Genomic DNA, 144179 nt, shown 5'->3' with positions numbered 1-144179 from the left:
TTTCATCGTCTTCCCTGGTCAAACCAAATTCCACGTTCTTCGTATAATGTTCGGTGTTTACTATTTGGCTTAGAGATGTTATAGCATAGGAGAACTACGGCTCAGATATCTTTTATGCATAAATTATTAATTGGAGATTTTGATGCACCTGAAATTTTAAATTTTATTTGCTTTTCTACTCCCTCTAGAGGTTTTAGAAGTAGAGAGCTACTAAGAAGCCCTTTTAGATCGACTGGTTTTGGTGCCAATGATCCACTGCTCAAATTGATAGATGTGTATAAGGGGGTTAGGGTTATCAGCAGATTTCAATCAATCCGTTAGTCAGCTGCGTCAGCATATTCAAGTTAGTTCTAGGGCCATACTTTAAACTTGTACTCTGTAAGCATTAAGTTATTTAGGCATGCTGCCCGATAACTTTGATTCAAATAAATAAATAAATAGTCATTACCGTTGTCAAATTACCCATACGTAAGCTATTTGCAAACGTCACTGCACCAACGATGGCCGGTTCAAGTAACGCGCGTACAAAGAGTATTTTTGATGGTAACATCAACTAAAACACAAATGCTCCGATACTTCCGACCGCACTTATTGGCACAAACACATCACCCTCTTCTCAATAGCAATACCCCAAGCGCCACAGATTAAGCTTAAACGACTGGAAAATTAAATATCCATAGAAAAAAATGAAAGCTCCACAGCTTCATTGGTTTGATCAAGAGATGGCGTATTACAACTCATCGTTATATTGCTATCCTTTTCTTGCAATGTGTTTCGACAAGTTTCATCTTATCATGACCTATATAGCCTTCTAACTTTCTGAGCAAAAATCAATGTGAATGGTCGTGTGGTCACAGATACGTGGGTATAAACACCAACGACCATTACTCAAATCTCATTCGCCTCAGAGCTGGTGGTTTCCGTTGGAGTTTAGTATTTAAACAATCGTATCGCCGTTCTAGTTCTAGCGATGCATAACTTCAATGCGAAACCATACAACAGTACAGAGGAAATGAGAAAGCTCTCCTCCAAGCGATGAAGCTCTCAACTGGTTGGGGTATCCCACCAACAGATAGCGCCACCAGCTTTTTTTGCTATTTTTAGAATGCATGAGTCGTTTGCCGCCTGCTAAACGAAGTCTTTCTATATTCCGTTTAGGTAGAGAGCTTGAGTCGTTTAGAAGCCGTTTAGTGGTCTTTTAGTGGATTTGTGGCACTTGGGACCGGAAAGACCAAAAATTGCCAGAGTGCAGCAATTTTTGCAGAAGCAACTTCGTCGGCTCCTCGACGATAGCGAAAATGAAAAGTAACGACCGTTTTCACCAACGTACAATTTGCTTTATTACACCGGCTCGACCGAACGCAATTAGTCACTTGTAGTTTTAAAAACGCGGTCTTTGTCGTTCGCTGATATTTGAAAGAGGCCGATTATCCTGCGCACGGTCTATTTAAGCCCTTTCTTCCCGCGATGGCCGTTGCGCCATCGCGTTGCGCAGCGAACGTTGCCCTTTTCCCCATATCCGAATTTTCGAACATCGAGTTTGACAACCGAGATGTTTACACCTATCTCCTGTCATTATTTGTTTGTTTTGGTTTGCGTGTGTCATAAAAAAGGCACGCGGTTTGTCAGCACAGTTACATGTAACACAGAGTGTGAATCCATTTATCAAGGACGTTAAACTGGAGCGCGTTCTAGAAGTGGTAAAACGCTGCCTTAAAACAGATTTATTTATTTATTTATTTATTTATTTTATTTTATTAATTGCTCGGCCACGTTGGGTTACAGCAATAGTGCTTACTGACTATAGTATACAATTATTCACGAAGGAGTTGGAAGGAGTTTATGGTACGGAAAAGAAGCGAAGACGGGATCGGTAGACAGGATAGGATATGTTGAAATCGAACAGATCAGAAGTACTATTAAAAGACGACATAGCTCTTACAAAAGGCTCATTGCGAGCAAAACGTGTACGACATATAGGTAACTGGAGACGAAAACGATAACGTAAGGTGCGACAAGGTGCATACAAATGTAAGCGCGACAGAAGTGAAGGAGAATCAATCGTATTGAGCAATATGCCAGCGACGAAAGAAGCCTGAGCGACCGAGTGGCGGTGCTCCAACTTGGCAAGGCCTAATAGAGTGCATCTATCGTCTTACGAAGGAAGCGGAATAGAGTGATGACCCAGCGACCTACGAAATACGATCCTTGTAAAACGTCTCTGGATCCTCTCAATCCTTTGGAGCAGAGATAGTTGAACAGGAGACCAGGTGACACAGGCATATTCTAGTACGGAACGAACCCAACAACAATAAAGGGACTTAAGACAAAAAGGATCACGAATTTCAGTGGACATGCGACAAATATAACCAAGACTTTTGTTGGCCTTGTTGATGACATAGTCCGTGTGCTCCTTGAAAGAAAGACTCGGGTCAAAGAAGACGCCAAGATCCTTAGACAAGGACGCACGGGGAATAGGGGCATCACAGACACTATAAGCATGAGTTATACTTGTAGAGGATCAGAAGAAAGACAAGACAGAACATTTTTCAGGACACAGGACTAAACCGTTAGAAGCACACCATGTAGAGAATTTACAGAGCCAGGATTGAAGGACTAGACAATCAGCTGTAGAAGATACAGGAAGAAAAATTTTAACGTCATCCGCATATAGCAAGAAGCCGTTAGGAGGAAGGATCGAAGTACAGTCATTGAGGAAGAGAATGAACAGTAAGGGACTAAGGACACTACCTTGAGGGACACCCGAAGAACTAAGAAAACATTCACAGAAAGAGCCACAGATTTTAACTGCATATGAACGATTCTCAAGATAGGAGTTGAACCACGGCAATATAGAGCCACCGAAACCTAGTTTTCGAAGCTTAGCAACAAGTAATGATAGAGGTATACTGTCAAATGCCGCTTTGAAATCTGTATAGATAGTGTCAACTTGCTTACCACTAGACAGGTAGTGATATAGAGAAGACAAAAAACACATTAGGTTGGTGGACACTGAGCGATTGGGCATAAAGCCGTGTTGTTCCGTAGAAATATAATTTTTTACACAAGGCATTACATACAAATGGACAATTGACTCGAGGATTTTAGAACACGCACAAATAATAGAAATGCCTCTGTAGTTTGATGCTAGTGTGCGGTCACCTTTCTTATAAATGGGAACAAGCCAAGATAGTTTCCATTGACTAGGAAAAATCCCTACACTAAGCGAGCGAGAAAAAAGACGAGTGAGAATAGGAGTGAGGGTATTGCCACATTTTTTCAAAACACAGGCAGGGATGCCATCGGGGCCTGGTGAAAACGAAGTTTTAAGTTTGGATAAAGCGGATTTTACTAGGCTTTCACTTACAACGACTGAATTACATGATATCACATCAGAGGGCGTGTAAGACAAGTCTACGTCCAAAGGAACCTTAAAAGTACTAGGATCTACAAATACACTAGAGAAATGTTTGGCAAACAGGTTACATATATCAGGATTGGACGTAGCAGAGGACAGATCAAGAAACAGGGTGGATGGAAGGCTAGCAGAGCCTCGCCGAGAGTTCGCAAAACGAAAGAATGACCCAGGATCAATAGTGAAGCGCATTTGAAGACGCCTAACGTAGCGACGATACAGATGGCGATTAAGAAGACGATAAGCCTTAGCCGCATATTTATATACACAAAGATTGTGTAAAGTATTATTTAAACGGTAGGCGCGTTGAGCGCGGTTTTTGTCCGATTTTAATAGACGCAAAGCTCTGTTCGACCACTTAGGATTAGGAGCGGGTTTAAGGTGAGGACAGCAGGAAGGGAAGGCGGAAGTGATTACATTAGTAAACGCTGCTACAGCTTGATTTATGTCACAGTCAGCATCAATAAAGGACCAATCTGTATCGGCTAATATACGATGAAGCTTTTGGTAGTCCATTTTCCTAAAATTGAACATACGAGCCGTAGGTATTCGTTGGGAGGATGCAGGGCGAGAGTGCGTAAGGAGCACGCTTGTCTCAAGAGCAGGATGATGATTGTCTAGCGCGACGAGTGGAACAGGTGAAGCTATGACGGGGGAGCAGCACTCCAAGAAGGCAGCATTGGCAAATAGAAGATCTAATTGTCTTCCGCGTGTATTTTTTATGCCGGATAATTGCAGCAAACCGTTTACCGACATTCCATCAAGCAGAGAAACATTTTCACGAGATACACCAGTAGGAATGAAGTGATTAACGCACGATGCCGACGGTTGCCAGGAGAGTGATGGTGAATTAAAATCACCAAGCAACTCCATAATGTAGTAGGTTTGGAGATAGCTATGATCGCCATATAGTATGTTCGGTTTTTGATGCGGTCGCCATGTAATCTGATGAGCGTACAACGGTACAACTGATCAACGCGTACCATCGCGGTAGGTCAGTGTTTCGCTGACAAGTATCGAGGTTGAATAACACTTTGTTCGAAGCGGACTTTTCGACACTTGATCGTCCAGGCGATCATAGAAACCTTTAAGAGGTTTCCCTTACTGGAAACGTTGGAGTTTAGAGGCCTTACCTTGACATAACTAAACTCTTTAAATGAGAAGTCGATAGATGTTGGATGGGCATAGTCCTATCCTGACAGTCCGAACGAATCTGACTTGCCATGGTCGGAATTGGTTTTATTTATACTCAATGGGCTTCGTACATTTGGTTTTGGAATGTGTTTTTGTCCTAATTAAAGGTTATTGATATGAAGTACAATTCATACATTGTATTGGAGTGAGGTGTCTATCAATTTGTGCCTATGTTGCGCTTTTAGTGTTTTTACAAAGGTACTGGAAAGTTTCAACTGCTCTAGCCAAGGAACGGGTGCGTTGGTCGATCTTTGCCTACACTGCGCTTTTTAGCAATAAGTTGCTATGCGTTCTCTGTTTGTCCACTTTGCCGCAGTAACGCTTGAATTGCTTATGTTGCGCGTTTCGGTTGTTTTCGATAAATGTGTCTCAATTGTTTTTTCTATGAACGGTATGATCTGGATGTGTTGCTATGGTGTGGATTGATTTGCTGATGTGTTATAATGAATGTGTTGCAATGGTGTGATTTGGCTTTCCGAAGTGTCTTACAATGTGTCTATAGCTGATAGTGTGTATTATAATAAGTTCTGTATAGCAGATATGCTACACCTCCCCCCTTTAATAGAATAACGTAATGAATTAAAATGATTGAAGTTATTCTTTTCATTTAATTTAACTGAGTATTTGCTATGCTTTTTTCTTGGTTAACTAATAAAATTATTTCTTATCGCTTAAGGTGGGTAATATTTTATGTAAATAGATCTATTATCTAGAGGTAAAGAATTGGGAATATTTAATTTTCTTCTAAAATATTTAGATTTTCCTATGATTCCTTTGTTAGGTTCACATCTAGAGTTTTCTGCTTTTATAGATATTATGACTTTTAGCATGGAGATAACATTATGAAATTTTACAAGGAGCTCTTTTAGATACTTTTCGTAAGCAATAGTTCTTCTTGGTTCTTTTACATTTTCTTCACATAATGTGGAATAATTCATTTTTCTAGCCTTTTTATCCTGGCAATATAATTCATTATTCGATTCATTTATATACTTCTTCTTTGATTTGATGCTACTTTTTCTTCTCTTTATATGTTGTAGCTCGGTTGCATGATTTTCATTACAAGGAATCTCCTCATTTATTTCCATGTTGTCTAGCAATAATAAACTATCTGTTACTTGTTCCTCAACAATATTTTTCTCATTGTCATTACTTGTTGTAATCATTTGTATATGTTGTTTGTTTTCATGTTTATAATCATGTTTAGTAACATTTCGCACATTTTCACATTCTTTTGTTGAGTTATTATTCTCCTTAAATATTCTTTCAGAGTCTCTTGACCCTTTCATATCATTAATTGCTTCATTATTTAATGCATTTCTTCTTTCTGATTTATCTTTAAGTTTTCTGTTATTATAGTTCGTTTTGCTTTGCATATTTTTAAAATCTTTTTGAGTTCGATCGTTCATTTGATTAGTATTTGTATTTTGATTGCAAGTACGACTTTTATGTTGTTTAATATTATTATTGAATTGTGTATGATTGTTTTGTTCTGTTCTTATATAAAAGCATTGGATTTTGTTCTGCCTACTGTTGTTATAGTTGTTCTCGCGATTATTATAACCTTGGTTAACTTGATTGTTACTAATACAATTGTTTAACTGATAGTGGCGTTTATAGAAACTGTAATTGCTATTATTACTATAACTGTAGTTGTCGGATGGTGTTTGAGTTGTTATCGATTGATTAAAATTTGGGTAAATTTGATAATTAATTAGGGTATCTTTATTTTGAAAATCCCTATTGTTGCTTCTATGGTTGTTCTGTCCATATCTTACGGGTGGGAACCTGGGTGGGTTTTGTGTCTGAAATCTATTATTATTTGGGAATTCGCTGAAATTGTTCCTTTCTTGGTAGTTTGTTCCATGCCCTCTATTGTTCCTGGTAGCGTTTGAATATAGGATCTTTATATGATCATTCTTTCCCTTTTTCATTATGTCTTCTAGCTCCAACTCTACTGCTCGCTCTATCGCTTCATGCAAGGTTTCGAATTTACTCGATCTCATTATAATTCTGGTCTCGAAATCTTTGAGTCCATAACTCAATGCACTGATTCCTGATTTAGTTGCTTTTTTTCTGGCTACTTCAGGTGCTATCTCTTCTGCAATGTATGCTTCTTCAAGTTGATACGTTAGTTTTTCAATAATAGTTCCAAAATCTTCTATCGTTCCCGTCTGTTTAGTATTGTCCATTTTCGATACTATGATCTCTGGTGTTACCTTTATGCTGCACCTGTCTTGTAATTTGCTAACTATTTCTTCGATTGAGGATGGGGTTTCCCCTACGACAATTCGCGCTTTTCCTGTAAGACGTCCTAATATCAGTTCTATTATTGTTTCTTTTTTTCCCGGATTTACTATTTTCTTTAGTACGTTTAAATTTGATACCACACTTTTCAAATCTGTATCATTACCGTCATACTTTGATATGAGAGAAGTGGTGATTTTAATCAATTCTATAATTTCTGCCATTTTGTCAGGTTTCGTTTCCATTGTTATTTCAAATTGGTTCTCTGATAATGTCGTAAATTTCCTTAGTATTATCCCTTAATGCTGTAAATGCGCAGAGCCTACATTTTAGCTGTTTCACCTGATCATAAATTATTATCATAATTTTCTGTTTTCTCTAATAGTTTTGCATCGTTCAGTTTCGTTACTGTTAATATTGCCATAGTTTGTAGACAATTTTAATAAATTCCTAGCCTGTTTTTTTGTTGCTATTTTTGCACATTTCTACAATCTCATCAGTAAAATTTTAATTTACGGTACCTTGTTTATATACATAATATGTATTTTTGTTGTTGCTGCTCATGATGATGCTCGTTACTGGTGCTTGGTGTTTAATCGGTGCTTGGTGTTTCAGTCGTCACTCGATGTCTTGTCGGGGTTGGGACCCTTTGTCCATTCGCGCCTGCCAATCCATATTGGGCAGTGAGCTCGCCTTGTCTTTTCGTCTTCCACGTTGGGAACGGTTGTTCAATTCATTTACGCTGGTTACATCTCGTGGACCGTAGTCTCGCCGTTCATTCTATCACCTTTCAGATGAACATCACTTTTACATACGTATCGCTAATGGTTTCACTGCACTGTGTTTGTATGATGGTGCCATCGTTATTTGTTATTTCCGCTTACGTTGGGCTTTATGCGTTCTGTCTCACTTCAAGTTTGCTCTCCTTTGCAAACCGATCACTGAAGTGTTTATTTATAACTTGTTGCATTTCTGCACGTTGAGGTAGGTTGTCACCAACCTTTTTTTTGCATCATAACGCATAATTGTTGTTTACCGCATACATTATTTTTTCAAACGGTTCATCACTTATATTTTCGATGAATTGTCATTTTATACACCATACTGTGCTTGCTTCTCGTCGCTCATTCATCGTTATTGTTTTTTTTTAATATATGGGTCACTTGTGCCAGCTGCGGTGTAGAATGTTCTATATAAATTTGCACATTTGACACTTTTTCACTTTCCGTCGAATGCCGCACATGGTCGAAATACTTTCAGGTGCGTTAACATGACACTGCTATATGTTATAGTTGTGTGCATCACATTTTACTTGATTTCACTTAAACTTCTGCCCGTCGATTGTAGATTATGGTCACGGTCGCCATGTAGTAGGTTTGGAGATAGCTATGATCGCCATATAGTATGTTCGGTTTTTGATGCGGTCGCCATGTAATCTGATGAGCGTACAACGGTACAACTGATCAACGCGTACCATCGTGGTAGGTCAGTGTTTCGCTGACAAGTATCGAGGTTGAATAACACTTTGTTCGAAGCGGACTTTTCGACACTTGATCGTCCAGGCGATCATAGAAACCTTTAAGAGGTTTCCCTTACTGGAAACGTTGGAGTTTAGAGGCCTTACCTTGACATAACTAAACTCTTTAAATGAGAAGTCGATAGATGTTGGATGGGCATAGTCCTATCCTGACAGTCCGAACGAATCTGACTTGCCATGGTCGGAATTGGTTTTATTTATACTCAATGGGCTTCGTACATTTGGTTTTGGAATGTGTTTTTGTCCTAATTAAAGGTTATTGATATGAAGTACAATTCATACATTGTATTGGAGTGAGGTGTCTATCAATTTGTGCCTATGTTGCGCTTTTAGTGTTTTTACAAAGGTACTGGAAAGTTTCAACTGTTCTAGCCAAGGAACGGGTGCGTTGGTCGATCTTTGCCTACACTGCGCTTTTTAGCAATAAGTTGCTATGCGTTCTCTGTTTGTCCACTTTGCCGCAGTAACGCTTGAATTGCTTATGTTGCGCGTTTCGGTTGTTTTCGATAAATGTGTCTCAATTGTTTTTTCTATGAACGGTATGATCTGGATGTGTTGCTATGGTGTGGATTGATTTGCTGATGTGTTATAATGAATGTGTTGCAATGGTGTGATTTGGCTTTCCGAAGTGTGTTACAATGTGTCTATAGCTGATAGTGTGTATTATAATAAGTTCTGTATAGCAGATATGCTACAATAAGATCATTTGGTTTAAGTTTGCCAGCAACGAAACTAACACTCTCATGTAAATCGTCAAGGACTACTTCGGAAGAACGCAAATCGGGTGGGATGTAAACGGCGCCGATATAGATTGCAAGGTTTTGAAGCATAACAATTGTCCAAACAGACTCCAGCGAGTCAAACGGCAGTGATAATGTTGACGTGTTCAGCACGGAAGAGCAGGCAATGAGTACACCACCACCACGGCAACGGTTACTGTTGAGAGAATTTCGGTCGCAGCGATAGATGACATACGCATCCTCCGAGATAAGAGAGGACGGAATTGAGCCATCGAGCCATGTTTCAGTTAACACCAACACATCCATATCAAGCTCAGATAGAGAGAGGCGTAACTCATCTAGTTTTGTGCGCAATCCTCTTACGTTTTGATAGTAGATGTTTAGTCGATCGATCGAAGGAATGAGAGAGCGAGATGCGCCGGGAGTGCTCTCGCTGCAAGTTATTAACGGCGAAAGAGAGTCGGACGGATTGTGTGTATTAGATGCAGGGTTAGCTTCCATCAATTCGGGTAAAGTCGGTAGTTCATGAAAATCTTCAGCCGGATCAGCCGGTTTATGCTTACTGAAAGTACTGCGTATAAGGCAAGCTCATAGGACCATGATCGGGCGAAATAGTGAAATCAGCGTTTCGTAGTTGTGTCGTGTGGTTGATAGAAGGTGGCGATGAATGATGATCCGATTCACGGGTAACAGGCGCAGAAGGTGCATGGGATGCTGCAGTAGTGGGTCGCCAAACATTGACGGAGCGGGGATTAAGGTCGATGAACTCCTTAAAAGAGATCCCGCGAGGCCAGGTTGAAGCAGCCAAAGCAATAGCCCGGTGCGAATCCGGTACACCAATTTTAAAAGATACGTAGGAGAGCGTAGAAAGATCCCGGTCGCGTCGTACAAGGCTATATACCAAGATGTCGTCTGTCCCTATGTTGGGACAGGCCATTTCACGGATCGCTTCAAACGGAGTATCAGGAGCAATACGGGAGATAAAGACCCAAGTACGGGGTGGGCGTTCAGGAACGGTCGTAATATTATTGCAGGACAACCCTGTACCCGATGACAGCATAGCGCGTGTAACGGTATTGGTAGGCGACGGGTCGGGAGAGCGATCCATCAATCGACGTTTGGAAGGATTCTCACCAACAGCTTGATGGGTGAGCTTAGAGCAAGGATAATGTATTTAGAAGGTTGATTTTTATCGCTTTTGCTGGGCGACATTGTGGGGGACATCTGTCACTCTCTGCATACAAATTTCATTACCCCGCACCAGCCCTCCCCGATTTTTATACCGGAGCCCCCGGAAGAGAAATGTCAAGTCGAGAAATGTCATTTTGCTCTGAACAACTTCACCTTGTCATTTATAACACCTTGGCTTAGAGGCCGCAACTGGATTCGTGGTCGTTGAGTGCGTAGCAGGAATCGCGGAATGGTGAGCACTCGATGAAGTAGTATGCGTGGCAGGATGAGAGTTGAGCTTCCCGCTGTGCAAAGCAACGGAAGGCGTTATGCCGTTCTGAGAATTTTATCATGCCCTCCCCGCTGCCCGCTGTGCAAAGCAACGGAAGGCGTTATGCCGTTCTGAGAATTTTATCATGCCCTCTTTTTCTCTCCAACGGCAAATTTGTCGAGCAGCTCGTCGAGCTGCCCGTCCCTGGCTCCGCCTCATTCCCCTCGCCTGAGCGCGCTGCCGAAGGTTTGGATGTGTTGGTGTGTCAGACGGCCAATCGCTGTCAGCCATCGTCCGTGCTCTTTCCCTCCCTAGCGCTATCTCATTCTCGCGTGTGGTCAATGCTCTCGAGCTGTTGTGGCGCCTAAAAATGCCGTTAACAAACATTGCGGCGATGAAGTTGCATTTTCACAAATCAAACCAAAAAAAGCGCAATGAGTTCAAACGCTGCCACGTAAAAATGACTATGGAATCGCTAGTTCACGCAGGAGGGTTTGTTGTGCATCGCGCAGAACTCTAATTCGCATTGACACGTTCAGCCCGGCGCTGATTTTCGCACTTTCCATTCCACCAGCATCAAGAACGCAACCTGATTGTGAAACCAGCATCCTGGATGGGGGGGGGGGGGGCGGGGGTTTTGTCCATGGGACCCCTACGATCATTAGTCACAGGCCCTAAAATTGTTGTCGCCATGGGGGGAGGGGAGGTGCAAATGGTTCTCCAGCCACGGAGCCCTAACGACCATCTTTCCGGGGGCCCTTGTCGTTAATACTCTGTCCACTTGTAGAGATCATCGGCGACCGCCTAGTCCGCCTACCGTAAGGTCCGCCGCTGGTTCATGACGGTGTTTTTTTTTATTGTGGAGGTCCATCCTTCCCCCTGCCTGCAGCGTATACATCGAGCAGGAGACAGTGTGGCAGTACCCCCGTCGTGGGTTCTAACCGCGTATGAACCGTCCGCCGTAGCAAGAGGTGACTATCCGGCTACGTGGTACTCAAGTCCTGAAAAGGCCGGCATGATCGCGTTGGCTATTACGCCAATAATAATAATAATAATAATAATAATGATAATACTAATAAGAACTTAGCATAGCAGCCCACACTCGGGGAAAGTTTTTGTTTTGACTTTGGTGCTGCCGGGTCTACCGCTGAGGCGCGACAAATGCACGGAATGCACTCGACCAAAACATGAACCTACCGATCCGAAGCCATTCCAAGGCATTGCCGGTCAATCGGCGTCATGATAACTACTCCAAACCAACAAGCCACCAGATTCTGGACGGACAGGTGCAGCACCATACGCGCACCGTAATAAACAAATCCAGAATCCTCTTTTGCATGGATTCAATTCAAAATGTTGTTTCCACTTGCGTCCGCTAGCTGAATCAGAAATAAATGTGCAACATATCACACGCACGTTTGCTTAAATCATGTATCTTTTTAATACCCCCAACAGCAGAGCCGATCGCAAAGATGCCAATGCCAATGGTTGTGTTGTCTCTCAGGTAGCGAGATCGAAAATGCATGGACTTTGTGGCCGCAGCGGATGAAAATGTACCCATCAGAATCAAATAGTATTGGGGTTTCCAAACGCACGCACACACACAAACACACAGACACGCGCGCGCAAACTCACACACAAACACGCGCGCGCAAACTCGCACACGCACACGCACACACACACACACACGCGCGCGCACACTTGCAAAAACGCGCGCACGCCAGCACGCACCCACGAAAGCGCGCTCGCGAGCACGCACCCCCGAAGTCGCGCAAGCACGCACTCCCGGGGGGGACCCACTAGACCACCCCCCTGTGTATTGTTATTTGTGGGTGTTAGCATTTATTAATTCGTGTGTGACCTTGAGACGCTGTGGGAGAAGCTGGATTGGGATTCAAAGTGTTATCGGTGTAGTGATGGTTTATTTTATTTCGTGCCGCTGCTGATGAGACCATTCGATGCCCCTGCCAATTGAGGGTGAAGTAGCCTATTTAAAACAAGCGTAGGAGAACGTCTAACACTAATGTAATATTTTTTAAATTGTACATGTTAGATGCTTCAACGACCTTCTAAGCATCATGTAGCACAGTGTATAGTGACTATAATTTTTTTTTTTTTAATGTGCCGAAATCTTTCTCGAGTTTTTGTGTCTCGACACACACACACACACACACACACACAGCGCGGGGAAAGTGACCATTCACTCTATCATGCCGCGATCCCCCACCCCGCCCGGCGCTTTGGATGATGATGCGCTATATGATAGCTGATGATAGCGGTAGGGGAGGGGGATTTGGTGGGGGGTGCGTGCTTGCATGCGCGCTTTCGTAGGTGCGTTCTCGCGTGCGCGCGTTCGTAGGTGCCTTATCGCTTGCGCGCGCGCGCGCTATCGTGTGTGTGTGTGTGTGTGTGTGTGTGTGTGTGTGTGTGTGTGTGTGTGTGTGTGTGTGTGTGTGTGTGTGTGTGTGTGTGTGTGTGTGTGTGTGAGTTTGCGCGCGCGTGTTTGTGTGTGTGCGTGCGTTTGGAAACCCCAAAACTATTTGATTCTGATGCGTACATTTTCATCCGCTGCGGCTAAAAAGTCCATGCATTTTCGATTTCGCTACCTGAGAGACAACACAACCATTAGCATTGGCCATTGGCATCTTTGCGATCGGCTCTGCTGTTGGGGGTATTAAAAAGACACACGATCTAAGCAAACGTGCGTGTGATATATTGCACATTTATTTCTAATTCAGCTAGCGGGCGCAAGTGGAAACAACATTTTGAATTGAATCCATACAAAAGAGGATTCTGGATTTGTTTATTACGGTGTGCGTATGATACTGCACCTGTCCGTCCAGAATCTGGTGGCTTGTTGGTTTGGAGTAGTTATCATGAGGCCGATTGACCGGCAATTCCTTGGAATGGGTTCGGATCGGTAGGTTCATGTTTTGGTCGAGTGCATTCCGTGCATTTGTCGCGCCACAGCGGTACAACAAAGTCAAGACAAACTCTTACCCGGGTGTGGACTGCTATGCTAAGTTCTTTTTATTAATATTATTATTATTAATATTATTATTATTATTATTATTATTATTATTATTATTATTATTGTAATAGCCAACGCGATCATGCCGGCCTTTTCAGGACTTGAGTACCACGTAGCCGGAGCCGGTGACTAACCCCTACGGCGGACGGTTCATACGCGGTTAGAACCCACGACAGGGGTACTGCCACACTGTCTCCTGCTCGATGTATACGCTGCAGGCAGGGGGAAGGATGGACCTCCACGATAAAAAAAACACCGTCATGAACCAGCGGCGGACCTAACGGTAGGCGGACTAGGCGGTCGCCGATGATCTCTACAAGTGTACAGAGTATTAACGACAAGGGTCCCCGGAAAGATGGTCGTTAGGGCTCCGTGGCTGGAGAACCATTTGCACCTCCCCTCCCCCCATGGCGACAACAATGTTAGGGTCTGTGACTAATGATCGTAGGGGTCCCATGGCCACCCCCCCGCCGCCCCATCCAGGATGCTGGTTTCACAATCAGGTTGCGTTCTTGATGCTGGTGGAACGGAAAGTGCGAAAATCAGCGCCGGGCTGAACGTGTAAATGCGAATTAGAGTTCTGCGCGATGCACAACAAATCCTCCTGCGTAAACTAGCGATTCCTTAGTCATTTTTATATTGCAGTGTTTGAACTCATTGCGATTTTTTGGTTTGATTTGTGAAAATGCAACTTCATCGCCGCAATGTTTGTTAACGGCATTTTTGGCGCCACAACAGCTCGCGAGCATTGACCACACGCGAGAATGAGATAGCGCTAGGGAGGGAAAGAGCACGGACGATGGCTGACAGCGATTGGCCGTCTGACACACCAACACATCCAAACCTTCGGCAGCGCGCTCAGGCGAGGGGTATGAGGCGGAGCCAGGGACGGGCAGCTCGACGAGCTGCTCGACAAATTTGCCGTTGCAAACGGCATAACGCCTTCCGTTGCTTTGCACAGCGGGTATTTGGGTCGTCTCCAAAGCTCTCTCCGATTTCGTTCGTCTCTCGTGGTCATCGCTCCAATTCGCCAAAGGCACTGTTGAAGCGATGAAGGGATTGAATAAACGAATCGTTGGAATGGTATAGCGTTCTTCTCGACGGAATTAGTAGAAATTCGCGGCTTCAGAAAGTGAGCGGGTGTGTACAGTGCAATTCTATTATGTAATGAGGCCCGTGTCTGTGCTCCATCGGATGCGATTTTATCGGAAGGCCTGTCAAAATTTTATATGGAATTTGACAAATAACGTCGGACGTGCGATTTCGTCGTACGACGGAATCAAAAAAATTTGATTTCGTCGGACGCCGCATCCGATTTTATCTGTCAAACTAAATGTGTGGTGTTTTGTAGGAACAAACTCAACTTAATTTTTCATAATCATTATATTATTAAAATCATCCAAATAATCGCAATATTATACGAAAAAGCGTTTGACAGCACGTGCGATAAAATCGCATGCGATGGAGCACAGACACGGGCCTGAAGGACAGTCAATCTCATTCCGAAGCAAACCACTAATAAGCAAAGCTTGAGAAGCACATCGATGATCGTGGGGGTCATTAAACCAAGCATGCGACACCGAACTTCATATGGGGGAAAAGTAGCACCGGATTGCCCCAAGAGCCGCCTAACGGCAATTCAGATGAATCTGCGTTGAACGCTTTCAACCATGTTAGTTCATACCCCAAATAGCCAAAATTGCTTAAGCAGCCAATTTTGGCAAGCTAAAGATCGCTGCTTGAATTCGCCTTTTGCAGTAGATAAACAGCATCAAAGTTCCAGGTGGTCCTTTTAAATAGCGTCTAAGCAGCTTCCTGATGCCACGGTGCCGGGGATTATTTTGCTATGTGTTTTATTTTCAAGCAAGCACCATAGATGAAATAAACAACAGGATTTGTTTTGTTTGTGTGCATCTGTATATTTTTAAATCCTTAATATTCATAAATTACACGAAATGTATCACAATTTACAGTAAATCACAATCACTTCACTCAAAATCTTTTCTTCAATTAACTTATCTAACTTGTGCAGCAGAGGTGATGATGGCATGAGACGATTGACGGCACCAGTCTTTTACACTTTGACAAGAGTCACTTTGTACGGATGTCATGCATACAGAATACAGAAAATGAAAGTTACATAATAAACAGCTACCAAGAAAATGAACAAACAATAAGAAAAAGACATGAAGCGAAACAATAAATTTCAGTGACATAGAGGTATATCTGAGTGAATCAGAAGTCCAGTAGAACGTCGATTATCCGGGCAGCTCGGGACCGGACGGTTGCCGGTTAATCGATTTGCACGGATAATGGTCCAAGAAATGTCATTTTCATATAAAAATTATTATATTACTAGTTTTTGATTAGTTTTATGATCAATCCAACTTGAATAAATCGATTAATCGTTATTAAAATATTATTTTAATCAATCATTATTATTATTTAAATTTAAATTTAAATTTAAATTTAAATAATTTTAAATAATTTAAAGAATTTAAATAATCATTATTATTTACAGGTTTAACAACTGTTCATGAACAAAAATGAATTTCGAAAATACCCTAAGACACCTCAGAGCTACACAAAAATCTGGTTGCCCACTTGACTATCGCTGCAAATGTTCGCTGTACGTTTAAACAGTCACATTTATGCGCACGGTTAAGCCGCCCGCTGGTTAATCCGCCCCCGGATAATCGACGTTCTACTGTATACCAAAGTGACACTGAAAATTCTAGATACAGTAGAGCGTCGATTATCCGGGCAGCTCGGGACCGGACGGTTGCCGGTTAATCGATTTGCACGGATAATGGTCCAAGAAATGTCAAATGCATATAAAACATATCAAATTCACTATTTTTATTATTAATTAACCTAGAATCAATCGATTAATCGTTAGTAGAATATTATTTTATTCAATAACTGTAGGTTTACCAACTGTTCATGAACAAAAATGAATTTCGAAAATACCCCTAGACACTACAGAGCTGCACAAGAAACTGGTTACCCAATTGATTATCGCTGCAAACTTTCGCCGTACGTATGAACAGCTGTCAGATATATGCGCACGGTTAGGCCGCCCGCCGGTTAATCCATCCCCGGATAATCGACGATCTACTGTACTTAAATGCAGCAGAAGAGTTAACCCCGCCAAATATCGAATAATTTGAATAGACAAGATTTGAGCAGGAAAAATGAATCTTTTCAATATTATCCAAGCAAACATACAATCACTGAGAAAAAACAAAGAATAGCTTAAACATCTTACGCAAACCCAAGACATACATGGAATATGCCTACAAGAGACATGGACCAAAAAAATAATAAGAATATTAAAATACCAGGGTACAACACCATTAAAACAGATAGGTCAGATGGCTATGGAGGAAGCTGTATCCTTATAAAAAAAGGAATAAAATACAAAGAAATCAACATCACAAATCAAGTAGAAACAATTCAAACCACAGCAATAGTAACACTCAAAACAAAAATGACTATTATATCAATATACATAGCACCACAGGCAAGCAATATAGAGATAAAAAATAAAATAGGACAAATAATACACAATACTAAAGATAAGAAAAAAGTTTTAATAGTGGGCGATTTCAATGCGCACCACAGATACTGGGGAGATGATAAAATCGATAAAAAAGGTGAAATCATTCTTGAAGAATTTGAAAATTCAGAACTAATAATCCTACATAATAATACATACACATGCATTCCAACAGACAAAAACAAAAGAAAAACTTCAATAGACCTATCAATAATATCAAGAGATATATTCCTAGAAACAAACAAACAAATCACAGACTATCACATAGGAGGCAGCAACCACAAAGTAATAAAAATTATTCTAAAAATGAAAAACAGCTGCGCACCCACATTCGTTATAAATAAAAACAAAACATATAAACAAATAAATGAACTAGATTACACAAAAATTAACACAATAAAACAATGCATCAATAAAATTAAACAGATAACTAAAAACTCACCGAACAAAACATAAACCAAAAGCATGGTGGAATGAAGAATTCAAAACTGCCTTTAAGAATCGAAACATAGCCAGAACTTCCTTTAATAATTCACGCATTGTTAAAAACTCAATGGAATGCAAGAAAAGAACAGCTATCCTGATTTACAAAATAAAAAAACATAAAAGAGAACTATTCTACCACACTCTAGATAGTACCCAAATAACCAGAATTGCTTAAGCAGCTCATTTTGGCACGCTAAAGATCGCTGCTCTAATTCGCCTTTTGCAGTAGATAAACAGCATCAAAGTTCCAGGCGGTCCTTCTAAATAGCGCCTAAGCAGCTTCCTTAAGCTACGGTGCCGGGGATTATTTTTCTTAGTGGTTTATTTTCAAGCAAGCGTCATCGATGAAATAAACAACAGGATTTATTTTGTTTGTGTACATGTGTTTATTTTTCAATCCTTAACATTCATAAATTACACGAAACGTATCACAATTTACTGTATAATCACAATCACTTGCTTCAAAATCCCTTGTTCAAAGAACTAATCTAACTTGTCTAGCAGCAATGAGATGATTGGCGGCGTCTGTCTTTGACACTTTGACAAGACCCACCTTGTACCGATGTCATGCATTAAAAAGCTATGAAGTTCCACCAAGTTCGGTACACGTTCTAAACAAGCCTTAAAGTTCCATCATGAACCCTACACATAGTGTTAATCAGCCGCAAAGTTCCAAAGAGTACCATGTGCCTGTTAAAAAGCTCCATAGTTCCGCAAAGTACCGTCTATCTTTTAATCAGCCACAAAGTACGACATCGGAACGATTTTTCGTTAAACAGCCCTAAATCAGCTATAAAGTACGAGCTGGCTATTTGGGTATAAACTCCCAAACTAATACCAAAGAACTATGGGACTTAGTATACAATATTAACAATAACAAAAATCATGCCAAAGAATCGAACATTATACACAACGATAATAAAATAGCCAAAGACTTTTTAGATTTAAACTTCGAAAAAAATAAATTATCCAAATTTAGAACAGATTCAAACAATGCAACTCAAATAGATATAGAATTAATTAATAAGGAAATATGGACGGAATTACTAAAAAACAAGAAAAATACAGCATCAGGAATAGACAAAATAACATACGAAATGCTTCGTAGCATAAACGAAGAAACACTCAAGATCATCATAAAAGATGCAAACAATATGTGGATGAAAGAAAAAATACACAAAAATCTAAATCAAATCAAAATTATAGCCATACCAAAACCAGAAAAAGATCCAAACAATATAAACAATTACAGACCAATCGCGCCCATTCCGACTCCTACAAAAATTCTAAACTCTGCAGTACTCCTCAAACTAAATACGCACATAGAATTATGAAAGATTCTACCAGAAACCTCTTTCGGATTTAGAAAACACAAAACAATAAATCAATGCATAAATTACCTAACAAATCAAGTATACCAAAACAAAAGAAAAAATAACATGACCGGGGCAATATTTATAGGCTTAGAAAAGGCATATAACAAAGTCAAAACCAAAACACTGATACAAAAATTAATAGACGCTAACACACCAAACCAAATAACTCTATGGGTTACTAATTTCCTTAAAAATAGAACAGTAGAGAGAAAGTAACACAAAGATCAAAATGCTAGTCACTAACGGACTACCCCAGGGAGATGTAATGTCCCCTACTCTATTCAATCTATATACCAAAGATATACACAATAAAATAACAAATGAAAACACAAAATTAATACAATATGCAGATGATTTTGTGATAATTGCCAGAGGAAAGGACCAAAACGAACTGAAGACCAATCTTCAAACAGCTTTAAATTCATTCATAAACGAAATAGAAGAACTAAACCACCCCATAAACACGGACAAAACTAAATACAGTAGAACGTCGATTATCCGGGGACGGATTAACCGGCGGGCGGCTTAACCGTGCGCATAAATCTGACAGCTATTCATACGTGCGGCGAAAGTTTGCAGCGATAGTCAATTGGGTAACCAGTTTCTTGTGCAGCTCTGTAGTGTCTAGGGGTATTTTTGAAATTCATTTTTGTTCATGAACAGTTGTTAAACCTACAGTTATTGATTAAAATAATATTCTACTAACAATTAATCGATTGATTCTAGGTTAATTAATAATAAAACTAGTGAATTTCATATGTTTTATATGCGTTTGACATTTCTTGGACCATTATCCGTGCAAATCGATTAACCGGCAACCGTCCGGTCCCGAGCTGCCCGGATAATCGACGTTCTACTCTACATGAAATTTAACAATAAAAACCAAAATTTCAACCTCAACATACGAAACACACAAATAGAAATAACAAACACATACAAATACCTCGGCACCATAATAGACAATACGCTTAAATTTCATAAACACATAGAATACCTGAGGAATAAATCCATAGATAGACTAAACATTTAAAAAATTCTATGCGCAAAAATAACAATCTAGACCCACAAAAAGCACTAATAGTATACAGGTCAACTATGCGAAGTATATTTGAAACGGGTTCATCATACTTAAACAATAGCAACAAAAGCAATAGGGAAAAAATAAATACAACAATTAACCAAGCGATGCGCAAAGCTACAGGATGCACAAAAACGACACTCATTAACACCTTGCACGCTATTGCAGCCGAAATCCCATTCCAATTCAGATCTAAATTCATAGCACGTAAAGAACTAGCAAAAATAATAGTTTATTCACACATATTAAGATCACAAATAAATAAGGTAAAAGATAACAACTACAATAACAACTCAAAATCATACCAAGAGAAAATATATGAAGAAGACTATAACATTCTAAAACATCTATCCATAAGCCAAATGAACAACATTGCAACAAAAATAAACATAGACACAACACTTCATGGGCCATACACATCAGGCTAAACCACCGACAAACCGACGTGACACTTCGAACAAAATGAGCTTCAAAAGTTGTCTCCTGATTTCAAATGAAAATACGTTAAACACTAGCGCCATCTCTATAATGATTCGCTTACTACACTGACACAGAGGAGAAACTGCTAAATCCCCTTTTTGTTTTTCTTCGCAAATTCCAATGCGTATTGTTTTATGTACTTCTCACATCTTTTGCATTGATTTGGAAACTTATAAAATGATTTTCCTGGGTGTTTTGTCCAAAAATTCTCAGGCTGGAAATAGACGAACCGAGATCGTCGCGGTACCGCGAAATTCGCGCCTTGTTTATAACAGTTGTAGAACAGTAGAGATGTCAAATCTTCCGCGCCTCCAATCGCGCCTGCTGTTTCGCAGAGATACCCAACTTCGGTATTGCTGAGATTATCGCGGTAGCGCGAACCGATTATTTTTACTTTTTCTGGCGGATTTGTGTGAAAACTCGTGTCGAGAAATGAGTTTTGTATTTTATTTTGCATGCACTATGTGAAATAAATAATTTGATTCGCAAATTGATAGAAAAATATTTCTTCTTGGCACATTCAATCGTCACCAGACCTCGGATGGTTCCATACACGAACCGCGATTATCTCGGGTTTCTCTCAGATTTTATAACATAATTGACAGCTCAAGTCATACTTGATTTTCGCGGTACCGCGATGATCTCGGTTCGTCTATTTCCAGCCTCAAACAATTTGAAAAATTTTCGCGGGTCGTTCGAACTTTCAAGCTGCTCGACTATGTTCAACGGGAGGTTTGTTTGACAGCTCGACTGACACGGTTTGTTCCGCGGGTACTTTGTAATACAGATGCTTGTGTCAAAAAAGTCATGTTCCGCGCTGGGTTTTCTCACATCACCATTAAATGATTTGAAGTTGGCAGCGTTTGCACCTATACTGTGCCTGAAATCAGATCATTAATTCGTGTGGGAACTTTGGTTCATCTGTGAAACTGAGCACGAGTGGCAACTACAATAGTTCTCTGAGATTTAATCAACTTATTTCCAGATTCTGAAAATTTCTTCCGCTGTTGTGAAACTTCCTTTGACGGCGCCGAGTCGAAGAAAAATTGTAATAAAATCCAACGAGATAATCCAGTAAACCTCAAAATGTCAGTGATTGGAATTGATTTTGGAAATGATTCGTCATATGTGGCGGTCGCCAAAGCAGGAGGCATCGAGACCATCGCCAACGACTACAGTTTGCGGGCCACACCGTAAGTATCCAGATATGCCCTCCAAACAGCTTTACTTTTTCTTCGCTAATGGATCATGCATTATGTGCGGCATGCTACACGCGGTACCTTAAAGTGTGTTTGTGAGACATGTATCTTATTCACGCATTATATGCGAATGCAGCGGAAGATTATGTAAAGTTCAAATGTAATTTCATTCTTTTAATAGCAATTTCTATTGATTTGCGAAAACCATCTGCTGTAAATTTTCGGAAAAACAAATTTGTTTAGCAAAAATTGTTTCTCGAACAGTTTGACAGCACCCTAGCGCTGTATACAACATAACCTCAATACTTTCGAGAATGTTCTCATGCTTGTATCGATTTCTAGTCCTTTCTGGAGAGTCTGGATCTGGATCTTTACCTAACATTTGTAAACACAAAACCTGCCGTTACCCGCGACGTTTTTCTCTGTCCCATGGGTATGCAGTACCCAACATTAAACGGAATCAAATTATTTTACAAAAATGCTGAAGTAAATGGACAATCAGAGGAGTATTCAAATGCATGCACATTTGAACTCCACAGCTTTACAACACTCTTTTCACTCTTATTTGTTCGTCATACCCAAGAAATTTGAAAACGTAAAGCGTCGGAATTTTTGCAAGGACTGTTCAATCACCATGCAGGTTGCACTTTTTTATCGCATAGAGCATAAAGGTTAGCGAGCTCTAGAAATTGATAGAGTCAAAAATGTACGTGGTCCGATTTAAAAAAGCTACGAATAGTTTTACTAACATCTAGTTAAATTGGCAACATATAATTCCTGAAATACTTGCGCGGCGTGGATCATGTAGAATGTATGATTATTATTTTTCATTCCACAATGAAGACTGAAATGGGATAAAATATTACTTAGTGCGTGTCCTTATGTCGTCAAAAAGACATAAAACAACATATGTGTGTAAAGAGTATTGTTTTGTGTGAAGCCGTGTTGTCAATGCCATAGCAAGTTCAGCCCTTAAAAGGAGTGGCGTTTGCTCGGTGGAATCACTATGTCTTCATTGAAATATTTTACTCTAGAAACGAACTCATACATTCGTGTTCATAAATAATAAATGAAAAATATATGTGTAATCGAAGCAAAACAGATTATGGCGGATTCTACCAAAACTATAAAAAATCCAATTAATTTATTATTAATTCAATAAATTATTAGTATCCACTAAAATTACCTTTTTTCTTTTGACATGTTCTTTTCTTTTTGTTATATTTTTTTTGTTATTATCATATATACACCTAAATAAGTAAGATAAAATTAATATTAATAATGCCAATCTGATGAAAATAAGAATGTCAAATGTGTTATACACATCTTCTTCTACCTATTTCCATTGATTAAAATATTTTCTGACCTGTATTCGCGTTGCCGAAAATAGGAACAAACTGCCGAAAATAGGAGAAAATAATGACTATATGATTCTATAATATATATAATATGATTCATCTACATGCCCGTCCCCCAATAACATGCCTTAAAATTATCAGACCAATATGTGTATTGATACAAGTCCTTATGCTCTCCGTTTTAGATCTGATTTGGTACGAGGGTCACTAATTTGTTCCATATGTTAGTATCTTTGTTGGATTCCAATTGCAGTTTTTTTTTTTTGTGAAAACAACATATCCCTGAGTGCTACGTTGTTTTAGTGATAGCAATATGTAGGTTTTTAATTTTTTTTTAAATAATAGACATAAGATGAAAAAATATTGAAACATAAAAGAACAGTAGTAAAGACCAAGCAAAAACCTAGCAAAAAAGTCGAACAAATTTGTCTAAGAGAAATGCAGTTAGAAAAATAAGATTAGGAATTTATAAACTAAAGCTGTGACAAGGGCGTTAAAAACACTCACGCACAATCTAGATTCATAGATCCCGTCTATTACAGTCATGGCTCTAATTGTGGAATAACCTGCCAAAGGAAGAAAGAAAAAGACTTCATATATTCAGACTTACAAAACATCCGCTTTGCCTGTTGAGTGGGTTATTGTAAAATACTAAACATAAACATCACCTTACCTGATAGATTATTAGTTCGAATGTCTTTTCGCATGGTGGTTTCCCGAGACACGGTAGGGTAACTGTATCAGTTTTCGGCAGATGAGTGCAGCAGTTTCACGAAAACAGCTCTTAAATCTATTTTTTTTTAAATTTTCCTGAAAGTGATTTTTATTTGGTTGCTAAACTATCGCAATACACTATTTCTTATTTGCCGTTTCAAAGCCATTTTTTTTAAATATTCGTGAAAATTTAGTCATTATTTTCTCCTATGTTCGGCAGTTTGTTCCTATTTTCAATTTTCAGAAAATGTTTTAATCAATGGAAATAGGTAGAAAAAAATGTGTATAACACATTTGACATTCTTATTGAAAAAATCCAATTAATCAAAAATCAGATTGGCATTATTGATATTAATTTTATCTTATTTATTTTGGTCATCGTTGGAAAGTTTTATGGATGTCAGTTACAAACAATGCAGCCATTGAACAAACGTGTCAGCCTGACCGTTATATAGTACGGCACCGACGGGTTCACAAATATGTAATTATTTTTCTCAATTAGTTATTGCGAATGTTTTTTTCAGTTTGAGAAAGCCCCAAGACCCCGCGGCCTATGGGTTTGGCAGTTGCAGATCTGCGAGCAGATCATAGACTCTGTTCGCCAAAATCCGTTCGCTGTGACACTCTATCTCCATTTATTTCACAGTCGCTTTGGGTCGAAATGAGGGTGATGTCACTCACTCTTCAACAAGAAATCTGTTCGTTCCCTTTTATATATGACGGGCAACACTTTCATTAGTTTTTGTCATGAATATCTCTCAAAGCTGATGGTCCCTTGAAGATTCACCTTAGGGAGAATGCACTGTATATAATAAAATCAACAACTTATGTGGCGTGGATTCACTGATTAGTGCTGTAACGCTTTATGAAGTGAGCGAAGTTGTATCGGAACGGAATCCATGCTGATATCGGTGCAGTTGTAATTGGATGCCATTGAAAAAGAAAATTTTAAACTAAGTTATATATTGAGATGTATGCCACTAAGAACTACCCTGGGAAGATAGTTGGTAATATTCTCAGGATTGGTAGGGTAACAAATCATCCATAACGTAACCATACATGTCAGCTTGTTTCCGTTTTATAGAGTAATAACTGAGATGTAAACTAACTCCAGATAGTGAACATTATTCGCTAACTAGAGTGACGTTACTATGGATTGATTTTTTTTCATTAGTGTCTACTTCAACGAACATATCACACTTTTTTATTTATGTTAATATAAACTATAGTAATTCGTGTATTAAAAAAATACATGTTTTGATGTTTCAGTGTTTTTAACTGAGAACCTTCAGTTAGCGAACGTCCAGTTAAAAAGCACTCCAGTTGAAACACCATCCAGTTTGTAATCACCTACTTTGTATACAATAAAGAATACAGATATAATATTATTAGGTCTATGTCATTCTTAGGAAATAAAGTTTGACCCACTTCCAGGAATTAAGAAAATAAGGATTATACGGATTAATACATGAGCATTTTATTTTCCCTTTATAGATCGTTCGTGGCATTCGCAGGACGTAATCGTGTACTTGGTGTTGCTGCCAAAAATCAACAAGTCACTAACATGAACAATACTATTGGCAACTTTAAGGAGTTGCTTGGCCGTAAGTTCGACGATCCTCGTGCGCAGGAAGAACTTCGTTCATTACCGTACCATACGGAGGCTTTACAAGATGGTGGTATCGGAATAAGAGTCAACTATTTGGATGAAGAGCACGTATTTAGTCCGGAGCAAATCACGGCAATGTTATTCACCAAGTTAAAGGAAGACGCATTTAAAGAGCTTAAGACTCAAATCAACGACTGTGTAATCACCGTACCATCTTATTTCACAAATGCTCAACGTCAAGCCCTTCTTGATGCGGCAAACATATCCGGGCTTAATGTATTGCGACTTATGAATGAAACTACGGCCACTGCTTTAAGCTATGGTTTCTACAAACAAGATTTGCCAGCTCCAGAGGAAAAGCCGCGCAATGTTATCTTCGTCGATTGTGGTCATGCCTCGTTACAAGTATCAGCGTGTGCTTTTCATAAGGGCAATCTCAAAATGTTGGCCAGCTGTTCTGATTCTGTCGGGGGACGTGATTTCGATTTAGTCCTCGCAACTCATTTTAATAAGGAGTTTCAGACTAAGTACAAGATTGATGCTTCATCAAAGAAAAGGTATGTTCATAGTTTGTGCTTATTTTCAAATTGTAGGGCATGATAAACAACTATGTTTGTTCCGTTTTTTAGAGCTTTTCTGCGTTTGATGGCGGAAGTTGAAAAACTAAAGAAAAATATGTCAGCTAACAGCACAAAGCTTCCGTTAAACATCGAATGTTTTATGAACGAGATAGATGTCCATTCTTCAATGCAGCGTTCTGAAATGGAAGAACTTTCGAGTCATTTGTTCAAGCGAATCGAGACAACAATGCGTAAGTTACTGCTTGATTCTAAGCTTGCGTTAGAAGAAATCCATTCGGTGGAAATCGTTGGTGGAAGCAGTCGCATTCCCGCCATAAAGCATTTAATCGAACAAATTTTTGGCAAGCCTGCTAGCACTACTCTAAATCAAGACGAAGCTGTGTCCCGTGGTGCAGCCTTGCAGTGTGCTATCCTTTCACCTGCAGTTCGTGTTCGTGAATTTAGTTGCACGGATGTTCAGGCCTATCCAGTCTTGATATCCTGGACCGATACCGATGGCCCTCATGAAATGAAGGTGTTTGAGCAATATCATGCGGCTCCATTTTGTAGATTGTTGACCGTTCATCGCAAGGAACCAATGACGATTAAGGTGCATTATGAGCCGAATAGCATTCCCTATCCAGATCCGTTTATTGGCACATACCATGTGAAGGGTATTAAGCCCGACGCAAATGGTGAAGCACAAGAAGTGAAAGTAAAGGTTCGCATTAATAATAATGGCATTATTACGGTGTCAAGTGCAACAATGTACGAACGCAAGGAAAGTGAAGAACCGTCGTCACCTACACCAACCAGTAATGGAGATCAACAGAAGACAGGTGATGCTAATCAATCGTCACCGCAAGGAGATGAGTCTGGCAAGGTTGGAGAACCAATGGACATACAAGAGGTGAGTCGGTACAACAACAATAAACCTATTGTTTTAGGTATCCACTACTAATTCAATTAATGATAATATTCATTTGATATTCGGCCATATTTCTAGTTGTTGAAAATATACTGGCAATACGTTTTTTTATGAAGAAGTAGCTTAGTTCATCTTACTAACAAGAAAACAATATTGCAACGAAATATTCTTCATTCGGTCTCTATATGAGCATATTAAATATGCTTTACAAATCGTTATGGTTGTTGTTATTTTTTATATTTTCTATGTTTTGTTGTTTTGTTGTCGTAAATTTTGTGTTTATTATGATTTTGTGTGTGTGTTTCTGTAATGAAATGATGGACTATTAATGTGTTTTTTCAACTTTAATATTCATTGTATTAAAGCAATGATCTCTTATCCATGCTTGTCTTTTCTGCTGGGATGTACGATTTAATGCAATGTCAAAATAGAGCTCAGAATGTTTCTTTTTGATATTCTTAAGATCCGAAGATGTTGCCTCATATTTTCCATTTCTTTATTTAATCCTTAGATTCTAAAGATTCTTCTGACCAAATCTGATTCTTCACTCATGCTGTCTGTTCTCTCGTTTCTCTCTTTTTCTCTTTGCCACTGTTTGGCTATTTTATGCTTTTATCCTGGCAATTTACCACGTTCTTGTAGGGTAGCGATGATGAGCATCCTAAAAAAGACTCGAAACCCAACGATAGTAGTGGAGAGGGTTGGACGCAACGTGTCACCAGATGGTTCACATCGGTATGTGCTACCCTGATATGTTTCTATTCTAGCTATCAAAAGAAAACGACAATGGCGTTTCATAGCAGAAACACACACTTAATGTATATGAGACTGTCATTTAAAATTTATCTACCAAGCATTTACCAAAAATGTTTTTTCTTTGTTCAGTCGAGTTTTGAGGTTTTATATACATACCTTCTTATTTTTATCTGCTCTCAAAGCTTTAACAGCTTCAGCCGTTATACTTGTTACGCCTACTTTGTATATGATATTATGAAATATGGCGGTCACATGATCTATACAACCTGAAAATTCCTCTTAAGGAATGTTCTGTATTTATTTTTTTTGTAATGTTGAAAATTTGGCCGGTTTCGCGGTATCGTTATCAACTCGTAAGACTTCACAACATGCTAAGCATTGAGCATTTGAACCCAAATCGCGAATGGACCGTGTCCCTATACGTAGGACTGACTATCCTGCGATGGTAATGAATAAGTCACTTAATGATTGTTGTGCCAAAGAATACGAGAAGGTTGAAAGATAACGTTATGTTTGTTTTATCTTTTATATTGTGTAATAGTTTTATCCATTCAGAATTTAAAGTATTTTTTTTAAGCTTTTTGAACTATACATATAGTGCTTTTTTGTTATAATAATGCGTGACGCATAATACTATATATTTTATTTGTATGAATTGTGAAAATATGTATATGCGTATTTCCGTGTCTAGAGGAATTACTTAAAACAAATAAAAACGCTTTATGTATCTAATTTGCCTTTAAGATAGCGTTTTTTACGGAAATTATTTGCTTTGTTTGTTTTGTTTTTTCCGGCTTCAACAATGTTGCCTGTGTAATACAGGGTTTAAGTCACTTTCGAATGTGCACATCTTCTTTTTCTTCTTTTACGATGCACATCATTATTCACCACCTCCAAGATGTTTTTCAACAGCTGTCAAATAGTGCATTTGCTTCAAAATGAAATTTCAGTTTGTGAGGCGCTCAGAAAACTTTTGGGGGCGGTCCCGTGTTACAGTCGTCACCTCGAACGACTCAATAACATGCCTGCCATGGGTTCAAACCCGAAATGGACCGTCTCTCTGTTGCAAGGATTGACTATCCGGCTGCGTGGTTTTGAATTAAGTTTCGAAAGCCTGTATAAGGCCGGCATTTCCGCGTAGGACGTTATGCCAAATAGAAGAAGAAGAAGAACACATGATTTTCAACACATCACAAAGAACTGTCAAACTCAATCTAGTTTGAGGTGTTGACCATCATGCTGAAGAAATTAAAATTTGTGATGATTGAAATGAAATATCATATTACGTGGATTAACATTTCGCACGCGGTGAACAACAATGTTTACATTCGAAAGTTACTTGCAGGGTGGCCACTCAACCGGGAAAATCGGGAAAACCGGGAATTAGCCGGGAATTTTAAATTTCCGGGAAAAACCGGGAAATTCTCCAAAAAGGGGAAATTATCACAAACTTTTGCTATCACTGTTTACCGTCGTACTAAGTGCATTTTCAATTAATGTTGAAATATGTTTTGTATATTGTTCCCAATTTACCACAGGCCAGCAACATCACACCAATGTGTAAGGACAACATTTTCCGTTTCTTACATATAGTACTATATAATACCATATGTGCAATATATGTTCTATACTTCTCATTCGCACTGGTGCAATACTTACGTTCACCGATATTGGTTCTTGCACATTTCGGGTGTGGTGTGCTTATTCGTTCTACCTTGCACTCGTCTTTTATTATTCAACTCTCGTGAAGTTGCGGTCTTGTCGAATTTAACAGTGGATTAGTGCGCGATCCCAATTTTTGAACATAATTGATAATTTTTGTCCCCTTTAGCAATTGTAAGGTTACCCAATCACACATCACCTGTACATTGGCATTTTGCATTTTGGTTTCGGGCCTCTACCTTCATTCCTCCCGGGTGACTGGGTTCCCACACTGGCACTGATGGTTGAGGTGGCGTCGCTTCTGCAGTCCTATCGTTGTTCCTTTGTTTTGTTATCACATAAAGTACACTTCCCGTAAAACATATTCAAGAAAGTGTCCCAAAATTAAGAAACACACTGAAATCTCCTGTATCTATTTGTGAGGTGCATCATCAGCGTCGTGCGAGTAACAGCATAATGCATGGCTGCTGTTTTACTGGAAATCTGTTCTTCGCAGATTTGTATGCTTTCTCCAGTGGCTGGTTGGTCCATGACTTCAGGTTACCCTTTTTTAAGGTTGTGTGATGACATCTGTTAATAAAAAATTGATAGCGAATTGACACGAGGTAAAGTCTTTACACGTTAGTGTCTTGATGCTAAACCACTAAAAAGCAATATTTGTAAAGCTTTTTTTGTCATTTTTTCATTAGTTGTTTGCTCATATAAAACTTTTGAAAATATAAAAAATGCATATTTAAATAGCTTAAGATCCATAGTAGCCAAATTAGATCCATAAACGCGAGCGCACGATTGAAAATTTGTTTGTACAAATTTGATAGAAATCATGCCAAAAATGGTTCTCAAATGTGTTGTCACATCTTTAGATTGGATACTATCTCTTCTTCTTCTTCTTCTTCTTCTTCTTCTTCTTCTTTTTGGCTCAACGACCGTTTTCGGTCAAGGGCTTGGCTTTCAGTGGCTTATTGATCCCCCCATAGCAGGATAGTCAGTCCTACGTATGTCGGCACGGTCCATTTGGGGCTTGAACCCATGACGGGCATGTTATTAAGTTGTACGAGTTGACGACTGTTCTACGAGACCGGCTAAATTAGCTAGATTGGATATTATATTGTTGAATAATTCACTAATAACTTTTATCCAGTTTTTATAACAAGTTTCCATCTTTCCCGTAATGCCCGTGTTTAGGGGAAAGCGGGGCAAAATGGGCATGTTAAGCAGTTTACTGAATATTCCTTTGAATATTCCACAAAACACAATTTTTCTTTCATTAATGTATGCCTCAACCATTTATCTATGGATTAAAATTGCCACATAGAATAAAAACAACTTAAAAACATGAAAATAATGTAAAATAAAAGTTGATGTTTTACGAGAAGCTATTTTGACACGCGGGGTAAAATGGGCATAGCCCTGGGGCAAAATGGGCATATGTAAACAAACTGTGAAACGTCAAAACACTGAGGTAATTTGGGCCACAACAACTGCGCTTAGGTAATGGTCTATGCTTTTGCGCACGTTTCGTGAAATGTATTTTTCGTTCTATCTTTTGATTTGCTGGTCAGAAAAGCCCTTAAAATTCTTCCAAAAATATGTTATCAAGATTAAAACAGTTTTTAAACGTTTAAATCTACAAAATCGAATATTTTGAAGCTGTGTCTGTTATCATTCTGAGACGACAAATACAACACCATAGCCTCACCAAAAGCATTGGTATGTCAAAAGCATCTGGCCATTTTGCCCCAAGCGTAACTGCCCATTTTGCCCCACGTGAAGCATTTTTGTATTTTTTGTTATATTTTAAAAAATACGCATTCAATCGCCTTGCTTTCTTCAGACAAATTGTAAAGAAATATCATATCTTTAAAAATATATCATGAAAAATGTCAACGCATCCCTGTGACACTAATTTAAGCTTATTTTCGAAGTGGCAAAAATTACATCAATATGCTGCTAAACCTTATTTTGCATTTTTCTTAGTGATTTGTTATGTAAGGGTTATGAAAACTACATGGTGTTCATAGAACACTCTAAGGAATACATTTTGAGCATTGGAAAGTATCTTTGTAGTCAAAAAATGCTTAAATTGAGGGTGCCCATTTTGTCCCGCTTTCCCCTACTTACCATCCTCTAGATAACGATTTTTGAAAACGTATTATATAATAATTTGGAATCGAAGTACGATAAAACCGGCACACGAAGCATAGTGAACCGGGAAAACTCCAAAAAATCCGGGAAAAACCGGGAAAAAACCGGTAATTTAAAATCCTGATTTGAGTGGCCACCCTGTACTTGAAACTCCCTGTAATAGTAAAGCAAAGCGGCCCGCGAACTGAAATGTGTGGAAACCCCTAGTTTACATTATAAATAGAATTCGTAAGGAATCAACTTTTTTAAGGGTATAAAAGAGATACATAGTTATATTAGGGCCAATTATGTGGGTCAATCGGAAAAGTATCAAACAAAAACCACTCGACACTAACGGAAACAAAATCGGTATTCTACAAACTTGTTAGTGATTTCTCTCTGTTCGGATCATAATAGAAAATCAGCATTTTTGAATTTTTTCTCTACAACTTGGGTCGCATATTTGGCCCTAGAATTTCGATTCGTTTGGAATGGGTTTGTTTGACATTTTTTTAAACATTTTCAACATTTGGGTTAAAACATTGTCATCTCATGTTGTCGTACTTATGAGTAATCGCTAGTTGAATTCAAGTGTTACCAGCCAAAGTTCTACGACATCTTGGTTTCTCATTTTTGACCTACCACGCCACTTCTGTCCTTGTGAAAAATACAAAAAAATACACGTTGTTCTAAGACCGCCTACCCGGGTACAACACGGGTACAACCAACAAACATTTTGTGTAGGAGATTGCAGTTTCGCAGATTGAAAATCTCTAATTTATTTTGATCTGCTCATCGATTTTGCATCAATTTTTTTAAAACTCTGTTGTTACTGATAAAGATGAAGGTTTGCGAAAATGATGAAGGCACGATGTTGTTGCTTTGAACTCTGGAATTTGACTAAATTTATTCAGGAAAAACCAGCTTATATAATGTGGAAATTTAGGAATTCGAGCTGCCGGACGCGGATTTGCCCGCCATGCAACTGACAGCGATTTGCGAGGGCGCGTGAGGGCTCGCACGCCATTCAAGTTCACAGACCCAAAACCCCCATTAAAGAGCTTGCGAGCCAAAGCAGTTTTTTCTCCCCTAGTTTTAGCTGTTATAATTATAGCACCACGAATCCAGTCCACCCGACAGGACCATACCTTTTACTATGTGGGATTGTATTTGAGCGGATTGATTTAAGCTTCCTACTGTCAAACTCCATATAACATAGCTGGCTAGAATCGTGAAAGGGCCCCAGTATTGGTAAAACCAGGACAACGTTAGCGATATGTTTTGATTCTCTGAGGAAAAGTTTATGTATATTCAAGTGTTCTGAATTTAAAAAAAAACATCTGCTTATACTGTAACAAAACTTAATAAATTAATTAATTTATTTATAGAATGTCAACCAACACATAAATAAATCATTTTTTCTTCATATGTAATAAATGTAATGTAAAAATATGTATTTTTTCTAATTCATCTATTTACAGGATAAAAAGAAAAAAGTTACGACTAAACAAGTTGAATTAACAATTGATTCTAATACACACGGATTTGTGCATACAGAGCTATGTAAATATTTTGAAGAAGAGGTTAGTATTTTTCCTTTTTTACAGTTTCGTTTAATTCAAATATATTCAAATATCTCTCGTTTCGCAAAAAAAAAAAACAGAGCAGAACCAAAATATTTTAGATTTCTTTCAAATCAATATTGTTCTAATTTAAAAGCGAACATTTAATTAACGATTTGTTAAATTTTAATATTATATTTTCAGATGAAAATGATTGCAAATGACCGTCAGGAAAAAGAACGTATTGATGCTCGTAACGCCCTTGAGGAGCAGGTGTATGAAATTCGTGAAAAAATTCAAGAAGATGGCGCATTGCACGATTACATCGATCCGCAAGACGCGTCGGCAATTTGTCGGGAGTTAGAAGAAACTGAAAATTGGCTCTATGAGGAAGGCGAGTCTTGCGAAAAAGGTGTATATAAAGAACGTCTTGAAAAGATGCGTGCTAAGATCGACCCGGTTCGAAACCGTTGTGAAGAGTTCAATGGCCAAGAACAGGCATTTACAGACCTAGGACATGCTGTTCAACAAACTTTAAAAGCAGTCGAGCAATATCGTGCAAAAGAACCAAAGTATGAACATCTTACAGAAACTGAAATGATAAATATTACTGAGGCTGCACAAAAAGCACAGAAATGGTACGAAGAGGCGCGATCGAAATTGGTCGGTGCTCGCAAAACCGAGGATCCACCGGTGAAACTTGCTGACATTCGCCATGAAACGGTAACCCTAACTACGTGCACGAACTCCGTTTTGAACCGACCTAAACCGAAACCCCCGACCCCACCTGCAGATCAAAACCAGCAAAACGGTTCTTCTGCAACCGATGCTGCCAGCCAAGATACACAAGCGCCAGGGAATGATAATCAAGATTCTAATACACCGAAACAAACCACAGAAGATTCTATGGATGTGGAGTAAACTCACCATCTCATTTGATAGCGTTTAACCAACCCTTAGCACATTTGAAATGCTAGCATGAATTAACTTACGTTTTTATGTTAGTAGGCTAATGTTTCTTTTATCACGCGTGTGAATGATTTAGTGGTCACATTGTTTTCCGAAGAAATAGTGCGAGAACATACCTTTTATTCTTTAAGCTCATTACCATCAGAACATTGCACTATAGCTTTAGTTGTAAAACTTCAGAATTATCAGGCCTCATTCAGGAAATGTATTAAAAATTCTAGCACCCAACATAGGATTACTTTGCTTGCATATAAATGAGAATGAGTGCTAGAAACCGAAAATCCCTTACAAACAGCTGTTTACTATTACTGTGCAAATATTATTACTTTGAACCGTTCCAGTTCGAATCAGAGCAAATCTATAATTTTTCATTGGATATTTTGAATGTAACATTTACAACAAGCTTTGAGATTTCAAGTGAAATATACTTGATACTTAAATGTGGTAAGCAAAGCTAACATAAATAACTACCAGTGTACTTTCGAAGTTTGACAACAAGCCGACAATTTTTCCCCATTTGTGTTTGTAGGAGAATGCCTTCCTATAACATTTAGTTGATTGGAAAAGTAGGACCTTATTTACAACTTTTCTTTGTGTATTCGAACGAGCATAATAAAGTACTAAATTCAACTCAGAATGAAAATGAAAGAAATTTAGGATATTCCATTGCAGAGTGAAAGGTGTAATATATCCTGAGCTTGCGGAAGGTTAACGGTACCAAGAGTTAAGCCCATGACTGCAGCAGGATGCTTTATTATTGCTGCAACTTTTTCAGCGATCGGTTAAGTGCGGCTCGCGAGCCGCATCGCGAGCCGCATGTGGCTCTTTGATTTCGAGATGGCAGCTCCTAACCGTTTATATATTTCATAGAAATTTCACTTTTTTTTTACTCTTCACTTGGAACTCTGCGAACATTTTTGAAGAATTTGTGTCGTTTGGTCTCAAAGTTTTCCGAACCCTAATTTAGACGAATATTTGTGTCCAGAAAAATATCCCGCAACGATGGATGGTTCCGTTCAACCAAGTACCGCCATCGTGCCGCAGTCATGGGATTGACTCACTTTGAATTGTAAAATTGTCTCACTTTTGGTATAAATCGCAAAACTTTGTACTACAATTGAAACCATGTATCGTGTAGATGGTGTTCTCGCTCGACCGAATATTACCAGTTCTTGCAATTAATAGCGGTGTCCTAGAGACGTCGATGAAGAGAAAAATAATCTTACAAGCACACCATTGCATTGTTGCAATGCTAAAAACAGTTAGTTAGATGTTATTTTTGATTCTCTTGGAATGGAATTGCGTGGAAATCAGAATAGAAGAAGCAGTAAGAAAACTGAGTAATAGCCTTTGTTATGTGTTAAGGATGACTATCATTTTCAATTGTTGTTAAACTGGAAATGGTCGTAAACTGGCTTTGTGGAATATGAAGGGAAATAAATTTTGAATTAAACACTAAATTGTCAAATAGTATTGCGTTTAAAATAGATCTTGCCGGGTCGGAGCCATCCCTTCGGTTTGTCTCGAAAGGTAGAGGTTCAATAGGTGCATCCTCTTGTTCTTCTTCTTCTTGCGAGAGGGGATGTATCCTCCTATGTTGTTCAAACGCTTGTTTGAAATAGCATATTCAGAGGCTTACTCCAATAGGTGCATCCGTTTTGGTAGGCAAAAGCGTGTTAAATGCTATCTGGGACCCTAAGCGGAAAGGCATCATCCATGAAATACGTAACTCAAAAATTGAATTTTTTTACCCCTTCGCTCCTATTGTAACCAGCTGTCACTTTGGAAGAATCCCCCCTAAAAAATAACGTAATAGATTGATCCCTATCCGGCTGCGTGGTAATGAATTATGTCTCGAAAGCCTGTATAGGCCGGCATGTCCGCGTAGGAGTTGCGCCAAATAGAAGAAGATAGATCCCTCCCCTCCTAATAGATAACATAACATGTGTTCAATAGCTCAACTAAATAAGTTCGGATGTGCACAAAACAACGTCTGTCCTGGCCAAGTGTTTGTCGAAGAGTACCATTAATTTTGGCAATAAGTGCCAATTATATCCATTAATTCATTATAATCTTTTGTTCGTTCGTTATCGATGTTACTAATACTAATGCCTTATCTAAACTAATCTAATTCACATTTCATGCAAGATGCGTAAACATCCCGTGTTATATTTCCGTTTTCTTTCTGAGAACGCTAAAGAAACGTTAACGCGTTACTTACCTTTATAACGAGGAAAACGAAATGTCCTAGTTTATTTATAATAATCTCGTAAACGAATTGTTACCACTTTGTTCCACGACCTTGTTCAAGCGCGCGCCATACATTTCTATAGTTATTCTAGGGGCCCCGTAGATCGCCAATCTATAGTATGCCGTACGGACAGAGTACTAGCGACCAAAGCCCCGAGGCTGGTGAATCATTTGCACCCCCCCCTCCCCCGTTTGCAAAAATTTTAGAGCCTGAGACTGATGATCGAAGGGGCCCCCCCGACGGCCCCGAAGTTTACTGTTCAATCTCCCTACAGCAAGTTTATTGCCACTCCCCCACCCCACCCACCACCCGCTCCACCAACATTTTTCATTTACAGGGGGCCTCAACTCGTCTTTCCGCCTAGGGCCCCCAATACCCTTAATCCGCCACTGTGCAGAACGCGCGTTCGCTGACCTCCCGATAGATCGCAAACACACTTCGATCTACGTCCGTTGACTGTCTTCGGTGGCGATCTACCGGACTATCAGGTTGGCCCATAACATCCCGACCACCATAAAATTCTAATTTTTTCCTATCCTCAATTCATAATTCATTAATGCATACAATGTACAACTACAGTAGATGACCGCTAAACAAGCTCCAGTTAACGAACAACGTTCGCTAACTGGAGCGATGTTTCAATCGATTGATTGTTTTGATTGGCGTTGACTATACCCAAGTGCCACAAATCCACTAAACGACCACTAAACGGCTTCTAAATGACTCAAGTTCTCTACCTAAACGGAATATAGAAAGACTTCGTTTAGCAGAAGGCAAACGACTCATGCATTCTAAAAATAGCAAAAAAGCTGGTGGCGCTATCTGTTGGTGGGATAACCAATCATTGGAGCTTCCACGCTTCGCGAGGAGAGCTTTCTCATTTCCTCTGTACTGTTGTATGGTTTCGCATTGAAGTTATGCATCGCTAGAACTAGAACGGCGATACGATTGTTTAAATACTAAACTCCAACGGAAATCACCAGCACTGAAAAGCAAGTGAGATTACAGTAATGGTCGTTGGTGTTGATACCCACGTATCTGACCATACGCCCGCTGCGCAAATTCGAGCAGTTTCCAGCGCAGAAAATGCACCAAAATCTGTGCTGGCCAACGCAGATTTTGGCCCGATCCCCGCGCTGGACTTCAGCGATTCTTGCGCTGGGTCGAGCAAGTTTTGCGCCATCTGCTGGCGAAATGGACGAACTATTTATGGCGGCGGAGCAAAAAAACGGTCAAAAAAATTAAAAAAAATTGGCGCACATTTTTTCGTCCGCTTCTTCTCCCTCCCTCACCTTGCCTTGCCTTACTTGCGCTTCTGCCCATGCCTTCCGCCGCCAGCTGATTGGCTGTTGCGGTGTATGCGTTGATACTCATATGTGCATTGCGGTTGTGTATTGTTATTGGTGGGTGTTAGCATTTATTAATTTGTGTGTGACCTTGAGACGCTGTGGGAGAAGCTGGATTGGGATTCAAAGTGTTATAGGTGTATTGATGGTTTATTTTATTTCGCGCCGCTGCTGATGAGACCATTCGATGCCGCTGCCAGTTGAGGGTGAAGAAGCCTATTTAAAACAAGCGTACGAGAACGTCTAACACTGATCTAATATTTTTTGTTTAATCTGAACATGTGTGATGCATCAACGACCTTATAAGCATCATGTAGCACTGTGTATAGTGGAAATAAAATATTTTTTTTTAATGTGCCGAAATTTGTCTTGAGTTTTCGGGTCTCGACACACACACACACACAGCGCGTAGAAAGTGACCGTTCACTCTATCATGCCGCGATCCCCCACCCCGCCCGGCGCTTTGAATGAGGATGCGCTACAAGATAGCTGAACCAGCCGTTCTACCGATAAGGTAGCCGTACTCGCTCGTGCGGGAAGGGGGGGGGGGGTGGTGGTGTGGGGGGAGTGCGTGCTTGCGCGACTTCGGAGGTGCGTGCTCGCGAGCGCGCTTTCGTGGGTGCGTGCTGGCGTGCGCGCTTTCATGCTCGCGGGCGCGCGTACGTGCGTGTGTGTGTGCGTGCGTGCGTGCTGGCGTGCGCGCGTTCATGCATGTGCGCGCGCGTGCGTGTGTGTGTTTGTGTGTGAGCGTGCGTTTGGAAACCCCAAAACTATTTGATTCTGATGCGTACATTTTCATTCGCTGCGGCTAAAAAGTCCATGCATTTTCGATCTCGCTACCTGAGAGACAACACAACTATTGGCATTGGCATCTTTGCGATCGGCTCTGCTGTTGGGGGTATTAAAAAGACACACGATCTAAGCAAACGTGCGTGTGATATATTGCACATTTATTTCTAATTCAGCTAGCGGGCGCAAGTGGAAACAACATTTTGAATTGAATCCATACAAAAGAGGATTCTGGATTTGTTTATTATGGTGCGCGTATGGTGCTGCACCTGTCCGTCCAGAATCTGGTGGCTTGTTGGTTTGGAGTAGTTATCATGACGCCGATTTACCGGTAATTCCTTGGAATGGGTTCGGATCGGTAGGTTCATGTTTTGGTCGAGTGCATTCCGTGTATTTGTCTCGTCACAGCGGTAGCCCGGCAGCAACAAAGTCAAGACAAACTCTTCCCCGGGTGTGGACTTCTATGCTAAGTTCTTTTTATTATTATTATTATTATTACTATTATTATTATTATTGGCGTAATAGCCAACGCGATCATGCCGGCCTTTTCAGGACTTGAGTACCACGTAGCCGGATAGTCACCTCTTGCTACGGCGGACGGTTCATACGCGGTTAGAACCCACGACGGGGGTACTGCCACACTGTATCCTGCTCGATGTATACGCTGCAGGCAGGGGGAAGGATGCACGTCCACGATAAAAAAAAAAACACCGTCATGAACCATCGGCGGACCTAACGGTAGGCGGACTAGGCGGTCGCCGATGATTTCTACAAGTGTACAGAGTATTAACGACAAGGGTCCCCGGAAAGATGGTCGTTAGGGCTCCGTGGCTGGAGAACCATTTGCACCTCCCCCTCCCCCCATGGCGACAACAATTTTAGGGCCTGTGACTAATGATCGTAGGGGTCCCATGGCCACCCCCCGCCCCCCCCATCCAGGATGCTGGTTTCACAATCAGGTAGCGTTCTTGATGCTGGTGGAACGGAAAGTTGATGAAAATCAGCGCCGGGCTGAACGTGTCAATGCGAATTAGAGTTCAGCGACTTGCACAGCAAACCCTCCAGCGTAAACTAGCGATTCCATAGTCATTTTTACGTGGCAGCAATTGAACTTATTGCGCTTTTTTGGTTTGATTTGTGAAAATGCAACTTCATCGCCGCAATGTTTGTTAACGGCATTTTTGGCGCCACAACAGCTCGCGAGCATTGACCACACGCGAGAAAGAGATAGCGCTATGGAGGGAAAGAGCACGGACGATGGCTGACAGCGATTGGCCGTCTGACACACCAACACATCCAAACCTTCGGCAGCGCGCTCAGGCGAGGGGTATGAGGCGGAGCCAGGGACGGGCAGCTCGACGAGCTGCTCGACAAATTTGCCGTTGGAGAGAAAAAGAGGGCATGATAAAATTCTCAGAACGACATAACGCCTTCCGTTGCTTTGCACAGCGGGAATCTGCGTTGGCCAGGGCAGATTTTGGTGCATTTTCTGCGCTGGAAACTGCTCGAATTTTTCGCAGCGGGCACGTGCGAGCAGAGTGGCCAGATTATTTTTGCGGTTTTCGGTAGGCGCATCAAAATTTTATCGGTAGTTTTCGGTAGGAGTTTAAGATTATTTCGGTAGTTTTCGGTAGGCTTTGTAAAATTGTATTTATTGAAGCAAAAACGATATGCGACTTGTCGCTACAAAAGTACAGGAAAGAAGAAGTTCAATGAATCAAGATTAACGGCATGACTGCCAACCTAAAAGAGAGAAATGCGTTCCCAATGAACAAAGTCCAAATGTCAAAGTGACATCCGAATAAGCAATAGTTAAGCAGAGGTTGCTCACTTTAACACCCCCACTCAACCGATGCACCTTGCCAAACCTATGGCTAAACAATTTCGCTGAAACGTTGCAGTCGGTAGTCCCTTTGTCAGCATATCTGCCTGCTGGTTCGCTGTCGGGATATACTTGAGGACAATCTGTCTATCCTTTACCAAGTCTTTCAAGAAGAACAGCTTAACATCAACATGTTTCAGCCTTCCCAGTCCCTTGGGGTCTTTCACGATGCTCATCGCTGACTGGTTATCTTCGAAATAGGTCACTGGAAAATCCACCTTGCAGCCAAGGTCATGAAGCAGACGCGACATCCACACCCCATGACGAACAGCAACACATAGAGCCGTCAATTCAGCTTCCGTCGAAGACAGCGCCACGGTTTGTTGTTTCCGGGTGATCCAGGCCACGGTCGATCCGAACATTTTGAAAACGCTTCCGCTCACTGATTGTCTATCGTTGGGGTCATTGGCCCAATCTGCATCCGAATACACCTCCAGCGGTTTTCCTCTGCCTCTGCGATACACGAGCCCCACATCTAGAGATCCTTGTATGTAGCGAAGGATTCTCTTGAGATGTGTCCAATGCTCGTCCGTTGGACAACTCTGATACTGACTGAAGAAGTTCACTGCAGCGGCCAGATCAGGTCTTGTCGTCTGAGCTGCATACATCAGACAACCTACTAATTCACGATAGGGTTGCGACGTACGTTTATCCTCGTCACCTTTCATCAGCTTTAGACGATACTCGATAGGTGTCGAACAAGGTTTACATGTCTCCATCTTGAACCGTCGCAAGACATCTTGAAGATAATGGCGCTGGTGAATCTGCATCACACCTTGTTCCCTATCGTAGCTTATGTTCATTCCAAGAAAGCACTTCACCTCACCAATATCTTTCATCTCGAACTCGTTTGATAGGCATCTTTTCACACAAACCACATCCTCTAAAGTTGAACCCACGATCACGAGGTCATCCACGTACAACACGATGATAACAATGCCGTTTTTCGTTGATCTTATGTAAAGGCACTGGTCGTTTAGACTCCGTCTAAAACCCAAACGTCCATGAACAAAATCGTCAAACCGATCATTCCATGCTTTAGACGCCTGCTTAAGACCGTACAGAGATTTATGTAAACGGCACACAAGATCTCCGTCAGTCTGGAAACCCTCGGGCTGTGTCATGAAAATCTCCTCCGTTAACGTGTCGTTCAAGAAGGCAGTTCGAACATCCATCTGATGTACTATCATCTTTGCTTCATTAGCATAAGCCAAGACCATGCGCAGAGTATCCAATTTAGCAACCGGAGAATATGTTTCATTGTAATCGAAACCGTAACGCTGGCTAAAACCTCTAGCCACTAAGCGAGCTTTATAACGACAAGGTTGGTTATCCATGCTCCGCTTCATTGCAAACACCCATTTGCATGAAATAGGTGTCCTATTCTCCGGTAGCTTTACTAACTCCCATGTCTTATTCCTTTCCAAGGACTGCATCTCTTCAGCAACAGCCTTTTTCCATTCGTTCCAATCATCGCGTTGACGAGCTTCTGCTAGTGAGGTCGGTAAATTCTCAACATAATTTGTGGCATTCAATGCGTATGCTGCATATTCCACCGCATAGTCTTTGTGCCACACAGGAACCGTCCGTTGTCGTTTTGAAGTTTCATCATCAGGAACCACTTCAACATCAGAATTCAGGCTAGGAGCCGTGTCATACCCTTCCGCAGATTCGATGTCATGGTCATTGTTACTTGCTTCATCGTCTAACTCAACATCATCTGATGAACCTTCTCTATTCATTGGTGTCAAAAAGAAATCGTCGTGTGACATATCTTCAACTGCTTCTGAAGTAATATGACAGCCTTCCAAAAATACAACATCACGCACGTGCACAATTTCATGCTGCGCCGGGTTCCAAACCCTAAACCCATTCACAGAGTATCCTACTAAAACTCCTTTCCAAGCCTTGGCATCCAGCTTAGCACGTTGTTCTTTCGGAATGTGAACGTACACATCACATCCAAAAGATCTGAGCTTTGTCAAATCAGGTTTCTTACCTTCCCATCTTTCGTATGGAGTCTTGTTGTCATCGATCGCATTCGTGGGGCTGCGATTGAGAAGGTATGCAGCCGTTTGAATGGCTTGCCCCCAAAATCGTTTATCGATTCCGGAATCCTGCAGCATTGTTCTGGCCTTGTCAACCAAGGTACGGTTCATCCGCTCGCTAACCCCGTTTTGCTGAGGTGTATGTGGAACTGTCCACTCCACAACGATACCACTCTGCTTCAGGAATTGCTCAAACTGCTTGCTTCGGTATTCACCGCCATTGTCACAACGTAAACGGCTGATCCGTTGACCAAACTTTGCGGTAACAATAGCCTCGTACTCACAAAAACGCTTGAACACCTCATCCTTTGACTGAATCAGAAAAACCATACAAAAATGGCTCCAGTCGTCTACGAAAGACACGAAGTATTTCACACCACCGTTACCAACTGGAGTAACTGGACCACAAACATCCGAATGAATGAGCTCTAACACTCGCGACGATCGTTTTTCATTACGCGATGGAAACGGATTCCGTGTTTGCTTCCCGGTTAAACAAGACTCGCACACCACAACATTTTTGTCGGTACATTTCACTTTCAGCCCAGAAACCATTTCATTCCGAATCAATTGCTCAATACTGCGCACGTTTAAGTGACCAAGACGCTTATGCCATAATTCCAGCTCTTTAGACACTCGACCTGTCGTCATCATCGAATATTCACCACGCTTCACATAACTAAAATCTAGTTGATATAATTTTCCAACCCGTGAACCACACGCGACTGATGATCTTCACGTTTCCAGAATATTCCGCACGAATCGTCACATCATCCTTAGCAATCGCAATTTCAATCGGATTTTCCAATAGCCACATTTCATCGAAAAACTCTTTGTTATTCACCAGATGATCGGAACAGCCCGAATCTATATACCACTCCATTTTGTTAAAGCATCCCGCATTTACACCAACAAAACTAACACTTGCTTCACCGACGTGTGCCTTCGATGTATTGGTGTCACTTTGCCTTTTGTTCGGACACTCAGATAACTTATGTCCGATAACCTTGCAGCCAAAACACCTAACCTTACTTTTCTGCTGCCAATTTGGCCTCGTGCCAGAGAATGCAGCTTCATTTTCCGGTGCGCGAAGATCTACACTCTTTCTTTTTGTTTCTTCGTCAAGCAACCTACATTTAACGAATTCGATGGACAGACTCTCCTCGGGCATTGTTTCCAATGCTGTTACAACGGTCGAATATGACGATCCGAGCGTAACTAACAAATGGCAAACCACATCAAGCTCTTCCAGCACAGCACCAGTAGCCCGATATTCCCGCACTAGTTTATCAAACTTTAAAAAATGCTGCTGAAGTGTTCCGCCCTCGAAACGAAGAGTAAGCATTTGTCGCTTCAAATGCATGCGACTTGCAATGCTGCGTCGCTCGAACACACGCCGAAGAGCATCCCATACGTCCTTTGGAGTTTTCTGGTCCTGAATGTACTCCAATTGCGAGTCGTGTATTCTCGATACAAGTAATGATTTGCATCGCCGATCTAACTTGGCCCGCGCTTCACGGTTCCGCTCCTTTTCCCTAGCTATCGCCTCACTATCTCCCGCCTCGTCCTTCAGCACCTCTAGCCCATCCGCGTTCATATTAATGCACTCTAACAGCTCATGCTCCTCCAAGAGAATTGTCATGCGATACTTCCATGCGGTATAATTTGTGCCGTCAAACAGCGGGAGAAAATGACGATCGTTCTTTTCTTGCTCCATCACAATTTCGATTATTCACTTTCCCTTTGTTAAAAAAACGTGCTGGGCCCATAACCTAAAATAGTATTTATTGAAGCAAAAACGATATGCGACTTGTCGCTACAAAAGTACAGGAAAGAAGAAGTTCAATGAATCAAGATTAACGGCATGACTGCCAACCTAAAAGAGAGAAATGCGTTCCCAATGAACAAAGTCCAAATGTCAAAGTGACATCCGAATAAGCAATAGTTAAGCAGAGGTTGCTCACTTTAACACTTTGAAGTGTTGAGCGGGGGGGGGGGGGTTGTCGTAGATGGAAGCTAATCTGTCCCATGAGGAACAGCACGAGAAAATCACATCTTTCATTTATTTAAAGGAGATAGTTTAGATTTGGTTCATAGCGCCCGCGCAAAGCGACGGAAGAAATCAAGGCGTTCAGAGAATTTTATCATGCCTCCCGCTGCGCAAATTTGAGCAGTTTTCTGCGTAGTTTTTTGCGTCGTTTTGTGTCAAAAAATACGCAAAAAAATACGCTAGACTTCAGCCAAAACTACGAAAGCCAGCGTATTTATTGCAGTTTTTAGGTGCGGAACGAGCGCCATCTGTTGAAGGAATGGATGAACTATTTCAGACGGTGGAGCAAAAAAAACGGCCGAAAAATTCAAAAATATTGGCGCCCATTCTTTCCTCCTCCTCTTCCTCTAACTCCCTTCCCCTCCCTGCCTTGCCTTATACTTGCGCTTCAGCCCGTGACTTTCGCCGTCAGCTGATTGTGTGTATGCGTTGGTGTATATGTACATTGCGGTTGTGTATTGTAATTGGTGGGTATTAGCATTTATTTATTCGTGTGTGACCTTGACGATGCGGGAGAAGCTGGTTCATTTTGGGATTTAAAGTGTTATCGGTGTATTGATGGTTTATTTTATTTCGTGCCGCTGCTTCCCTCCTTCCCTCCTTCCCTCCTTCCCTCCTTCCCTCGTTCCCTCGTTCCCTCGTTCCCTCGTTCCCTCGTTCCCTCGTTCCCTCTTTCCCTCGTCAGGGGGTACTGGCACACAGCTGTTGGAAGATTTAACAGTATACTTAAATTGCCAGCAGGGAGGGAGTTCTTCCCTCCTTCCCTCCTTCCCTCCTTCCCTCCTTCCCTCCTTCCCTCCTTCCCTCCTTCCCTCCTTCCCTCCTTCCCTCCTTCCCTCCTTCCCTCCTTCCCTCCTTCCCTCCTTCCCTCCTTCCCTCGTCAGGGGGTACTGGCACACAGCTGTTGGAAGATTTAACAGTATACTTAAATTGCCAGCGGGGAGGGAGTTCTTCCCTCCTTCCCTCCTTCCCTCCTTCCCTCCTTCCCTCCTTCCCTCCTTCCCTCCTTCCCTCCTTCCCTCCTTCCCTCCTTCCCTCCTTCCCTCCTTCCCTCCTTCCCTCCTTCCCTCCTTCCCTCCTTCCCTCCTTCCCTCCTTCCCTCCTTCCCTCCTTCCCTCCTTCCCTCCTTCCCTCCTTCCCTCCTTCCCTCCTTCCCTCCTTCCCTCCTTCCCTCCTTCCCTCCTTCCCTCCTTCCTCCTTCCCTCCTTCCCTCCTTCCCTCCTTCCCTCGTTCCCTCCTCTTCCCTCGTTCCCTCGTTCCCTCGTTCCCTCGTTCCCTCGTTCCCTCCTTTCCCTCCTTCTCTCGTTCTCCCTCGTTCCTCCTTACCTCCTTCCCTCCCTTCCACCACCATATTCGTACCTTTCCTTTCCGCTGCGCATGACCGGGAGCAGGGGGTACTGGCACACAGCTGTTGGAAGATTTAACAGTATACTTAAATTGCCAGCGGGGAGGGAGGGGGATGGTCATGGGATCCCTACGATCATCTTTCCGGGGGCCTTTGTCGCTAATACTTGTAGACATACGGCCTATCGTTAAATACATAGTCCGGACATAGTCCGCCTACCGTTAGATCCGCCGCTGGTTTATGACGGTTTTTTTTTTAATATGGAGGTGCATTCTTCCCCCTAGCTGCAGCGTATGCATCGGGAGGGAGACAGTATGTTTAATATGTTTAATATGTTTAATATGTTTATTGATTAATCCATCGGGAAGATACTTGAAGATCCTACATGAATCTACTTAAATTAGTGCTTATAGACTATGTAAGGTACATAAATCGATAGGGGAGAACAGGTGCACAAGAATAGAAAATGTATTTTGAAAATAAAATTATTACGTAAGTTGTGTCCTAAGTCTATCTCTAAAAACATTCTGTAGTATGTTGAAATCCAATAAATCAAAGTTACTTATGAAAGTTTGACACATAGCTGACATAGGATTAGACTGGCCAAAACGAGTTCTATAACGAGGGACGGATATGAATTAACGTGTACGTAGATTCTTAGATGGCGCGTTAAATTATATCGTAGCTAATAGAGTAGGAGCATCAATATGGTGGTTAAGTAGTCCTGATATAAAAAGGCATTTAGCTATCTCACGGCGCTTTTTCAACGACTGAATCCCTAAAAGCAGACACCGGGAATGGTATGACGGTAACACATCGCCCTGTCGCCATGGTAAGAGTCTTACAGCATATCTAGTCGCTTTTCTTTGGATGGCCTTGATTCGATTACTCCATTGTTCGGTACAGGGGTCGCTAACAATACTGCCATATTCTAACACTGATCGAACGTAGGCACAGTAGATGGTTTTTATGGTCATAGGATTACGGAAACCTTGCGTTGATCGAATAATCCAACCCAGTAGTTGGTATGGCAGTATGCAAGTTGCACGCTGGATAGGAGCGGGCCCGCGGCACCGCCATCATTCCGCACATTTGCATGGCCGTCGTGGGTTCTAAACGCGCATGAACCGTCCGCCGTAGCAAGGGCTGACTATCCGGCTACGTCGTATTCAAGTCCTGAAAGGCCTGCATGATCGCGTAGGCTGTAATGACAACAATAATAATAATAGTAATAATAATAATAAAATATTAATAATAATAAGAATCAGAAGAAGAACTTAGCATAACAGTCCACACCCGGGGAAGAGTTTGTCTTCATTTTGTTGCTGCCGAGTCTACCGCTGGGGCGCGACTAATCAACGGAATACAATCGACCAAAACATGAACCTACCGATCCGAACCCATTCCAAGGCATTGCTGGTCAATCAGCGTCATGATAACGACTCCAAGCCAATAAGCTTCCAGATTCTGGACGGACAGGTGCAGCATCATACGCGCACCGTAATAAACCAAACCAGAATTCTCTTTTGTATGAATTCAATTCATAATGTTGTTTCCACTTGCATCCGCTAGCTGAATTGGAAAGAAACGTGCTACATATCACACGCACGTTTGCTTCGATCGTGTGTCTTTTTAATACCCTCAACAGCAGAACTGGTCGCAAAGATGGTGGTGCCAATTAAATGGTTCTATTGTCTCCTAGGTAGCGGTAATCGACCGGGCGGCGTACAGTGCGTTTTCTGAGAATGCATGGAGTGTGTAGACGCAGCCGGTGACAATGCACGCATCAGAATCAAACAGTTTTGGGGTTCCCGCACGCACACACACGCGCACGCACGCATGTACTAGTGATGGGTAACCGGAATCGCACCCACGGCTCGGAATCGCTTCCGAGCATTGCTACTCCGGCTCCGATTCCGAAAAATTCAAATCGTCGATTCCGCCCGGAGCCGTCCGGAGCCGTCGGAGCCGTCCGGAGCCGTCGGAGCCGTCCGGAGCCGTCCGGAGCCGTTGGAGCCGTCCGGAGCCGTCCAGAGCCGCTAATCGGCAGCTGGAGCCGTCGGAGCCGTTGGAGCTGTCCGGAATCGTTGGAGCCGTCGGAGCCGTTCGGAGCCGTCGGAGCCGTTGGAGCTGTCGGAGCCGCTAGTCGGCAGCTGGAGCCGGTCGGAGCCGTCGTAGCAGTTGGAGCCGACGGTGCCGGTTGGAGCCGTCCGGAGCCGACGGAGCCGACGGAGCCTTACGGAGCCGGTCGGAACCGTCGTAGTCGTTGGAGCCGACAGAGCCGTCGTAGTCGATGGAGCCAACGGAACCGGTTGGAGACGTTGGGGTCGTCGGTGCCGTCGAAGCCGACGGAGCCAGTTCGAGCCGTATGAGTCGTTGTAATAGTCGGAAGTCTTCTGAAGCGCTTTAATTTCCCGATATCAGCGATGATTTCATTTAAAAAACAGCTTACGAGTAAAAAAATAGTCTTCTTCATTTATTGCTCTGAACTTTTTTTGTATTTTTTTTAAACAATAAAATCAAAAACAATTGTTTGCTCCGTATATCTAGAGAAAAATTATGAATCAAACTATTATTGATCTTTATTTTTATAAAAGATGGACGGATGATTGATAGTTATATTCTTTGTCTTGTCCATGTGCCATCATGTTATTCGGTAAAAAACAAGTGCGGCCTAAACCATACACGTTAGTCGATGTAAACAACCGTGCAAAACTGCCATAATTACGTTACGTTGTTTCGTATTTTATCAAACCCACCTCCCGTCATAGTTCTATTGCTCCTTGACCTCCTTATTTGATTCATTTTTTTCCTATATACATACGGAGCAAACAATTATTTTTGGCTTTATTTTTGAAAAAAAAAACACACACAAACAAACTTCATATCAATAAATGAAGAAGTTTTTTTTTTACTCGTAAGCTGTTTTTTACAATAAAATTATCACTAATATCGAGAAATTAATGCGCTTCAGAATGCTTCCGACTATTACAACTACTCCGACGGCTCCGACGGCTCCGACGGCTCCGGACGGCTCCAACGGCTCCGACGGCTCCGCCGGCTCCGGACGGCTCCGGCTGCTGACTAGCGGCTCCGGACGGCTCCGGACGGCTCCGACGGCTCCAGACGGCTCCGACGGCTCCGGACAGCTCCGACGGCTCCGGACGGCTCCGACGGCTCCAACGGCTCCGCCGGCTCCGGACGGCTCCGGACGGCTCCGGACGGCTCCGGACGGCTCCAGACGGCTCCGAGGTCGGAGTTTTGCACCTACCTTCCGGAACCGCTTCCAATTATGGCGGAGTCATTCGGAAGCGATTCCGGATTTTTGTTGAATTTACCCATCACTAGCATGCACGCGCGTACGCGAGAACGCACCCCCGAACGCGCGTACACGCACGATCGATTTCCGCTACCTTATCGGTAGAATTGCTGGCTTAACTTGTAGCGCATCCTCATCCAAAGCACCGGGAGGGGAGGGGGATCGTGGCATGATAGAGTGGACGATCACTTTCCCCGCGCTGTGTGTGTGTCGTGGCCAGAAAACTCGAGACAAATTCCGGCACATTGAAAAAAAAATTTTTTTATTGCCACTATACACCGTGCTACATGATGTTTAGAAGGTCGTTGATGCATCACACATGTTCAGATTAAACAAAAAATATTAGATCAGTGTTAGACGTTCTCGTACGCTTATTTGAAATTGGCTTCTTCACCCTCGATTGGCACGGGCATTAAATGGCCTCATCTGCAGCGGCACGAAATAAAATAAACCATCAATACGCCGATAACACTTTAAATCCCAAAATGAACCAGCTTTTCCCGCATCGTCAAGGTCACACACAATAAATAAATACTATACCCACCAATTACAATACACAACCGCAATGTACATATACACCAACGCATACACACAATCAGCTGACGGCGAAAGGCACGGGCTGAAGCGCAAGTATAAGGCAAGGCAGGGAGGGGAAGGGAGTTAGAGGAAGAGGAGGAGGAAGGAATGGGCGCCAATATTTTTGAATTTTTCGGCCGTTTTTTTTTGCTCCACCGTCTGAAATAGTTCATCCATTCCTTCAACAGATGGCGCTCGTTCCGCACCTAAAAACTGCAATAAATACGCTGGCTTTCGTAGTTTTGGCTGAAGTCTAGCGTATTTTTTTGCGTATTTTTTGACACAAAACGACGCAAAAAACTACGCAGAAAACTGCTCGAATTTGCGCAGCGGGCGGTCACATGAGGCCTTTCTGAAGTGTTGGTCGGAAAATTGTACTAGGGAATTTAACCCAACAAATGATTGGGACGCTCTAGCAGCAATCGAACGCGATACCGAACATGAAAAATATATGGGGTTTTACATGTTCGATGTGATAACCCACAAATCGAACATGTGAACCCAAGTGCCACAAATCTACTAAACGACCACTAAACGCCTTCTAAACGACTCAAGCTCTCTACCTAAACGGAATATAGAAAGACTTCGTTTAGCAGACGGCAAACGACTCATGCATTCTAAAAATAGCAAAAAAGCTGATGGCGCTATCTGTTGGTGGGATACACCAACCAGTTGAGCCTTCATCGCATGGAGGAGAGCTTTCTCATTTCCTCTGTACCGTTGTATGGTTTCGCATTGAAGTTATGCATCGCTAGAACTAGAACGGCGATACGATTGTTTAAATACTAAACTCCAACGGAAATCACCAGCACTGAAAAGCAAGTGAGATTACAGTAATGGTCGTTGGTGTTGATACCCACGTATCTGACCACACGACCATTCATATAGATTTTTGCTCAGAAAGTTATAAGGCTATATAGGTCATGATCGGTTTCCTCGACTGGCACATCACCTGGCTGCGTTCTTATTTAACTGGTCGTTCGTACTACATAAGCATAGGATCTCATCGTTCTCACTCCTTCACCAGCTCCTCCGGTGTGCCTCAAGGGAGTAATTTGGGACCGCTACTCTTCCTCATCTATATAAATGATCTATCTTTCGTTTTACCGCCAGGCCAACACCTAATGTACGCCGACGATGTAAAAATATTCGCTCCAGTTAGAAACGACAGTGACTGTGTACGCCTTCAAACGATCCTTGAGAATCTGGATAGCTGGTGCAGCAGAAACGCCCTCCAAGTGTGTGCTGATAAATGCCAGTGTATATCATTCAGCAGAGCCCGTCACCCCATCACGTTTACATACACTATGCTCAACACGGCTTTGGCTCGCACGACATGTATCCGTGATCTGGGGGTGCTACTCGATCAGAAGATGTCATTTCGCCCTCACATTGATAGCGTTGTTGCGAAAGGAAATCAGCTACTTGGTTTAATTACGCGGACCTGTAGCGAGTTTACCGATCCCATGTGCGTCAAGTCTATCTTCTGTGCCATCGTAAGGTCGTGCCTGGAGTACTGCTGTCCGATCTGGTGCCCGCTTGGTGTTGGTGACATCAATCGCCTCGAAGCCATTCAACGGAGACTCACCAGGTACGCGGTTCGACTCCTTCCTTGGCAATCCCACCACGCTCGGCCCACCTACCATCAGCGGTGTCTGCTTCTCGGACTTGAACCACTCTGCTCTCGACGTAAAAACGCCCAATGCCTTTTCATATTCCGGCTCCTTAACGGAGAGATCGATTCCCCGGCATTACTAGCCAGCATCAATTTGTTCGCTCCCTGTCGGATTCTTAGATCCAATTTCCATCTCCGTGTACCGTGTACCCGCAACAACCATAGCCAGGGACACCCCATTATACGTATGTCCCTCGAGTTCAATGAAGTGTTAGATTTGTTCGATTTTAGTATGTCTACATCTACGTTCAAGGACATATTGCGTCTACGTCACATTTAATGTTAGCTAGAGGTCTATTTATATGTTATAAATGATCATTGTCATATATATCTTAATTTAATTATAAGGTTGCCGATTAGACACGATGGTCCGTCAGTTGTGTATGAAAAATAAATTAAATAAATTAAATGATAAGATGAAACTTGTCGAAACACATTGTAAGAAAAGGATAGCAAATAATGATGAGTTGTAATACGCCATCTATTGATCAAACCAATGAAGCTGTGGAGCTTTCATTTTTTTCTATGAATATTCAATTTTCCAGTCGTTTAAGCTTAATCTGTGGCGCTTGGGCTGGTTCTGGTTGCTAGTGATTTCCATATAGAGTTTTGTTGTGGACAGACCGTTGCCTCATCCTAAAGGCTCACTGTTGACAGCACGGCTGTCATCCTGTGACGTCCTCAGTGAGGATCGCGGCGCGAGAAGGACCAGTCGTCCTCTCCCCGCATTGCGTGTTATTGTGTGGTACAGGCGGTCCCCGAGATACACGGTTAATGGGGACCGAAAACGGCCGCAAAATACCGCGTATCTCGAATTTCCGCGTAAGTCGAATCTCGTGATTTCCAGCTATAATATCAATAATTTTCGTGTAATTTTGCAAGTAGTGGGCGGTTTTAGTCACCTTATGAATTATTTGATATGATTTTGACTGAATATACCAGTTTTAAACCTTTTGAAATAGTTTTTAACATTCCATCGAAACGGAAATTATTTGGCAATTTACAATTGATGTGTGAAATCAGTACAATTTGCTCAAAGAACTGTCAAATTTAGAAAACCGCGTATCTTTGAATCCGCGTTTAAGAGGTACCGTGTATCTCGGGGACCGCCTGTATTATTTATTATTGTAAACGGTTGAACATATACCAAAGATAGTGATAAAATATATATATTCTGTTTGTGCCGTACACACCGTCTCATGTTCCATTTGTGCGGACACAACAGTGGCGACGAGGATGGGATCCTCCTCGCGTAGGGGGGGATCCTACAAAGGACCGACGCAGCACGGAGGTCACCATCGCGGTTCCACCATCGCGCAACCGCCATCGCGCAGGATGGGCACGCTCGGGCTTGCGCGAAGCCCCAAAGAGGATCCTCACTCCGCTGCAGCACTATACCGGACAAAGTGAGGGGACATTCCGCTTTGGACCGTCGTCACACGGCATCACCGCCGCTCGCTGCAGCGTCATCGGACACACACTGGTGCAGCATCGGCGTCGCGGCACCACAGCCGCCCTTCTGCACCAGCATCATCGCGGAGCCCGATAAGGCACAGTGCTGAGGCATTTCGGCTGCCCCCTGTGGACCTTCATCGCCGGCGCTCCAGCTGCACAGGTGCGTCTCGACGGCGACACCACTGTCGCCCCTGTGCAGCACCATCACATGTGTCCCGAGTGCACAGTCGTCGTGCGCGGCATCACGGTCGCCGGCTGTGCACTCGCATCGTCATCATCATCACCATCATCCTGCGCGCCCTGCACAGCAGCTCACCAGCAGCGACATCACGGTCGCCCCTGTGCAGTGGTACCGGCTGAACGGTCCAAGCGCGCGCGGCACCACGGCCGCCCCCTGCTCAACCGCACATTGACGCCCCAACGGCAGCAGCATTCGTAGAGCTGCCTCAGCAGCATCATCGGCGTCCGGTGCAACGGCCTACGACAACAGCATCATGCTGCAGTTGCACTAACAACAACAGCACCAACAACAACAACAACACCACAGAGGCTGCAACGGAACGAGCGAGCGCAGCACATCGGCTGCCCCCTGTTGCAGCCCCCATCGCTCCTCCCGTTCGAGCGTTAGGCACGGAGGCCGGTCAACACTCTCCTCCCTCTCGTACACAGCGCCACTTGAGCGGCACGCTTGCCACGCCGGTTTTATTTACATTAAAACCGCTGCGTCGGCTTAAGCCGTACCGGCCTAATTAAAACGGGGAGATGTTGTGGACAGACCGTTGCCTCATCCTAAAGGCTCACTGTTGACAGCACGGCTGTCATCCTGTGACGTCCTCAGTGAGGATCGCGGAGCGAGAAGGACCAGTCGTCCTCTCCCCGCATTGCGTGTTATTGTGTGGTATTATTTATTATTGTAAACGGTTGAACATATACCAAAGATAGTGATAAAATATATATATTCTGTTTGTGCCGTACACACCGTCTCATGTTTCATTTGTGCGGACACAACAAGTTTAATACATTAAGTGATTTGGGAAATGGTAATATGACTTTTTGGTCAGTATTACGAAAAAATCTGTGATTTTCGGTAGGATAAATGAAAAATCGGTAGTTTTAGGGGGCTCATCTGTGAATCGGTAGGCATATCAAAAATCGGTAGGAATACAGATAAATCGGTATTTCTGGTCACTCTGCGTGCGAGCTCGCAGACTGCTCGAATTTGTTTTGCGGGATACTTGCTCGAAACCCTCGAAATGTTTAGCGGGTGGTGGGTTATCGTTTTTCAATACGTACGAAATGAAAATACCTGACATCCCTTGGTCCAAGTCAAATTCATTTCAACATTGACAGATGGTACGTTTTGTGCGGTTTGCCTGTTCAAGCGCGCTGCTTCAGCAACAACAATTGTTTTCTAACTTTGCTTTTTATTTGGCGACCCATCTAATCTTCTGCAATCCAAGGCATCTTCAGAAATGATGGAAAAACTGTACAAAACTTGTTGCCGATTATGTCTGCACGATGGTTCTACTCATCAGCTGCTGGACATACTTTCTGTGAAAGGATTAAAAGAAAACATCTCTAACATTTTCAATATAGAGGTAAGAGCAAGAAGATTCCTGGAACCACAAACCATTTAATGGATTTGTAACTTACAGATAGATACTCGGGATTGCTGCACTACTAATGTTTGTTTAAACTGTTTTAACGAGACATTAAGTATGGAGAAGCAATTTCAATTGTACGAGGAGCAAAAACGGATAATACTCGCCAACCAGCTCAGACTGCAGGAAAATCCTTCAGAAGCAACAAGTGAATTAGCATCTAGTGCATTGGCTAGCTCAGTTGCTTGTATTGAAGGAGATGCTGGAGGAAAAAAGTCTGTTAATGTACCGGAACGTTCAAGGAAAGCTCCTAAAGTTGCACCATACAACCTAAATTCAAAGAAAGATCAATCGATGAAAACACAGCGTATCTCTATTGATCCAGTTGACGTTAATTTAGAAGAAACAAAAAACCAACAAAACAAATCCATAACCAAAACAATTAAAGATAAAACTAAAAAAATCAAATTAGTGCAGAATGCTCCTGCCAAGACGAAAACATCGTGCAAAGAGTCAGTGCAGGAAAAAAACCCGACCCAAAATGTGGTTGTTGTTCCTGTAGCAAACCTCCAACAACAGTTGGAACAATCTCAGAAAGAACAAACAGAAAATGCAAATGAATGTACAAATGCTGCAGATTCCAATGAATTGCAAAGACCAAAACCGGGGATTGTTGTAACAGGAATATTGAAAAGAAGAATTGAAAAACCGCAGAATCTTGCTCCTGTGCAAAGTAAAAGCTCTATTAACAATACTACCGTGCATAGGAGTGCTGATGTTAACAAAACTCAGCCTAATAATGCTCATAATGTTGTTTTAAGCTCATCAAATATCGTTCATGATGCTGTTGAGAGCAATTCCATAAATGCAGTAAATATTCAACGACAAGAGGCACATGCATCAAATAACGAACCACCTTCGTTTGTTATACAAAAGGTTGTTACCTTCCAGGGATCCACACAAAGCAAAGAAACCACTACGATTGCTTCAGCTGTTTCGAATACTAACGGTGGAATGGTCTGGATAAATAGTCCTGTAAACCAACCGGTTACAGTTCAATCCAATTATGGGAACAGTGAAATGCAAAATAAGGGGCAAGGTCCAACTCCTCCATTGACAGTATTTAACATTCCTGCCATTGCAGTACAGCAAGGAGCAACGGCTTCCGTTCCGTTGCATAATGCGCTTACCACTGTTGTCAGTAGTGTAGATTCGTCTGCTACAAATTCAACTTTAGGTTCATCTACGGCAACTCAAATAGCAAGATGTAGTGTAACAACGATTCTGCCCCAGACCGTTTTTCAAGCCAGATGTAATAGTCACTCATCGATGCCGGCACTTAGTATAGGTGCTAACGCATATCAAGGATCGCCCTTGCCTGCAATGAATAATGCGAATGACAGTGCAAACCAATCATCTTTGACCACTATTAACACAAATTTGGTTACTGATCAGCAGCCATCATCTTTATCAAACGAAACAACTAGTGAAACCGGAAATAATGTTGACATTAGCAATACGAGCCCTGCTGCTCTTACCAAAAAACGCCGCCATAGTACCTACATTCGAGTATCTTCCAACTTGTTTGATGAACCTCCAGAAAGAGCACAATTTGCTATGTTGAATAATAATCTTTTACTACGAAATTTTGAAACACAAATGAATGCTCCAATCCCATCGCACATCGTACGATTGCCGGTATTACCACCTGGTCGCAGAGTACAGGCAGTTCCTAATCCAACAATGCTGCCTGGCAATCAGCAAACTCCACATCCTTCTTTAAACAACTACCAATGGCAAAACAATGTGAATAATGTACAGCGTTTGCGCCATATAGCTCCCACGTCTACCAGTATCACAGGCACTGTAGGAACTTCTGCTAATTCCGGGATCTTTTCAACAACAGTAAACAACTCAACTATCGTTCAGCAACAATTTTCAGGATCTAGCTTGATCCATCAGGGTCGTGTTGTTTCACATAATAGCAATCTTAATCAATTGTCAGTCACTAATATTAATCATACCGCTGGAATTGTGGATCGTACAGCATCTGTTCAGACTGACTTACTGACAACAAACTATGAAGTCAACAGTAGAAATGCAACCCTCGCAAAAGATGTTGGTCAACAGCCAAGTCGTCCTTGCTTCAGATGCAACATTTGTAATACTTATTATCTAATAGAACATAATCTACAATCACATTTGCATCGCGTCCACAATGTAGAAAAAACAGAACAGACCTGTTCAAAAGTCTATGATGCAAACATTCTAAACAAATTACTCACACGCTTTCGACGTAAATCTATTGCTGATCCTTTAACTCTTAGTAATAATCGTACGCAGCTAAATTAGGCTGAAACATGAAGACTTTTATTCAGTGGAATCATTTTAGTGTTTTCATTTTGTTTTACTATGCCAGAAACATTTATATGGTTTGCTTTCAGCTTATTCTCCTTAGAAATTTAAGAATTAAAATATTGTTTTTGGAATGCAAAGGATAAACACGAATTCCAAAAAAAGTTGATGATAAACATACAGTTCATCTTATTATGCAGCACTTAGAATTCATGTTAATTTTTGATGTACTAAAAATAAAAATGAGTAGATGTAATTAGGAATCGAACTTTCAAACCTAACGTTGTTTGCATATAACGAATTATTTTTTGTAATGTTTCTCAACTTATAAGAATATTAATAAAATGAAGAAATAACTAAAAAAAAAACGGTTCATAAGCCTTCATGAAACTTCTTTGTAGCTTTCACTAAACAAGGACAGCGATTGATGCCTTAACCTTAAGCCGCATTGCGTATTCGACCGTAAAATGAAGAACGATGCCATATGCTGGTAATGGCTTTGAACCTTAGTTTTTGTAGTTGTGGTCTGCACGCGCATCGAGGTTTCTGGGTTAGTAGATACCGTTATTAGCGTTCATTCTTGGAGGATGTTTGTCTAACTTACAAAAAAAAAAAACAGACACAAAAAAAACCAAAAATCACGGTGGATGTATGAACGCATTCGATAAGTGTGTTTTAATTACTGATTGAATGCAGATGGCTTTGGTAGTGGGTATGATGAACATGTTGGATACAAACCATTCTAGACCATTAGAATGAATGTTGTTTTCGTATACCGAATACAAAACGAACTGGATAATGAAAATGGGGCAATTCGATTACAAGTCGTTTAGGTTGAGCTTTGTGTCATTTAGAACTTTCTTAAATCTCTAGTTTATGGGAGGTTACCACGGTTTTTTTAGATTATCAAAACTATCAACCGATATTAGGGCTGAGTAAAACAACATACTTGACTATTTTTTATTTTACAAAATTCGCTTTTGGTAAGCTATTACAAGTCTCCAAATTGTTTTCTACGCGTGTAAATAAATGTCAACTGTTTTTAAATGAAGCTTTATTTCATTTACACCGACAACAATATTAGCCGCTGCTTAAACGTTCGTACGAATCATCAACAAAATAGCTAGCAGTGCTTGCAGAAAGTAACAACGCTATAGTGGCCAACGTCATAACGTCAACTGGTAGAAGGGAGAACGATTAACATGATCGGTGGAGGGGATTCGTTACATGGTTCAGTCGGATGGTGGTAGGTTTAGCCCGGCTCCTTTGAAGACCGTTGATTGCGGTTTAAGCTTTAGCAGCGTGCAGACAGTGGTAAACAGTGGTAAACATTTTTTAAAGTGAAAACTAAATGTGGAACATGTATTGCATTTCTGTGCGGAATACCAACAAAATAATGCTCTGGATGTGATTAAAAAAGGAATCGAAAATAGTGCCCGTTTAAAAAGAAATAAGTGAGGTGTGTTATGGATGTTTTATTTTTACGGCTATATCGAATAGACGCAATACACAAATCGTGAAATGGCAAAAAAGTGTTAAGAAATATTAATATCACTTAAATTTGACCCGTTTTGCCACGAGGGTTGATGTGATCGTGAATCTGAAGTTCAAGTGGCCTCTGAATCTGAAGAAGTTGCCCGTTGTGTTGGCTGGGTGAACAAAAGTATCATGTTATGAAACACAAAATTGGAGAAATATAAATTTGTGAAGAGTAATTGTCATTCATTTGTTTTATCATAAAATCGGTTTACTGGTGTTTCGATTGCAGAGCTGATGCTATTCGGTTCCTCGGAGTGTATTTGCAAAGGAAATAATAAGGCAATTGTCAACCTTAATATAGTTTTGCAGTCTTTGCATTTAGTTAGTAAGTGCATTCGGTGAATTAATCTGTTTGTGATTTGAATGCGTGAAACAAGTCAGCTATTAAAAATAGTGGCAAACATCGGTGTTGAAAGACTCAATAACAAGGAATATTTTAAAATAAATATAAATTGTTAAGGTAAGTTTATTAGTTTTTCTTCTAGTCTTAATTACATTTTACAAAATCAATACGACTTCTACTAAAAAAACAACTCTTCCGCCTATCGTTTTCTTGCATTGCGTCGATGGCGCAGATAATGCAAAAAGCATATTTTAATATATTTGCATTAGCTGTTGATCCTAAACCGGTTATCTAATTGATAAAGCAGGTTGAATGTAATTGGTTTGGAATAGAATGAATAGAACTTTTTCCTCCATCTTTGGCACAACAACTGTTGTCAGTCAAGGCCGGCCAGTACAATTAGTGGGCTTAGCTCTCAGTGACTTACTGATAACCCAGAGCGGGATAGTCAGTCCTGCGTATGGGGGTATGGTTAACTTCTACGGTCAGTCCTGCTCCAACTTTTTTTAATCAACGTTTGTACTACTAGCATGAATGAGAAAACCACATGAATACTATATTTTTAAAGTAAGCCTTTCAAGCTGTATATTTCTTAATCATTCATGTGTCGTGAAAGGGTTGCACTCTATACAGCTAATTCCCGAGATATGCATTACCAGATACACGTGGATTCGAACTGGTTTTCTTTATTTAATTTTATTTGCTCTATGCATATTGTACTGCTTTGACATCAATATACGCGGTTTCTCCACGGTCTCCATGAATAGCATATCTTGGAGACAAACTGTACATATAAAAAGTTGTTTAGGCAGGCCAATTGCGTGAAACACAACGAAAGGTTACAATAATCACGTCCGAAGGCAGCGGCCATTCACTTTCTTAAGCTGGACCAGTTTCGGTGTGTTTTGAGCGGTAACAAAGAGTAAGAGTAAAACAGTGAATTTGTGCACGTTCGGAAATTCGAACCCCTTTTATTTTGTTTTGCTCAATGAGCTTATAAAATACCCAAAAATACAAGTCAATGACTTAGCTGCTGCGCTATGCTTGATCAAATCCTTTACATGCTTATGCATCCGGTTTGCATGTGTTTGCTTTATTTGGCTTATGACTGAGAAAGCCCCGCGTAATAGTATCGTCACGGTTGCATAAAACAGATGTTATGAATCATAAACGTGTTTCGTTCGCATATACGCTATTGGCGATAGATCCAGATAGGTCCGTTAAGCGACAGGTCGTTAACGTAACACATACTACTCTAATGACTAGACTATGTTCCAATAAATTCCGGCGGGCTTTATTCGTTATTCTCAATCCATACAGCTGTAGAAAATCCACGAGACTACACCCTTCACTATCTATATGGCATAGCACAAAAGTGATTTCATGATTTCTTCATTGGGCTTATTACAAAATTACATTATTACATACATAAAAATCAAACACAACATTGCAACTCTGTAACTCGTTAAAAAATGTAACTTAGTGCATAAGTTTATTGCAGTTGCAAAATCTTCTAGACTGTAAATTACACAGCTAGAAATTAAAATAGTACAACCATGTATTTTTGCAATAATTGTTTATTTGTCTTACGGATTACGATTTGTTTAGTTCATAATGTTAAAATAACCGGTTTTATACAATTCAAGTACATTACTTCAATCAATATTTATAATATTTTATACAAATATTATTAAATCATACAATTATAATCAATTAATAGTCCTCAAAACAGGTGCAAAAAAAGGAGCATTAGTTGGATTTTTTATTTTTTTTATTGTATCATATCAAACGTATACTTTAAATACATGAATATTGCCAAATTATGGGCAAACATATATATTGTTTGTCAATAATCCAGCCTTAAATAATTCAATGCATGCTTGAAACGTAATGTTTATACTTTAAATCTATGTCTAGGCCATCTGTATGTCAAACTGTTTTATCTAGATAATTTTTAGTATTTCAGTTCATTTGCAGAAATTTTATGCATTTAGATCCGCTCCAAAAGCAAAATTTAGAAAATGAAAAAGCTTCGCTGGGAAAATGAAAACATACTTGGTGCATCATGCGTATTATTCATGTTCATAATATACCTCTAATATATTAATTCTTGCATTAAACCTTCTTTTCGTACGCCAGATGCTGGTAGTCTAATGCTGGTATGTCAAACTGGCGGCCCGCGTCAATTTTGGATGCGTCCGGAGAGAATATTTGAAGAATTGCTTAAAGCATTGCAAACTAAAAAAATCTAAAATTACAATTTTTCTGAGTATATTAAGTTTTTCAGTAAAGAGCAATCATTTTGTAGCTATATTTTTCGACACTTACATTAATATATCCAGAACATCTTACAAACTTGCTCGACTTACTAGTCTAAGAAAAGTAAAAAATACATTTTTATTTTAAAAAAGTCATAATAACGTAATATTTATATTAACTCTGGCAAAGTCATCATGGGCCGCATTATAAGCTCTTGAGGGCCGCATGCGGCCCGCGGGCCGTAGTTTGGAGACCTCTGGTGTAGAGCAACCGAGGCCCTTAAGAACGTGGAAACGCGCTTCATGTATATGAGGCGTTACATCGAAAGCAAACTCAGTCATATTAGATTTCTAGATTTCCTGGATTACAGCTAAATTTTGGATCAACTCAATTGCATATTTTATATGAAACAAAACAGTGGCATGCGTTCTCTGTCTAGGAACGCAATAGGAAGGAAAATAAATACATACACACACTCAGAAACTACACTACAACTATTGATGGGTTGTTGGAATAGCACCCATGGCTCAAAAAAATCCGATTATCGCTACTCCGGCTCCAATTCCGGCCCTATCGAACCGACAGTTCCACTCGGTACCGTCCGAAGTCGACGGAGCCATCCAGACCCATCCGGAACCGTTGGAGTCATCTGTTGCCGTCCGGAGGCGCAAGTCTGCAGCCAGAATTGGCTCCGTTTTTTTGGCTCCGAAGTTTGCATGATTGAAAAATAGCACATCAATACATTAAAGCATCGTGTTAAGTATTGTGTTAAGAGGTGTAAAACAGATTATTTAAACATTCTGAAAGATTTTTGGAATGAATTTGGTAAATTCACAATTATTGCAAAACACATGATGGTGCTATTCTAATTTCGCGCAGTGTATAAGAGAAATAATAAAAAAGTGCGTAGAAATGTCCCTCAGATTTTTGGATGAATCTGCTAGGTGTTTATATAAGTTAAGACGATGGTGATTCATGAGCCGGTCCCGTAGTACAGTAGTCATTTCGCACGACAACATGCCCGTCATGAGTTCAAGTCCCGTATGGACCGTGCCTCATTATAGGTAGAACTTGAATAATCTGCAATGGATAATTCTATAAGTCACTGATAGCCCGGCCTACTAATGGGGTGCACATGCAGGTCTTGATCCCGGCAACGGTTGTTGCGCCAAAAAGAAGAAATAGATGGCGATAAATAATTAACTTAACTATGATGTAAACTACTTTCAATATTTGTGTTCCATTTTCCTTGTTTAAAAACACACAAAAGTTTTTATCTTTAATGTGGTTAGTTTTTCATTGTTCAAATTTTGTGCACAATGCAATTACTTTTTATTCGATCAGTTTGATTGGTGACTAAGATAGAAATATAGATAGAAACATATCCAAATGTTATAGGGGTGACTGATCTCTCTCGCATCTTGAAGCTTAGTTTTACTCTACGCTAGAAAGTGAAAGTAAAGTATTAAATTTAAATATGCGGACTATTCATATTAAATTTGAATAATAAGCAACTAGTTCACGATGATCAAACGCAGTTCAAGAGATGGCCAAAAATCAATCGCCAATCCATTAGGGTTTCTGTAAAAGAAAGAAGATATGTAAAAGTAAATGGTACTGTAAATGTATATAAAACGCTTACGCAACGAATTATGAACTGTTTCGAGGATCATTGTGGCATTAATCTTTACCTTGATTAAGCGTAGATAGATGTGTAATTAATATCATTCTCTACAATACGATAAACAAAATACATTGCAGGAATAACATGAACTAAGAGATAAAAGTTATAAAATAAAGTAAAATCCATTTTTACTTAATATGTTAAGTATGTTAAGTATGTACTTAAAAGTCCAATGCGTCCTCAATGTTTGCGATGTTGTTATTTCTTGTATTCGTTACTCGTTCGAAACATTGGCTTTCAATCTTAAGTGAAACTTTGCATCAAAATAAGTATATGAATATGTTTGTAATAATACTAATACTAATCATTTATTGACTAGTTGACAATAAGCTAACTTTTGGGCTCTTAAGTATATTTAGAACAGCCTGATGCTGCGGCTAGACTGTGCGGTCATTAAAAAAATATTAGAGGATTGATGTTCAAATGCTACTTAACAAAATTCACGCAAAAAGGCTCTTTTTATTTTAAACGACATATTACATATTTTATGACCTGCTTATTACACTTAACCATCTGTACAATACAGAATACGTTAAATTTTTACGTGAAAGTGTTGCTCATGCTTTGCATAGTGTTTAGATTTATTTTTCAAAGGTTAAAATGACCACATTGAAGGTTAAATTTTAATGAGCCGCTTGTAAAACGCTAATTGATGGATCATAATTGCCCTAAAAAATATCACTTTTTTCCTACAGATTGGTATTGCCTGCCACCTGATCGGCCACTTTAGCGGCTGCTAAAAAAGTTCATGCGATGAAGCGGAGATACCGAAAAATAACGGCATTATTGTCGTTATTTATCATCGCTGGTTCATGGACATTAGGAGAGGTAAGTTTAAAACTGTAAATATGATAATAAAAAAAATACTAATATTTGTCCAGTGGTCGATGTCTTGGGGCAATAGATAACGACTTAGATAACTTGCACTAAATACGAGATAAATCCAACAGTAGCCTCCTCTATAAGGGAATTCTGTAAAAATGAGGGACAAATAATATCAGAGTTTGAATATAAATTCCGGATATCTTCAAATTCCAAACGTTCAATTTTTCTGAATTACTTCATATTCAGCCCCAGGCCGTTTTACTTACCTACTTATGCGGCGCACTATTAGCCTGCTTCAGGAGTGTGCGAAACCGCTCACGGTCTCGCGCCTTTTTCTGTCAGTCCGTTATCCCGCCCTTAATGGCGGACGCCTCCACGCCATCTTGCCACCTCAGTTTTGGCCTTTGTCTTTGTGGACAGCCTAACGGGCTGTGTCGTCCGTTTCCATGCCTACAACATGGCCAGCCCACCAGAGTGCTACACGAGAGTGAGGTTGCCGTACATCTCGTATAGCTATAGTTCGTCGTTATAACGGCTCCTCCATTGCCCTTCCACACATACGGGGCCAAAAATCCTTCTGAGCATTTTCCTCTCGAACGCGGCCAAGAGGGTTTCCTCAAATTTGGACAGTGTCCATGTCTCAGAGGAGTAACGGTGCTATATAGTGATGTCTCAGGCAGTAGAAAGACCGGTTGGCAGTCGCATCCTTGCTTGCTATTGTCGTGGCTGACCTTTGACCGAAGATAGGTGAATTGTGGGCAAAATTAAAAAGTGTGTTCTATATAGGTATCTGTACGTCACTCCTACCTAGGTTCTGTTTATTCATTGTCTGAAGTCAATGAAGAGATGGTATGTGTCGTGGCTGTATTCAGTCATCTTCGCCAAGATCTGCCGCATGGTGAAGATCTGATCAGTGGTTGATTTTCCGTTTCGGAATCCGGTTTCGGATCTTCTTTGATAGTTTCTGACTATCGCTTCGGCGTTGCCAGACAAGACGATCCTGAAGGAGCAGGAAGAATATTTTATAGGTAGTTGACGTAATACCATCGTAACAACCGTAATACCCCATTCAACACCGTTATACCCCTGTACTTGTTGCAGTCCAACCTGTCTCCCTTCTTGTATTTGGGGTAGATGATGCCGAGATTCTAATCACAAGGCATCGATTCGCTATCTCACACCTCAGTAACATGAATAACCTCAGATTTGATGAATTTCGTTTTCTAGTCGTACTCCTCCATTCTTGACCAGTTCAGCTGCAATTCCATCGGTTCCGGGTGCCTTATTATTTTTCAGTCGACTGATAGCTTTTTGTATTTCTTGTATGATAGGTGACAATAGCATGACACTATCTGCTAGTGGAGCGACGCATGACGATTTCTGTTACTATTGTTTTTATACATGGATAAATTTTACAATGCTGTAAAATATTCAACTGAGCGACCAAAAGTGCGAAATTCTACCAAAATATTCGTAGAATTTCACGTAAAGAGCCAAATTGTTAAACTTAGAACAAAAATGTGTGGAAGTTCTATGAAGGATATGAACTGTTAAAAGCCGACATCTCGCTAACAAATAGCCTCAAGCGGCTCGCGAGCCGTACTTTGCCGATCGCTGAGCTAGACGAATACTTTTTGGACTCACTGTATGTTTGACCTGTAGTAGGGTCAGTTGTCACGTTAAATAAATTCTTTCTGTTTATCATTTCTCCAACCGATGTATTCTTAGTAGTTTCACTTGAAACCAGCACCAGTGCTAATTTCTGATAATTCCTATTAATCTAAATTAATTAAAAAAAAATGTCCACTTTGTTCTGAATTTTACGCATGCTTTTTTATCTTATTTTCAATTCCGAACAGTCGAAGAAAATTGAATTTTATTGTATATTTTTTCCATAAATGATAACGACAAGAATATAATGACAAATTGAAAACGGATGTTACGAATGTCTTGATAGACGAGTAAAAAGTACATACCCTCTTTCTTTTCTCAGATTAAGAGCTGTATTGCGAAGAATAAATCTAGCCAAGTGTTATGCGCTGGTATTACCAAGTAAAATTTGTATCTATTGTATTGTACAAACAAAATAGTATATGCCAAAACACCTTTCTAATATCGTTAATTTGAATCAGTACGGTACTACTAAAGCTTGATATACATAAATGCGTTGATTTAATGGTTACTTTAGATACTATTGTTTAGATTTAATCATCTCTAAAACAAAAACATTTAAGATATTACTTACAATGTTGAATGGTAAAATGAGTTAAACAAGAAAGAAAAATAAAAAATATTTTTTTCTTCAGTACTTTGTCGTGCGAGAAATACCTTGCGGTATTTCAAGAGTTAAACATGTTTTTAGGCAATCTTATGTCACGGTGTTCGTGAAACAAATAATGAAACCCAAAATGAACTTACATCAAAACGTTGGCCACCTGTAATGTCCGATTTGTAAAGTACTATTCAGGTGGAAAAATCTCCGAAATGGGTAGAGCGTAATGGAACGACTTTCCCGCAAATTTTCTCCAGATCATATAATGCTCCAGGCGTGGTATCTGAATTAAGCTTTCTTAATGCGACGTTTTTATGGAACAAGTAGTACCAAACTTTGTTCGCGGCTCCATGACTTGTCCCCTACTCTCTTTTCCTTACATTTATGTCCCATTGTTGTTTTCCGGCTCATTCAAATCCGGTAGACATCGGTATCAGTATGGTATTTCAGATCGTGAGCAAAGTTTTTCAAACTGGCAACTTAGTAGAATTGGATTATTTCCCACCGTCTGGACGTTGTCTTCGTATAAATTACTCCATCAACATGAATGTTTTTCTTCTTTAACCCATATTCCAAGAAATGAACAACTCCTATTATCTGTTGGTTACTCGGCATGCCTACATCAATAATCGAATTGTAACATTTTGTTCAACAAAAAGGGGAGATAAATTAATGTGATTAGAAAAACATTAGGTTTAACTCAAGAAAATTAGGAAAAACAAGAAGGTTTGCTTGAGTAAAGTGGATTATGCACAGGTGTGTCCAAGAATATTTATGAAAGTAAAAATATCACATTAAAAATGCTTTAAGCGGCAGTAAATCCAACCAATATGGTAGTTATGGTTGGTGCTATATGTTCTTTAAGTTGACTATAGCATATTTTAGTTGTATTAATATTTTAAACATATTAAAGTGATTTCATAGGAAATAATTTTAAGAAAGGGCAAATTAATTTGTACATATTAGTTAAAAAAATTATACTAGAACAAGTATTAACCGATTTGCTTTTAGTTTTCGAATTTTTGCATTTTTTTTAAATAGAGTGTTACATGAAATTTGTATAAATACGAAAGTCACGCGAATTCAATTTCCTACGCGGTGAAACTGTGTAAGTGTTTTTCTTACACATTTTTCTTTTTTATCGCACTCTGGTGACGGAAAATTCAATGAGCATTGCTTTGTATGCTGAAAGTTGTTTAGAAAGGGTCATTCAGTTAGGAGTTTGTAATCAAAACCATCGATTGAAAGACACATCATAAGATGCTTTAAACAAGTATGTCGTTACTACTTTCTTTGAAACGGATTTTTTGTTCCAGTTAACAAACTAGATCAAAACAGTTTCGTATATGTTTAATTTAAAGTTGCAGTGTAAAAGGCATAGATGATAGCAAAGAAAACCCCCAGCAATAAAAGATTTTATGGCTATGATATATATGTCCGTGAATGCAAAGTCATATCCTTCAGGAAGCTTGCACGTAATCACACGAAACGGGAAGTTTTTAGTCATCATGGTGCAAGTCATGAGGTGTTAGGAAAATGTATAAGACTAGTAATACAAGGGAAAGTAATAACGCTGTGCAATGTGTGTAATGCAAAAGTTGAAAAAAAAAAACTGTTATGAAAAGGGAAAGAAAGTACAGCTCGGCATTGCGTTGCGCAATAATTAATTGGCGCACCAAACAGGTTGTATTGCGTGCAATCCTTTGTAGCGATAATTGGTTAACAAAGCTCTAAAGCACAATTGATGAAATGTTGGTTAACTTATCCTATCCATACATATTATTAGTAAATTGTTTAATGTGAAATGTATAACAAAAAGCTAAGCTTTAATGACATTTGGTTAATTATGCAACATTAATAGCCCTATCGATATATTGGATATATAGATTGGCTATTCGAATGCAACTCGGATTGATCTTGATACAGTGAAATCTCCCTAAAGTGAATCTTCAATGGACCGTCGGCTTTGAGAGATATTTATGTTAGAGAAAACTAATGAAGGTGTACCTATGAAGTATTCAAGAAACCACGAGAAAAAGCTGGCATCCTTTGGTCAATATTTTTGTGAATTGTCACCCAAAACTTCATTTTAAAGAATTTAGGCTATCAAATTGAAAATGCAACTTAGAGAATATTCGACTTAAGAAGATTTTAATCTTCGAGAAACATAAAATGTATAGAATATGATGGGACCGTTAAAATATTCATCTTAAAGAAACAATTCATCTTGACCAGACTACATCTTAAAAAGATTTCACTGTAATAGAATCAATCTTCATGTTATGAGCATAAACCGTTTCTGTGATTCACAAGTTAATTGTGGAAAAAGTTGTGCACAAATAAACATATACTTTTGGTTTAGCTATTTCATTCTCGTACTTAAGCTTTGTTCAGTGATTTTTAAGGATGTTTTGTTCCGGGCAATTGTTTTAGTTAAAAAGATAAGAATCATCATTCGAAAGCTTGTGTCTTTCCGTTTTTGTGCATAAAATGTGTCAACATGTGTAAATAATGTAGAAAATATAGGCAAACTTGCACCTTGATTGGGCTGTCAAAATTAAACTTGAACTACGTACTAGGTGTCAAAATTTCGTGAGCGACTTGTAAAACCCAGTAAGTGCCATGGTCATGATTTGCTTTTTATTGACATATTTGCCAAAATATTTTGTATTGCCAAACATTCGAGTATATACATGTAATTTTTTCAATTGAAATGCCTACATATCGATTGGCGGAGTGATTATTTTGTTTTTGTATAGATTTTTTTACTACCTGTACACCTTATTTTGAATTTTGTTTTTTCAACCATAGCATCTTTATCATTCTTTTATCGATATGCATATGTTTTGTTCACAATGACATCACATGTAAAGTGTAATTATGTCGGCACGCACCGCACAAGCTGTAGCCCTTTAGACAAAGCCTACACAATACCTTTGGCTTATTGACCCTGCAGCGATTTTGCATGGAAATGGGAACATTAGTCAATTAGCGAACCTGTCAGCCTGAGATAAATTGTCTTTTCTTTAACAATATGGCAGTAGATATGCAACTTGATAAGCTTTTGTCAAGCATGATGAATATTTGTTGTATTATATGTAGATATGAACATGTTTTAACGTTCCAAGCAAAAGACGTTTCATAAGAAAGCAGTTTTATAATTAAAAAAATTGTTAAACTTATTATTTGCACAGTTCAATGTGGATGTCAATCCTCTCCGTAATTATATTTTATAAAATGTGCCAGCGTTATAAAAACAACGAAAAAGAAAATATTTTGCACGCCGATGATCAAAGACATCATTTTGTTTAGCAGCTAATAGAGGAAGTTGACAATATTTTCGAAACAAGATACTCATTAATTTATTATGACAAATTATAAGCGATGAGCGATAATTGATTGCGCCAACGAGCAGAAATGGGAACGTTCTCTGCTAAATATTTACTTCGCATTATAATACGTTGTGCATCGTGGATCAGGGGTGGATTAGGCAGTATGCAAACTAAGCGGCGACCCTCCCTCACAAGTAAATTTGCTTCTCATTCCTGGTGTGGTTTAGAATTCCTCAACCAATTTCTCTTTGTACACTTCAGAAAGACCTAAATTCATGTGACCGCTTTGCGCCTCCACTCGTGTTAATCCGGCACTGTCGTGGATGGTAGGAAATTTGACTAAGGCGACATAAGACTGTGTTTAGAATGTTTATTGATTGATGTTAAGCTACTAATGATTAAGTGCGTTTCCATTCAGTTCATTCGGTTTGGTTTATATTAACATATCTCAAGCGTTCAAATATATAGAATCATTTGAACATATTCGTTTTTTGCCTAAAACAATCGAATAAGTCCTGCATATTAAAATATAATTGTAAGATATAATTATAAACCTCGTCTCGTCTTGGATATTAATTCTATCGAATTGATATTTACACCAATCGAATTGAGCAGAACATCTTAAGTAATCATGTAGGCACGCTTGATATTTATTAATTAATGAAAAATGATTAATTAAAACTAAACAAAATAATTTGATTGACAAATATTTGTAAACCAATATGAATTTCATCTCGTGGGCTGTTTTATGGCTCCATGACAACAATGCCGGTGTTTTTCTGTCAAAATTACTTCGTTGGTTAGGTGCCACATAAGGAACAACCCCGACCAATAATGAAAAAAACTGAACCAGTGAGCTTATACTGCAATAGCAAGTGTTATAATATGATTTTATCTTAAGTTGATCTAAATTAATTTACTTGTTTCAAATCTCACATTTCAATTCGCTGAGTTCACTATTCACATTTTAAGATATTGGCTCCTTTGATGGTTTAATCGAGAAAATAGAAATTTAAAACAAATTCAATAGAAATATCTCAATATTGGATATTGGATTTCGACAATTATCACAATTAATCGCGCATTGTTGCTACGGATGTAGCTATCTATTTATTATTAGTAGCTTGGTAGACGTTTTTAGAACTGGCTATGTATGTTTCTATTTATTGCGCAGTTTAAAAATTCGTCTGTCCTTTCTGGCTTAATATTTGCTACTAACTTGGCCTAATGATGGCGCCTATTTCCCGAACAGCTGATCGGTCTTGACCGCATTTGACCCCGTTTCGCGACCGCTGCCGAACTTTACCCTAATTGGTCCTATTTTTGATAAGCTATAGCTGTTTCGCCTTAAGGGTTATCCTTCTGTCCTTGTCTGTCTAACAGCGCCATCTGGTGTTTTTTGCTACATCTATTCGAGCTGTCGTTGACAGCTCGTTGTTGTTATCAACACTCGCTTGGCTAATCCACACGAGGTCGATATCGTGCCAACACCCCACCCCGTAAATCCTTAGTGAAGCAGGATTTGCTTAAATAAGCACGATATAAAAATCTGCTGCTTTCGTTAAGGCCTTCAAATACCTCATAAGGTTTTCGTATTTCACCGGGCTCCTCCAAGTTTCGCCGGTATAGAAATTGTTTTGTGGGTAACCTATCTTCTTTTTCTAGGTGTGCTTTGTGCCTTTCGTATTGCACATACATAGGATTACGCTTGCGCTTCCCTACATTCAACCTGTCAATCAACCTTTGTCGATCTGGACATGATCCAACGTTTTGCAGCTTTTCTCTACCACTTGCTTGTGGGATACAAAAACGTAGATCAATTTGACCTGGGGTACACCTGTCTCGCAACGCGCATGGTGTAATCATAACCTTATTTGTGATCGTGTCGGTGAGTGTGTGTATCGTTTGATCCCTAACTTGCACATTCTTCTGTTTTAGATTTGTTTCAACAACAAATTGTACTGTGCTGCTAATGGATTGTATTCGGCTTTTACGGTTTTCACTGCCGATACTGCAAGCTGTCCATCTCAATCTGTTTCTCTCCGTCGTGTGCTTGGCGATGCTGTCGATCTTGGGTGGTGCCGTCAATTCGGTAGGATGTGTTCGGGCCAACAACTTCAACTCCCCTTTCAGGGAAGGCAGAGTCAACATTCCCTGAAAGTGAGTAAAAGTTCGGGTTAATGATATATCGGAATGTTCTTGAGACGGCAAACTTAGCTTTGAAAGGCTACGAGCTTTGGTGAACTCGTACTGCCTGCCGTCGCCTCTCGCCGGAATCGCCAAGCTTAGTTGCTTCATACTCCAACTGCTTCTTGTTACACCCGTCGTGCAGTTTATCTCGGGCGGATCCATCCTACCGGTCACACCGGCGCTTCCTGGCGGCTCCGATCGACATAGGAATGTCGCCGATCCTTCGTTGGGGGTGGCTGGTCGATCGGTGCTTCGTTGTCCATGCTGGTAAATCGTGACGAACTCTATGCGGAATAGTAGCACGGATCTCGACGCATAAGTTTTCCTCAACGATTCTGCTCCTCCAGATTGCACCTTCGGACGAAGCAGCGTGTTGTCCTGCGCTTTGTAATCCAACTGCGCGTGAGCGTTGGTAGGAGGACTGCAACGTGGTTGGGAGAGTGGCTGCGCCGACGCATGTTGTTCGGTAAAAGCTTTCGCTTCCACGACTGCCACTGTTGCTGGGCTCACCGGTACCTCCTTACAACACCCATTTTCACCAACCTCACCACTATTCATTGCCACGTTATACAGCGGCTGCATCCACTGTTTCTGCTGCCGTTGCTGCAGCTGCTCCTCTTGTGGGTGCTGCTTTTGCTGTGGCGACTGTTGTTGAGGCTGCCGTTGTTGCTGCTGCTGTTGTTGCGGCTGCTGTTGTTGCGGCTGCTGCAGCTGCTTATGCTGCTGCTGATGCTGCTGCTGCTGATGCTGCTGCTGCTGATGCTGCTGCTGCTGATGCTGCTGCTGATGCTGCTGCTGATGCTGCTGCTGCTGATGCTTGATCCTTGCATAGGTCACAGATCGAATCGATGCCTTTTCCTCCTCGAGCTGAAGTTGAATCTTTAAATGTTCGAGCTTGAGGTTAGCCATTTTGAGCTCGTACTCTTTTATGGCCATCTCCCGTTCTTGCTGTTGCACTTCCATAAGCTTTTCGAGTGCCGCTTGCCTAGACCTTTTGAGTTGCGCTATTGTCGGTGAATTTGCGGTAGGAGGCCTTTTTGCAGCATGGAATGTAGTGGGCTCTTTTTCCTCTGTAGCCAGCTTATTCGCCGAGGCTTCGCTCTCGCTATGTGCTGCTCTTTTGGCTCTTTGTCGCCTTCGCAGCTTTCAGCAGGCACCCCAGTCATCGCAATGGCTTCCTTAGAGGACTTTAGACGGCCCATCTCCTTAGCTTCGCATTTTGCCACCTTCATCACACACAAATTGCACCAAGATTTTAACATCACAGTGACGCCGACACACCCGTAATGGTACCACTTTCTGCACTTTTCGCAAGGCACCATATCTTCCACGGTGTTATGCCGCTCGCAGCCACCACAATCAAATCCACGCTTGGTCATCGCGAACACTTTTATAACAAAAAACTTGCGTTAGAAAGTTTCGCACGAATTTTTAAATGTTGCTACGGATGTAGCTATCTATTTATTATTAGTAGCTTGGTAGACGTTTTTAGAACTGGCTATGTATGTTTCTATTTATTGCGCAGTTTAAAAATTCGTCTGTCCTTTCTGGCTTAATATTTGCTACTAACTTGGCCTAATGATGGCGCCTATTTCCCGAACAGCTGATCGGTCTTGACCGCATTTGACCCCGTTTCGCGACCGCTGCCGAACTTTACCCTAATTGGTCCTATTTTTGATAAGCTATAGCTGTTTCGCCTTAAGGGTTATCCTTCTGTCCTTGTCTGTCTAACAGCGCCATCTGGTGTTTTTTGCTACATCTATTCGAGCTGTCGTTGACAGCTCGTTGTTGTTATCAACACTCGCTTGGCTAATCCACACGAGGTCGATATCGTGCCAACACGCATCGAAAAAAAGGTTTGGTTTTATACGTGTTCATTGTTTTTACATATTAAAAAAATGCTACATTTAACACATCTGAAAACCTATGTTATCAATACGAATGCAAAACTAGTTTATATGAAAAAAAAAAACAAATGGTTTAAGATAGGTTATTGTTTTTTTTATACTTAGAAATTAATTGATTAATTACTTGAATTAATTGCAAGAAAAACTATCCGGTATGTTACAACGTAATTGAATGGGCAATGCAATGGTGGTATTGTGATTAAATGTAATATTGTAATATTAATTTAAATTTCATATTTGCTTTAAAATATACGCTTTTAGACCTTACATTTATGATCTTACCACTTGGTTACATTTCATGTTGATTTTTTCTCTTTACCTGTATGTACGAGCAAAAATGTAGTCAATGCGTTCGCATTCGAAAAGTGAAAGGATCCAGACTAAAGTAAGGTCAACTTTAAGGTGCTTATGCAGCAGGTATCTACGGACTTTGGCGTGCTGTGGAATGAGATCGTTAACCGGGTTATAATACTACATTGGAGAGAGTACATGCAACTCCTTCAATATGAGACATGCAACTCCTTCAATATGAGACATGCGATCTTATTACGCAAAATCGATTTCAATTGCACTCTATGAGGTAATGGATATAGTATGGAGATCGTAGTATTTACATTCAGATTCAGGTAACAAAGTGAGTACACCTTTTGTATTTAACATACTATAGAAAAATATCTCCTGCACTTTATATTGCTAATGATAGAATACAAATACTCTAGAGAAGCAGTGGACAACTGTGTACTGCTAGAGAGCCGCAAGCATCTGTTTTATTTTTGGATTGCTGTCCTTGACAACAAATGTGCTGTTCAGAAATAAATAAAGTAGAAGCAGGTTTAGCTCATGGAGTTTGAGTGCTAAGTGTTTCATTTTCCAGATAAATCCTTTGTTAATACGTTTTATTTTGGTTGGATTAATTGTTGGCAGAAATTGCGGTTCCTGTAGGCAGGAATGGATTTGTATATGCTTTGCTTTAAGAGCTGTTTTTCACTCCTTCGATTTTAATTCATTGTATTATTTACTATGAAAGTAGAGGAAGAAAGATAATTAAAGCATCAAATGTTACCTAAATGAAATTGTTTAATCGATATATTAAAAAAGCACGTGCCCAATAAAACTATTCATCAGAAAGTTTGGCAAACTACAGTATAATCTCACTGATTAGCTCCTTTTTAGTTAGGTTATTCTATAGTTGGAAGCCGGTCTCATGGTAAAGCCGTTAACTCGCACGACCTAACAACATGCCCGTCATGGGTTCAAGCCCCAAATAGACCGTGCCGACATACGTAGGACTGACTATCCTGCTATGGGGGGTAATACAAAAAAGTCACTGAAAGCCAACCCCACAAGTGGGTACAGGCAGGCCTTGACCGACAACGGTTGTGGAGCCAAAAAGAAGAAGAAGATTTTCTAGTTGTCACCTCAATAGTTGAGTTGTGATCTAACCCACGAGTTAGATGGGACAGAAACAAACTCCGGCAATCATGGAGCTATTAAGCAAAGTAGTTGCAATGACTTCCAGATTTGGATTTACTTCCTGTGTTGATTCGTTATCTTGGAATACCAGATTTTTTCGTGTATGCTTGGAACACACGTCAAAGAACTTGATCTCGATGATATTTACGTTCTGGTTGCTGTCCTTTCATTTTTAAGGGATAGAGATTGAAAACAAGTTCCAAAGTATAATGTGAAGGTCACAGACGATTTCTATATTCCCATAAAAAGGGTAAGTAGTGTTCTAGGCCATAGCAGCATATTGAAAAGATGTTGGTTTTGGCATTTGTTGTATCATTTTTCTATAATGCGATTTTAAAAAAGGACACCAATTGGGAATACAAAGCTGACATTTTCTGAAGTGGGAGCTGAAGGAAGTGGGAGAGAAATATCATCCAGGAAAAAACCGGTTGACTTTTTAACTTAACCTTAAGCGACAGCGAATAACAACCGGCATTTTATGAAATTAAAAAGTAGCAAAAACAGCAGTCAGCAACGTCTCTTATGATATCTTATGAAAGTTGCTGAAAATTTACCATAAAATAAATTACTTAAAAACATGGTTTGTTGTCTGAAAAAAAAAACATCTGCAAACATTTTCAGACGTCAGTGATTTCCAAACATTACTTTATACATACATACATATATACATACATACATGCCACTATATTATTTTAAATAAAGAAATAAATGAACAAATAAATATATAAATAAATACATATATAAATTAATAAAAAAGAAAATAAATTAAATAACTATAAATATAAATAATTAAATAAATAAATAAATAAATAGATAAATAAATAAATAAATAAATAAATAAATAAATAAATAAACAAATAAATAAATAAATAAATAAATAAATAAATAAACAAATAAATAAATAATTAAATAAATAAATAAATGAATAAATAAATAAATAAATAAATAAATAAATAAATAAATAAATAAATTACATACATGCATACATACATACATCTTCTTTGACACAACAACCGTTGTCGGTCAAGACCTGCCTGTACCACTTGTAGACTTGGCTTTTAGTGGCTTATTGATTTCCCCATAGCAGGATATTTAGTCCTACGTATGGCGGCACGGTCTATTTGGGGCTTGAACCCATGACGGGCATGTTGTTAAATCGTACGAGTTGACGACTGTACCTTGAGACCCGTTAATACTTTTTATACATACATACATACATTTTATTATGGAGTCTCTTGATACAATGTTAAATTGCAAATTAAGAGTCTCTCTGAAATCAATAGGTTGAAATGAAAATCGATTAACACAATGCTAGATGTAACAACGACTAGTTTCAATCACTGCATTGGAAATGGTATCTACAAAAGCACTCAAAATTTATTCAGGATCTTGTTTTCACATACTATTCTTATTAACGTTACAACAACATAAAATTGTGATGTTTTGTTTTGTACCTGATTGTTTAAATAACAATAAAAATAAAAATAAAAGCGAAATCTCGGAAGGTTGTTGAAAGAAAAGTTGGTGCAGCAATTTTACCTCCAAAACTGAACAACTTCAATTTTCATTCCTACCTTCCTTGTCAGCATTTTTGCGGGCAGACACGAACAAGAAAACGCTTAGTAATGAGGATTTATTTGTTAATTTATAATATGAGATAATCCGCTTTCAGACGCAGTACTAATTGTGCCAGCGGAGGAACCAAGACAGAACAAAGCGCGTAACATTTACTCTCGATTGCTTTGTATTAGTACTGAGGGTGATGTTTATTTTTTATCCCTCCTATTCCTACACCAATTAGCAGAAAGGCGAAAAATAAATATAACAAAACATCACCACATTGCACCATTAGTACATCAAGATGTGGGCCACATTTCGTTATCACGTTTAAGAGCGGCGTTGAACGAACGAAAGGTTAGCGCACTGCACTGACGCGCTAAAGCATCGCTGTTGGGCAGGAAAAAGTGCGAAAATTAATGGACGGAAATAAAACTAAATAAAAGTGGACCATGCCCTATAGCCACTCGCGTCACATTCACAACGTCCTAGCTCAGGATCATGCAACTTTAGAAGGAAGCAACATACATCCCAGTCCAGTCTTGCCCTCAATTAATGCAGCTGGTTGGTCAATACTTCGCCATGGATGTTTGGATACTAGGGCTGCTTTTCCAAAGGCTTTTTTTATTCTTTTCTTCGTCCTTCTACGCCTCTGAAGCCGTGCTTTTTACCGCAGTGCTTGGGCTTATGTAACAAAGTTGAACTGATAAACTGGTTTATGTTGGATGAATGCCGCTAAATGGCCGTACACCAGTGTTGGACCAAGCAGTAGAGGGTGGAGGTTGAATAAAGCGTGTGTGTACAGTAAAAAATCAAACTGAGCCTTAGTCTGGGGGCGAAAGAAAAACGGTAGGGTCAACAAACCAGATGAAACTAGAGCACAATTGTTGGAAATTGAGAATTGGATATCTCGGGATGATGTGGTACGTCCTTCAAACTGTAACAAGATTTTTTTTACGTTTCAGGCTTGATGAAGAAGATAAAAAAAACAGGAACAGTTTTCAAAACACGTTATGCGAACATTGTGTAAAGCAGTTGTTTTGCATTGAAAAAAGCTTTTTAGTTTTCAATAAGACCAACGTAGTTCAATACGGGAATCTGGGGCAAAATGGTTAGGTGAGGCGAATTGGTCTCCTGGATTATTGTTAGAGAAACAAATAATTAGAAAAGGATGTGTGTCCCGGCACATGACATTTATTTATAATTTATGTGGAAAAAGTAACCATTTTAATTAAATTTAATGTTTTTTTTTTTAAATAAAAGTTTGTAAAATGTTTTGCTTGGGGCAAAATGGTGGTTCCAGCTTGGAGCTAAATGGTCGGGAAGTTTTGACAGGAGCAAAATGCGACTGAGGTATAGGCTCGCTACAATATATTTGATTTTTATGAATAAACGTATGCTGTAGGTAAACTCTATGGACAAGGAAAAAATACTGACAACACGTGAATTATTTCCAATAATTTACTAAATTATTTAACAAAACGTTTTAATACAAATCATAAATCTTTACCCTTACAGATAGAGAAAGAAAGAGATAGAGAGAGAAAGAGAGAGAGTGAAAGATAGAGATAGAAAGAGAAATAGAGAGAATGTAAGAGAAACAGAGACAGAAAGAAAGAGAAAAAGAAAGAGTGTGGGAGAGGGAGAGAAGGAGAGAGGAAGAGAGAGAGTGAGAGAGAGACAGAGTGTGTGTGTGAGAGAGCGAGAGAGAGAGAGAGAGAGAGAGATAGAGAGATAGAGAGAGCGAGAGAGAGAGAGAAAGAGAGAGAGAGAGAGAGAAAAAGTTTCACATTATTAATAAATATAAAACACAAAACATAACCTGCAAACTGGAACTATAATGTGCATAGTTCTAAGCATGTTGTTTATTGATCTTTTTTAACGCCATTCCTTGAACAGGTTTCTTCTATATTTCCCAGCGAAGACTATTTGATTTACAATGATAAGATTACAGAGTGCTATAAGAAACAAATGAAGATAAAAAACGTCGGAAATAATTTACATTATCCAGTTTGGCGAACGTGTAGGTTTTGCCTTTTTTTGATCGCTTGGTTTCGATTGCAGTTTTGATTTAGAAAGAGATTTATAATGCAGCACGTAGAGTGTTTAAGGAAGTCTTGTTTTAGACTGGTAGTATGTACTAACAAAACATACATAAAGTGTTTGACTAAATGCATTTTTACAGACCAACGAAACCACCTGTGTTTCATAATATTTTCTCCTACGTTAAACCATTTCCGTTTATATGCATGTCGTTCGTTATCGCAATCTGGATCTGTGACTATGCTTTCCGGATAGTTATACGTCCGTCACAACGGTTACCCTTTCATCACATGGAGAATGCAATAGCCGCGGAACCTGTTTCGATCGGCTTTGTATGTATTTGTGTTGCTCGATTTGTACTGATTACTTCTGTACTTTCATTTTCATCCAACACGACTGACGCAAAAGTAGTGCGTTGAGGGGCATCCAACATGGGGCACTAGTAAATTGTTACTCGTACCAAACGGATAACTTTTACTCTTCATTCAAAATAGAAAATCCACCGTTTATGTGAACTGTTTACAAATAAAAGATCATAGAAATAACAGGACATTTTTATTTGAAATATCATTTTTGTTAATAATATTCTCAATATATTACATTTGTTGTTATGGAGTTGCAAAAGAAATGATATTTATGATGAATAAAATGCGATAGTGTATGAAACCACATCAATACATAATGATATTTATTTTCTTTACCATGTATAATCGAATGGATTTTCAAACACACTTCTGTTAACCGTTAAGTCAAACCTTCTACTTGGTGCAGTTCAACATAAAATAGGATTTCTTCCTATTTAACCATTTAAAATGAAACATTAATTATTGTCTTGAAACTTCTTTCTGTAGAAAAAAAAAATCAACTAGTAAAAATATTTCATTGCCACTGTTTTGTTATTTTCTAATGATAGTGTCCAGCCATTAGAGTTGGTTGAACCTTATGGTGTGCGTATTCACACGACGACCAAAATAACGAGAGTGAACCGTACTGTTGAAACGAATCAGTTAGTGAGCTTCTTTGGCATTTATACTGTGACGATTGATGGCCATGAAAAGATAGCGAAACTTTCTTTTTATGCAATGCCTAAAAACCACCAAACTAGCTTGAAAACTAATCGACTTTGACGATGAAATAGTAAGGGGTTGTGAGTAGAAAGGTTTCACCACTGCAACAGAGTTGAGAAGAAAGACAATGTTAGAGTTTCTCCACAATCGACGTAGCTTTTACAACAGTTTTCTTTGCTCTTACATAATACACACCACGAAAAAGATAGATTAATGTAAGTATAAGTGACAGCTAACGCTACAGTTACTAATTTTTTTTGAATTTCGTATATCTCCCAATTTAACAAATATTGGGAGAATCGATGCAAAAGAAAATTTAAATCTGTGGAATAAATTAAGACATTTATATAGTTTTTCATTAAAACCCTATACATGTATTAAAACAAGGTAAATTAAAAAGAATATTGTAGAAATAAACTTATGGCAACAGGTAAATTCTTACAAAGTGTAGGGAGATTAACTGCACATTGAACTGTAACAGCACGCACTCTAGGATTCGGTATTGTTGGGCATATTATTATTAGCAAAGTGTAGCCTTTTACACACTGGTTTCTTCGGTGCTACCGCTAAGTTGTTGGCTAACGGTTACACGGCATTAACAGGGTGAAACTGTGACGGGAAGAGCAAAATTGAAAATTGACGGTTACATGAAACCGTAGACTCTGCTTCCGTGCCAAGTAAGCTCCGTTGACAGGTGTTCCCCTGATCTGATTTCTAATAATTTACAGTTAGGCAGCAGGGCAGTAAAATTTTTGGCAACATGTTCAACAAAGGCTCTAATGTGTGTATAACAATAGCAGCATCAAAAGTATAAAATATCACATATATGTTTTGGAGCAATAAATCGATCTTTTCATGAAAGCCGTGTATTAGGATTTGATCAATGTTAATGTAATTTAACAAAAATCACAACCAAATCTAATTAGACTATTTCATTCCAACCAAAATTTTTGTATAACTTTAACTTTATTTTCTATATAATTATATTTTCATTTGTTTGAACCAGTGGTCTCCAACCTTTTTAGGATCACGGACCACTTGTCTTGGAAAATACATTTGCCTCGACCCACATACATTGAAGGCATATATTTTGTAGATTTAGTTTAAAGCTTTTTGATCAAAAATATGTTTAAATATTATTCTAGACATGGCTGTCGAAAATTTAATCTTGATTGTTACAACACAATTGATCGTGCGAATAGTCATAACCTTTCTTTTCAAACTCAATTCTTTTACGGACCAATTCTGTTAACGCCACGGATTACAGGTTGGAAACCACGAGTTGGAAGTAATGGCGGAAAACATTCATAGCTTTTAATTGTGTTTTATTTTCATGAAAACACTGGTTTTCATCCGACAAAATGTCTATTAATATAAAAATCCTCTAGGTAAATGAAGTTCATATTATATGTTATTAATCACACACTTCCAACGTAACGTTACATTACATACTAATAATGCGCCGTGCATCAGTGCCCCGGCAGCCACCACACATTATCGGACGTCACACGAATTAACCTTAATTTTCAGAATTTTTACGATATGAACGAACGATATGAATTGTAGGACATTGCTTTGGGACATGATTTCGGTCCCAAATACAGTCGTATTTCGGGGGTTTTCTGTATTGAGAAATCATTCTGCTTCCTCAAGTCCTTTATTCCTTAAGTTCTTTATGTGATTAAAAAAAATTTTTCCCCCAGTAAGTTGTAATCTATAATTCGCCAGAAACCCAGGTTTCGAGTGAAAACATGATCTTAATCCGTTTCCTCTAAATCTTTATAGAAACACTTCAGCAAGGTGAGTCTGTACTGGTATTAAGTGCTTAGATAGAACAGTGTTTTAAATATATAAAGCATGTTGGAATTGAAGAAATACATTTTTTGGAAACCTAGCCATGTAATTAACCAAAATATTGTTGCACAAAGCAAAACAGACAGACGCTGATGGAGGATGAGAAGATTATGCTTGCAATTTCCATACCCTGAACCATTGACTACTAAGGATAGATCAAACATAGTCCTTTACATTTAACCCTTCCCTAGCCCTACCCCTTAACTATCTAAATTCCCCCTTTCGTGAAATTCACTCACTCAAAGAAAGACGAGCATTGGGCGTTACGGTACGTCAGTGATTAAACTGAAAAAGAAGATCATAGTCTGGACGATGAAAGTGGTAAAAGGCAACATTTATTGGTCTAGCATTGGATAAATAGTGACAGACTGCTTGTTGAAAATGGTTGGTTATAGAGAAATTAAAATTGAACCATCGATTTCCTCAGAGGTCGGACATTCCATATGTGCTTCGACTGTTAGTTATTTACATCCTTATGATTGAAAATAAATCTTTTGCACTAATGCAGCAAAAAAATATATGTTATAAATTGATTGAGAGAAATGATTGATCACTAATATGATACTGTGTTGGAAGTTTAAACAAATAAACCAACCAATATTTTTTATACTGAAACTTTTAAAATGAATCATGGTTGGTTATTGGTTGCCCACCAATGTTTGCGAACTCAACCACAAACCTTTATGAAAGGAAAGAAAGTAGCAATACTTGCAATGCCTTTTAATACGACACCTGAATAACATCAGCATATGTGCACTAGTTTTACAACACAAGGGCTGAATGTGTGCTGGTAAGATGAATGCACGAGCAAAAGCGGTGAATGCACTCGATCGTTACATCGTAGGTTTGCATAGTTCGGTCATTTAATCGTTTATTTGTCCGCACACCCATTTAGTCATCTATCTACTCGGTTGCTGGTTGCTGATGCAGCGATGCAAAACGGTTGCGAAACTAGCAGCATTTGCCGATGTGGTTGTAGGCCGTGTAATGTTGTAGAGGGCAATCAACCTGCTTCCTGCTTCTTTATATCGATGTAAATTTTTTCATCCACATTTCAGCTATGGCTTCGCACAATGGCCTTATCACATCCATTATCAATGACATGCGAAGAGTATAAAATACAATATATGTGTTTAGTGAAAAGAACCTATGTACAACTAATAAAGTTTATTCCATTATTGTATGATGATTAAAAAAAATCTAGTTATGAAAGTTATGAAACAAACTACTTTTTTCATTAATATCTTCTTCTTCTTCTTTGACTCAACAACCGATGTCGGTCAAGGCCTGCCTGTACCCACTTGTGGGCTTGACTTTCAGTGACTAATTGATTCCCCCCCATAGCAGGATAGTCAGTCCTACGTATGGCGGAGCGGTCTATTTGGGGATTGAACCCATGACGGGCATGTTGTTAATCAATATATAGTTCATTAATATAGTTTACATCAATACCATTTACTAATATTAAAGATTTTTTTATTTCTCAGGGAAGCAGGGGATCTGTTCGCTTTACGCTGCAGTCTCAAAATCAACAGGCTTTTAAAACTCTTAAACCAAATCTCGATGACGAATCTGTTACTGTACCAAACACTCGGTTTGTTCGAAGACGCACGACAACAACCTCTAGCTCTTTATCGATAGAAACTGCCGCCAAACCTTATGTAAAGAAAATAAACAGCAGGTTTGGTGATGGTCCTACAGAGTCTAAAACAAGTATCAAAAATACAGAAATATATCTTGAGGCAAAGGTCGTTAATCGCCGAGAAAAAGAAAATCCAGCACCCTCGTTACGTTCGGATAACAGGGCACAACCTGATTTCGAAAGGCGCATTGATGATAAAGGGCGAAACGAATTAAAACCTATGAAAGATGAAGTCTTTGCTTCAAAAAGAAGAGTAGCTAAGAGTGGTTCTTTTGGAGATCAGCCTTTATCAACCGATGCTAGTACTATGTTGGAGACTGATCCAGGAACGAAACGAGCGAAATCGCTAACAAACTTAAGCAAGAACTCATCGAAAGACCCTTTTATAAACTCTGAGTCACCAAGTCATAGGTCAATATTGAAAGGAAAAACTTCAAAGACATTCCGTGACATCTCCGCTAAGCGTGATGATGGTTCGTCTGAAGAGAATTATCCCGAACCATTTAAAAAGCTTTTAAAAGCTCAGTTTAATGACGAAAAATTGAAGGAAGTGTACGTGCAAAAATTAGAAAGTACAATACAGAAATCTATGCATACTTTATCTGGACGTAGGAAAAATCAATCTACTACGTTGGAAATACCGCATAACACACAAATGATAGTTATTGTCAACAAACCCGATCGAGATAGCACTCGACGTGTCGAATCCGCCGTGGTAGAAAACGGATGGCAACGTCGTACTGTTCTCCCAAAAACAATTAAACAAACGCGTAGAAATTCGCAACATTTAGTAACAAACAGTACATCTTCTGACATGATTCTACAAACCTCTACATCCTCAGAGCTAAATAATGCTCAAGAATCATCCAGGGATATGATGCAACGACTAAGTGTAAGAACACGGTACACTGCAAGTAGTGAACAATCATCTAAAGAACAAGTTGATTTTCCTGTGGAGTATTCTATCGAGGGTGTTAAGGAACAGTCTAGCAGCTCGAATGTAAAAACACCGCTCAAAACAAACAAAAGGCTTCCTAACGCAGCACAACTAGATGCACGTATGAATGTAAAAGTTTTGAGTACGACTACATCAGGACCAACCACCACTGTTAAATTAATAACACAACGACCTGTTCGATCATATACAAGAAAGCAAAATACATTGGCTTATCTTACGTCGACCACTACAGAACCTACGACTACGACTAGAAAAGCTTTTTTGCCTACACCAAGAGGAGGTGTACATCGCAAACCTACAAAAGCACCTACCGAGAATGATGTATTAAGTACATTTACAACTGCGCGTTTGGAATCTGCACCAAAAAGATCCTCTAAAATTTCACGATCGAATAGCAAGAACCAAACTGAAAATAATATCGTTTCCAATACTTCTACACAATCATCAAACTACGAACCAGGCGATGGATCTAAAAAAATGACCCTTCTGTATACCAACCCGGTAGAATACCTGCGAAGAAAATCATCCTCAACAAAAACCATTAACAAGTCTGTTATTGAAAATTCAAACTCTCTTGTGAGAATAAATAATGGAAGTTCTACTGAAGTTCAACAGCTGTCACAGAAAACTACGTCTACATCAGCGTCAAAGTCTCCAGCACTCATCAAACGTATTTCGAATAATGCGGTAAGTTCTTTGTTCAACTATCCTTCGAGAGATATGCACATAATATTGCATACATAATTTAAATGCTTTTTCCTTTTGCATTTATTTTGGCATCAGTAGTTCTAGATTAGTTTCAATTAAATTATGAAGATTTAAAAAAACTCCTCCGATTTATGTTATGTATTCCATTTTCATTTATTGTATGGTTATTAAATTTTTCATTAAATTAGCACAAAGTGTTGAATAATAGTGATAAATTTGTTTCAATTTGCAGTACAAACGACGCCCTTCATTTTCTTCAAATCGAGCTAATATAAAATCTGCAGTGTATACTCCAACAATTCCAACAGTAACAACGCTGCCGACGGTATGTATTAAATTTTACAAAGTAAATTACATTTTTTAGCAGTATTTTTAATGGTAAGAAAAGCATTTATATCTGTAGCTGGATCATGCCCTTGTACCGTAGTCGCCGTTTTCTATGTTTTTTGTCTTTCTTATAAATAGTGTAAGAACTGCTAAATCAATCAGAATACATTCCTTTTCAATATTTATATATTACTGATACATAAAATGTACTCAATATGTGGATGGTTTGCTTGTAAGATATTGTTTTTTATGCACATAAAAGTACGCACACCAGGAAGAATTTCCGAGCTTATTGCATTCATAATTCTTGTATTGATTTAGAAATCGCATGCAAATCCCTAGTTATGCGATGAGGTTCATGTCATCTTTCAGGGTTTTCCAGGAGTTGTCATAGTTGTAGGACATTTCCTTGACTCTTTCTTATGGGAAATTCGTATTGGATTTATCCAACAAGGATGCTATAGAATCCAATTCCTATTATATTAAGTTAATATCACGTAAGAAGGAGCCAATCAAGCGTCCCACAGCTATGAGAACTCCTGAAAAACCCTGTATGCATTCATTAATTCCGTGTTTGCGTACTCATGCTGGGCATATTATTGTGTCACGTTGATTAACACATGCCATCCAACAATGAATAATTGCATACGATTTTTCATCATTTCGATTGGTCATCATTCAATTTTTTTCTTTTTTTAATTGTGTTTGGCTTGTTGTAAAAATATGAAACTAGATTACAAAGATCAACATATTGAACGCCGTGTTTGGTCAAACTTTAGTATACAACATAAGAGGCAGTATCTGATCTGGACTCTACACCAAACGATCACTTAAATTGACCGATTTCCATCCCCCACCACTGCCATATTACCACTGCACTGACTAACTGCACTGAAAAGCGTAATTTAGATACTAATGTTTAATTCTGTGTAGCAAATAATAACAAATTTAAAAAACTGAATGTCTCAAAATATAGGGTTTAAAGAAGTTTCAATTATAAAAATTTTAACATTATTAAAAATAGATTTGTACAATGTTTGTAGATTGACTTAATCTTTTTGTCTAGTTTTGGTGTATAGTATTTAGTTCAATTATACATTATCTACAGCAAAATTTTAAATAATTTGGAATCAAGTCAGTTTGATACTTATTCTAAATGATTTTCGATTGATTATTAAATATTGTGCTACTATTGATCCACTTTGTAATTATCTTAAAATATAGTAAATTTAACAGGTGAGCTGAATTTTCGATACCATACCGAAGTGATTTCCAATTTTTCGATACCATTTTTGTATTACAATTTGTTATTTGCCTCAAAATAGACATCAGTTTCGGCGATCACCTCTTCATTGGTTCCCAGCGAATCTGAGAACAGGAAATAGTCACTGGGAGCCAGGTCTGGATCATACAATCAAGTGTGTGTGGAAGCAATTTGTAGCCCAATGCATTATTTTGGTAATTGTTTTCACTGATTTGTGACAACTCATTTTTGTTTTGGTCAAATGTGAGCTCCTGCGCTAGCCTTTTTGCATAGAGCTTTCTTATATGCAAATATTTATGATGTCTGTAGGATGTCAGTTTTCTCGATCAACTGCACTTTAGCCGCGGTGCGTGTGGTGCGTGCGAGTGGTTCCAAGAAACAAAATGAGCATGTATTCTCGCTCTGTTTGACCCGACCGATAATCAAAACAGATAGAGGGATAAAGCATGCTCATTTTGTTGCTAGAGCCCACGCGTCAAGTATATTCCAAGAATGTCGCGACTATCGCCGACAACAATGTCGTGACCAAGTGAGTGACCAAAAGTTGGGTGCTAAACCAAATGTCACCAAGCATGTGATTGATTCTCCAACTGTTTGAGTATCGTCACTGATCATCTCAGTTGTGTACGTGATCTGATTTGAGCTTCGTTTCAGTCATGAGTGTGGATGACTGAAACAGTGGCATTTGGCAGCACTGTTCACAGCCAGAAAAAAATCATCATTATGCTTGCGCCGGCATTAAGCTAAGCTTGTTAGTCAGAGTATCGCGTTGGACTCAAGAATTCACATGTCGTGTTCAGCATGTCATGACGCACTTTTATTGACTATCAGCAATGACATTTTGCAGCACTGGTCTGAACACTAACATTTCATCAGCATCAGCAAATTAGCACTACCACACATTTTACATTTAAGGTTTTAGGTGTCTGAATGAGTCCATTAGCGTAAATGCTATATAATGATATAAACACTACCACACATTTTACATTTACGGTTCTAGGTGTATGAATGAGTTCATTAGCGTAAACGCTATAGAATTAGATAAATAGTTATACAATTTAAATCGATGGTAGAACAAAAAATATAATGTATTACAAAACAAAACTGTAGCAAACAGTTTCAATAATTCAAGGTAAGATTTAACATCGAATTGTGTTTTTTATTGTTGTTTGATCCCTTATCGTTGTTGTAGAAACAGATAATTTAAGTATTAATAATAAACACGGATAATGAAGAATTGTAATAATTAAATCACCTCCTTGATCTGCAATACTTTCTAAATAATTTTTCACATGCTTTTCACATAATACAATATTCTGTTATGTATCAATTAACCGGTAAAGTACCTTTAGTGGTGGTATTGCCGATAATGGAGATACTATAATATGTTCCATGCGATAGAGTATAAATTAACAAGTTATTTATCGTAGCATGAATTGTTCATTAGTTTTTACGAATGGTTTAGAAGATAAATGATATCATTTTGTAAGACAGCGATATAAGGTAGCAATACATGACGTAAATTCATTATTGTGTGTAATTCTGGGTATTCGGGTGCAGTAAAAAAGTGTATTTCTTCATAAATTTGTTGTGTTTAATAATATAAATAGTTGTGTTTGGGAAGATAAAACATGTTGCATTTATGACATGTCAATATGTTATAATATACAGGTTGTCCCCGAGATACGCTATCAACACTAGGTTTACTGACGTCTCTTATTAACCTATCTCTACGGACACTCGTCAATTTGACGGGGGGATAAAAATACGTATCTGTTGACAGTCTGAGAGAGAAATCGTGTTTAATCATGTTTAATCATTCGTATTTGATTGCATTTAAGGCCTAAGTGAGTGCATTTTTCATAACAAGACCCCGTATTTGACGGATTATTAAAATTAAAAAATTCGACCAAAAGGTAATTTATTTTGCATTTGACAATTGCTGTGTCAAATCAGTACAATTTGCTCAAAGAGCTGTCAAATTAAGTAAGCCGCGTATCTCCGAATCCGCGTATAAGAGGTATCGCGTATCTTGGGGACTACCTGTACATATATTTTTCTTAACACTTTGAATTCAATAAAACATATCTGTACAGCTAGAAATTGTACTACTATTGATAACTTTTAATTCAATTCATAATAGGTTTATATCTAATAGTATGATCCCTTACTTACAGGTAAAAGTTATTGCCGGTGATCAAACTTTGCAAAAGCCTGCTAACTTCAGCACAAAACTGCCAAGCCGCATTGCTAGCTTATCTTCCCACTCTACCACCACCGCTGCACTAGCTAATGAAATCGATGTCTACGACGATATCGATAATCAAAGCGCTATGAAACAAAACCATCAATTTGATAGGGAAGAAACCGAAGAATACATCGGAAACGATCTTGAGTCAAGAGGAGTACAATTGAAAGTGTTATCAAATGAACGTCTTCCTAAGATATCTGTAGTTGGCGTAAAGAAAACATCAGGAGGCACCGAAAAACAGATCGTTCCAGTTTCATCCGGCTTGACACAAAGCCGCATAGACATTGACACACCGAGTCACCGGGTGCAGGATGTCCCTTCCGCTGTCACCGTGTCGATATTCAGCGCTCTATCCGAGATCCTTTCGCAACCAACCGAAAGTTTACATTTTTTGTCCTCCAGCACCGATGCACCAACTTCTGCATCTCTATCTGCAACAAGCACCACTTCATCTTCAACCACTACAACCACCACCACAACCACAACCACCACCACAACCACCACTACCACTACGACCACTCCTCCACCTCCTCAATCACCAGAACCGTCACTATTTTCAAGTAAATCCAACGACAAGGTACTGGAATTGGTTGGCAACAGTTCTGCCATTGCTTCTGACGTATTGCCCATGCGACTGGAGAATACGTTTGTACATACTAGCTATCTGGAATCCAACGATAACCCGAATGTAAATAAACCTGATCTAACCAATGCAAGCACACAGATCGCGGAGGGACCTGAGACGAAAAGGCAAAACATGTCGGCAAGTTCCCGAAAGACTGCATCGACACAGTCTTTATGGACTGGACTAGCCGAGCAGAAAGAAACGAACAGCTATGATAGTGACCATTATGCAGAATATGATATCGAAAATAGAATTCTCTTAGAAGAAGCTCCTTTTGGAGAAGACAGAACGATAGGCAGTACAATTGGTGACTCTTTTCTTCCGATTGCTTCTGATCTTCCCACATCATCGTTCGAGACCCATGTTATAGAGGACAATGCTGATGCTGATGTTGTTCCTTTGTCCATTACACAGAAACCGTTGATGCCTGCTGCAGAAACGGAAGCGATGGAGACTTCGACATCGACATCTACACTGTACACTAATTATGTGACTGAAGGACAGGATATCACGGAGTCTGCTACCTACTACTCAACCCCTACTACCATTTCTACTGAAATGAATTCTAATATCGCTACTACCATCAACGATGTAGGCTATTTAGAGTCGGGATACAATTTAACCGCTTCTAATAATGATGCCACACTAATAAACGCCGTTTCTTCTACTGCAAATCCATCATCATTTGATTCAGAAAATATTACAATAACTCCTGATTACAGCTATCAGCCTTTCTTGGCTGATAGTTCTAAACAAAATACCTCTGCTTCTGAACAGCCGACATCCACATTTCCACCTACATCTACGATTAGTAATTTTAACGGCTTCCCGCATCCTACTACAATTTTATCAGATACTAATATTGGAATTGAATCATCCGATCAGTCCAATCAATCTGCTTCGACATTCTTAGCTTACCTTAACCATGATTCAAAAACTAGCAACATCAATATTGAAATAGATCCACGCCATCCTACTACTAGTCCTCTTGACCTAGCCACTGAATTGCCTGCCAAAATTGTGAACAGTACACCATTCATCATTACTCCCATCACCTCAAATGCTTCCACCACTGGTTCGAAACAGACGAGCTCAACCGCATACGTTACGTCACCACCAACGACCGTAAGTAAGACACTTTACTCTTTTCCACCTGTTTCCGATGTCACATCTCGCCCATCTCCTTCCGATCTGCTGGCTCGGCTCGGGTTTGCGAAATCTCTCGAAACTACCACTGACGAGTACCGACCGAGATTCAAAATGCGCATACCAGTCTCGCCAATTGGTTTTTATGATACAGTCCCAGACTTGAGAGTGGAATCGTCTGTCAATAGATCTTTGCTTTCGTTTCCGACTATGACACTTTCGAGCACACCTGTACCTACTACTGCAAAACTAGATGCTTCTACTGTTCCTGTTTTATTCACAACCGCACTTCCTATGATAAACATAACTTACCCGGTCAGCAAACGATCTCCAGGAATTGTGGTCTACGGCATTCTTCCAAACAATACCGTTATACGACGAGTGATTGGTGGGGACGATGAGGATGTACACACAACCACAGAAAATGTACGGATCGTTTATGGAATTTTCCCGAATGGCACCTTGGTGAGACGCTATCCAAACGGTACAATAGTACCCGAGGTGAAACGCCAAAGTCTCGTGGAAGTTACCAACATAGATCCAAGTGAACTACGCAACCCGAATAGTGCCATCTATCGCACGTCAGAACTTCCGCCATTGTTCAAATCATTGAGCCTCCCTCCTGCCTATAGCACAGCCTCTACTACTATTACTACTAGCACCAATCATACTGCCAGCACATCCATTACGAAGGGCTCCGTGGTATCAAGCACCACTGCTCTACCTACTTCTAGAATTACTTTTTCCACCACAATGAACAAATCCACGGTACTTGAAACATATTTTTGAATCTCCTTTCCATGTATAATGAATTGCTGAATGCGTAGAATTTCTCAAACGCTAGTTCTTGCAAACCCTTTTAACAGTATTTTGAGCATATATCATACATCATGATTCAATTTTATTTAAATACGATAAACATAATGTTGTACGGTATAATTGCGTTTTGGACCGGTAAACAATTACAAAAATGTATCTCGAAATGTACCGCTGCTATGCTGGAACATATTTTTTATACATTTCGAACATTACGATCTGCTTACATTTGGGTATCATGCATGATTTGGGTTCTGTTGACTGTACTCTTCTGTAGTTTATTTCTTATCTATCCCACTCTTCTGTTTCTCGTCTATCGCTATATTTCTTCTGCTGAGCATAATTTTTTTATTTAAGCAACAATTAAAACATTCGCTTTGGCATGTATTTTTAGATATATTTTGCTTTCTTGTGATAAGTGACGGAGTGTTACTAGATATTAATGTAGTGTTGTATTAAATTCAACAGGGTACGACAACTATTATTGAAATATTGCGCAAGTACAATGAGGACAATCAGTTGGATGCGAAGGTAAAATCAGAGAACGTCTTTAGTTTAGCAGCAGGCAAGATAAAATTATCAAACAAAACGCCTACAATCAGTAATTCAACTGATATTACATTGATGGGAAATTCAAATGTAAGTGCAAATTTAATAGCCACATGTAGCAACTACTGATATTTTGTTTGTGGGGTCTGTTTTTTCAGCAGGAGGAAAATATACGCGAGGACGTGAGAGTTTCGCGACCTAATGCTCCCGATATAGTGTATCGGTGGAAACCTATGATAGCATCGAGTACTCTGGCTAGCGAAAACGAATTTATTCCTACAACAAGTATGCCAAAAGGCACGGCAGGATCAGCTACACCGAGCGTATCCGAAAATACAGTTCCAGATATGATGGGAATTGGTAAAGACCATGTTAGTAACGAAGCTTCATTAACTACGCAAGGTAGTTCCAACAGACAAAGAAATGACTTTACATTAAAGAAAAATACTGCTATGAATGCTGTGCATGAAGATCCGTCATCATTTTCTGGACTAAGCTTTAGTTCAACCTCCACTCTGCCTAATATGGATGAAACTACTCTTACGCCCATCGAGTGGACCGGGATCCCTTCGACTGTTCAAATCACGAAACCTGTAACACAATCATCCAGCACAATTATTTCCACTATAAGTAGAACAACAACTCTTCCGACAACAACAACGATTAACTATGCTTCTAGCATTTCCCACACTACACCCAAGCTAAGCACCACAACATCTATGTTAACTAGCATACCGTTTTCATTCACAAATATGCCACGTAAACCAACAACTACGGTGCGCCCTATCACAACACAAAGAACCCGTACAACAACATTCTCGGATGCTGAGGATTTAGCATTCTTGGTAAGAAAAAACGGAAGAGATTATTACACCAAATGACAGATAAATATGATCGGAAAACAACTGATAATACATTTTACTCCTACAGCGGCAACTAGCAAGATTCCTGAACGGAGGACAGTCATCTTCGAACAGTCAGAGAAAAACAACAAAAAAGACCACTACTACCTCAATAAAACCGACTACAACAACTGCTAGCAGTACCACTACTACCACAACTACAACCACTATAAGCACAACTACACCGAAAACAACCACAACAACACCGAAACCAACGACAACACCGAGCTTAAGCACGGTCATCATTGACAACGATGATCCAGCCTTTCTAAATGATGTGGTAGGTTCGTTTTTTTGGTAGTGAAGCAGTGAATCTTATCTCAAATTTTACTTTTTAGCGTAAATTGCCCAACTTTGCTACGCCAAATCCTCTTGTCGATACACCCCTGGCTAATAGAATACTTCAATTGGCAATACAAAGAGATCCCAAAAGTATTGCACGATTACCACTGAAAACTGAAAATGAGTTTCCATCCATCGAAAAGCTTCGCACTGAAAATCATTCCAAAGAAATTTCCAAACCGACCACATTGTCTCCGGAGGAAATGGAGAAAACAAAAAAGCAGCTGAATCGTGAGGTACAGCAGTATAACAATGATTTGAAACTTCTTTCAAATCTACTGGGAAGACCCATTACCGAAAAAGATATACCAAATCTTACCAAGCAGCTGGGAACAGGTGGGTCAGGACCGTTATTTGCCAACACTGGACTATCCGCCATGAGAACTACGACTTCAGCACCAACAACAATAAGAACAACAATCTCGAATAAAGTTCGTCGTCCGACCTCTACAGCAGATGCTGAGCTGTTGAAGCAACTGCTTCTTACGCAGCAAGAGCAACACAACAGCAGTCCAGCCGTAATTGAGAGCCCAGACTTTTATGGCAAAACTAATGAAGCAATTTTGGCCGCAGTTCTAAAGCAACGTGGTATAGGTCCGTCAAACACGAATGGAGATATCGAAGACATTTTGGCGCAAATAACTCCAAATGTTCAGACGGCTACATTACCTTCAAAAATTATCACAACTTCCCGAACCACTCCGAGACGCACTCGTCCCCCGCAACCACCACCTTTACGATCACAAAGCCCAATTCTAGACGGTTTGAGCTGGCTATGGCGTGAATGGCAAGCGACTGCTCCACAATCACGCAATCGAGTTCCTAGCCCTGGGGCTATTGTCACTAATGTTCGATCTGGAACATTTGGATTGAGCGGTGGCGGTGGAGGGCTGAGAGGCAGGACCACGTCTTTAACGCAATCGTACGGAGATGAGGGACTAGATCCGGATGCGGTACGAAATTTCCTTCGTAAGGGACTGAAAAGCGATTATATTGGTCTATTAAAGTGAAACTTCTCTCATTGCAGAAACCAATCAACCCAAGTGTGACTGAAGAACCTGCATCCTTGTTTGGCGGGTTTGGCATAAATCCCGGAGGCCAACTGTTGAATGCAGCAATCGGCGTAACTCGTGCTGTATCGCAGTTCCTAGGTGTGGCGCTACAGGTATGTCCAAGATTTTTTGGAATCTTAAAAAAAAGACTATCTATGAAACAATGATAACTAGCCGTAAACTTCCTACTCTTAATAATTGTTTCATGTTCTATTCCTTATATACAGGGTGCGGCTAAATCGTTTACTTCCGCATTTCGCCCACAGCCAGCCGCTGGTGAACCATTGGATGACCTAAGCTACTATCGTTCCAGCGGAAGATAAACGCTTCAGCTTTCCCGACAATCTAGTTGATTGGCTTCAAAACCGATACCCTCTGATTTACAGGCGAGGATTGACACGATCAACCCGCTGCCAGTAAAGCTTTCCAAATGCCGGTGGCAATCCCCAGGGCCTGCCATTGGAACTTTGTTAGGGATGCAACAAACAGTGCGAACAAATTTACTCTACCCATATGTATAGCAGTGGTGCGTAGGTAGAATAATCGCATTATATGAACTATTGCGATTGACAAAAATATCATCGCACACACAGCAATATTGATGAATAGAGTATAGTTGAAATTATAGCAAAACACTCAATTTTGCTGCATTCATATTTTTTTCAAAATCAACAGCTTGCGCCGGTGATGCCGGAGGAACGGAAAGTTTATGAAAATCAGTGCCGGCCGGAACGTGTTAAGCAGTTTGCAAACTAAGCGGTCGTGTGGGCCCTCTAGGTCTCAAGGGGCGCGGAGAAAAAGAACACACCCGGCTCACAAGTAAATTTGCTTCGCAGTCCTTCCTCAACAAATTTCACGCTCGACAACTCAGAAAGACCTACATTGACCACTTAAGGGTTTCTCTTGTGTTAATCCGCTACTGCTAATGTAAATAATTTCCAAATCCTACTCTTAAAATTCAATTAGCAGCACTCGAACATTGCAGTTGCTACTTCCTGTGAATATTACTAAAATAGTTTCAGTAAAGGAAACTGACGGAAAGGAAAATAGAGGTAAAGTTTAAAGCCTAAACTTGGTAAATAAACAAAACTTAGTGAGCTAATACTTGATAAGACTGTATCATCTCAACATTAAAGTTACTTTTTTGCTGTGTGTAGATGTTATTTATTTTTATTTCTGTTCTGAACAGGGAACTTTGTAAGAAGTCATAAGGATATACATTTGAAGATAATGAAAACATTAGATTAATCAATTTCGTGAATTCGAGATATAATACTGATATATATATATATATATATATATATATATATATATATATATATATATATATATATATATATATATATATATATATATATATATATTAGCTATTAAACTATTAAACTATAGCTATTAAACTTGCTGGCAATTTGCTCAATCGCTGAACTCTACAGATATTTATAGAAAAAGGAAAAATATGGCATGGGAACAACATAATGGTAAATATAGTGCCATTTCCGTGGATACTATACGGAGATAGGCAAGATAGTTAGAAGAATAAAATTTGATTAAATCATGTAATCTGCTTACTCGTCTAAAATAATGTATATAAATCAAATGAAAACATCGTATTAAAACATGTGTAAAGAGAAAAGATACTTTGAGAAAAATGTGTTTTTCGAGTGAATCTGAAGAACATACTTTTATATTAATTTGTACGTTTCTTATTTATAGATAGTATAAATACTAGTAATGGACTATTGGAGCGCACCAACAGCTGATTTATTGGGTATTTACCGGTCGATTCGGACGTCCGATTCCTCTGATGAAAGATTGTAAGGCTACCGACAATATGTTTCAGTGCCCGTACGGTTTCGGACCCTACAGGTCAAGCTATTAAATCAAGTTTCAATACTGTTAGTATTTTACTCAAACTTCTTCTTATATTTGGCGTCTAACGCGGACATGCCGGCCTATACAAGCTTTCGAGACTTTATTCAGTAGCACGCATCCGAATAGTCAGTCCTTGCTACAGAGAGAAGGTCTACTCTAGACTGGAACCCACGACGGGCATTTTTTTAATTCAAACTAGTTGACGACTGTACGACTGGACCGCCCTTTAAGTACGTTCCGATTGCCGACCCCCTTGATAATTTTTTTGATATTTTAGAAAAAATAGTTATTTTACTTTGGATTTAACAAAATGTAAAAACAATTTGCCAATTTGATACCAATTTTATTTCCGTTCAAATTTGTTTTTTTTTTTGTTTTTCGTACGTCTATAACAAGCGAATGGAATTTTACCTTTGGATAATTTTGGTAGGGGTTTTCTTTTATGAACTTGTATCATCAACCATTGATTAACGGTTTCCTCTGTTTTCAAACTTCTTTCTATTTCCTTATGTATTTCCTTGACAATACTTCTTGCTGTGTATAGTATTATCTTTATGCATACCTATTCACCAGACTAGCTTACTACGTACTAGTAATCGAATGTTATATCTTAGTTGTAGTGTCCCGTGGTAGGTATGGGCAAAACGATTCTTTTCACCGAACGCGAACGAACTAGTTCGCTCACCAAAAACAACCGAACGCGAACGACGATTCTTTCGTTCTTTGTTTCATGGGGTTTTTATTCACAAAAAACGCTCGTTATCTTTTTCATTTACCCACTATAGACGCATACTGTAGCCAAAGAAGTACTCATTCTGCGGTTGAAACCAATAATTTAAAAACATTTAACACTCGGCTGTCTGGTCAACACAATCCATCGCAAAACCGACCAAAAACTAGCATGTAAAAAACTAATACGAGCAAAAATGTCTCCTGCATATATTGTACCCCATGCCTTATACACACTCAAGGATTTTATCAAAAAAAAACTACTTAAATATGGATCAACATGATGAGCGCAATCAATTCAGTTCAGTTCATTCGCGAACAATGACTAATCCGTTTGAACGGGCTCGATCTATTGAATTGTATAGGTATAATTTCCATACCAACAGAACACAGATCAAACACAAATGAGCCAGTTCGAACGCGTTCGATGAATTCAATTGTGTAGGTACGATTTATACACCAACAGAACACAGATCGAACACTAACGGATTAGATCGAACGCGTTCGATGAATTCAGTTGTGTAGGTACGATTTACACACCAACAGAACACATATCGAACACTAACGGATCAGATCGAACGCGTTCGATGAATTCAGTTGTGTAGGTACGATTTACACACCAACAGAACACAGATCGAACACAAATGAGCCAGTTCGAACGCGTTCGATGAATTCAGTCGTATAGATACGATTTCCACACCAACAGCACACGTATCGAACACTGCTGGACAAATTCGACGGCGTTCGAGGAATTGAGTTCTATGGGTACGATTTCAACACCAACAGGGTACATTTTGATCTCTGACGACCCGTTCGCACGGTGCGAGAAAAAGCGAGAAAGCAATATGATTTTGCACGTTTCATTACCACATTTATGTGTGCCGTCGAACACTGACCGGAACGTTCGAACGCGTTCGGTGTAGTCAGTTTCTTCCAAAAGTCCTGGTCGTTCTTTTTGTTAAGAACCTCGTTCGTTCGTGCACTTTACCGAACTGTTCGAACGGTACGATTCTCGTTCATTTTACACATGCCTATCCCATGGTATAGTCATCAATTCGAACGACTCAATAACATGCCCGTCATGGGTTCAAGCCCGCTTCGCAAAGCGATCAAAAACTTCTCAATCTCCCGCTCAATTTAGTTAGAGAGCAAGAACCAATAATGATAAAGCGAGTTGAAACGATGGGGAAGATGGGAAAGGAGAGGAGAAAGAGAACGTGGGTGTGAACTATGTGCAGGTCAGTTCCACGCACATATGTAGTTCGTGACTTAGGTATACAACTAGATAGTAGATTAACTCTTCAAGATCATTATGAGTTATGTATTTCAAAAGTCTTTGTCTTACGTGTTAAAAAGGACTTTAGTGATCCATATACCTTAAAATCCTTATATTGGGCTTTGGTTAGGCCTGTTCTATAGTTTGCTTGAATAATATGGATACCAACTCAAAAATACAGGCTAGAATCAATCCAAAGAAAATTCTCAAACGTCCTTTGGTACCGTCTGAATTGGTCTCTTGACGCTAATTATCCCTGCTACCGTACAAGGTGCCAGTTAAATGAAAAACAAAAAAAGGTTTAGGATGGTATTAGTCTAGAAAAGGAACCTGTTACACGGTAGAACACGATGGGGCGATCCCGTGGTACAGTCATCAACTCGAACGACTCAATAACATGCCCATCATGGGTTCAAGCTTAGAATGGACCGTTTCCCCGTAGCAAGGATCGACTATCCAGCTGAGTAGCAATGAATTCAGTCTCGAAAGCTTGATAGGCCGGCATGTCCACATAGGACGGTACGCCAAATAGAACATGCTAGAAACACATTTATGAAACCTGTTACAGTTCACACAGAGAGCAAATAAAAACCAACTTGCTCGTTTGGTGGTTAACTATGAACTGATTTAATACTAAACATGGCATAGGCTACTATGCCTAGGAAGTGAAATTTTGCTGAGGAAAAATCCCACTGTTAGGTAGTCATAGTAGTCATAGCCTACTACAAAACCGAATGGTGAATTTGGCTCGAATCGAAATTCCGAATTTTTGAATGGGAAACATCAATAACACCAGCAACAGTAACTGTACAGACGATAAGGTAATTTCACCATCTATCAAGCAGTTTAAGAGCAATAAGTCTGCTTGCAGTGACGAGCTAGAGGCCAAGCTCTTCAATACAGGGCCGGTGAGGCTTACCCTCGAAATGGTTGGTGCATTCATGATTATAAGAATCTGGGAACAGAAAGAACTGCTAGAAATGAGTGGACGCTGGGTTTCATTCACCCATGATATTTATCTTTAAAAAACAGACAGGCTGGAATGCTCGAATTTTCGTGCCATCACAGTATTTAATGCCGCCTACAAGATCCTGCCCCAGACCCTGTTCTGCACGTATGCGTCCCTAGCTACAAATTTCGTCGGCAGCTACCAAGCAGGGTTTGTTGGAGGCAGATCCACCACTGACCTTTTCATCGACTTCAGGCAGCCTACAAAACCTTAGTCTGGTATGAGCTATAGAAAATCTTGCAGCGGTACCACTTTCTTGGGAAGTTGATCCGGATGGTAGAAGCCACTATGAACGAGGTGCAGTGCAAGGAAAGAGTATCAAACTTGATGTCGGAATCGTTCAAAACGCACAGGGTACTGTTGACGAACACAGGTTCTGAGACAAGGTGACGGACTGTTCTGTCTGCTCTTCAACATTGCCCTGGAAGGTGTCATTTTTTATGCAGCCGAAGAAATTGTTTCATGTTGAAAGTCTGTTTCATGGTTAATGTTTCATTATTAAGAAACAGCGAAGGTGTGTGAGGCGTATAAACGCAGGTGACTAAAATGCAAATCAACAATCATTGATCAGACTCAGACCAACTGGGGAGCAGTTTATTACTTGACGGCGACAGTCTCGAGGTCGTAGAGAAGTTCTTCTTTCTTGGTATGGTTGTTACTTCGAACAACAACATCAGCAGCAAATTCCGGTCAGGGTAATCGTGTATACCATGGGCTTCATCAACTGCTGAGATCCAGAAGACTCAGCCTGCATGAAATGTGAGATATAACGCACATTGATTCGCCTGGTGGTCCTCTATGGACACGAGTCCTGGATCGTTCGAGCGAAAGAAGTAAACGCTTTGAGCGTGTTTGAGTGACGCATTTTCCAACCACCTTTGGTGGTGTGTTCGAGCATGAAGTTTGGAGGAGAAGGATGAACAACGAGTTTGCTGAGCTGTACGGCAAACCGAGCATCCTGACGGTGGTGAAGGCTGACAGGATACGATCGCTGGGGCATGTTATGAGGACACCGAACTCATGTCTCGCCAAGAAGGGGTTGGTAATCTGGATCAGATAAAGTAAGTTTTGTCGGAGAATGGGTATCTACATGGTTGAGATGCTGCAACTACTGACCGAACATCATGGAGAATTGTTGTTCAGGCCATGTACGGACGATGTACTCGATCGTAAAAGAAAATATCGATAAAGATAGGGGAAACAGGACTGCATGTGAAGGTGTTTGAGTACAGTCTCGAGTGGTACAAAAACACTCGGGATTCTGTTGCAAAATCCTGTAACCGGGCCATCTTAAGCTAGTCACTTTTATAAAATTGTAGGCAAGGCTGATCAGCGTTACTTTCCAGCGGTAGCTTGGATGATTTTGGTTTAGTTTACATCCATACAATGGCAACCACATCGACTGTAGAAAACGCAACGCCGACTTAGTTTTTAGTGTTTTGAAAGGTATGGAGAAGAATGATAGAAATTATAGTCAGAATTGAATAATTGAACGTTTTTCCGTGGTCTTCTACGACGTGTAAGTAAAGTTTTCCAATAACGCAAAAGTGGAGCAAAAGTTCCAATAAGCAAAGTGTAATTGTGGAGAAAATGAAACCGACTGATTTGTTGCTGCTATTGGGAGACTTTAACAAACCATCTCTCTCCTGGATCGCTTCACCATGTGACGTCAACTGTTTTATCCCTTCGATGACCGACAATGATGGATCGCTAACGGATGGAATGGTGCTTAATGGATTGTCACAGATATCGGGAGTGAAAAATGCTTTTGATCGTCAACTGGACCTTATTTTCGTAAACCAGAATGCTAAATCGGCCAGCTCAGAGATTTCTGAATCCAACACACCGCTTCTTAATCTTGACAATTACCATCCGGAATTAGAATTAGCAATATCAATTCAAACTTCTGTTTCTGTTCCGTTCGCTCGTTCTAACCCTAGAGTAAAACGTTTTGATTTTCGTAAAATGAACTTTGGTGCTTTTGAGCAATTTATGTTGAATTCGGTCCTTAATTTTATTGAATCAGCCCCTTCTATCGACGATGCCGTGAATCAACTTAATCATGTTATCCTTTCATCCTTCCCTCTTTGCTGTCCCATCCTAAATCCTCCTCCTAAGCCTGCGTGGTCGAACAGATCCTTAAAAGCTTTACGAACGGATAAGAAGGGTAAACAGCGTGCATATATGCATACTCGCTCTCAACATGCCCAACGGGTATACAAATATGCTTCCACAGCATATCGTATTTACAACAGAGCGTGCTATAAACTATACATCATGCGTCTCCTATTAAGATTTATCTCTGACCCTCGATCTTTTTGGCGATTTGCTAATAATCGTCGCAACTCTATCGGCATCCCTTCCATAATTTCCCTTGGCGATGAAGTGGCTGATACGCCCTCCAGCTGCAGCGAGTTATTTGCTAGACATTTTTCTAGCGTATTTGTGGACCCAGACTCCAGTCCAGTATCCTTATCTGATGGCTTAGCATATGTACCAAGTGATATAATTTCCTGCAACACAGTGGCTATCGATGATGAGGTCATTTACTCAGCATTGAAAAAATTAAAAAAATACTTTTCGTCGGGTCCAGATGGCATACCCGCTTGCATATTGAAAAAATTCAGCACTTTGTTTGTTCCCATACTTAAACGCCTGTATGTGAGATCCTTTCAAGAGGGAACCTTTCCAGCTGTTTGGAAAATTGCTTGGATATGTCCTATTTTTAAAAAAGGTGACCGTTCAGTCGCTTCAAATTATCGTGGTGTGTCCATTCTATGTGCTATGGCTAAGGTGTTTGAGTCACTCGTTCATACTGCCATTCTTCCATGCGTAACAAACTATATAACGCAACATCAACACGGATTTATGCCTAAACGATCCACCACGAGCAACCTAATGCACTTTGTGTCTTCATTAATGTCGAATATTGCATGTAATCGTCAAGTGGATGCAATATATACTGATTTTAAAGTCGCTTTTGACAGTCTACCACATGACCTGCTAATAGCTAAGCTAAAGAAATTAGGAATAGGCTATCCTTTAATAACTTGGCTAAATTCATTTATAGCAAACCGTAGCTACACAGTCAAAATAGAGAATTTCCTCTCTTCTACATTCATAGGCCAGTCGGGTGTACCCCAGGGAAGTGCGCTTAGCCCTTTACTGTTTATCTTATACATAAACGATTGTATTAATGTTCTACCTGCTGATGGATATCTTCTATTTGCTGACGACTTAAAGATATTTCTTCCTGTGTCCTCTATTGTTGATTGTCAAACGCTTCGCGTTTGAGTTTTTTAAATAATTTTTCATCTTGGTGCTCGTCTAATGGGTTAGTGCTTTGTCCCCCTAAATGCTGTGTTGTCTCTTTTGGTCGTCCTAACAGGAAAATTACATGGAATTACTTTTTTGGTCAAACTCAGATCTTTAGAGAGTCTTCTATTAAGGACCTTGGTGTTTGGCTCGATGACTCCCTCACATTCAAGGATCAGATCAATCATGTCGTTGCTAAAGCGAACAAAGCGTTGGGACTAATAATTCGTCTTGCCTCTGAGTTGAGAGATCCGCTATGCCTGAAGGCGCTTTACTGTTGCTGGGTTCGATCTATTCTGGATTACGCTAGTGTTGTGTGGACCCCGGCTGGAGGTGTCGCTATGCAGAGACTAGATAGAGTGCAGAGGAAGTTTACGCGTATCGCTATTCGTAGATTTCTGCACGGACATAATGCACCTGTGCCCTCTTATTCTCTCCGCTGTCGTATGTTGGGCTTGATGGAAATCGAATCCCGGCATTCACACGCGCAGTCTTTCTTCATTGCCAGCCTCCTGACTTCCAATATCGATGCTCCTTCGCTCCTCAGCTCCATTCCTATTTACGTCCCTTCTCGTCGTCTCCGCGACAGACCTCCCATTTTTATCCCCTCCCGCCGTTCTGTTTTTGGTCAGAGAGATCCATTTTTGAGAGCTTGCGCAGCATTTAATGAAGCTTATGATTTGTTCGACTGCCACGTCCCCTTGTCCAGTTTTCGCTCTCGTCTTTCTGAGTCCTTGTCTCTATCATCAACCTCCCATCCTTAACACTTCCTTCTTCCTTAGTTTGTAAGACATATTATTGTGAAACCCTAGGCGGCTGACAATATGAAATAAATAATAATAATAATAATAATAATAATAATAATAATAATAATAATAATAATAATAATAATAATAATAAAAATAATAAGTAGTCCCAAAGTCTATATAATACAGAGGTCGAGTCGTGCAGAACATTTGATCAAAAAGCGTGGGAAAGTTTTGACAGCTGGATGAAAAAGCTTCAATAGTTTCATCGTAGCATACATTGAGGATTTAGTTGTTGTGCATGCTGTGGTCTGAAACAAATAACCTTCTTTTATGAATACAGTATACGCTCGGTAATCTGAACTTGATTGAGTGCAGATTATCGAATAACGTTTTGACGTGATTTTTTGTCTTATTTTTGTCACGGTTCATGAGTTAATTGTTACATTACATACATTTTCAGGTTCTTCAAAGAAGTTTATAATTTAAAAAATAGAAAGATATTTATATTTTTAATCATAGTTCATTACTTTTAACCGAATACTATTCACCTCATGGTTTTGATTGTAATATATGCAGATTATCGAGTTGCGGATTATCGAGCGTGGGGATTAAAAAATGCCGATTACCGAGCGTATACTGTGACGGGTCATGCCTATACAGGCTTTTGATAGTTTAGTCGATCCTTACCGGATAGTCAATCCTTACTTAGGGCGACGGTCCATGGGATGGTCATGTTGTTAAGATGTCCGAGTTGACGATAGTACCGCGAGATCTGCATTAGGTCAGGATCAGTTCCAGGACCATTATGGGCTCAGTATAAGTTCTGTGTGTGGGTTCGGGATCAGTTCAAAGGCCGGTACGCTTTTTGGAGCCGTTATACCGGTATATTTAAATACAATTTCAGTACCGGTAGGCTAAATGTATAAATAGTTGTGCAATTTGCAGGGGTACAGATGTGCTCGAATAGATTTAAAGTGTCAGGAAGGTACATTTATGAATATTTTAACACATAGCAATTGGAATTTGTTTTATCTCCGCAATCACACCCATTTTTACCATAAAATACCACAAATTTACGACAAAAGACTTCGTTGTACCTACAATATGATGATGGTAAGGTTCCTAAAGTCGTTGTATTGTGTTACTATACTGTTGGTAAACAAAAATATCTCAAAAACTGTGTTTAATATACATGGAACTTAGTTTTGAAGCTGTTTTCTTATAAATAGTAAGAATCACATCGATAATATTGATTTCTTACATTATTTGACCGTAAAAATGTATAAATATGAGGGATAAAAATATTGACTAAAAAACTGTATTAAGACTGCCGTCTATCCAAGCCAGGAAGAGTGTGTTTGATTCCAAGTCGATGTTTCACTCAGTTGGATATGCGAATTTTGGCCTTTTTTGGTAAATTACATACAGGAAACTCATTTCTGTTGCTTATTTTCGTAAAAACAAAATGTTAACAATGTCCCGGAAAAAAATCTTAAATGTTTTTTTTAAATAATTTTATAATTACGGCCACTTTGGAACATCCCTGTTTTGCGTACCTGTAATGGCACTATGGTAAAACAAACACATAAAAATGCGAAAAAATAGTCAAAAGGCAATGAATGAATGAAAGGCAATAAATCAGTAACATTTCATAAAAGCTATGTTAAAACAATAATAATTGCATTGTTATGTTTTCATTTAAAAAGTTAACAAAAATGTTAGTTTATTATGAAATCCTAAGGATTTTGGAAAATGTTAACACATTTCACAAAATATTGAGGTGTTTCTGTCACTATAATGGAATGGCCCAATTTTAAAACTTTTATAGCCTTTTTAAAAGACCAAAGAACATTTCACAAGCGCATTTTAGAGCGCAGTTTAGAGCCATTTCTTGAGAACCATCAAGACCATAACACCACCATGGAAAGACCATCCATCACACCAAGACCAGAGAATCCTATCACGACTTCGGATAGGACTCATCCGGCTCACCCACACCTTTTTATTACAAAAATCCAGCCTTCCACTATGCAGTTTCTGTTGCGTCAACATAATCGTCCGTCACATCTTAACCGAATGCCATGGATATTCTGCGGAACGCATCACCTGCAAATTGGACCACAGCACCGACACCATCCTCTCACCAGACAGCGATTGCCAGCGTAAACTTTTAAAATTCCTTCGTATCTTCTTCTTGGACGGGATCCTTCGTATCACTAATCTCCCTGTGATACGAAATACAAAACGAAGTAAGAGGTGACGCTCACGTTACGCTCACGTTACGCTCATAGGCAAAGTGTATGAATATCAGGTGGTCTCGTCCCATACAAATTGACAACTAATTTCGAAATAAAAAAAATCTCCTTTTGACAGAATGGGTGAAGTGAATTTCCATAGGAACCGTTCGCTTTGTTCTTAGCAACACATACGTAGTACACATTGGTGTCCTCATCGACGGCATTATTTTGATCCAAAAATGGATTTTAATTAGTTCAGATTTGGTTTAGCTTACAGTAACATATATTTTGAGTGCTTTTTAAGGTATTTCAGTGCAAATAACGAAGATTCTAAGATTGTTTGTGTGTAAGGCAAGTCGTCAGAAAGCTTGTTTGGGGAAATGTTTTCACCCATGCTGTCAAAAAGTGACGTTCAACTTTTGCTATAAAAAACAGGCTATGAGACCACCTGATATTCATACACTTTGCTCATAGGTGACACGATTGTTCACTATAGGATCTTCCTGTACGAAAAAGTTACTCACTATAGAACGGTTTTGCTAAACAACTATGGGTGCTTGGATGATTTTTATTTCTTTGCGGTGTTTCCATTCTCCGAGGCAACAAGCAATGGTAGAGTGATTGAATCATTGAGACATTCAAATAAAAAGACATCATTGTTTTTTTCTACACACGGGTTGAAAGTGTATCAATAATTATCAAATTATTCCCAGTAATTCTAAATAATTCTCGAAGGGGAGTGATACGAAAGACCCCGGGGGGAAAACGAAGTAAGAGGTGACGCTCACGTTACGCTCACGTTACGCTCATAGGTGACACGATTGCTCACTATAGGATCTTCCTGTACGAAAAAGTTACTCACTATAGAACGGTTTTGCTAAACAACTATGGGTGCTTCGATGATTTTTATTTCTTTGCGGTGTTTCCATTCTCCGAGGCAACAAGCAATGGTAGAGTGATTGAATCATTGAGACATTCAAATAAAAATACATCATTGTTTTCCTCTACACATGTGTTGAAAGTGTATCAATAATTATCAAATTATTCCCAGTAATTCTAAATAATTCTATGGTGGAGATTCTACCTCGCTCCATCCATTTTATCATGCGTAGTAGTGTTTTATTGTGTAGTTCAAAACGTTTAAATAAAAAGACTTGCTTCGAACTATCATGTACTTGCTTCCTGTACCATCATCCAAATGCAGTCAAATGCTTGCTTGAAAGGATTGCCAAATCGTACGCTATGAACGTTTAACAATTGCAATTTTTCATTGTACATTAACCCAAAAATGCTGGGTACCATGCAAAATAGTGGAACCATCGGAGCTCCATAACTAGGACTAAGTGAACAACTTTAAAAAATGTATATAACGGGTTTATATTTCCCACGGAATAATATACAATAATAATATACACGGAAAAAGGACATTCCTGGGCTATGGGTTTTTTTATATGAGCACATGATGAAGCAACAAAGTTAAATGAAGTTAGTTTAATTGATTTTATTTGCATTTAGCACTCCTGGATAGCTGCTTGGTACACAAATAGTCTTGCAGAAGATAGGGCACATGTCATGACATTTAATAGAAGCTATTCCATAAGTTCAGAATGACTAAATTAAATTTTCGTAAGTCCTATATGGTTGTAAAAATGGGCAATGATGGCGGAATAGTCGAACATCTTCTTCTTTGCCATAAAAACCGTTGTCGGCCAAGGCCTGCTTGCGCCACACCGGTTCTTTTAGTGATTTTTTGATAACCCATAGCAGGATAATAGTCAGTCATACTAGAAACTGAACCCACGATTGGTATGTTAAGTCGTACGAGTTGACGACTGTACCACGAGTACAGCCGCTAGTCAAACATACTGAAAAAGAAAGTGGACCACGATTGCTAATGTAATGGAAACACTAACATTTGTAAATAAGACAAAAATATGGAAGGGCTATAAACAGGGATAAGAATTGGATGGAAACCTGTGCCAAGATAGCAACACGGTCATAAAAAGTATCAGTAAAAAGACATCAAAAGAGTGCAGAATTGCTTATCTACATGTTTGGATGAAAACATTTAAACGAGCCCTGCAGTCAGTACACACGTCTTAGGTTATGTTGCGAAACTCTGCAACCGGGCCAAATTAACTAGTCTTTACAAACAACTCTAACCAAAACCACATTCGTAACAGACAATAAAGTCCACAGATAGTTTTAAGTAAACCGAGACTATCCGGTATAAGGTATTTTGCAAGCTACAAAGGCTTGCAAAGAAGAATATTATACTTTAAATATAGAATTAATCATCCGATTGAAAGAGACGAATGAGGCTAATTGGCTCAAAGTCTCTATAAAAATAAAGAATCAAAAATTGATACTTTACATTTTTTTAATACGGATACTTCCGCATCCGTAGACTGTTGTTTTTTTTTTTTATTGTTTTTAGTTTTGCAATTGATTTTTATATTTAACTGAAATTGATGACTATGATTTACTTCAAATCTTACTTACTTCTCCGGCGCTACCACCGCTTTGCGGCCTGGGCCTGCAACAAGAGTGTCCGAATCCACTCAAATTCAAATCTAATTGTATTTAAATATTTGCTGAATCTCTGCTTTCAAATTTCTTTTAACGGTGAGCAACATTAAGAAACAACAAGTTACGGACAACATCGTATAATATTTATAAATGTATATTTCTTTTCATATGGTTTATCCTCATCCAGCTCACTTTTAATTGGTATATATGAAACTTATTCTTCTTCTTTGGCGCAACTACTGTTTGTTATAGTATTCGTATTGTTGCTTTACAATATTTTTTCTATTCTTCTCTTGCGAGGTTATATAGCGATATGGCTTTAAAGTTCAGCATCCTGGGTCATACAGAACTATTCCGCAACAGGTTTAACTTCACTAACCTTCATAAATTAAGACTCTCAGCATAGGCCTTACGTTCCAATGCAATACTAGTGCATGGTCTAATTTTAAAAAAGTACTTCTTCTTCATCTTTGGCACAACAACCGTTGTCGGTCAAGGCCTTGGCTTTCAGTGACAATGTGGGTGGGTTGATTACCTTAGTTAAGTTGTAACATTTTTCAACATACAAAACATCTTGATAAATGATTTAAATACAGTGGCCTCAAACGGAATTGCTGATCAACTTATTCTTCGTGTTTACACTAGGTTTACGGGCGTCTTTTATATACTTATCTCTACGGACACCCGTCAATTTGACGTGTGGATAAAAATGCGTATTCCGAGTGGTTTAAATCATGAAACCCCTATTTTATTAAAATAATGAATCGTTTAACATGTTTTGGTTTCCATGAAAAAAAATCTGCGCAATGCTAATTTATTGTAATAGTCGTTATTGTTTAACCGAATCGACTCGATATCTTTTCGATGTCACATTTTGACCGATGTCGGCGGGAGCTTCGAAAAACACGAGGAGTAAGTTGATCAGTACTTCCGTTTGAGGCCACTTTATTTAAGTCATTTATCAAGATTTTTAAACTTCCGATTTTTTAATAAAAACAAGTGTTTTGTAGCTTTCTTTCATTCCTTAGTTTACTTTTAATGAAAAATGTTACAGCTTATTTAAATAAACTAAATGTTACCAAGCCATCCGTCAATTGAACGGGTTCCGTAGAGATAGGTATATCACATTTGTATCTGAAAATCTATGAAAGTTATGAAAATAAAACTTATGCTACAAACTCATAATATGTTATAATAAATTTACGAAAAGTAAAAATCAAGATTAAACAAAAGTTATTTTTTGTATTTCACTTCAAAGTTTAAATTCCGTCAAATTGACGGGTTCCGTAAACCTAGTGTTAACCAATCTAAATAAGTATTCTTATCCACTCGTCAAAATGACGGATGTCCGTAGAGATAGGTATATAAGAGACGCCCGTAAACCTAGTGTTAAATACAGTTTACAGATTGGATGCATAATAGAATGCAACATATTGAATCAAATGAACTTTATTTCAAATAACAGCTGCTTTAAAAAAATATATATGTTTTTCATTTTCTGCAAAAGAGAAATAATGTTTATTGCAATTTAGAATAATATTTACATCTAATAATGTAAACATTCAACAGATAATATGATACATGGTATGATTAGTTCATTACACGTGTGGGTCCTAATATCCATAAATAAGGCTGATGTTGTCTGGGAGAGGATCCATAAGTTCAATTATTGGATCCGGTGGCTTTTGTCAGTCTAGCACATCTTTAAGTTTCACATACAAGCAACAGGATAACACCATACCAAACACTTGTATTGCGCTCAATCCAAGCCCGATGGCACCGAGAATTATCAGGTGATATTTAAGGTCATCCATCATCCCGTATATGCAACCCTATCAAAGAGATATTTCGTAAGGTAAATGCACGATTAGACCAACAGGAGGACGCAAAACGCTTTTGTTCAGTATTTAGTTAAAATGAAAATATTTGCCGCACCGTATAGTGTATATTACTGGGACCATCACGTAAACCACAGTTGGAAACCACGGTTATGCAGCACGAATCTGGTACCAAGCGCCCTTCAGTTGGTTTTATCAGATTTTTGCGTCGTGACCGCAGCCATACACTATGTCGCCAGTCTTCAAATCGTACAGCGCCACAGCAGGAAAACTTTTTGATTAGAGAGTATTTGCAGCAAAATCCCGACGGTTTATGTCGTCCAGATGCATCGATGTAGTATCAGTCACATATTAGAGGAAACAAGAAAGGCAAAATAGTAATAATAAAGAATAGAAGCATAACATTATTTATTGACATCTATTAATAAGTTAGTTAGTTATTTATCCGGCGCTACAACCGCTTTATGGTCTGCCTCAGGAGTGTCCGAAACCGCTCACGGTCTCGCACCTTCACGCCATCCAGCCATCTTAATTTGGACCTACCACGCCTCCTCTGCCCTTGTGAACGGCCTAAAAAGACTTTACGGGCTGGGTCGTTCGTTTCCATGCGTACAGCATGGCTAGCCCACCGGTGCCTTGCGAGCTTAATTCGCTGCACGACATTAAGGTCGGCATACATTTTGTCCCACAATGTCTTTCCACACATACGGGGCCAAATAATCTTTTGCGCATTTTCCTCTCGAACGCGGTTAAGAGGAATTCGTCAGATTTGGACAGTGTTGGAGGTCTGAGAGACGTATGTGAGTATCGGAACTATGTAGGGGCTATATAGTCCCAGCTTCGTCCGTCGTGACAGGTTCTTTGAGGTTAACTGATTTCTCAGGCCGTAGAATGGCTGGTTGGCAACCCGCATCTTTGCACGCAACTCAATTAATGTGTACTACGTAGAAAATACGAGGTAAAATGAGGAGTAGTTGTAATCATTATTTAAGCAGCACATATAAGATACCTTAACCTGTTAAACATTGCGAGGGTTGCGAGTCATCTGTTCAAAATCTTATGGTATTTTAAATAATCTTTATTTTTTATTCATAAATTATTTTGCGGTGTTGTTCGTCGAAAAGATCACTTTTTCAATTTTTGTGGATTTAATGCAAAATAAAATGTGTAACAATGCGCCAGGGGGACGAGCTTGTCTGTCTCCTATTCAAATTGGCATTCGAGAGAACCATCCGGGACTGGATGGTGGAGACTTCGGGAACCATCTTATATAAGTCAACCCAGATCCTGACATACGCTGCTATTATAGACATCATTGATCTGCGGCTCTCCTATGTAGCAAAAGCCTACTAAGGGTTGAGCGGGTGGCAGAGAATCTCGGATGGCAGATAAACGAGGCAAACACCAAACTGACAGTGGCAACCTTGGAAGGATCCTTGGAATCGTATGAGTGGTAGGACAATGGAGGAGCCGTTATTATGACGAGCGATACGAGATGTACGCCGACCTCTCTGTCGTCCAGCGTATTATTATTATGTATTGTTTAATCTTCAACGGGCCGTATGACCTAATTAAGATAAGCAACAGTATACAAAAAAAGTAAATATCAAAATCAAGATTTGTATCGCAATTTACTGTGGCCACGGCAAAAGCTGGAGACGTTCCTTGAAGCACTGAGTTAAGATGTTGAAGTCTAAGCAATCCGAAATAGTGTTGAAAACAGCCGATATGCAGAACATAGGGTCAGACCGACCAGCGCTGGAACAAGGTTGAGCGAGCCGTAGAGTCTCTCTAGACCTAAGTGTTCGAGGCGGTGCATAGATATCGACTTGATGCAATAAAGGCGATGAGTCGATAGAGCCATTTAGCAAACCAGCGATGAAAGAGCACTGTGCATTACGTCTTCTAACCGAAAGAGGTTCAAGGCCTAGAGGACGATACCGCGCAGCATACGTAGGAAGATAATTGCGATCCTGCCAGCAGTGGCGTATTAAGGGCATCGGGGGCCCTAGGCGGTAAGACGAGTTGAATTCCCCTGTAAATGGTAAATGATGTTCGGGGGAGGGGGGGGGTGGTTGGTACTGGCACTGAACTTGCTGTTGGGAAATGGAACAGTAAACTTGAAATGCCGTCGGGAGCCTTTTTTTGCTTGTCCCTTGTCGCTAGTACTCTGTCCATACGGCATACATGTAATACATACGGCTATACTATAGACTAGCGATCTACCGGGGCCTCTAAATCGGCGGGGCCCTAGGCGACCGCCTAGTCCGCCTACCATTAGATCCGCCACTGTCTGCCAGGGACGTAGGCGTAGGGCATATCGCGTGAGCTTACGTTGAATCGCCTCAAGCCGAGCAATTTAAAAAGCAGTATGACTTTTAAAAGCAGAAGACGTATGTGCGATTAATTAGGTAAGACTTAAGCCACTGTACGAGAGAGCAGGGAAATCCTAGCTTATTGAGTTTAGCGAGAAGAATTGCGTGAGTATTATGCTTGTCGACTCCATGTTGTACGCATGGAAACGGACGACCCAGCCCGTAAAGTCCTTTTAGGCCATAAGGACTGAGGAAGCGTGGTAAACCTCAATTGTGGAGGTAAGATGGCGTGGGGGCGTCTGCCGTTAAAGCTGGGATAATGGATTGACAGACGAAGGCGTGAGACCGTCAGCGATTTCGTACACTCCTGAGGCAGGCCAAGACCGTTAAGCGGAAATAACGCCGTATAAGTAAGTTAGTAAGTATCAACAAGGACTTTCACTACCGCCGCAAACATGTTAAAAAATATCAATTCAAATATCAAAAACCCCAGTACAGACTGTACATTGCATTAACTGGGAATACTGCACAATTATTGTGATGCAAATAAAACATATGACTGAAGTTGATAAACAAACTCCCGCGATAAGAACGTGATTTCGAATGCCCTTGAATTTACTTATGTTTCTGAAACAGATAAAAATACTTCAAGTTTTACGTACGTACCTCTTGCTGCATACTGTCAATAGCCTTTGTTTGTTGTTCACTTACAGCGTAGTGTTCCATGAAAGTAGCATTAAGTGTGTGTTGGAGCTCTGTCTCAATTTGCGTTTCATATATATAGGCTAAGCTGCCTACTATAATCTCCAATAGAAATACAATCAGCAAAACAAAAGTGTACTGAAAATAGAAATAGAAAAATAAAACCACAATTTAGGACAGTACTGCTGCAGGAGAAAACCAAACTGTTCGTCATTTTATATGCACATTTATTTAAATGTTTAATATATGTTTTTATTGATTGATATATAACACAGGGTTCTGTTGGCAGTGTTGTAGCAATACCTCGCTGATACGGGGGTGGATCCGAAGTCTCTAGAAGGCTATCATAGGCTCTCCACCTCCTACACCCAGTGGCGGATTTAACGGTACGCGGACTGAGCGGCCGCGGGGGGCCCCTTCTATTTAGGGGCCCCGTGGATGGTAATTTCAGCATATACAAAAATATGTACAATAATCTCATCGAGAGCTTCTGTGCCCAATAAGGACCCATGGACGAAGAGACTCATACTTGGTGTTTGGTACTTGGTGTCTAAAAATGATATCGAGCTAGCCCTTGTTTTTTATTATTTCGTTTCATAGACCTGACAAAACGATCAAGCATAATTCGTAATTCGTTGTTAGGCAGTGTGTTAGATCGTCATGAAGAAGTTTTTGAGCTAGGCGTTACACTGGACTCTAATTTACTTTCCGTTCACACGTTGACAACACTGTTAACAAGGCATACAAGATGCTAGGATTTATCTTTCGACAATTCCGATAATGTAGTCATATCTTAACTCTTATGTCGTTGTTTACTTGTCTTGTGCGCTCATGGGTGTGTACTGTTCAGTACTTTGGTTCCCGAATCGCACTACGATGATTAACAGAAAAGAGGCAATACAACGGAAGTTTACAAGACTTGCTTTAAAATGCGAGCAATTAAGAGGACTCACAACTATGCCAAGTTATCGCTCACGTTACCTTCTGCTTGCTGTAGGCCAAGCTCGACGCTCGAGCATCGTTTTAAGGTAAAGAAATGTATATTCGTTGCTAAAATATTAAAAAAAAAATACGAATTACACGTTGTCTATTAGACAAGAGCAACATCTACGTGCCTTCGAGACCTCCTCGCTCTCGCAACTTGCTTGTTTCCCGTCGAACATTGCGAGGGTTGCGTGTGGTATCATCTGCTCGGGATCTTATAGTATATGAAATAATCTTTGATTTTTGCTCATAAATTATATTTTTTTCGGTGGTATTCATCGAAAAGATCACTAGTTCTAATTTTGTGGATATTTGCAAAATAAATGTCAAAATTCAGGTGTTTAGTATGCTACAAATCGCACTGTTATACCTGCTCTCGGGGTGCTATAATTATAACTACCGTCAAACATTGCGAGGGTTGCGAATGATATCATCTGCTCGAAATCTTATGGTATTTCAAATAATCTTTGATTTTTACCAACAGATTTTTTTTGCGGTAGTATTTGGCGAAAAGGTCACAATGTAAATTTTTGTGGATTAAAAAAAAAATGACAAAATTCAGGAGTTAAGTATGCTACAGTTTGCACTGTTATACCTTCTCTCGGGTTGCTATAATTATAATTGCCCCGCCATGCAATTGACAGCGATTTGCGAGGGCGCGCGAGGGCTCGCACGCCATACAAGTTCACCGCCCCAGAGCCCTCGCATTAAAGAGCTTGCGAGCCTAGGAAGTTTTTTTCGCCGCTAGTTTTAGCAGTTATAATTATAGCAACCTGAGAGCAGGTATAACATTGCAAATTATAGCTTACTAAACACCCGGCATGCAATTGACAGCGATTTGTGATGGCGCGCTAGGGCTCGCACGCCATACAAGTTCACCGCCCCAGAGCCCTCGCATTAAAGAGCTTGCGAGCCTTGGTAGTTTTTTCACCCCTAGTTTTAGCAGTTATAATTATAGCACCCCGAGAGCAGGTATAACAGTGCGATTTGTAGCATACTAAACACCTGAATTTTGACATTTTAGTTTTAAAAAATCCACAAAAATTTAAATAGTGATCTTTTCGCCAAATACTACCGCACAAAAAATAATCCTTCAATAAAAATCAACGATTTTTTAAATAACATAAGATTTCAAGCACATGAAATCTTTCGCAACCCTCGCAATGTTTGACGGGCCCCTAAATTTTGAGATTTTCTTTTGAAAAAATCCACAAAAATTTAATCAGTAATCTTTTGACTAATAACACAGCAAAACAATAATTAATAAATAAAAATAAATATTTTAAAATATTTTTAAAATATCTTAAGATTTTGAGCAGATGATACCACTTGCAACCCTCGCAATGTTTGACGGGTCCCGTCAAACATTGCGAGGGTTGCGAGTTCTATCATCTGCTTGAAATCTTATGGTATTTTCAACAATATTATTTTTATTCATAAATTATATTTTTTGCCGTTGTAAAACCTCGAATTTTATCAATTTGAATTAAACGTTCAAGTTATAACAAAGGCACAAAATCGCAAAGTAGAAGAATAAACAGAAGGCTGAAGGTGTTGTCAGTACAACGATCCGTAAACGAATGATCTTTATTTTGACATTCAGATTATCGCACAGTTGTCACGGTGATGGTAATATTCTGATCCGGCATATTGGGCACTATGGTCTTAATAGGGGTCAAATCTCCAGGATATTACAGCTCGGCTATCCTGACAAACAAATTGACCTCAATTTGAGCGGCTTTACTGTAGAAATCTTCAATGCTTATTGAACAGAGCTGAGAATGAGAATAACTCACATACTTTCAATCACAACTGCTTTTCTGACCAACATCTCCTCCGGAAGTCTTGCTGAAGTTTACGGAAGTTACAGCCAAGCATAAGGACGATGATGATATCGAAAGGTGTTGATCCTGAATGATGTCGTCATATGATGCGTAAAGTTGGGTCAATTTCAATCACAGCTGCTTTTCTGACCAACATCTCCTCCGGAAGTCTTGCTGAAGTTTACGGAAGTTACAGCCAAGCATGAGGACGATGCTGATATCGAAAAGAACTGATCCTGAATGATGTCGTCATGTGATGCGTGCGGTTGAATCAATCTCATAGTGGGTGTAAGTACTGCTGCCGCTGATCGGCATCTCCTCCAGAAGTCTTGCTGACGTTTACAGAAGTTACAGCCAAGCATAAGGACAATGTCGATCAGGATGAACCTGAATACTGAACGACACCACGATGATTGTTGTTCAACAGCTCAGCATGCTACAACTGATGCCACAGCACTCGAACATGACGCGGCGGTAGAGGGTGGTAGCGGGGTCAATCCATTAAGTGGCGGAAGGCAATACACACGATGAATCGGAGGCGATGACAACACGGCGTGCGGTGCACATGCAATAACAGAAGTGATGCGCGAAGCTTTTCCAGTATTCCAAGTATGAGCGATGATAAAAGAATAGCCAGCGGCCGTATTCATACTAAATGGCGGTGTCGTCATTGTCGTGCAAGATGAACAAGATGGCGGCCACACTAAATGCAAGGCTGGTGTCTTTGGGGTTGCAGGGATCGATATCGTTGTGGCTGGTGAATCTGGCGTAATCTGGTCTAGCCATGAGGCAAATCGTTGCCTAAACATCGAATTGGCTGCCTATACCGGCAAGCACACACAGAAGCTTCTCGTTTTTGCGCATTGCAATGGCAGGTGGTAGCGTCATCTCACACACAAACAAACAAACTCTTCGATACACAATCTTGTGCCGTGCTGGATTGGACAGCAAAGCAGGTGCAGGCGATAAGACGTATCCCACTTCTGAGATGTAAAACCTCGAATTTTATCAATTTGAATTAAACGTTCAAGTTATAACAAAGGCACAAAATCGCAAAGTAGAAGAATAAACAGAAGGCTGAAGGTGTTGTCAGTACAACGATCCGTAAACGAATGATCTTTATTTTGACATTCAGATTATCGCACAGTTGTCACGGTGATGGTCATATTTTGATCCGGCATATTGGGCACTATGGTCTTAATAGGGGTCAAATCTCCAGGATATTACACCGTGTTATTCGTCGAAACGATAACCATATCCAGTTTAGTGGATTTTTGCAAAATAAAATTTCAAAATTCAGGTGTTTAGTATGCTACAAATCGCACTGTTATACCAGCTCTCGGGGTGCTGTAATTATAACTGCTAAAACTAGGGGTGAAAAAACTACCAAGGCTCGCAAGCTCTTTAATGCGAGGGCTCTGGGGCGGTGAACTTGTATGGCGTGCTAGCCCTCGCGCGCCCTCGCAAATCGCTGTCAATTGCATGGCGGCCCGTCAAACAACCATTATTAGTGTGAATCAACATGGTTTTGTACCCAGGCGATCTACAACGACTAATCTACTAGAATTTGTTAGCAAATGCCATAAATCTATCGATAACGGTTTACAACTAGATGCTATTTATACGGATATCAAGGCAGCATTCGACAGTGTATCGCACTCCATCTTGCTAGCGAAACTCGACATACTTGGTCTCCCAAACCCTATGATAATGTGGCTTAGATCGTACCTTACAGATCGTCAATATTCTGTGAAGTTAGGCCCGTACATGTCAAGTCCAGTGCATGCATCTTCTGGAGTCCCGCAGGGCAGCAACCTGGGTCCTTTGCTGTTCCTTCTTTTCATCAACGACGCGACATTGATCCTTCCGGCTGATAATCATCTACTGTACGCAGATGACGCGAAAATTTTTCGTGTTATTCGTGAACCAGAAGACCACGCCCGACTGCAAACTTCCTTGCATGAGTTCCAGTGTTGGTGCAACCGTAATGCATTATCCCTATGCACACATAAATGTGAAGTCATCACTTTCAGTCGTTCTCGCTGCCCATCATTGCATGAATATGCGCTTGATGGACAGTCCTTGGTGCGAAAACTATGTGTTAAGGATCTAGGTGTTTTGTTCGATACAAAACTATCATTTAAGGATCAGCTGGATCACGTAGTAGCCACCAGCAATAGAATGCTAGGAGTAGTTATCAATATGACTCGCGAGCTTAATGATATACCTTGCACCAAGGCGCTCTATTGCTCACTTATCCGGTCGTTGATGGAATATGCAAATATCGTATGGTGGCCAACTGCAGCGCGTCCGTTAGCTCGATTGGAATCAATCCAGCGCAAAATTTCACGATTTGCACTTCGCTCATGGAACCAAAGGCTCGATTACCGGACTAGGTGTTTACTACTCGGGCTACCCACCCTAAGTGAGCGAATACGAAAAGCCAGGTTGTCGTTCATCACGGGACTTCTCGACGGCCGTATTGACTCTCCGTCACTACTGGCTGCCATCAACCTGTACGTTCCGGCCAGGCCGCTCCGGACTCGGGCAATGTTGGCCCTCGACGACCGTAGAACGCAATTTGGCTCCTCTGACCCGTTCTTACTTATGTGCCGTGCTTTCAACGCAGGTAGCGACGCTTTTGAGCCGAGGATTTTGCCAACTGAATTTAATGATCGTGTTTCTGTGTTAAATTTGGTTCCATAGTGCACATTTTTATGTTCTATGTTATTGTAATCCATTGTAAAGAACTCATTGTAAAACATTACTAAAATGGTTCGAGAGGGCATTATTGTCCATCGATAGACAAATAAACATAAACATAAACATAAACATAAACATAAACATTACCACCTCACCAACAGGGGGCCTCAACTCCTTTTACCTCTTAGGGCCCCCAACACCCTAAATCGGCCACTGCCTACACCTACTCAATACGTAGGTAATCCGTACGTAATCCCCGTCGTACAGAACGGTAACATGTCTCTCAATTAACCTAGCTTGGGTATACGGGGAAATCCAACACCTTGGGCGGATGGGTTGCATGTAGTGTTGAGTCAAGTAGCTCTTTTCAAGGAACCTTACCCGTCAAACATTGCGAGGGTTGCGAAAGATTTCATGTGCTCGAAATCTTATGGTATTTAAAAAAATCGTTGATTTTTCCCGTCAAACATTGCGAGGGTTGCGAAAGATTTCATGTGTTCGAAATCTTATGGTATTTTAAATAATCGTTGATTTTTATTCAAGGATTATTTTTTGTGCGGTAGTATTTGGCGAAAAGATCACTATTTAAATTTTTGTGGATTTTTTAAAACTAAAATGTCAAAATTCAGGTGTTTAGTATGCTACAATTTGCACTGTTATACCTGCTCTTGGGGTGCTATAATTATAACTGCTATAACTAGGGGTGAAGAAACTCTCGCCATGCAATTGACAGCGATTTGCGAGGGCGCGCGAGGGCTCGCACGCCATACAAGTTCACCGCCCCAGAGCCCTCGCATTAAAGAGCTTGCGAGCCTTGGTAGTTTTTTCACCCTTAGTTTTAGCAGTTATAATTATAGCACCCCGAGCAGGTATAAGAGTGCGATTTGTAGCATACTAAACACCTGAATTTTGACATTTTAGTTTTCAAAAATCCACAAAAATTTAAATAGTGATCTTTTCGCCAAATACTACCGCACAAAAATAATCCTTGAATAAAAATCAACGATTTTTTAAATAACATAAGATTTCGAGCACATGAAATCTTTCGCAACCCTCGCAATGTTTGACGGGAAGGCTCGCAAGCTCTTTAATGCGAGGGCTCTGGGGCGGTGAACTTGTATGGCGTGCGAGCCCTCGCGCGCCCTCGCAGATCGCTGTCAATTGCATGGCAGGAATGTTTCTGTGCTTCTTGTTGTTCTCCGCCTGCCAACCATCTAACGTGATCATGTTCGTCCTTTGTAGATGGTGTCATCTGCATACCGGACGGATCATCCGATTAATACGACACTAGCGACTTGGACGGCTCGCTTTGGACCGTGTGTTTGCATAGCACCTGTGTACATATATAAAACATACCATTTTTCTATCTATACATTTCTAATAAAAGAAAATGCTAATGTAGTTGATATGGTATAATTAAAATAAACGCCGTATCTTACAAATTCTGGCAAAGTCAACTCCTTTGCAACCATTTATTTGTACTGATGTTCTGTAATGATGGTAGTGTAAAAATTAACTAATACTTCTAAGATTAATTTAAAACGGTAGAGATATTCCTTAATACTTTTTTATTCCCTTACATTAGGCATGATGATATCCCGTATTTGTAAAAAAATGGAATAGATCGTGTATCACTCATTGTAATTTACATTTGTTCCCGTAAATTAGCGATTTGTTGAACTAATTTTTATCCATGACATGTATTTTTATTATTAAACGTTCATAATTTGTTTAAAATATATTGTTAGAAACTGCCGTTCTAACTCGGAAAAATTGAACAAAATTAATTTTTTAGGTTGGCACTACAGGTGCACCAAAAAATTAGTTTATTTCTCTATTCTCCGTTATCTTCGCTCTTGGGTGTTTTTATCGCAATTATCCCATTTTGCGCGGTTTTCTCCCTTTTTATGCCCATGTCCATACACAAAACATCGCCTTAGCTGACAGTTTGTTGGAACCTTATAACAGTTTCCAACATATATGTTTGATATTTTGTATAATAATTACATTTTTTTGTAATTTTGTAATTAATCTTAGTCGGTATAATAATTACAAAATTACTGCAAAAACATGACAGTACGCCCGGTAGAAATATCTCGTAAATTACTCTTTTTTATCTTTTACAAATGATATTTACTGTTTGGATATGTGTTTTTTTATTCAGGAGGAATAAATGCTTATATTTGAAATTATATAACAGTAATGAAATTAATAACTTATTAACAAAATACTTCATTAATATGTAGAAAATAATAACTTCACTCTTTGCTTAATCGACCGTGTATCGCACACTTCTCACCATGCTCAACCGAGCGCATATCGCGCACCGCTCACCACGCTCAATCGAGCGCATATCGCTCATCGCTCACTACGGTTTATCGAGCGCGTACCGGACACCGGTCACTACGCTCAATTTTGCGCACATCGCTCACCACGATCATCGGTCACTATGGAGCTACTCGATTTTCTACACGAAGCGATCAAGGTAGCTCACTACGCAACAACTTTGACGATACATTCATGTAGCTCTGCTGGTTGCTCCGTGGATAGGTAGCTCGGCAAGTAGCTCCGTGGAAAGGTAGCTCGATAAGTAGCTCCGTGAATAGGTAGCTCGACTGGTAGTTCGAATGATAACTCGGTGGATAGGTAGCTCTGCAAGTAGCTTCGTGGATATGTAGCTCGACTGGTTACTTACTTACTTATCCGGCGCTACAACCGCTTTGCGGTCTTGGCCTGCCTCAGGAGTGTCCGAAACCGCTCACAGTCTCGAGCCTTCGTCTGCCAGTCCGTTATCCTGGCCTTAATGGCGGACGCCTCCACGCCATCTTACCACCTCAATTTGGGCCTACCACGCCTCCTCTGTCCTTGTTGACGGCCTAAAAAGACTTTACGGGCTGGGTCGTCCGTTTCCATGCGTACAACATGTCCAGCCCACCGGAGCCTGGCGAGCTTAATACGCTATACGACAGTGAGGTCGCCGTACATATCGTATAGCTCGTCATAATATCGGCTCCTCCATTGTCCTTCCACACATACGGGGCCAAGTATCCTTCTGAGCATCTTCCTCTCGAACGCGGCTAAGAGGACTTCGTCAGATTTGGACAGTGTCCATGTCTCAGAGGCGTATGTGAGTACTGGTACTATATAGGTACTATATAGTCCCAGCTTCGTCCGTCGTGACAGGTTCTTTGAGGTGAACTGCTTTTTGAGCTCGACTGGTAGCTCCGTGAATATGAAACTCGGCTGGTATCTCTGTGCAATGGCAACTGGACAGCTATCTCTATGATTTGGTGGCTCGGTTAGTGGCTTGTTGCGACGTATTTGTAAAATCATTTGCCTGGAATAAATGCTTTAATATTCCCTTAAATAATTTTTACATAGCACCGCAGCTGGGGCTTTAGTTATATCATTAATAAAATACTCATTTAAAAAATGATGTTTCTCTCAAATAATCATCTGGAAGTTTTTACTCTATTTGCTTGTCTTCGTGATATTTCAGATGGATCAATATTTTGGTGTGAATCTTTAACTGCTTTGTCTATCTTACATCAACAAAGTACAATTATTATTCGTCGCTCAAGAATACTTAAATTATAAATTCCCAAAACATTTCTCTTGTCAAAGAGCTACCTCCTGAGTGAGCGTGTGAACGCTCAGTTAAGTGCGCGGAGCGATTGAGGTAGCTCTTCGTTCACTACCCAACACTAGTTGCATGGCTAAATTGAGAGTGGAATAGATGATTGATCTTCATGACTCTACCTGGGAGCGTCTGTTCTCCATGTCAGGATCGGCTTCCCCCCAGCGTATGTCTCTTCCCGAAGGGCTGCGCTAGCTTCTTCCATCTTGGCTCGCTGCATGACTCTAAAAAGCCAGTGAGCGTAGGCTCTACGACGAGATTGGAGGTTAGGGGAGAGGCCTTGCAAGCCACCCTCGTAAAACCATAAACACCCACATGGACATGGAACTGCAAAACCCTATCATCGGATGTGAAGACCCGAATTGCGTTCGATGAGGTCTGGGCCCGCGGTTTGGAAATAGTAGCACTTCAGGAGGTATGCTGGAAAGGTGTGACGGTATGCCAGTACCGTAGCAACAGCACGATCTACCAGAGCGGTGGAGAGGCGCACGAGCGCGGTACAGCGTTCATGGTGCTGGGTGCGATGCAACAGTGCGGTGGCCAGTCAACGAACGGATGTGCCTGAGCATTACAAATGTGCATAGTCCGCAGCTTGGGAGCACCGATGGCGAGAAAGAAGAATTTTACACGCAGCTGGAGAGGGAGTACGACCACTGCCCACAACATGACGTGAAGGTAGTCATCGGAGACCTTAATGCTCAGGTCGAACAGGAGGAGACATATAAACCAACGATTGGAAGCTGACAAATGACAACAGCCCCAGGCTGATAAACTTTGCCTCCTCTAAGCACATGACCATCCGCAGCACCTTCTTCCAGCATGCACACCGTCTTAGTTACACCTGGAGATACCCGAAGGGTGATTCAAAGTTCCAAATCGACCACGTTCTGATTGACGGGAGGCACTTCTCGGATATTATCGACGTTATAACGTTTAGAGGCGCTAACGTCGACTCGGACCATTTCCTGGTCATGGTAAAGCTGCGCCAGAAACTCTCCGTGGTTAACAACCAACGGAGTTAGGACACCCCAAGGCTCAACCAGGACCGGTTGAAGTGTGCTGATGTCGCGGAGGGGTCGCGACAGAGCTCGGGGAAGCACTTACAGCCGACAACAACATCGCCGCGATGCCCCTCGCAGATCATTGGCATATGGTAGAACGAGCCATCAGCACCGCAGCCGAACACAAGATCGGCCGATTACCACGTGGAGAGAAAAAGGAATGGTTCGACGAAGAGTGCAGACGAGCATTAAAAAAAATGCAGCACGCGCTCGCATGGTACGGCATGAAACCCGTCAGAACGTGGAGATCTACAGACGACTGAGGAAACAGCAAACACTGCTCTTCCAGACCAAACAGTGCCGTTTTGAAGAGTCAGAGGAACATCTGCTGGAGCAGCTTTCTCAATCGGGGGACACACGCTTATTTTATACGAGATTGAAGGAGGCACGGAGCAGTTTTGCTCCTAAAACCGCAATGTGCCAGGATGCGGAAGGAAATGTCCTGACGGACGATCGGGAGGTGATCGAAAGGTGGAAGTGCTACTACGAAGGACAGCTGAATGGAGCAGAGGCAGGATAGGGTGGCGCAAGTGGCAAGCCAACCACCACAGCAGCAGCACAGCAGTAACAACAGCGACAGCATCCGCGCAGACGACGAGGTGTCTCCGCCATCTCTGGATGGCATTGTCTGCGCCATCAAGCAGCTTAAGAGCAATAACAGGCCTATTATTTTCCTCGAATGACATTCGATGCCGTCGGAAGCAGTCGTATCGAGCGGGAGAAAAATTGATATCGTTTTTGCCATTCGAGTCGATGAAGGTTTTGTATTGTTGTATTGTATTGTTTATTGTATTAAGTGATTGGCTAAACAAGCGGCCTTATCACTGAATTAAAACTAGAACTTAAATAACTAACACAAAGAGCAGGTTAAACGCAGTGTACAATAACAACACGGATCAACAGAATCTTGTAGGTAGGTGACAGTCAAATAACACGTAACGCTGATTAAATTTACGGACAACGCAGTCATTGGGTCGTTCTCGCTGTATGCACGTCTTGTAAGGTCAGTTCTTATTAGTCTGTAGTTACGGAACACTCTAGGAGGGACATTTATGTTGACTCTAGCCAGTAGTTCTGGCGAATCTATCTCACCGACAATAAGCTTGGACAAAAATGTACATTGGGCATTATCACGTCTACTAGCAAGTGTGTCCAGACCAAACAACAAACAACGAGTATGATACGATGGACGAGGGGTTACATTACGCCACGGAGTGAAGTGTAGGACAATACGAGTAACTCTCTTTTGGACAGCTTCTATTCTATTGGACCAAACACTAGAGAACGGACACCAAACTGTAGAACTAAACTCGAGGATGGAACGAACATAGGACTTATACAGAGTTAATAGGCAGTGCAGGTCATTGAGTTCTCTCGAATGTCGTCGAATAAATCCTAGAATTTTGTTAGCTTTGTCTAAAATATCACAGTAATGTTGTCGGAAATCTAGTTTGCGATCCAGGGTGACTCCTAAATCCTTGACCGTATTGCACCGCGGTAGTTATGTCCCTGATATGCTATAGATATACCTTATCGGACTAGCTATTCTAAAGAACGACATTGACGTACACTTATCAACAGAAATTAGCAGGTCGTTATTGATACACCAGTCCGAGAAAACATCAATCGATCTTGTCTGCGTATCGTCATACAGCAACTTGGTTATCAACCAACATCAGACGCCATCACGACACGCTGGATTCGCCAAACACTGACGGAAGTGCTACTTGAGCCGAAGGTGACTACCTTACAAAATCCGTCAGTGAATTGGCGGCTACTCTGGCGCAATATTCATCGTTCCTGTCTATCGTCCCTTCAACGCAGCACGCTCTTCTTGCTGGTAAACGGCAAGATCAGCCATGGAGAGCTGCTGCATCGAATGAACCGCGTCCCATCTCCGTCATGTTCGTATTGTCCTGCAATAGACACCCTAGAACACAAATTCGCTGGCTGCAAAAGAGTTGCTGATGCTTGGCAGATTCTGCACCAGCGAATTAGCGTTGTAATCTCAGGGTGTCCGTCTTCGTCAACGTTATTGTTCGGTTTGTTGCGTTTGCCTGTACTAAATGGCATTAGTGCAGGTAAACGTAACCATATCCTAAGTTTGTTTGCAAACTACGTCATCCACATCATTGGAAACAATGATGCTGAGATTGACATAGAAGTTCTGCGTTGTTCTTTGTAAATATTAATGTTAATTAGAACCTAAGCACGTTTTCAATAAAACATTTTATAAAAAAAAATCTTTGCAGAGAAAGAGAGCCGGAAGTGTTCCGTACGATACGAAACAGCCTAACATCATCCGCATAAAGCAAACAATCTGCTTCCGTAATGGCCAGTGTGGCGTCATTGATAAAAAGCGAGCACAGCATTGGTCGAATACGTTAGAGGAGACACCATCGAGTAGTAGCTACGTTCAGAGATATAGGACCTGAACCAATTCATCAGCGGAGTAGAGAGACCGATCCGGGCGAGCTTAGCCAACAGCAAGCGATGGTTCACACGATCAAACGCAGCCTTAAGATCAGTGTATACTGCATCCATCTGAGCTCCGGAAGTAAAGGCTGCGTGGCAGTTGGAGACTGCCCTGACTGACTGAGACGGCAGTTGGAGAATTCCACCAGGTTTGTGGTAACACTGCGTCGAGGAAAGAAACCATGCTGGCGTGTAGAAATATAAGAACGACAGTGATAAATTAGCGAGTTTTGTATGACGATCTCAAACACCTTGGCACAAGAAGGCAAGGTGGTTATACCGCGGTAGTTCTCAGCAGAGTTTTTATCCCCTTTTTTGTACACCGGAAACATCACAGAGGATTTCCAGGCCGTGGGTACAGTACTTTGTGCAAAAGAGAGTTGGTAGATTTGATTTCGTCAACATTTTTGTTCTAGCATCTGTGTGTTTGACAGTTGGTCGAAGCAACCGGCGGTCGGAGTGAGCTTAAACAAACGGATTCAGCACTTCTTTAAAATCTTTTTTTTTCTTAATTTTTTTTGGAAATAGAGTAAATATAAGTGATAAGAGTGTTGATAAACTTATGTTAAACTTAATTACACACGTAGACAGAGGCTTAAATTCTTTGTGAGTTTAAATTTGCGCGTTTCCGACAACTTGAGCTGTCGGCAGAAAATCTCTCGAATGCACCTTCCTGTTCGAGCAATACGGTACGGATTTTTAATTCGTCGACTCGAATCTGCCGATGAGTTGGTCGAAGTTGAACGTCGCTAGCAAAACGATACGAAAATGAACATAATGAACGTGCGAGTGAATCTTCTCGAATGCCGAACGCAATATGATAGGCCTGTAAGTCTGCTGGCAGTGGTGGACCGGCGGCCGAGCTCTTCAAGATGGGGCCGGAGAGGCTTACCTTCGAAATGCATCAGCTGATCGTGAAAGCCTGGGAGCAGGAGGAACTACCGGAGGAGTGGAAACTGGGAGTTATTCACCCAGTCTACAAAAAGGACGACATGCTGTATTGCTCTAATTTCCGAGCCATCACAGTTCTGAATGCCGCCTACAAGATCCTGTCCAGGATCCTGTTCTGCAGAATTGCACTCCTTGCTACAAATTTTGTCAGCAGCTACTAGGCTGGGTTTGTTGGGGGCAAATCCTCCACCGACCAAATTTTCACTCTACGGCAGATCCTCCAGAAGTGCCGAGAGCGCCAGATCCCAACGCCCCACCTGCTCAAAGACTTCAAGGCGACTCTCCTGTCTGCTCTTCAACATCACCGTGGAAGGTGTCATTCGAGGCGCTAGACAACGACATCCGTGACACGATCCTCTACGGATCTCTCCAGTTTCTTGGCTTTGCGGATGACATCGACATCATCGGCAGGACAACAGCGAAGGTGTGTGAGGCGTACACCCGACTCAAACGCGAAGCAGCAAGAATTGGATTGAGAATCAATGCGAAGACGAAGTACCTGCTTGATGGAGACTCAGACCACCTTTGAAAGCAGTGTATTAGTTGACGGCGACAATCTCGAGGTAGTAAAAGAGGTTTGCTATCTCGGGAGGTCGTTACTTCGGTCGGATAACGACATCAGCAGCAAAATCCGGAGACGCATTGTGTAGGGGAATTGTGAATACTATGAGCTTCACCGACTGCTGAGATCCAGAAGACTTCGAGCTCGCACGAAATGAGAGATATATCGCACATTGATTCGCCCGGTTGTGCTCTATGGACACGAGTCCTGGACCTGGGTCCTGGAGGATGCAAACGCTCTGGGCGTGTTTGATTAATGCACCATCTTTGGCGGTGTGTTCGAGTATGGCGAATTGGGGAGAAGGATGATCCACGAGCTTATTAAGCTGTACGGCGAACCGAGCATCCTGACGGTGGCGAAGGCTGGCAGGATACGATGACTGGGGCATGTCAGGAGGATGCCGGATTCATGCCCCACCAAGAAGATATTCGACAGCGATCCCCAGTTAGGAGGCGCAGGGGAGCACAGCGAACTCGATGGCTGGACCAGATGAAGCGAGACCAGACGGAGATCGGGTGTCTGCATGGATGGGAGGCTGCAGCCAGGGACCGAGCATCCTGGAGAATTATAATTGATCGGGCCATGTCACAACGACGTGCTCTATCACGATCAGGCCAACAAGAGCCAACAAGATTATATAATATCACACAATTCAAATAAGATACAGGATAAGCGGGGCAAAATGAGCATGTGGGGCAAAATGGGCACCCTCTATTTAAGCATTATTTAAAAATGGGCAGATACTTTTGATATATGGCACTTGGTGGCGCTATGATGTTGTATTTGCCACCACAATAATGATAGGGGAAGGTAGGTAAAGACGGACACTGCGGGTAAGATGGACACTTCTCATAAATGCATTAAAATGGTAATTTTCGAAGAAATCAACAATGCAGCATCCTAACTTAAAGTAAAACAACACATTTGAGAACATTTTTGGCATAATATATGCAAAATTGGTTAAAACAACGAACAAAATAAATATTCAATCGTGTGCACCCTTGTGGATCTAATTTGACTACTGCAGATCTTAAGGTCTACAATTTGTATTGTTTATATTTCCGGAAGTTTTATTTCATAAATGAGTTGTCGTAATCATTATTGAAAAAACTGGCAAAAGAACGAGAATGAAATCAGTATAAAATATTGTTTTCTGGTGGTTTAAACATCCTGACACCAAAACGGGAAAGACGGACACTTTGTTGTAGGGAGAGATGGACACTGAATTTATTGATTTATTTTACTTCTTATATCAATTGGTTATGAATAAATTTCATCAAATACCTTAAATAAGGCTATTCCGAAACTATAAATCAACCAGCAACTACAGAAAGTATTGAAATAAGCGAGAAATGAAACACCGGTCAAAACAGTAGCCATTCGTTATGCTATTACTCGCTCGACGCTGATGAGGCGCTTCACGAAATCCATTATCTTGTCACAACTTGGACAACTTTAAACAATAAAAAGAAGAGGCATTGGTACGACATTGTTCAGGAATAGATGAGAAATTCTATGGGATTACAAATATCAACTGTTGAATTGTGACATGGTGGAACATGGATTAAACTATTAACAAGCCCCTCAAAACAGACTGGGATTGTGAACTTTTCCTAAAAGGAAGTTCTAGACTGTTGTTCTGTAAGCTGGAGCAACGTCAGCTGTAAGTGTGCAATATTTCAAAAATGCTTTAGATGCTGCATTCTACGATATATTGCAAGCGCCGCTTACAATTTCTAAAACCACGGCTGAATGAATCGTCGTTGAAATAGGCCAAGAATTGGTTTACAAACGTAGCAGGACGTGGAAAGCGATTGAATTTATTAAAATACTTTAAAACTTTTCACTTTCCAACGTTTTCTACAGGTGTCTTACCCTTCATGATGTCCATCTTTCCCATATCAGGTGTTCGTCTTACCCGAACATTTCAAAACTGCACGAAAAAACCATGTTTTTCATTCATGAAAAAAACGCAAAAATCGATGGAAACTTAAAAGATTCAACACATTTTCTGATAAAACATGAGTGTAAGATAAAATATGCACATTTTCATGATCGTTGCACTTATATATCCCTAGATATTTACCATTTCCCTTTACGTGTCCGTCTTTACCTACTTTCCCCTAACAGACACAGCTTCAAACTATTCGATTTTGTAGATTGAAACGTGTAAAAACTGTTTTAATTTTAATAAAATATTATTTAAGAATTTTAAGAGCTTTCCTGAACAGCAAAACAAAAGATATGACAAGAATACATATCACGAAACGCGCGCAAAAGCATAGACCTAAGGCGCAGTTGTTGTGGCCCATATTGCCCCAGTGTTTTTACGTATCACAGTTTGTTTACATATTGTTTATTTTACAGTTTTTTTTTATGTTTTTAAGTTATTTTTATTCTGGGTGGCAATTTTAATCCATAGATAAATGGTGTAGGCATACAATAATGAAAGAAAAATTGTGTTTTGCGGCATATTTAAAGGAATATTCAGTAAACTGCTTAATATGCCCATTTGCCCCTGTTTCCCCTACAGTTGAACAGGATTTAAAAGTAGTTTAAAATTGTTTATGTGGAATCGAAAATGGTGTAATAAAGAACTTTCATTAACATTGTTTTACATGTTTTAACTTACCAATAGCAGAACTCCACGATGTTCACGCCATACACCACAGCATCCTAGAATACCGCCAAAAACGGCGAATAAGCCTGCTGTTAATAGAGCATACGTTCCGGTTACGTAGTTGGTAGTGGATAGTAGTGAAATATACTGATGCTTCCAGATTATTGTCCAAAGAGTAACACCTATAATAATTGATCCTGATATCTGCAATTGAAACAACATGTCAACGAAAAGTGAAAAATAAGTTATTTTACTATTACCGATTTATGGGGTGCAGGGTGGGGTATCTTTTCAACCAGTATTTATTTTTGGGTTTTCACCGGATTTTTATCTTTTTCGTTTTTGCTTTGGTAGATACTTGGTAGTTTCGAATGATTGAAATTTTAAGTGGAGTTTAAATTTTGGTCACTTATAATAAAAATCTTTCTCGAAAGTTTTTTATACCTAGTTTAGGCAAGTCTATGGTCTCTTTACTTAAATATTCAATAAACTTAATCTATTTGTTACGAGACGAGATTCAACACCTTTTTTCATTGAAGATGACGTGCGATCAGATCTTGGTTTGTAATCGATTTGTTTCATGTTTTCAAAAGGATGAACTGATTGCTAATTTTTCAACATCTTATAAAAAAGTATAAAAAAGAATTAACGACTGTTAAAAAATCTTTAAGCTAGTTTGAATGGATTCACAAAAACGTGTAACAAATTATCCACTGATCGAACCGGAAATTGACGTATTTGTCGTATAAATCGTCGTCGTCTCCTAGAGATTGCATTTCCCTACAAAATATTCTTGATCGTTTTTCGTCTTGGTGTTCTAGTAATTCCCTCACATTATGTCCTGATAAGTGTAACGTCATTTCGTTTAGTCGTTCGCAGTCTCCAATCACTTACTCGTACGTCCTAAATTCTGTACAAGTCAATCGTGTTTGTGTCGTAAAAGACCTCGGTGTCTTGCTTGACAGAGGCCTCACCTTCAGCCACCACATTGACTCAGTTGTCAATCAGGCGCGGAAAACATTGGGTCTCCTAAAGAAAATTGCGTGCGATTTCTCCGACCCAATGTGCCTGAAGACTCTGTTCTGCTCTCTGGTCAGATCGATTTTGGAGTACTGCTCAATAGTCTGGTCCCCTACAGCTCGAACCCATGTGGAACGTATCGAGCGGGTGCAGCGATCGTTCACCAGGTTTGCTATATGTAAAATCCTGGGTAGATTGTCCTCCCCCATACCTCCTTACAAGGACAGGTGTCGGCAGCTTGGCCTGGAACTATTGGAAAACCGCCGTTCCCATGCCCAGTCCACCTTTATTGCCGCATTACTCCTTGGTAATATTGATTCTCCTTCCCTTCTTTCTTCTATCCCTTTCTACGCCCCTAACCGTGTTCTTCGAAACCGCCCTCCCCTAGTGATCCCTTCCCGCCGAACTGCAGTGGGCCGTAATGACCCCCTTCTTCGTGCAATTCGTCGATTTAACTGTGTATACTCTATGTTTGATTTCAACCTTCCCTTATCCTCTTTCCGATCCCGCATCAGAACCCTCCATAATCCCGTGCTGCCTTAATTTTTAATTTTTAAATTTTAGATTCTAATTTTCTAAAAAAAAAATTTTCTCAAATTTTTGATAATTTGTGTTAATTTTTGTTAGGTTAGGAACATAGGTAATAAGTGTTATTTAAGCATTTGTGTAACCAAAAGGTAGACAAATAAATATGAATATGAATATGAATATGAATAAATACGATTTAAGCTAGGGCATATATTCCTCTATTGTTTATAGATGATGTTTAAATAAAGTTAGTAAATTCTGAAGTTAAATACTAAACGCATACCAGAGATATGCCTACCCGCAAATTTCCGTTAAATGCTTTCAAATTGTTTTTTAACCGTAGACTTGGCAACCAGATTTACACACAGTTGGCAACCGGCACACCCGAGTATTCCACACGTTTTGACGCAAACAATTAACGGTTTTCATAGGAAAATAATGCTTTCTATCTTTTAATGCTGTAATGCTTCAGGTGAAGTTTAAAATAAATCAAAATTAAATACTTATAGGCTGTTTAAAAGTACAATTTATGCCCTAAAAAATCGAAAATTGAATATTGGGAGGCTACGGAAAATTTTAAGTCAATATAAGCAATGAATCAAAAGTTATTTCAGTTTAATCTTGAAAAAAAACCCGGGTATCCGATCCAATGTAATGGTTAATCGCCTGCGAATTGAAGGCACACTAGGTTTTTTCACACCTAGTTTTAGCAGTTATAATTATAGCATCCCGAGAGCAGGTATAACAGCCCGCCATGCAATTGACAGCGATTTGCGAGGGCGCGCGAGGGCTCGCACGCCATACAAGTTCACCGCCTCAGAGCCCTCGCATTGAAGAGCTTGCGAGCCTTGGTAGTTTTTTCACACCTAGTTTTAGCACCCGCCATGCAATTGACAGCGATTTGCGAGGGCGCGCGAGGGCTCGCACGCCATACAAGTTCACCGCCCCAGAGCCCTCGCATTAAAGAGCTTGCGAGCCTTGGTAGTTTTTTCACACCTAGTTTTAGCAGTTATAATTATAGCACCCCGAGAGCAGGTATAACAGTGCGATTTGTAGCATACTAAACACCTGAATTTTGACATTTTAGTTTTCAAAAATCCACAAAAATTTAAATAGTGATCTTTTCGCCAAATACTACCGCACAAAAAATAATCCTTGGATAAAAATCAACGATTTTTTAAATAACATAAGATTTCAAGCACATGAAATCTTTCGCAAACCTCGCAATGTTTGACGGGAGTGCGATTTGTAGCATACTAAACACCTGAATTTTGACATTTTAGTTTTCAAAAATCCACAAAAATTTAAATAGTGAAAAAATCCACAAAAAATAATCCTTGAATAAAAATCAACGATTTTTTAAATAACATAAGATTTCAAGCACATGAAATCTTTCGCAAACCTCGCAATGTTTGACGGGCATGCAATTGACAGCGATTTGCGAGGGCTCGCACGCCATACAAGTACACCGCCCCAGAGCCCTCGCATTAAAGAGCTTGCGAGCCTTCGTAGTTTTTTCACACCAAGTTTTAGCAGTTATAATTATAGCACCCCGAGAGCAGGTATAATGGAAGCATGGATCCTTCATTTCATCGCTGATAATAGGTAAAACCTGCACCTTCTCTAATTTTTCTTTTTCCAAATTTAATACACTGGTAAGGAATCTGATCGCTTCAGCCCTGGATGGTTTTTTCGGTATCTGCGAAAAATCTACCCGAAAAATAGCGATTTGTTTCGCGGCCATTCTGTTTCGACTTCTTCTTGGAGCTATTCACTGGGTTGTTTGTGTTTAACGTGCTATCACTACGACTTGTAATCACGAACTGATTTGGAAAATAATAAAATATTCTCTTTAAATGCGTTGGTCGTTAATTCGTTAATAAATTAAAATCAAAGTGATTAGACCATGTATTGAATTGTCTTGTCATAGCTAGTAATGGCTCATTGTATCCATATAAAGTACGCCTGCTCTCACCAACAAGCAAGTTACGAGAGCGAAGAGGTCTCGAAGGCACGTAGATGTTGCTCTTCTCTAATAGACAACGTCTATTTCGTTTGTTATATATTTTAGCAACAAATACACATTTGTTTAACTTAAAACCTTACTTTGCTCGAGCGTCTGTAGGCCAAGCAGAAGGTAACGTGAGCGATAACTTGGCATGGTTGTGAGTCCTCTGAATTGGACGCATTTTAAAGCAAGTCTTGTAAACTTCCGTTGTATTGCCTCTTTTCTGTTAATCATCTTAGTGCAATTCGGGAACCAAAGTACTGAGCAGTACTTCACCCACGTGCGCACAAGACAAGTAAACAACGACATAAGAGTTAAAACATAAGTACATTATCGGAATTATCGAAAGATAAAACCTAGCAGCCGGTTTGAGCCGGTCTCGCAGTACAGTCGTCTACTCGTACGACCTAACAACATGCCCGTCATGGGTTCAATCCCCAAATAGACCGCGCCACCATACGTAGGACTAAATATCCTGCTATGGGGGGGAATCAATCAGTCACTGAAAACCAAAGCCCACAAGTCGGTACAGGCAGGCCTTGACCGACATCGGTTGTTGAGCCAAAGAAGAAGAAGAAGAAGAAAACCTAGCATCTTGTATGCCGTGTTAACATTGTTGTCAACGTGTAAACGGAAATTTAAACTAGAGTCCAGTGTAACGCCTAGATCACTACGACGATCTAACACACTGCCTAACAACATATCATACCTGGTTTTGTTTATTATATCATTTCATAGACTTGAAAAAACGATCAAGGGCTTGCTCGATATCATTTTTAGACACCAAGTACCAAACACCAAGTATGAGTCTCTTCGTCGATGGGGCCCCTATTGGGCACAGAAGTTCTCGATGAGACTACTGTACACATTGTTGTAAATGTTTGAAATACCATCCACAGGGCCCTTAAATTGACGGGACCCTGTTGACTGTTGACAGATAAATGTAAATCGAGAAATGACAGGATTTTCCTCCATCTAATAAGGCCTTAATAGCTCTATGCAGTGCAGAATAACATATGAAATGCTTTAAATACATTTGAGTGCTTACATCAGTCTTATAAAAACGAATATATTTATAAAATTATAAATGAATCAAGTACATGTACAAAGATAATTTTGAACAAAATGAAAACGCAAAATGGAACTGTAAAAGAACCTGCAAATATTATGGATTATGTAGCTACTTACCAGAAATATGGTGTTGAATATGTGCAAGGAATATTTGATAAAGTTGACGCTGCAGCAATCCGAATCTCGTGTTTTATGCTTTGGGTTTATAGTTTTTTTTGTTTTTCTTGAACGAAAAGTGCTTTGACCATTGTTGAAACCGAGTTCGGTGTTACTAACGATAGTTGGATTATCTTCTGTTCGTCTACCCATTTTGGACGTTTTGCCCGTTGTTGTTGAACCAGTGTAGATAAGATTCATCGGTTCAAATAGCTCAATTTCGGACGTATCGTCCGGTTGAAGTAAATGTCCCATCTGAACGATTGACTGGAAGTACGAAGAACCGGACAAAGTAAAACTAACATTTATATAAAAAAGATACTCTATTAACATTATACATTTGGTGTACAAGCCCTTTGAGATGGTTGGTATAGGCTATTTATGGCAAAACAGTTGATCATCTACCTAGGGAAATCAACTAAGATGCTCTTTTCAATTTTTAATATTCAAATAAATAGTCAAGATATAGTTACTATTTTTACTCTATGTATACAAAAGTGCAGTGGTAATTAATCATCAAACATATCTTCGATTTGTGTTCTTGCATTCTTACATATATAGAATGATATTATAACTCGGGAATGCTTCATATCAGTAGTGTTTGTAAAAGGTCTATTTTTACGTATTCTAAGTTTATATTCGGCCTCAGCATAATTTTTCGATCGAAAAAATTCGATCGATCCGGCTGTCATTTTGGTGTCATTTGACACTCATTTCGCCGCCAAGGTGTTCATTTTACTGGTCTTTTTTAAAACTGGTATACCATGACACTCACGAGAAAAATGAACTATGCTACAAAAATTCGATCGTTCCGCTTTGTACGGCGAAAAATCCGCAACTCATTGAGCTGCGGAAATTTTCGAATATCAGAAAAATGCCATAAATCAAGGTTAATAGTTTTGAAAAACGTTATGTAAAAGCAAGTTGGTAATTGTTCTGGTTCTTTTTCAATATTTTGGGTGATAAAAAATCATTTATTACATATTTTAAAAAATGGTTTGCCTACACTAAATACTGAACTCGATTGGAATGGACTTCATGCAGGAATATAAAAGAAACAGTTATACTGTCAGTTTTACGTGAGCGCCTATCGAATTTTTTCGATCGAAAAATTGTGCTGAGGCCGATTGCCTTCTCAAAATGCTGGATATTCTCAGATATTGAAACAAGCAGTGAAGGTTTCATTAGTAAGTATTGAAATATGATCGATGTATAAGTTTGTTCAGTAGCGGATAAAGAGTATCGGGGGCCCTAGGCGGTAAGACGAGTTGAGACCCTTGTAAATGGTAACTGGTGATCGGGGGGAGGGGGTACAGACACTAAGTTTGCTGTTGAGAATTTGAACAGTATACTTAAATTGCCGGCGGGGGGGGGTGCAAATGATTCTCCTGCCATGGGGTCCCAAAGACCATCTTTCTGGAGCCCTTGCCGCTAATACTTTGTCCTATTTTATACATCTTGTTTACTACAAACTAGAGCTCTTCAGGGTCCCTAAATCGCCGGGGCCGCAGGCGACCGTCTAGTCCGGCTATCGTTAGATCCGCCGCTGAGTTGGTTTCATTTATTCAAAAAAGTTTCACGAAGGAATTTGATATTTCAAATTTGTAAATCTTAAATGCATGATATCTAATTACGCTGTTATGGGGGCCCTTTTCGTTTATAGTTCGTAGGCAAAAGTTGTGAAATGAAAGGCCTGTCAGCTGTTTGCATTGTATAGCAGTTTTCGAGCAGCTATCTAAGTGGATATAATATGCAGGTGGGCTTGTCCCAAAGTGTATGAATTTAGAAGGCTGATTTTTATCGCTTCTGCTTCTGAATGAAGATTTCAAGAGTGTTTTGTGCATTCGTCAATCCTCCAGAAAGCTTGTTTGAGCAAAAGTTTTTATCCATCCAGTCAAAAAGTAATATTCAAATTTGGTTATAAAAAACATGTTATGAGACCACCTGAACTACATATACACTTTGATTCTGAATTCCATCATCAGATCTCTTTAATGCTCCTTGGGATAATTGTAAACACCCCCTTGTTTTGCCATTTTTCGAGCAGGTACTCGAATATAATTCTAGCTTTGAGGCTAGAATAATCTAGACTGAAAATTGCAGGCTAGTTTTATGTGTGGTTTTGTCTGGAGTGTTTACATGATTCCAGCCTCCAACTGTCAAACTTCATACAAAAAACTAACTAAAATCGTGAAGGGCCCCATGATTGGAGTTTACTATCTAGAACGAAAAAAAGCGAGAAAATATATTTTATATTATACGGACGTCACACGAGGCGTATACTCAAAAAGTTTACGCTTGATTTGTATGGGAGAGCGTAAACTTCCTGTCAAAAGATTATAGGGTTGTATGGCTGAAATTCAGTTTACGCCAAAGTTTACGCTTCGTGTGACGTCCGTATTAGACAGGAACTCAGGTTAAACGCAAGTTTTAAAATTGAATGTAAAATTATTCAAAATGCTTAACGTTATGCTCCTGTTGGTTGTATGTGTCAGGGAGGGGTGGGGGGGTCTATTAAGCTTTTTTTTAAGAACCTACTAAATATTGCTTTGGTTTCAAAAGTTTTTCTTGCTCAAAATTACTTGCAAGTATAGGTCAATTTCATCGCTCCTGTATAAATCTTTCTTATTTTCGTTTGTAATTCCTGTACATGAGCTTATATTCCATTATTGTGGAATTTTAAAAGAAAATATCACACCACAAGATTTTGGTAAGTTTAATTTGAAGTTACTAAATCATTCGCGGAGTGCTATAATTATAAAGGACTCGGTACATTAATCGAAATTTCAAAAAGCTTACGATCAAAAGGAGGGACAAGGCAAAAACTTTACGTCAATAGGTGCAACTCCACGGGAGTGACAAAATGCTGACAATTTTTTCATATCGTCAAGACGGTGGAATTTAGAGCTTTCTGACCATTCGTCACTTAAAATAAGGTCCCCAGGATTCAAACTTTGATTATATTGTTTTAAATGGTTAAATAAATAAATTATCTACCACATTTTTTCGTTTAAAAATTCTGATAAATTATATTTTGGGCTTTGCGAGTTCTTTTTTGTGGTGATTTCCGAAATATTTTTTTTATTAATAACAAATTTTTATTCCGTCCGATCGAATAGTCGCGTCCATCCTTGCTAATATCAATCACTAGACTGACGATTCTCCTCCTTTCCTCGAAATGCCTCCTATTTTGACACTTCCATACGAACGGATGTATCGCCTCTCGCTATTTCACTCTCTTAGCGATTAGCCTGATTTTTATTTTGAATGCGCCGATACTTTTCGTTAATCACTATTCTATCTTAACTGTTTTCATGTTTCTACTTAATAAACTTTCTAATCTAACTTCTAGCTAATAAATTATCTGATTATCTGATCATTATTAAATGATTGTTACTTGCATTATTCGAATCTATGATATATATTTATTTTCTATGCTGCTTTCGATCCCTACACTTTTTATCATTAAAACATAGACTGAAGTGTGTTATTTCGTGAATTTAATCTATAATTTATTATGTTTTCGACATGTTCGAGGATAAAAACTAAGAAATCATTAAATTTTCCTATTTTCACATTTATTCCTCATTTTCTACGAGCCATATCGACGATTTAAGTGAGATTAGAACACTTACTCACATGATTTTAAATACCGTGACTAAACCAATCATCACCTTTTTTGTTAATCTAATTTTGTCGATAAAATCAATAAACATATCAAAATGCTCGTAGTAACAAATAAATCTGTTCTATTTACTATGCTATGAGTGTGGAAACCAATGATTAACCAATGGGATTTTAAAATGACGAAAAGTCCCTCGGCGACATCCCTTTTACACCCTTTAACAATTTCGAGCATGTCCCAATTGACATTTTCGAGCACAAATTATCGGGAATTCGAGCAAATTCCCTTAAACTGGAGCCTTAAGCCGCAAATACACGACGCGCGTTTTCCGCGGGCGCGTTCAAACGCGTATAACATTTCCGCAGAGATATCCTGCATGAGCATCTCTGCGTTTCCGCGGTAGCGCGTTCGAATGACATTTCATTTCTATGGCTAGATTGTTATACGCGTTTCCGCGGGCGCGGAAACGCGCGTCGTGTATTTGCGGCCTTAAACTTCCCTTAAACTGCACCAGTTTAAGGGAATTCAGAAAAAAAGTCCTTTAAAATCAACTGTAATGCGGCATTTTTGTTACATTCCTATACATACGCTCGAAAATGATATTTCCTATCGTTTTAGTTGGCCATGATCCCATTTTATACTTAAATAATATCCATTTTTTCATAAAATAACGTTACACAAAATAAGCTTTTGTTTTTCATAAAAAAAAAACAGAAGCTTTGAATGAAAAATGACCTCGACGGCATTTTCCATCGATAGAGGAACGTTTAATTTACGGACACACCAAATCTTAATGCTTTCAACACACTTGATCACACACAAATCCACAATGTCAGGCGTATCGAGTACTAATCGAGCAGATATGGGAAACAAAATTCGAACAAATGTCACTTGGGGCGAGTCGGAGAAAGACTGTACAGTCTGTTCCCGAGTTACGCGGTTCTCAACTCACGCGGATTCGGAAAAACGCGGTTTTATAAATTTGACAGATTAAATCCGTACAATTTGCTTCAAGAATTGTCCATTGCAGTATAAATTGCACTTTTGATAATTATTTTAATTCACTTACAAGCGAAAACTATCAGAATATTCTACACGAATCGCATTAAATAAATGATTAAGTTTATAAAAGTACTAAATTGAAAACAAATTCCGAATAACCAAGTGTATATTGGTTGAAAACCGCGAAATTCGACATACGCGGATTTCTCGGGAACGCACAAACCGCGTAACTCGGGAACAGACTGTCTACACTTTTGATAGGTAAAGAATTAGCGCTATAGCTACATCGTGATCACAGTCACTCTTGATCTCACTCACTCATCATCTCACTGGCTCGTTATCTCACTCACTCTCGATCACACTCACTCTTGATCTCACACACTCAATCACAACAATCACGCACGTTTTCACATACGCATAGGGATGATACCAGACGTCCTCATTTCATTTAACATAACTGTATAAACAGAGACGGATTAAGACTGTCGAAGGCCCTAAGCGGTAAGAAGAGCTGGGGCCCCTCAAGATGATCATTTTAGATGAATTGAGGGGGAGGGGAGTAGCACTCGGTTGAGTTGTTGTTGTCTTGTGGGGAGGGGAGAGGTGGTGCCACGACGGGCCACCAAAACGACGGGGCCTCAAGCGAACGCCTAGTTCACCCACCGTCAGCCAACAGCCGCCACTGCTCGTTACGATATCTAATAGATACACAGATATATTCAATTCATGGAAACAGCGTACACACAGAGCTGTATTCTCGAAACAGTCATGTAGGGCTGGGAACAAGACTTAAAAAAATTCGCTATATTTTACGTTAAACATCACACAAATAAGCGTTTACGTATTGCTTAGCGATATTTTAACACTATTGGCCTCATTTGTTACACTTGAAGAATATTTCACATATAACTAACTAAATTCTATGCCATACAATTTTGATAAGCATACAAAAAATCATACAAAAGGGTGGGGATCACTAGTACCCAAAAGTCATTTGAAAACCTATAGAAACTTTCGATTTGGACCCAAAAAAACTCGTTTCTTTTGCTATTGCTGAATTTTTTTAAAGAAATAAACACGTAAATCGTTTTCCACTTTGTTCATCGTTGATATGTTAGATTTTTCAAAGATTGTTTATCCGCTTGTTATGGTATGCTTGATGCTAATGGTACCAATGATCAATCAAATGTATTTGGTTAAGAATTTTCGAGCAGATCATTAAAGCAATAGCTCACCTTTAGTCTGGTTTCCAATCACCTCCATGTTTTGAAACATGCTTGATAACTTGATTTTGTAGTCCCGGTAAACAAATTGGTAAAAGTAAGGGTTGTGGTAACGCCCACCCTATGTAATTTTATCGAACGCTGCTGTCAAATGCTATTTCGGTGCATTTTGCGATTATTTGGATGGTTTGAATGGTTTAACCATCATAAAAAATAAAATAAAATAAAAAATATCTATATCTTCTACAAAATTACACTGACAGATACAGTCTTTCCACGAGTTACGCGAATAATGCGTTCCGGAGAAATTCGCGTAACTCGGATAGTCGCGTAATTCATCACTTATTTAATGCAATTCGTGTGGAAAATTAGGTTATATATGTCTTTTTAGTAATATACATCTTTTAGAAAAAATGCAAATTATTTTTCATTTAACAATTGATGGAGATAATTGAACTGATTTGTCATCAAAGAATCAAAAAGTCATCCACGCGACCGATCAGTATACATTATTTAAATAAAAAAATACAGGCGTCCCCCGAGTTACGACCCCCTCGAGTTAGGGTAACTGTACCAGTTTTCGGCAGGCTAGTGCAGCAGTTTCGCAAAAATTGCTCACACATCAATATTTTTCATTATTTTTCTTGAACGTGTTGTTATTCTGGTTGATAAACTATCATAGTATGTTACAATATTTTTTATTTGCCGGTTCAAATCCCTTTTTCATAAATATTCGTGAAAATGCAAACATTGATTTTGCTCCTATTTTCGGCAGTTTGTTCCTATTTTCGGCAGGCTGTGTTCCTATTTTCGGCAGCGCAAATACGGGTCAGAAAATGTTTGTATCAATGTGAATATGTACAAAAAAATGTTTAAAGCAATTTAACACTCTTAGGCCGCAAATACACGACGCGCGTTTCCGCGCCCGCGGAAACGCGTATAATAATCCAGCCATAGAAATGAAATGTCATTCGAACGCGCTACCGCGGAAACGCAGAGATGCTCAGCTGGATATCTCTGCGGAACTGTTATACGCGTTTGAACGCGCCCGCGGAAATGCGCGTCGTGTATTTGCGGCCTTACTTTCTTAAGGCTGGTGATAAAAAGCACTTTAATTATTAATTTTATGTTGCTTATTTTGGCCCGTTTTGACAGCCATTTTGATGCGACATTTAAACAGAGCAGCCATTGACAGTTTGATGGTTATAGCGTAAGGCTGGAAATAGACGAACCGAGATCTTCGCGGTACCGCGAAATTCGCGCCTTGTTTATAACAGTTGTATAACAGTTGAGCTGTCAAATCTTCCGCGCCTCCAATCGCGCCTGCTGTTTCGCAGAGATGCCCAACTTCGGTATTGCTGAGATTTTCGCGGTAGCGCGAACCGATTATTTTTACTTTTTCTGGCGGATTTGTGTGAAAACTCGTGACGAGAAATGAGTTTTGTATTTTATTTTGCATAAACTATGTGAAATAAATAATTTGATTCGCAAATTGATAGAAAAATATTTCTTCTAGGCACATTCAATCGTCACCAGACCTCGGATGGTTCCATACACGAACCGCGATTATCTCGCCTATCTGTCAGATTTTATAACTTAATTGGCAGCTCAAGTCATACGCGAATTTCGCGGTACCGCGACGATCTCGGTTCGTCTATTTCCAGCCATACACGCTATCGCACGAGACCGAGCTCAATAGCGTATCTCGAGTTTTCGCGTATAGCGGATTCCTATGGAAAAATAGTTTACACTACCGGTTCGAGGGTTGAAATATAGCGTCACAGAGTTTTGCATTGAAGTTTTTTGTTATAAAACAGGTATCTTTTGCACAAATTTAATGCAAAATGCATTAAGAACACAAAGGAAATTCAAAAAGAGCATAAAATATCTCAAATAATTAAAATATTTGCAAAAAACAAATGGAGCTGTCAAATTTAGAGGAATTGCGTACTGCGAATTCGCGTATATCGAGTATCGCGTACTGCGGATAATTGCTGTATAGCAGATATGCTACATAGTGATTAAGTCGTCTTTTGGTAGACTTTTTAGTAGTCTTTTGAACTGAAGGTCAAGTATTTGACCAATTGTCGCTTGTTGTGGTCAGTGGGAATGCAAGTATAAGTATTGTTTTTTTGAATTATAAGATTTGAGTTATCTAGTTCGTCTAAAATAGCTTGTCCTTTTTGGTCGTTTTTATCGTCTCCCCAAAAGTGTGGTGTGCATTAAAGTCTCCTGTAGCTATGATTTTTTTCATAGTTTCTAGTGTTATGTATTATTTTTGTTATTGTATGTTGAATTATTTGTTTAGTGGTCTGTGGTGCTATGTAAATTGAGACTATAACTAAGTTTCCTTCATGTACAGTAGTGTATAGTTCGCTAGGTTTCACACCGGTAGAGTTTGGTTGGTGTGACGCGTCTTCGAGCGTATTGGACGCCCACCGTGACAATGAGATAAACCTTGGTCGGTGGTTGTCAAAAAGTAACTAGATGGACAACGCCAAGGACGGGAAATTTAAAGGGACGCCACTCGAATGCCGGAAAGTAACTAAGGTTTGGAGATTTGGAAATATAGAGAACTCAACAAGTAGAACGTCGATTAAATTAAAAAATCCAATAGTTTTACGATTAATTCAACTTGAATCAATCAATAAATCGTTAGTAGAATATTATTTCAATCAATAACTATAGGTTTAACCACTGTTCATGAAACTAAAATTAATTTCGAAAACACCACTAGAAACTACAGAGCTGCACAAAAAACTGGTTGCACACTTGAATATCGCAACAAATGTTCGCTGTACGTTTGAACAGCTGTCACATTTATGCGCACGGTTAAGCCGCCCGCCGGTTAATCCGCCCCCGGATAATCGACGTTCTTCTGTAACTTATATAGGCGGTCCCCGAGATACACGGTACCTCTTATACGAGGATTTGGAGATAGACGGTTTTCTAAATTTGACAATTCTTTGAGTAAATTGTACTGATTTGACACATCAATTATAAGTTGCCAAATAGTTTCCGTATTGATCGAATGTTAGAAACTATTTCGAAAGGTTTAACACTGTTAAATTAAGACAGAATCATATCAAATAATTCATTAAGTAACTAAAACCGCCCCTACTTGCAAAATTACTAGAAAATTAGTGATATTTGTTGGTTGAAGCGAGCTGTCATTCTAAGTTAGTTGGGTCGAACCCAAGGTGGATTTAAAAATATCAGGTGGTGGACTCTAGTGCATTTTGACAATTCGTCACTTGACGTAAGGTCTCCAGGATTCAAACTTTGTTTACATTTATTAGGCCGGAAATAGACGAACCGAGATCGTCGCGGTACCGCGAAATTCGCGCATTGTTTATAACAGTTGTATAACAGTTGAGCTGTCAAATCTTCGGCTGGAAATAGACGAACCGAGATCATCGCGGTACCGCGAAAATCGCGTATGACTTGAACTGTCAATTATGTTATAAAATCTGACAGATAGGCGAGATAATCGCGGTTCGTGTATGGAACCATCCGAGGTCTGGTGACGATTGAATGTGCCAAGAAGAAATATTTTTCTATCAATTTGCGAATCAAATTATTTATTTCACATAGTGTATGCAAAATAAAATACAAAACTCATTTCTCGTCACGAGTTTTCACACAAATCCGCCAGAAAAAGTAAAAATAATCGGTTCGCGCTACCGCGAAAATCTCAGCAATACCGAAGTTGGGTATCTCTGCGAAACAGCAGGCGCGATTGGAGGCGCGGAAGATTTGACAGCTCAACTGTTATACAACTGTTATAAACAAGGCGCGAATTTCGCGGTACCGCGACGATCTCGGTTCGTCTATTTCCAGCCTAACACACTTCGGAAAGCCAAATCACACCATTGCAATACATTCATTATAACACATCAGCAAATTAATCCACACCATAGCAACACACCCAGACCATACCGTTTATAGAAAAAACAATTGTCTGCGCCTACACGTGAGGTCCAAAACAGTCGAAGTCATACAAAATCATGAAAAAGTTTGCGCCCTTTTGTTCCGGCGTCCTCGTGAAGTTTACCGAGCCGAACCGAATAGTTGTGTTCGAGAAACATGTGTGCGTATCAGGTAGCAGCATTTGTACTGCTTACCTGCCGTATGCCGCTATGATACTGAGCGAGACGCATAGACAACGCATCAAAAGGACATGTGTAGCCGTGAGGAAATTTTTCTTTGTCTCTTTTGCCTTGTCCTTGCCTTTAGATCCTGATGAGTGAAGCATGCATACCTGTCGGGTACGTTCGGGGTATAAGCTTTGTCCTTCTCATGTTAATGGTGAAGATAGAATCGTATGCTATCGGCTCTGCATTCGGGCGTGGGCAGGCCCGTGGACGCTGTCTGTTCGCACGCATTGAGACACATTTATCGAAAACAACCGAAACGCGCAACATAAGCCATTCAAGCGTTACTGCAGCAAAGTGGACAAACAGAGAACGCATAGCAACTTAACGCTAAAAGCGCTGCGTAGGCAAAGATCGACCA

General features: G+C 39.9%; 4 protein-coding genes across 20 annotated transcripts; 3 read left to right on the top strand and 1 right to left on the bottom strand.

Annotated features, from left to right (window-relative positions):
• The first annotated feature begins 21392 nt into the window (after positions 1-21392).
• Positions 21393-34668, top strand: LOC120901009 (heat shock 70 kDa protein 4). Of its 2 annotated transcripts, XM_040308681.1 has the most exons (6): positions 21393-21777; positions 25350-26021; positions 26094-26934; positions 27595-27687; positions 32976-33077; positions 33261-34668. In XM_040308681.1, the coding sequence occupies exons 1-6, from the start codon at positions 21671-21673 to the stop codon at positions 33975-33977; spliced, it is 2532 nt and encodes an 843-aa protein (XP_040164615.1). In that variant the 5' UTR covers positions 21393-21670; the 3' UTR covers positions 33978-34668. The 2 variants fall into 2 exon arrangements, with proteins under 2 accessions (XP_040164615.1, XP_040164616.1); XM_040308682.1 differs by lacking the exon at positions 27595-27687 and having other exon boundaries at positions 21394-21777.
• A 17327-nt stretch (positions 34669-51995) lies between these two features.
• On the top strand, positions 51996-53762 carry LOC120904412. Its single transcript, XM_040314371.1, has 2 exons — positions 51996-52128; positions 52532-53762. The coding sequence occupies exons 1-2, from the start codon at positions 52081-52083 to the stop codon at positions 52853-52855; spliced, it is 372 nt and encodes a 123-aa protein (XP_040170305.1). The 5' UTR covers positions 51996-52080; the 3' UTR covers positions 52856-53762.
• A 352-nt stretch (positions 53763-54114) lies between these two features.
• Positions 54115-94918, top strand: LOC120900338 (mucin-3A-like). 6 transcript variants are annotated; one of them, XM_040307196.1, is made up of 13 exons: positions 54115-54359; positions 54417-58176; positions 58486-58716; positions 63238-63370; positions 82550-84349; positions 84603-84695; positions 88139-90751; positions 91268-91438; positions 91507-92193; positions 92279-92530; positions 92589-93545; positions 93620-93757; positions 93872-94918. In XM_040307196.1, exons 4-13 carry the CDS (start codon positions 63296-63298, stop codon positions 93965-93967), a joined length of 6882 nt encoding a protein of 2293 aa, XP_040163130.1. In that variant the 5' UTR covers positions 54115-54359; positions 54417-58176; positions 58486-58716; positions 63238-63295; the 3' UTR covers positions 93968-94918. The 6 variants fall into 6 exon arrangements, with proteins under 6 accessions (XP_040163130.1, XP_040163135.1, XP_040163134.1 ...); XM_040307201.1 differs by having other exon boundaries at positions 54417-58716; positions 88139-88588; XM_040307200.1 differs by having other exon boundaries at positions 54417-58716; positions 88139-88789.
• Positions 94919-107496: 12578 nt separating this feature from the next.
• On the bottom strand, positions 107497-139841 carry LOC120900754 (CD151 antigen-like). Of its 11 annotated transcripts, none has more exons than XM_040308184.1 (6): positions 139373-139607; positions 133776-134081; positions 129044-129235; positions 112180-112353; positions 109296-109469; positions 107497-109192 (listed from the first exon to the last, which is right to left on the bottom strand). In XM_040308184.1, the coding sequence occupies exons 1-6, from the start codon at positions 139397-139399 to the stop codon at positions 109049-109051; spliced, it is 1017 nt and encodes a 338-aa protein (XP_040164118.1). In that variant the 5' UTR covers positions 139400-139607; the 3' UTR covers positions 107497-109048. The 11 variants fall into 11 exon arrangements, with proteins under 11 accessions (XP_040164118.1, XP_040164128.1, XP_040164125.1 ...); XM_040308194.1 differs by lacking the exon at positions 139373-139607 and adding an exon at positions 139105-139227; XM_040308191.1 differs by lacking the exon at positions 139373-139607 and adding an exon at positions 139677-139841 and having other exon boundaries at positions 107499-109192.
• Between the last annotated feature and the right edge of the window lie 4338 nt (positions 139842-144179).

Source organism: Anopheles arabiensis, chromosome 3 (assembly GCF_016920715.1).
Source record: "Anopheles arabiensis isolate DONGOLA chromosome 3, AaraD3, whole genome shotgun sequence".
NCBI classification, from domain to species: Eukaryota; Metazoa; Arthropoda; class Insecta; order Diptera; family Culicidae; genus Anopheles; species Anopheles arabiensis.
The sequence above is the reverse complement of the archived record's forward strand: the minus strand, read 5'-3'. Positions and strand labels throughout refer to the sequence as shown.

What these genes read in the sequence shown, in the direction of transcription:
- LOC120901009 (XM_040308681.1), top strand. Translation starts at nt 21,671, where the DNA reads ATGTCAGTGATTGGAATTGATTTTGGAAATGATTCGTCATATGTGGCG. An exon ending in GATGCTTCATCAAAGAAAAG is followed by an intron (nt 26,022 to 26,093) that starts GTATGTTCATAG and finishes TCCGTTTTTTAG; the next exon opens with AGCTTTTCTGCGTTTGATGG. An exon ending in GTAAATATTTTGAAGAAGAG is followed by an intron (nt 33,078 to 33,260) that starts GTTAGTATTTTT and finishes TTATATTTTCAG; the next exon opens with ATGAAAATGATTGCAAATGA.
- LOC120904412 (XM_040314371.1), top strand. Translation starts at nt 52,081, where the DNA reads ATGGGGACCGAAAACGGCCGCAAAATACCGCGTATCTCGAATTTCCGC. An exon ending in CGCGTATCTCGAATTTCCGC is followed by an intron (nt 52,129 to 52,531) that starts GTAAGTCGAATC and finishes CGGACACAACAG; the next exon opens with TGGCGACGAGGATGGGATCC.
- LOC120900338 (XM_040307196.1), top strand. Translation starts at nt 63,296, where the DNA reads ATGAAGCGGAGATACCGAAAAATAACGGCATTATTGTCGTTATTTATC. An exon ending in GTTCATGGACATTAGGAGAG is followed by an intron (nt 63,371 to 82,549) that starts GTAAGTTTAAAA and finishes TTTATTTCTCAG; the next exon opens with GGAAGCAGGGGATCTGTTCG. An exon ending in CAGTAACAACGCTGCCGACG is followed by an intron (nt 84,696 to 88,138) that starts GTATGTATTAAA and finishes CCTTACTTACAG; the next exon opens with GTAAAAGTTATTGCCGGTGA.
- LOC120900754 (XM_040308183.1), bottom strand. Translation starts at nt 134,147, where the DNA reads ATGTTAATAGAGTATCTTTTTTATATAAATGTTAGTTTTACTTTGTCC. An exon ending in ATCGTGGAGTTCTGCTATTG is followed by an intron (nt 112,354 to 129,043) that starts GTAAGTTAAAAC and finishes TTCTATTTTCAG; the next exon opens with TACACTTTTGTTTTGCTGAT. An exon ending in TTGACAGTATGCAGCAAGAG is followed by an intron (nt 109,470 to 112,179) that starts GTACGTACGTAA and finishes CTAATCAAAAAG; the next exon opens with TTTTCCTGCTGTGGCGCTGT.